The sequence below is a fragment of the Colius striatus genome, chromosome 7, assembly GCF_028858725.1.
Source record: "Colius striatus isolate bColStr4 chromosome 7, bColStr4.1.hap1, whole genome shotgun sequence".
Taxonomy (NCBI): domain Eukaryota; kingdom Metazoa; phylum Chordata; class Aves; order Coliiformes; family Coliidae; genus Colius; species Colius striatus.
Window position 1 is genome coordinate 8829976 of NC_084765.1, and position 135649 is coordinate 8965624.

The window sequence follows — 135649 nt, forward strand, 5'->3', positions numbered from 1 at the left end:
CGTAGCTGTAGTTGCATTTGATACTCCTTTGGGGACTCTCAGGACTTCAAAAATCCTTTGTGGCTTGATGATCTAAGTAACTGAATGATGAGAGGTGAATTATTAATCTCTCACAGCACAAAAGAGAATCACAGGAGGCTGAAAGAATGAGGAACAACTGAAAAAAAAAATAATCAATGCTTGTCTACCAGTCCTCAAAAACCAGACTAGATGGACATATGAAAGCCTGTCAGTCAATTGACTGAGAGTATGAAGATTTTTAAGTTAACCAGAGGGTGGAATTTCATTCTACCTTAATGTGAAATGTGTTCCAAGCTATACTACAGCCCAGGTTCAATAACAAGCCTCAGAAGTATCTTTAAATATAGTATATATTTGAGATTGCAGTGAGTTATGGCTACATCCAAAGTATATCCTCTGATGACTTAAGATACACATTAAGTTATTACATTATAAATTTACAGATGCCAGTATTTTCAGAAAAATACATTAAATATCCATCAAATCAGTGCCACAAGTCTCAAAAGACATTATTTTTCAACACAGAGAACAAAATTACCCTTAATCCTTGCCATAGCTTCAATAACGCGACTGTTAATCAGGGTGTTGGATATATATTTCTCTATACAAAAGGCTGAAATTAACAAAAAGAGGAAAAGAAAATCATCGTTAAACACATAGCTGGTTGTTGCTGATGGTTTTAAATAACCCTGCTTGAGGTCTAAACATGACTGCACAAGACAGGTCACTCCCCCCCTCAACTTCACAGCACATAATAGCAAAGAATCAAGTGCTTTAGTTTTGTCATTTGGCCATTCGCTGTAAAAGTCTATACACAATCGTAATCTTTTTAAAAGTCACCCACGCTAAACTAGAGGTACCAAGATAATATTTATTACAGGACCCAAAATGCTATTTGGCTATTTTCTACTTCAAAAAGAGAAAAGTACACCTTGGTTTTACATCATGCACTCTTATACATCAAAAAGAAGAGAGATTCAATGGTACAGTTCCATTAGAAACACTCTAAGTCTACCCCAAAAGCAATAGAAAAAGCATGAATTTTCATGACGTTCACACACACATGCACCTCTTCTTCATCATAATAAAACACCATTAAAACTGCTTTCTTCAATCCACTTATAAAGATAAACAATTAGTAATACTTCTTTTATCCTATAAACATCTTCCTTATTCTCTTTATTCTTCAAAGACTGACACAAACCTTTCAGGTTATATCACAATGGGATAAGGAAAACCATACATATTATGTTAATATAATAAAGTTTCAATGCTATATACTGAGTATTGACATTGTACTGCTAGTCAGAAAAATAGTAATTATTAAAAGAGAAAATAAGTTGATTTAATAATATATTCTAAATACTACTTCAAACTAACATTTTAGAATCAAGTGTTTCCGAAAAAACCCATGTAATTCAAAGTTAACATATGGAGGAGTATGGATATGGGATCAACATCTTATCAAGAGAAAATATAAGACTTATTTCAGGACGCAATGTGTTTTTAAATATTCTGTGAGTTAAGATAAATGTTTTTCTTTGAATACCCTTTCAAAAAGAATTGAAGTAGCCCATGCTATAAGAGAACTTTTAAGCCTTTAATAACTACTGACAATATTCCCGAGGCTTCAAGTCTAGTATGTTAATTACATTTGCTTACTAATATTGATTAAGATAATATGTTGATTTTCCTATGATTAACTGAAAAGCCATAAAGTGTTGTGTCAGAAAAGGAAGTAGAATGATGTGACAAAAACCATACAGAAAGTTCAGGCAGTATGGCTTGGATGAGTGGACAGTGAGGTGAATTGAGAACTGGCTGAATGACAGAGCCCAGAGGGAGATGATCAATTGTACGGAATCGAATTGGAGGCCTGTGGCCAGTGGAGTTCCACAGGGATAGGTTCTGGGGGCCAGTCTTTTTCAACATCTTCATCAACAACCTGGATGAGGGGACAGAGTGTACCCTCAGCAAGTTCCCTGATGGCACCAAACTGGGAGGACTGGCTGATTCCCCAGAGGCTGTGCTGCCATTCAGCGGGATCTCGAGCGACTTGAGAGTTGGGCAGAGAGGAACCTCATGAGGTTCAACAAGGACAAGTACAGAGTCCTGCACCTGGGAAGGAACAACTCCTTGCACCAGTACAGGCTGGGGCTTGACCTGCTGGAGAGCAGTTCTGCAGAGAGAGACCTGGGAGTCCTGATTGATAATAAGCTAACCATGAGGCAGCAATGTGCCTTGTGGCCAAGAAGGCCAATGGCATCCTGGGGTGCATCAATGAGAGTATGGCCAGCAGGTCGAGGAAGGTTCTCCTCCCCCTCTGCTATGCCCTGTTGAGGCCTTATCAGGAGTCCTGTGTCCAGTCCTAGACTCCTCAGCTCAAAAAGGATAGGGAAGTTCTAGAGAGAGTCCAGCACAGAGTCACCAAGATAATCAGGGGACTGGAGCATCTCCCTTATGAGGAAGGGCTGCAGAAACTGGGGCTGTTTAGTCTGGAGAAAAGGAGACTGAGGTAGGATCTCATTAAAATTGACAAATATCTAAATGGTGGATGCAAGGAGGTTGAGTCACCTTTTTCTCTTGTATCTAGTGACAGGATAAGGGGTAATGGAAAGAAGAAGATGGAACACAAAAAGTTCCACTTAAACATAAGGAAAAACTATTTTACTGTTCAGGTGAGGGAGCCCTGGCACAACCTGCCCAGGGAGGGTATGGAGTCTGCTTCTCTGGAGGTTTTCAAAACCTGCCTGGATCCATTCCTATGTGACCTGATCTAGGTGAACCTGCTTTTGCAGGGGGATTGGACCATAAGATCTCTAAAGGTCCCTTCCAACTCCTATCGTTCTAGGATACTATCTCCAAAAGTATTAATAGCTTCATTTTTTCTTTTAATTTACTTATAAAAATATTCTACACATTGTAGCTATTTTTCTACCAAAAAAAATCTTCCAGATAAGCAATTATAGTCTTTACATTTCACTTATAGCTTTATTAGGTACAAAGACAAAGTACCTTGTGACATCTTAAAAAATTCCTCCAAGTTTAGCTAAACATCACACCTAATGTCAACTTCTACTTTACTACCTGTATTATAGCTGAACCAGGAAAGTGGTTATTAATATTAAAAAAAAAACCCTTTCCTTCATGCTTAATGATTAATGCAAAAAAAAAATCCTACCACCACACTTTTTTTCCTGTTTACATTCAAACTGCATTAAGTGTCATGTTTTGTTCAAGAGGCTTTTAACCTTCAGTCAGGGATCACTGTCAGTTAGGTTTTTCAATTATCTCTAAATATTCTATTTACTGTGTATGTTATTACATCCTCCAAATGAATACCACATGGTCCTGACCAAGTGATCAGATACAGCATAACAGAAAGGACTGCAGAAGTTCCATGTAAATCATTCTAATCACTGCATTATCTCCTGAAAATTAATAAAGATTCATTTTCAGCTGGAGGAATAGTATCTGTTGCTACTCTAGACAACAAAGTTACAAATGGCCTTTCACAATTACAATACCAAAGACAGAAGTAATAAATACAAACTCAAATTAAAATCAGTGCATTAAAAGAAGTAGCTTCTAGTTATGAACTGCTTAGGATGTCAGTCATTCCATTATCAGCATTTTACTCCCTACCGGGCAACTGCAGACTCCTGCATTGAAAGTAAGCATCCTAGCTATTCATGCAACACACTTAATGGTAGACCTTCCTCTGGGAGAAGTATATCCAAATGTAACATTGTGATAACTATTATAAATAGTAACAGGGGGCATTTAAAGAGCAGTATTTTAAAAAAATGAAACACGAAACAAAATATGAAGCTACAGCAAATATGAAAACAAGAAAAATTAAGGGTAGGCACTATTAATCAACACATAAATGATCAACAGTTTATTAATTCATACTAGAATGTCTCCTTGAGTGAAGGGAGTTGGCAGAGAGGAGCCCTAAGACTCAATTCCTCAGCAAGGTGAGATTCCCCCCCACCCTCTCCCCCAAGTATCAGAAGAAGAAAGTAAAGTTTCCTATGTAATACTACTTGTAGCTCCTTGTCACTCAATCTTATTTAATCTTAAAGATTTTTTTTAGTATCTGTATGAACTGCAGCTGAATGCTAACTATAACTTATAGGACAAACCTGCAACAGAACAACCACTGGAGCCTTCAAAACCAGGAAGTCTCAAGCCATCTTAATTCAAGAGAAGTCGCAGTCTTTTTCTCCATGAAAAAAATTCTCAGGATGAAGCTCAGATGTTTTCTAGAATGTGTTTAGCTCCATAGTTTAGCCACAAGAGGGAAACTCAATCCACTTGTTAACTCTTTGAACTACTTAAAGTCCAAAGCTCACATTCCTCAATTTACAAAAAAATCTCAGATTCGTGACTTGAATTTCAAAATATTAGGCTAAACTGGTGCAAAACTCCACTGTATAAAGACATCAGAAGAGAGGGAACATAGAAGATAACACTTAAGTTGCATAACCATGAAAATGAGGATACCTGACCAGAAAGTCCTTTCATAACAGACTCCTACATCCAACCAAACTGCTCAGTAGATTGGACTTAATGCAAGCAATGAGATGAAGGAAGGATCTGATTCAGGCAGAGGAAGGGCCACAATTATTTAGCTAAGGATAGAGTAAGCACCCATTGCTTGAGCAAGAGGAACCATGGCAGGTGTGGGAACGAGACAGCAGCTCTCATGCCTGCACCAATGGCTACTTCAGTAACCAGTTGTAACACAAAGAAATACAAGCTATGGTGCAAATGGCTCCCACAGAATGAACTCTACTTGCTGAGGTGCAGGGATACTAAGCACAAGGTTGGTCATTTTCACCTCTAAGCTACTAGTAACAATTCTGCTAAGAGGCACATTCAGCAACTCCATATAACAAACCCAGCTTGTTTGTCTCCCATGGGATAAGGGCTCAGCGCTCTTATGGGAAATGACACTAGTGGTGGGTACTACCCACTGGAAAACATGCAGATAGCCCTCTGCACCAGAAATAAACCCCTGTAAACAGGGATGTGTGCCAAAAGAAAAAAGTGAGTTTGACTGTATCAGACAAGATGATACGTAGTTTTCTACATCTGGAAAGGATTGGGTATCCAGAGATTTTATACACTCTTCCTTTTCTCAAAATATGGAGATTAGCAAAATTGAAGTAAAAACTAGTCATTCTAAAAGAAATGTAACTTTCCTTCAAAGTTTGATTCCTGTATGTTTCAAGATGAAAAAAAAGATTACATGCTGAAAACCATGAAAATCTTATTTACAGTTAAATTCATGCAAATTCTTTTACAGTCAAAGAGTTTGTATTGGAGTCCACGACTGAACATTGTTTTTTGTAATGTAAGACATAAGTAGTTCACAATCAGAAACATGTGACCACCTAATATTAAACTTCATTCACAATTTGTTTTCCCCCCAGAATCACTGTACACACCTTTTTCTAATTTAAACAGGCATCTGATAGCCTTTACAAAAAGCTGCATATGCCAAACTGCCATGTGGTGAGGATACATGCAATCAGCATTTCACCAGCTCTGATTCCTTTCTTCCTTTCAGAACAATATCATATATGAAATATGTCTCTTCCCAAAGTTTATACCAGAGAGCTTTTCCATGACTCTCAGTGGAGCCTGGTAGAAGGGACAATGAATAACTTAACATTAAAATAAGAATGATTTTACCTGTATTCTTTCTTGTATAAGTATTTTAGTACTATAGGCAAGACCATGATGTGGCTTACAATATATATTTTCTATTTCTGTTGATTAATCTCCCACAGAGAGAAGTATAACTTAAAAAACTCATAAAAGTACAGTCTTTTTACTATCATAAATACAGAAAGGAGTGTTTGCTACCATTGGGAATGCCAAGAGATTTCAAACATGTGGTATTACTTTCACTTCATCTAACCAAAGTATATTATAGCATCATCTGTTTTTAGTGCCTCTCGAAAAATATTTAAGTTTTAGTACGCCTTCCAACTGTCAAACGAGAGCTTAGCAGATGATTACTTTTCTTCTCTCTGTTAGTTATTTCTCACTCTTACACCAAGGAATTCTACTTCAAGAGTCCTGGTAGCATTGTGTAAACATCACCAATTACTTTGCACCACTGCAGTATCTTTTAGTAGCCTCAAGACCAGAAACTGTGACCAGCCATTCCTGCTGAAGGATTCCCCAAGGGCTGGCCACTGCAGCCTCACTCATAGTCATTAGGATGAGGCACTAGACAAGCACCTAGCATCTGGCTGTCTCTAGCTCAGCTAGCTTCACAGTACATTTCTCACCAGTAAATCTCACTAAGGAGTGCCCCTGCATCACAGAGCATCTTAATAAAAAGAGGACTAACTTGCACGATGGAACTGCTGACAACGACCCTCTTGGACTCAATTGACAGAGAAATTAAAGCAGAAAAGCAGAGACTAATGCAAGAAGCTGGATGCCTGTTTCTACCCCTAAACAAAGGATTTTTTTTTTTAAGCCTTTTCCCAAACTTATCTCGCTGATGGGTGAATGATATTCTTGAGTAGCTTCATCTGGATGCTGACAGGTAGTACTGACAGGCATTAGAGATGGAACTGTAGAGTTTTGTGTAGAAGAGTACAGTTAAGCAAGCCAATGATCTGAGAAGATGATCTGTTGCAGAATTGGCTTGATTTTGAACTGGCTTTTGAATTCTCAAAGAAGTCTTTTACATTAGTGGGTAAAAGACCCTGGTAAGTATTTTTTGCCTGCCAATAGATGTTAGATTCTCCTCAAATAACACAAGTCCCTGAAATGGTACAGAAAGCCCACAGACACAGATTATTACAGACAGTATTTCTTCTAGTTAATGTATCCAACCAACAGCAAAAACAAATCACAGAACAACTTTAAGGTTGAAAGGGACCTCTGGAGTTGATTTGATCAAATCCCTTACTTTAAGCACAGCTTTCACATATTTTCTCCTTTTTCTTTACTCAGCATATAACAAGAAAATACTCAGTGTATTGAACAGTGTACATACAAGTACCTAGCAAAGGCTGAAGAACTTAGCAGATGACAAAAGTCAATTTTTACAAGTCACAAACTTACCAATAAGCTTATGCATTTGTTTACTTCACAGAAGTTCTAGCCCTTATAGCCACTGCAGAACGGCATACAGAAAACCACCAATATTTTATTCACACAGAGGATCTCATTTGAGAGTCATAAAAACTAGAATGCTACTAATTTGAAATGCCCCAAGAATACATTATGGCAGCAAGGATTCAGCTCCCCCAGACTGCCCTTTTCCTCAGCCACCTCAGAGGGGTGACGTTTCCCACAGGTCATTCTGCAGTGATGAGCACATGTCATGAGCTACAGGAAATGCCTGGCTGCACATCAGATGATGGGCTCTGACCCAGAAAGAAAGAAGTGGCTGTATCTGATAAACTGTATCTCTCCCAAGTTAAGTACCTAGACAGCTACAGTGAACTTGTAGCATATCCAGCAGAGAGATTATCTGGGATTTTTTTGATGATTTATTTTTGTAAAGGATTTCACAGTAAACAAACACTCTTGATGGACACTGTGTCAACAGTAATGCTGAAAAATGGTGGGTCAGGCATCCTTGTCACATTTTCAAGTTCCTTTATAATGTTTGTTTGGTTTTTTTTTAAAGAAGCAGCTGACATGATTTGTTTGCCATCTGACTACTACCTCATTAATTTTTGCTTCTTATTTGGTTTAAAGTATTTATTGACACCTACTCTAAGCAAAAACATTGCTCTTTGAATAATTAGTCATGACAGTGTATAAAATCTTTCTTCTAATAGCTATCTTTCCCACCTCTAAGCTTATAAGCAGACTTCACTTGGATTGGAATATTCATGGCATATAAATAATAAAAGGCATGAAAACCACCAGAGTGTAAGTAGAAAATTTACTCTCCTTGCTAGTTCTTAACTTTCAGTTAACTTTCTTACAATTGTACAATAACTTGAAGCAAAATATGTCCTTTGAGAGAAGCTGCTAAGCAACATTTCCAGTTAACAACGTACTCCATCTTTTAAATATACCTACTGTCACCGGGTATTAATGTAACAGTCACCATCTCTGATAACATAACACCACTGGCTAATAAGATTAGCTGCTGGGGTAGCTAAAGAAATTCATGCAAAGTAAGGCACAGGAAAATTTTTGTGCTTAAACAGGTGCTATGTGAGGGAATCTCAAATATATTTCCAGTCTCTCCCTGGTCAGTTCTCTCTCCATCAAACATAGCCCATTTTTCTAAACATTTTTTTCATTTACCTCTCATGTATCAAGTATTTTACCACAGCCTTTATCTTTTCCTTTGAGCTTCTACAGCTATTATGTATTTATTAGACAACAAAAAAGACAATCACAACACTAAGAAATTAGTATTTGTGTTCTAAAAGCTATGGGTCATCCTTAAACAGTATTTCCCCCAAAACTTGCCTTTTTTAGAAACTAATCAGAAAACATACATTGCCTTATCATAGAATCATAGAATGGTAGGGGTTGGAAGGGACCTTTAGAGATCATCTAGTCCAACCCCCTGCAGAAGCAGGTTCACCTAGATCAGGTCATGTAGGAACATGTCCAGGCAGGTCTTGAAGACCTCCAAGGAAGGAGACTCCTATAATTCATTACTATTGAATTTGCATAATTAATACTACATGGCAGTCAAAAAAGCACAACAAGGTCATTGTAGTAATATTCTGTGTGTTGTTTAAGAACTAATCCTTTCAGTATACTGTAGTGTGGGTATGTTATTTATAGAAATATGAAATAACACAGCTCTGTTCTTAGCTTAATGGCTACATCTCCTAACTGTAACAGAATTTTCAAAGCAAGCTCTTAAATGAAGGTTTGGAAGAATTTGGAAATTTCAAAGCTCTCCTTTATATCCTCATTTTGCTTCATGTAACTTCCATATGGTATTTCAGTTTTATTCTGATTTCTTTTTGTTGCCTTTTTAAGACATCTATTAAAATACAATGGACTGTCTTCTAAGTCCCAAAGCCTGTCTTCCAGCAGCAGCTGTTAGCAATCTAGTGAGGTTAGTTTTATCATGGATAATCTTTCTGGGAGACTTTAGATGTTGATTATACACCCAGTTTACAAAACCTCTTTTGCAAGCCTACTGGAGAACATTTTTGCCATGTTTGACTCTTCCCTGTCAAGTGCTAGCACAATACATGCTATTAAATTAAGATTGCCATCTTGAACATCTTTTAGAGCACAGAACATTAGCTAAACCAAGCTTGCCCTGAAAAAGTCAAAGTTTCACCAAGACAGTTTTACAAGATGCAATCAACATTTTAGTTTATTTGTCCTTTCTTCAGCTAATATGTTTTGATGTTATAGCGCTACAATACAATCAGTCATTCACATCTATTTTTAAGCTACCCAGGCTTAGAATCAAATGATCCTTCAGTTACTATAAATCAGACTTCTTCAAACAAAGCAACAAGCAACTGTATTATTAATTTATTATAATGAGATGAAATTGCTTTCAAAGCAGTGACCTCAGTTAATTAGGTAAATAGGAAAAGTAAAATATCCCCACAGGAGACATTTGGGTTTGTGATTTCTTCTAAAATACCTGGACCAGTCACGAAGCCTCGTCTGACCCAATTCAGCTCAGTCTGTTCACCAGGCTACAGTGCTCACTTAACATGATCCTGACAATTTTCCTATGACTTGAAGCGTTCCTCAAAGTCCTTCTGCACGTAGTTGCTCTTATTCCCTTCCTCACTCAGCCCAGTTCTGAAGATTGCCCCAACACAAACACAAGGCCTTTCCCTTGTTGAACATCATGTTCACTTCTCAAGCTTATCAAGATCCCTCTGCATGGCATCCCTCAGGCATGTCAACTACACCACTCAGCTCAGAGTCCTCTTAACACTTGCTTAGAGCGCACTCAATCCCACTGTCTATGTCATTAATGAAGATATTAAGCAATAATGATCCTAACACATATCTCTGAGGGACACCACTCATCACTGATCTTCATTTGGACACTAAGCCACTGATCACTGTTCTCTGGATGCAAGATCCAGCCAATTCCTTATCTACTGAGCAGTCTAGCCATTAAATCCATAACTCTTAAACTTAGAGAGAAAGTGGTAGTGAGAGACTGTGTGAAAGACCTTATAGAAACCTGAGATGACATCCCTAGCTCCTCATTTGTCCACAAACATAGTCACTCCATCACAGAAGGCCTCGAGGTTGGTTAGACAAGACTTGCCCCGGGTAAAGCCATGTTGACTGTCTCAAATCTTCTCCCTGTCCTCCATGTGCCTTAACATAGCTTCTAGGAGGATCTTTTTCCAGGCACACAGGTGAGGCTGGCAGTTATCTTTCACTAGATCAGGTTGCTCAGAGCCTGATCCAGAGTAATATGGATTACTAAATTATTCCTAGCCAGAGCACATATAATTGCTCACCTGGAAGCATGTTTTGACAGCTTTTGATGGTCCAGCAGGTAGTCATCTCTTAACTTGCCTGTCTGACAGACATTTCCCATGCAAGTCAGCCTCAAAGGCAGAGATTCCCTAAATCTTTCTCGCAGTATAGGAAGAGAAAGTAGCTTCAGAAGTGTAGGATAAGAGGGGAAAAAAGCTGACAATGCAGAATAGGAGAAATACAGCAGGTTGGGTTTTTTTCCCCAACAAGACTCCATTACATTATTTCTAACTATACTCATTTTAAATAATATAGGTGTTATATCCAGGGTGATAATAAAATTAAAAAGGCAGTACACACTGCAAGAAGTGTTTTCATAGCTATTTTGGTGTTCTTTCATAAGATGCATTATTAATATTAGTATCACTACCTTTTGAAGGCAGGGGATGCAAAAATCATGAATTAGCCACCAATACAGAAACACTGTGCATATTTGCAAGGAACAGCCTTAAAATAGCAGCAATCAAGCAACACTATCTGATGTTTGCAGTTGAGTTATGCATTATCCTATGAAGTAGAAACAAAACATGAATTTACCTTCTAACTCAGATTGCTCACATTTTCAATAAGAAGTACTGTCACGAGTTATTTAGAAGCAGCTCATAGCAAATCCCCCTCACCAAAATTATTCAGCAAATATTATGTAAACAATTTTAAAAAGCATCTGGTTCAGAGCTACCAAGTTTTGTACATGGATGTCATTTATGCAAATTGTCTCAAACACATCAGTACACTTCAAAGACATCAATGGACAGTGTTCTAACTTTACCAGTTGTGGCAGATGGCAGGACACAGAATGTCTGGAGCTTGCCAGATAGATATCTTCATCTAGAGAGGACTGCCTTGGAAGGTGTGGCACAAAGGATGCCAATTACCATTATTTCCTCCCTCCTACTGTCTTTTTCTCTTTATACCTTCCACATTTACATCCAGTAGATTCAAGTCTCAAATTTGCTGCTGGAAAGAGGACATTCAAATCAGCAGCAGAAATATCTCAGCACAGAGGTATAGCCATTTTCATCAGCTACACTCTGACAAAGACCAACACTGTTTTGGTTGGGTGAAGGGAGGATGGGATGGAGAGCACAAGAAATAAAGTAGGTCTTCTTGCATATCCTATTTGCTTCCAGAAATCTGCTGTTTGGAAGTCTCCTGAATCCCAAGTGACCAGATAGTCTAGCTCTTTATTTTTTTTCCTCTGTAAGCATATCAAATTACTTTAAGAACTCCAACTTTTACACTCCATCACATCCTGCAACAGTAAATATCACAATTTAATTATTTTAAAAGAAAGCCAAACCAAAACAATTTCAAAAGCTCCAAACCTTTCTTGTAACAGTACTGCCCAGGAACTTTCTATCAAAGCCTCACGAAAAGCACCATAGATTACAGATGAAAGTTAATGTAGAATACCTAAAGTTGGAAGGGATCCATAAGGATTGTCAGGTTCAACTCCCTGCTTCTCGCAGGACTACCTGAAACTAAACTATATGACTAAAAGCATTGTCCAGATGCTCCTTGAACTCTGACAGGCTTGGCTGTGTTTCACATTAAAACTGTAGCAATTTGTTCTCATGCAGAGAACAAATAGTACTTGAGATGTTAAGTCTAGTCAAAAAAGCTATGAGAAGAAGAGGTCTGTTTCCAAACCAGTTTGCTCCCAACAAGCTTCCCCCAGTCTGCAGGGGCAAAAGTGGCACAGTCATGGCCACTTCTCCCATCCAGGTGCAAAGAGAGAGCAAACTTTTTCAACTCTGCCTGTCACAGTTGATACTCATTGAGCAGCACTCTTCTATTCCCACAGATTAACAGAACTCTAAAAGTCACCCTTTTTATCTCACAGTAAAAGCACTCAACACAAACACTCTAGAGGACAAAGAGGAAAGAAGAATTTGTGTTCTGAACCAAGAGGCTCCTCTCAAACCTCTTGCAGGGGAAAGGATTTCAAATGGCAATGAAGTCAAGAGATTCCATTTGGCCCTCGATAAATTACTTTACATAGGGATAGAAAGTTTGTAGCTAGGGCTCAAAAGTTCTGCTCTTTTTAAATTTTAATGTCAATACAATTTCTTGTTCATATGCACTCAAATTACACATGCTTTTAAAATACCTAACAGTAATGTCCAGCATAGCACTGCTTTATTAAAAAAACTGAAACATTTCAAAAATAGGTGTTAAGGATCTTCACCTTGCTTCTCATTCTGTTATTCATTATGTTGCAGTACTGATTGCAAAGGATAAAACAAACAGCAATATAAGAAAACAGAAAACTCAGTTACCAAAAACTACCATCTGAATACTTACCTCCCAGATGATTTTTACAACCTCTGTCCCACACAGCTGCTGCCCATAGCTCCAAAGGGAATTAGGTAAATCAATTTTTTTCCAAACATTTCCTCTACTTTGAAGCTAACATAGCTATCATATGCTATTTTTTAAATCCTGCTTTCTGAATGTCTGAGAGCAGCCATCTCTGTTTGGCTCAGAAATTGCCTTAAGAAAAAAAAAAAAAGGACTCATTTCCTTGTAATGGAGAGCAGCACTTTAATCTGATGACTCTCAACTCTTACTACCAATTTACTGCATATTACATCCAACTGCCTGCTTAGGGAGGTTTCATTTTGATATACAGAATACCATAAAGTAACAAAGGTCCTTTTTATTCATTAAAAGAAAATAACTACAGGAAATTATCCAAGTCTTTAAGATCTTTTCTGTGACGCTTCAGCACTTGAAAACTTTTCATATTTATTTATATGCATATAAACCAACATCTGATAACAGCACTACTACATGTTTTCCATCATATTGCAGAAATGCACTACTTTGATTCAGTTTAAGTAAAATCTAAATAATGTTTCTTATCTAACAATTTCTGACTAGTAACAGTAAACTACAGGAAGTCACAAGCCCACTTACTTCAGTCTCTTGGAGTTACATGTCAAAAATACTACCAATTGCTACTGTGTTTATTTCCATGTGGCAAGGCAAATGAAGAGAAATGATACGTTAACACACTGGCTGTTTCTCAACATCCTCTTGAACGCATCTGATATATCCTTTCCCTACAAAATTCCTTACACAAGTAGGTACAGCACTTCCACTGCTTCTTACATTGCAACTTAATGTAGTACTTGGTGCTCAAAAGCAGATATCAGCAAACAGTCTTGATATCCTAATACAACAAATATACCATCCTTACTTTTCTTCTTAAGCCAACAAGCAAAGTCAGTCTAAGAAATTTCAGCATTCTTTAGCCTTGGTGCACTACACTGATCACGCTTGACAAGTTGTCTCTGCTTCACTTTCTGTAAAACCAAGACATGTCAATAGGATATGCAATAGTTGATAATTTATCTTCTCCTGTCAGTATAGCAGCGACAACAAAATAAACCAATATTTATGAAAGTAGTTGCTTTCTTTGAAAAAGCACCCCAACAATGTTCTGCTTTCCCAGTGACCTAACAACATACTATTTATAGAAACACATTGTTTTAAAATAAGTTACATAACTGAATAGTTTAGAACTTATCAGACATCAAGTGATGCAAACTAAACAACAGGTGATGGCCAAAATTGTGGAAATGCATCTCTTTCAGACACTATTAGAACTCCATACATATTCCTTGGGAACAGATTAAAAATACCCATAATCTATTACAAGTTTATCAAGATCACAGAAGTTTATAAAGGGTAAAAACCTTTCCACTGAACAAGGGCTTCCCAATCTGTCTTTCCTGCAGATTTATATCTATTATGCAGGAAACACAGAAAGTTCTGTGTCACATTTTACATTTTTGTCAACTTCAACTGTATTCACCTCAAGCATTTTGGAAAGCAATCTCACTTGCAGTCTCCTGGAAAAGCTTTGAGATGAAACTTACAAAGTGTTCTCAAAACATAAGCGTTAGGCTCATCTAATGAAACATCCAAAGCAGCTTGATTTATAAACATGTTTTATATTGAAAAGGCTGCCTTGCTGCTAGGTACCTTCATATAACCTTGACTTGTAAATAATGCACATTATTATGCAATAAATAGTACAAAGGTTTTTATAAAATCTTAAGAAAACTAACAATTATTATTAGAACATCACATTTTCCTCTGCTTTTATTTTCCAGTGTATTTTCTCAGCTCTCTCTGGGTCGAATAAAAGTATTTTAAGCCAAGCTGCAGTTAGTTACTAACATAACCTAGCTGTAGAGATTCTCCACCCAGCAAAGATCTATTGAATAAAGCACTAACTTTAAACTAACTTTAAAGCACTAACTGGGAAAGGATGAGACAATTCACAATTGATTTCTGGGGAAGTCAAATTAAATTAGAGTTACACATCTGATTCAGAATGGGCAACAGTCAATGCTGCACGCCACCTCCCCCAACAGTCTTCTCCAATTTCCACAGAGAACAATCTAATTGCAGGCATATAAGTGTAGTTTGTAGAGAAAATCCTATTTTTCATAAAATACTTACAAACAAAACCCATCTTGACCTTCCTTGCCATATAGGCCTGAACCCTGTAAAATCTGCATGAGACTTCATCTATAGCAAATCCAGTTGTATTTGGGCCATAAACGATTTACATGCAGACTTTTGGTTATTATTGCATTGTCCTCATAAGCTTCCATGGTCTTTTTCCTCAAATGTGCAATGGGCTGCCTTTGGGTTGCTTGTGCAAATATCTCCATGGCACTTCCTCAGATATAAGTGCCAAAATATGACCAATGACCAAAATACCAATGGTTTCCTAAGAGCTACAAGATATAATCTCCACAGTTCCTGCTACAAATGAGTTCTGCTAAGCTTCAATATCATTGTCACTGTCACCGTGTATCCAAATTAAGGGTTTCCCTTTTCTGGAAATAAAAGTAGTATCAAGAGATTCTTAAATTGTCATGCCTGCCAGCCTGGTAAGTCACTTGATCAAATTCAAAGGCTAATTTACTAGCAAAATCCCACAGACACCAATCCCCTGCACCACTTACCAAGCTATACAGGCCCTTGACACTGCATTGGCTAAAACAGACTCAAAAGTAAGTATCTCTAGACATCTATGGCACTTGCTCCTAACATCCTCCATTTACTGATGATTCATTTCATTAATGAAATCAAACTTCTCATATTTTGTTAGTTTTCATACAAATACATGGCAGTATCTTTTTCTGGTAGGAATTCAGTTGTCTTTTGGAAAGCAACTTTGAAATATATGTCTTGGTTTTATGTTTCTAGATAGCTTCGTTTGCTTTTTAGTGTCGTGCTGTATGTCAAAGTTTCAATGGAGTTCTAAAAAATTAGAGTAGCTAAATACAGACCAGCTTATAGAATAAAAAAAAGACAGCCCACAGATGGTACTAATAAGGTATGGAACAAGCTATGGTTCAACGGCAGTCTACCTAATAATTTTCATCCGAGTTCACTCATATATAACTGGGCTTTACATTACCACATTAAACAAGTTAACCAACACAAGATGTTTAGAGGTTTATCAAAGCTTTATCAGAAGTGTACACCACAATTTATTATCCAGAAATAATTCAATATTAAGTTTGTAATTTATATTGCAAAGATTAAGCTGGGTTAGCCCTTGAACGGAGACTAACTGCCTTTCCAAGAGCCCAATAAAAACTAGGGCACACAACAAGGATTCAGAAGGAAATATACATTTTAAGCAAGGCAATTCTTCCCAATTTAACAGCTCTGAAATTTAACAAAATACAGCACCCTTGGAGACAGCATTTTCTGCAAGAGAATGTGGATTGCCATGCTATACTAATTACAAAATTATTAATAGTACTAGAGAAATGATCTGCCAGTTGGACAGCCTTAGCACACAATAAAATGCAATGTGTGAAACACAGTCAGCTCTAGAGGCACAAGGGACAGTATAAACACAGCCACAGCTCTAGAACGGAGCAACACACTCCTGGCAACAAGACTAGCTATTTCTACAGAAAATGTTTTTTCTTCTAACAAATTGCTAAACAAAATACATCTTCCTCCCCAGAAGTGCACACATTCAGTGCTAGCTTGTACAATCAGAGGACTTTCAGACTGTCTTAGCACACGATCCCTCTGATCAACTTAAATTGATATCAGATTTTCGTTCACCTGGAATTTTCACGTGACAAACCCATATCAATACACCGCTCTGTTCAGTCTCAGGAATGGACTTGCTCTAGCTCTCTAGCACTGAAGCAAACTTTCTTGTTTCCCCCTATAAGCACAGGATGGTATAAAAGACCTGAGCAGTTAAGAAGCTCGAGTCTTTGCTGTTACCTATGTAACACATAGGTGGCATCTGGAAAGGATTAAATAATCAATTTTTCTGCACTGTAGGAACAATTTTATCATCTTAGAGGACATGTATTACACTGTATGTATATGTACATATTACCCTCTTACGCTATCATCTTTCCCATGCCTAAAAGCAAGTCATAAGGTCAATAATTGTGATATAGATCAAACTCAAACAAGGCTCATTGCAGGTGGTCCTTTTTCCCCAGTGTTAAAACATTGCAATCTACAAGAAATGGTTTAGTAAATAAAAATGCTTAGAGACAAAAAATTCCCCAAGGCATCTGTCTAGTTGTCACTTGCTACCACAATGCTATTAGTAAAAACCACCTGTCACACCATATCTATCTTTTGAAGAGAAGCCAGCTCTTCTTTTACATCTGTTAAAGCATTTCTGACCTACAGGTATCAGACTCTTTAACACCTTCCCATGTTCATTCGCCTTGCCGCAGAGCATTAGTATCTCCATGGGAGTAACAACTACCTCAGTGACATATATTATAAATGAACACTTTACCATTAGCAGTCTAAGTTTTATGGTGAGAACATATTCTAGAAGGCTTTTATTTAAAATATTGGCATAGAAACAACTTTGCACTGAAGACAAGGCTGGATGAAAGGCAGAGAAACTCCACAAACTGGCAGGAGAATGAGGTAAAGGGAACACCTTGTAATGCTTTGATTTCTAATTAGAATGCAAGATGCTGGAGGCAAACAGTGTATCTGAGCTGGACAATTAAGACTGCTGTTATTTTTCTTCCACTCTAAGACCACCTTGCTTCAGCAAAAGACAGAAAATCATTAGAAAACTGTTAATGTCTCAGCATCTAGGTAACTATCTTTTGGGGGGAAAAAAATCGTATCAAAATATAGGCAACACATACAACTAGCACAATTTTTATCTTGTGGTTTCCAAGGAGACAAGTGACCTCTATATGCTTTTCCTAACAAGCATATCAAAGTCATATTATAGCAAGTAAAGCCATAAAACCCCTAAGAAAACAGCTCAATGCTACAGAGACAATTAGCTCCTCAAAACTGAAGTCAGTCTGAAGCACAGCAACTTGGATAGTTTTTTTTATCAATACAGCTTTACTCCTGGTGTCTGTTCACAAGATTCCTTTTAACAGAACATTCAGTGCAATAGGTATTACCAATCTTTACTTTTAACAAGGGAAAGAACAAGCAAAGAGAGGCTCCAATATGGAAGCACAGATAGGATACTATAACTAACGAATGATCAAGGCAGCAATCTAGTTTTAGCACACATGGGGCAAAACTTCCCACAATCTGAAATCCATCCTTTCACAGTCAACTCTTTGAAGCAAGTGTTTATGTTGTGTCAGCAATCCTCTATTTTAGCATTCCAGAATCTCAGGAGGATTCTGCTTTCTTTCTCAGCCAAGCTCAGGAAACCTACTGGAACCCACAGTATATATAATCATATTTTCAATGCACTCCTAATCTACAAAAAGCAGATTTGCTTTGGCAAAGCATACGGTTAGACTCTCTGTCTTCCCCCACTTCTTTATGAAGAATCACTCACACATTTACACCACACTAGATAATATTTGGATTAGATTTTTCATAGAGAAACTGCTTCAAGTTCTCTAATTAAAGTCTACCATCCATTCCAAGACAGTTGCACAGATTTTCACTTTGTCACATCTCTTACCCTCCTTTTCCTGATATCTTTCTTCTACATACTCATTTCAGGCAGAAGGCTACAGCAATGCAGAGATGACAATGGTAAGCTGCAGGACTTGGGTGTGCTGCTGTGAGAAAACCATCTGCAAATGGCAAGCCTGGGGTAAGTTAGGACTAATTTCAGTCTCTCCTAATTTATCTCAGCTGACAGCAATAAATGGAAACCAAAAGATCATCAAAATATATGAAAGCTCTAGATACCAGTTCTACTTTGTAATTGCGTAGGAGATGAACAGGTTCTTCGTGGTGCTTCCAAGATAAGACTTAGAGCTCTGTGCTACTTCTGTATACTGGTCTTTGAGAGGTTCACAACTGTTGCTAGTAAGTCCTTGCATCCTAAACGTGCATCTGGGCAAGAGCTAGTGAGAAAAAGTTTTGTTTCAGGAGACAGAAAAAAAAAAAAATCTGGAAGAGACAGCTATTTTAGACCTGACTAATAAAGCATTTGAGAATATAAATGTGTGAAGGTGTTGAATGAGATTATGAGAGATAGAGCCTACGATTCTGAGGAAAATAAGTGAGAGAAGCTGAATAGCAACAAAAGACCTAGAGGTCAAATCCACAGATGCATTAAATGAAGTGTAATGCTAACAAACAGAGGAGAAAAACATCAGCATATAGTGCCAAAAAGGGGGGTTGCAGTGCAAAATGGTTTAGTGAAATGAAATGCAAACAACAATAAAACATAAAAAAACAAGACCTAAAAGAAATGCAAGTCCAGGTGTCCCCCAATAAGGCAAATAAATGCAAAAAAAAACCCCCCAAACGTGTTCAATACTTCTTTTGCTTAATCTTTAAAGTAGAGATTAGATATTAAGGACAACTGGTAGTAAGAGAAAACAGAAGAAAGGTTAAAAAAACACCACAACACCACATCAAATCCCAGAATAAACAATCATAAAGATATTTTCCTGAAAAAGATAGCCATTCCATTGCCCTCAATGGCATAGTTAACAAAACATATACCAGAGAAAGTAACAGAAAAAAAATCCATATTGAAGTGGCCTCGTGAATACTACCAACGTCTCTAGCGGCAAGCAAGGCTTTGATCCACCACAAACTCAACTGCAAAATTATCACTCAGCTTCAATTACCACCTCTTAGATTATATGCTTCCTATGATTTATGAGGAGTTTTACAGCCATCAGACTCCTTTCCACTACAAAATTCTATGTTTTTCCATCCTTTCATTGATGTATACACACTGCTGTATGCTATTCTAACTCTTGATCAGTCAAGCATGCCTCATGGTCTTACTTGGTTTGTAATTCTCTCCTTTACAATTGTTTGTGTAAAGGACAACCTTTCACTTGGTATAGGACAGACACATAGACTCACAGAAATCTAGTTTCAGAGGAAAAGTGCTGAAGCTAACATTTTTGTGTTTCCCTGCTCACATAGCACATTCATACTATTGTGAACTCTCTCATTCCACAAAATGGAAGGAAAATGAAACAAATGAGAAATCAAATGCTGAAGACTTACAGGCCTATCCTCACTCTTAATTCTCCTTGGAAGCACAGACTCATCTAATTACAGGATCCTTAGTACTCACAGCTGTATGGTACAACCTGACACAGGTGTGTGGCATCATCCCAGAAACAAGATGAGAAATCTAGGATGCTTGTACTGATATCTCTTTGACAAGGCATTTTCCAGAATTCCTCTGCTTACAAGGATTTGATGATACAGAAGGTTATATGAATAGGCGGATAGACCATAGATGAGATGTGACACATCCTGACAAACACATTTTGGGGTATAAGTCTTACAGCACAGTCAGCAGAAAGCCCAAGGCAAAATAGTATTTTATTAAGGTAAATCACATAGCATGGAGCAAGGCTCAACAAGGTTATCAAACCTTTTCATCTCATAAAAAATAAAAACAAAATGACTGCTGCATACAGTTTAAGGAAAGGTCAGGCTAGCACAAACTTTAGCCATGGAATTCTCACAAAAACTGCTGTTCTTATAAAAGGATGTTTTCTTTCCTGCTGGCAAGCAACAAAGCATTTGTCTGTGTTCAAAAGTCCTCAAACTAAAAGCACAGTAACCGAATCAAAACCACAAGTATGCCATAAAGCTGTAAACAAAAAAAGCTGCAGTATAATTTGTCTAAGTGTGAGGTTTTTTTTCTTGACTATAATCAAGGTTCTTTAGATCCATACCCTTTATGATTTGGACTAGATGATCTTTTTCCAACCCTTAAGTTTCTGTGATTCTGTGAGATATATTTGCAGCTGCATGTCAATCTCAAGCCAAGGGAAGTAAATGACCTTTTTTACCTGCAGTAAACTGTATTATGGAATTTGCTGTTTTCTAGCTTTATCTCAGGACAGTTCAGGATCCTTGTAGCAGAAAGTCTTCCAGGGATTCACAGCTGTTGGGTGCAACCCCTTAGCTTAACATCACTGAACATCATTGTCTTTAGCCACCAGCCCACTGAACTTTTAAAGCAGCAGGATGCTGGCAAGGCCTGAGCACTCAGAACATTTGTAGCATTCCATGAAACACAGGTATTGCCAGTCATCTTTTACTCTTCTCATCATTCTCTTTAGGAAAGTTATAAGTTGACAATAACTACATAGATGCTGTTAGCTTTGAGAGCCTGCTTGACGTAGGGCATTTACTGAAATCTCTTCACAAAACAAATCTAATCTAATAGTAGGTCATTAAAGTGTGCTAAGATATCATTTAGTCTGAATATTCAAGATCTGAAAACTGATCTCCCATTACAGAAGCTGTATTAACAAACTGTGTTATAGATTAATTCTAATACAGGTATTCTGTTACCAATCAACTCTGAGAACATTGACCTCTCAGCTTAATTCTACTATTTACAGCTAGGATATCCCACTTAATTCACAGCAAGTCCTTTGCAAGATCGGTAACCCTAATTTTTGCAAGATGGAATATATTTTATAAATGAGCATCATTATCAAAAAGGTTGAATATTTTTAAATTTTTACATAGTAGAGCAGCTGCCTAGAAACATTCCTTCTTGAGAAGTGTTTTTAAATGCATCAGTGAAAATGTGCTCTGACTGAATTCAATCTATATGAAAAACAACAGTATTTATACAGCTTTTTAAATAAGCTCATCATGTGTCCACTGAGAAAGGCTGGACTACATACATACATGCTGGTCCACTTGGATGAAAGACAGATTTTCAAAGAGATCAGATGCTATGCAGAGATCATAATAGGTTGACATACTTTGCAAGATACCACAGCACACTAAGTACTCCTATGCTCCTCCCGAAGAGAGGAGCTGCTTGGAAAAATCTAGCCCTAAAGAAAAGGAGGGGATGGAGGGTTTGAGTCTTGTTCCTTATGCTCTGAAAGTATAATGTAATTGCATAGGGTTAAGCTACACAAAAAACCAAAAATCCATTTTATTAGTCCTAGTAGTATATATGATAACTTTCTGTAAAAGAGACAGTCATCTCTGTTAAAATGTGTGTACATATATTGAGTTTATGTAAATATATTGTTTATGCATGCTCTTCAATTAAAAATTAAGTTATGATTTATATTGCTTAGTTGTAAACTCAATTTCTTTATCTACCAAAGTAAACACAGTGTAGAAAGTAACAGTTATATATTGTTAGGCTAGATAGTCAAGGAGAAGGTTTTAGCTCCAGAAAACATAATGAACTAAATTCAGGATTTCATATACAATTGCCTCAAGGTTAGGAAAAGGACGGAAGCAGTTGGACTAATTAGTACTAAGGTAATGGATCAACATAAAAGAAGCTGGAAACCTAGAATTATTATTGCATTAGTCATCTATTTTGGATCAAAATTACTTGACTGGCTACCTAGATAATCAGGTTGGTATCACAGGGCTAGGTTTATTATTTGGAATAAGGCTCAGACCAAACTATGAATGGGGATTATGAAAGCAAGGGCTAAAGACCTAAGATGATGATTCATGCTAGAAATGAAAGACGAGAAAAAAGCTGTCCTTGTATAGGAATCTGGACTACCTAGACTCATTGCTGTAGTTGGACATCTTCCAGAGAACAATCTTCCAAAACATAATTCTAATTTCAGTTCCAACTTGAGCAAGAGATATAGCTTTTCTTCCCTCTGATACAGCTTTCTTCCATTTGATACTTTTATGGTGAAAGCACACGTTAATGATTTATAATTTAAATGAGAAACACAAGTCATATGGGATATATTCGGGTATGAGGGGAAAAAAAATATTTAGCACTAGATCTTTAAAAGAGTTTCTAGAATGAGAAGACAAATAATGGCCGAACAGTTGTGGCTTAGACCATAGCTAGGGATTGCTCAAGAAAGAAGAGCCTATGAAGCTGAAGTGGGCAGTAGATCACTAAAGACAAGGAAGACCACAGGTGAAAAGATGATAAAAACACATTAATAAGTTAGAAGCTATACCAGACATATGACTTACACCTGCCCTATTTTAGCCCTATGGTCTTAAAAAATTCAGCACACGTTTCACCCCCTCCCAGACCTTTCAAACTGGACTGTATCTTCCTTTCCTGTCCATAACACTGATTCAGCCCTATAGGCCCTTCAAGATTCAGTGCTACCTTCAATCCTGCAGATGCTCCCAGACAAGAGTTAGAAGAAGCAGGGCTAAATGAGCTCTCATTTCAATTAAGGCAAGTACTAACTAGCTCTATGACTACACTCAGAGTTAGCTTTCAGGAAAGCAGAGATGAACGTTGCAGTCTGAGAGCCTTAAGGGTGACGTGCAGACTGAGAGACAGAGGTGTAAACATGCTGCTACTGGCTGTAAGGCACGTCAAGTCCCACTGCATTGGTGAAAGATGTGATTTAGGTTAAGGATAGAGCTTGAAAAAGGAAAGCATATGCATCTGATTGATAGATCTTGACTTGCTCACGCAGCTAAAATAAAAGCTTGAAGGAACAGGAAGAAATTTAATGTCACTCTTTCTAAAGCAGGTATGAGACTCATGAGTGCAGCTTGGTCTGTGACTGGCTAGGAAAAGCAAAACTCTAGAGGTGAAACTAGTCATGAATTGTGAAGGATTTATAATGAATACACATGGAAGAAACCATAAAGGAGTTACTAGCCTCTGGCAACAATCCAGAGGAGAGTTTAGTCTGGTATGAAGTCAGGAATGGATATCTGGAAAGCTGAAATTAACAGTGACTCTTTAAAACCTCATAGGGAGAAAATGAGGGCTGGAGGAAGCAGAGAGAATTAAGCTACCATTCTTTTTAAGATAGATACTTGTTTATGGTAGAGATAAGACTGGATTTAGAGTATAATTAAGTCTTGGGAAATAAGAGTCCACAGAGGGCTAATATTGCTCCTCCAGGGCAACAAGGTATAGGGCCAGTTCAGTTAGCATTTGTCCAAGAACATAATGTCTGCCTTCTCAAAGATAAGTGAGAAAGGTCTAAAGGTCTGGCAGAAACATCTGCCATAAAATACTGAAACTTCAGTCTCAAGTAATGCTGTGAACAAAAGACAAAAAAAACCCTTACACCCCTAACAACAGTGCTATGAAAAGCAAGTAATCATCAATAGCCTTCGATACAGTGTTCTTGCTTTTGCTATTTAACAGATGTCTCAAAACATCTTAAGTGGTGTAGATGGCAAAAAAAACCAGATTTCAAGTACTACCTCTCTATACTTTGTAAGCATCTCTTGAAAGGTAGACTTTGTGAAGGCAAGAGAAAACTCCATCTTCTCCAACAACTTTGAACCATTTTTCCTTTTAGGCTGAAGACAGTGTCAAAAGATGGCTGGCATTAAGATCTGCAGATGGTTATAAGACTTACAAGACTTGCCTGTAATGTTAAGATTCTGTGAACTCATGAAAATGAGTGATGAATGCTTATATTCATGTAGAGACCGAAGAGCCAATTAGCTTTAATTTGTCTAAAATCAAGGTAGTGACTGTGGTTGCATCCCTCATGATTTAGTAGAGTTAACAGTAAGGAAACATACTGAAAAGATCCTGCTCTTCTCTGAAAATTCACTATAGACCACTTTTTTGTGCTTCCTATGAGAAAAAAAGGAAATCACAGTATTTGTAGCACCTTATGTCTATCTCAGCAAGGAAATTTCTATTATTAGTGGGGAAAAAAGGAATTAAGAATCACCTTAAAAAAGTGCACATTAGAAGTCTGTCAAAAGCCATTAGATTTCCACAAACAGAAGCAGATACACAGAGGACAGTTTCTCATTCCAAAGCTTCACTCTTTTATCTGACCCCACATGAGGATATTACAGTATTATGATGTTTTAGTCTTTTCTCTTGGCATTTAAAGTTCTTCTGATGATCTATTCACCTTCTCCTCCCTCAAGCCTCTAAATGCTAGTACTCACATTGGTTTACAACCCAGGCTACTGTAGTGTAGTTATATACATTTCACAGCTTCTAATTTCAGAACAGTTTCTTTCATACTTCCAGTGCTTTTAGACTTCAGAGTATTTCCTCTGCACTGCTTTGTGTTGTCCTGAGCACTCTCTGTTCTTACTGATTTTATTCAGAGTTCATGCTCAGTATCTTTCAGAAAATAATCTCATTTTATGGACATAGGCTCTAATACTTCCTTAGAGCTTATCTGATTATTGCTGTGTTCCTTGGTTGAGATGAACATACAGTGCTCAAAAAGTTAACGATGTGGCACCACCGAGTCCCTCCTGTAGTAGCTGTAATCACTAGGTATGATGGATGTAGCCGTGACAATAACTGAAGGTGAAGCAGCTTGTCACTCCCTTCATCCCATGATACAGAACACTTGCTGAACCTGCTGAACTGGACATTAATGGGAATTAGCCCTTCATCACCTCCTGAAGGAGACAACAAGTCTCACAGTTTAACTATGCTTTCAATTATCTTAGCTGTGCCTAGAGTAGAACTATTTTACCCTAGATAGCCCGGTCTCTTGAGTTAAGGTCATCAAGAGTTTAGAAACCTCTCCCACTTTTGCAAGTACAACCTTTTTCAAAAGAGCTATAGTACCATTTTTCCTAATCTCTATTCATTAATCTGGTTTGGACCACTCTGGAGGATATTAGAGATGGCTTTCAAAGAATAAAATCCAATGTTAAGGGAAGGACTGTGCAGATTTGAGATGGAAAAGCACATTTCTGGGAACACAAACAATATTGTGTAATTTTGCTGCCAAGTATTTTTTCAGGTAAGTCTGCAACATCATCTGTCTGGGAAAAAAAGAAACCTATACACTATTCAGAGAAAGTGAGACATATTGGCATTGTTATGCTCACAACATAACTATAAGTAAACTATTTTATGAGTGTCCATAGGCAAGAATAAAATGCATGAGTAAGCCTGGAAATCTTACAAAATACGATCAATGAAAGACAAAATACTGTATCTAAATTCAACTCCATAAAAGCCACTCATTTCCTGAGGCCTTGTAAAGGTATTATGAACCACACAAGAAACACCAGAAACTATAAAACAGGGAGGAAAAAGACATTTAAAACTGCTTTGTGTGCAACCATATACCCTTATGACATTTTTTTCTGTGACATAAGCAAATATCACAGTTTAAGACTTAAGTTTAAAGCAAACAAACAAACAAAAAGCTGTAAACTGCAACGTATTTATTATGTAGATCTAGAAAGTATAACAAAACGTCACAAATTCCACAAGGAAATAAAAGTTAACAAGAGGAGCTGAAAGGAACAGTAAGCATGACGTACACTGAACTGAATCCTCTCTAGTATTTGCTAAAGTAACATAAGGTGTATTGGGAGAGGCCTAGCTGTTATGTTTTACTTCTTTCCCTGACAAAAAATAATGAAGGTATTATTCTGCACACTAATGGAATTATAAAGAATTGCTCAGGTTGGTATTTTAGAATATTTAATCCCTTTACATCAGCAGAGGGATTCACCATCAAAGAATGCAGGTAGCAGAGTGAATGCTCTCATCTTTTTCTTTAAAAATGCAGTTGGCATAGAAATTGTCCATTTTATTCAGGCAGATGCAATTACATTCCAGCTTTCATGTAAAGCTGGCTTTGTGAAATTGAAAAGCCTATGCATGAACAGAAACATAACAGCAGGGAAAAAACAAAGACTATAGCTGGTTATGGATCATTTCTCCTTCTCCACATGGTTTGAGGGAAAAATAGCTGGATGCACTGGGTGAAGCCAATCTGCAGTAAGCAAGCTCATATCAGCCCTGCTGACCTAGTGGCAATAAGGATTCTAGGACTGAAGAGTTCTGACTCCTGGGGAAAGCAGATAATCAACCTCTCATGTCTTTAAGTAAAGACTTTATGAGCTGCACAGGACAAAAACAAACCCCACCAACCAAAACCACAAAAAAATGGGAAGTCATGTCTCAAGGGAGGAAAAATTGCTAGTGACCCCAAGTCCAGCAGCTGGGACTAGAAGAGAGAAGCCTCACTTAACCCTTACTCTGCCAAAGCCTTTGAGAGAATACAATACAAATTGTCAGGAATGCTTTAACTGAACAAGTTTCTTTAAAGAAATGACAATCTCTTTGTTTGTTTTAGGAATGTTAATAAGAAAAATAAACTTTCTAAGGGAATGGAGAAGAAAAAAAAAATCACAGCGTTGGTCTTTCTTCTTTCCTCCAAAGTGGAAACAGCGAAAATTACCTGTGAGGAAACTCATGCTGAAGGAGGTATCAGGGATTTGATTCCGGGTGCTCTCTTTCCAATATGTGTTCCAACCACTAAAGTCTTTGGCTACATGAAGGCAATCCCATTTTTAGTAGCAAAGCCAAAAAAAAACCCCAAAACAGTCTGAAAAAGAAGCATGTTTTCTGTCCACACTGGAACAGAAGTTAACATAAAATTCCTCAACATTTTAAAAAATTGGAAATATATTTCTCATCCAAGTCTGGTTTTACCATAATGAACAGAAGAAAAGTCTGGATTCAGATGTAAACTATAAATACAACTTTAAGGTCAGAAACCTTCGGCTTAAGAAGTTGTACTTCAATTATGTAATGCTACAATAAGTTGACTAAGATTTATTAAGATTTATTAAGAATCGAGTTGGAGGCCTGTGGCCAGTGGAGTTCCACAGGGATCGGTTCTGGGGCCAGTCTTGTTCAACATCTTCATCAACAACCTGGATGAGAGGACTGAAGGTACCCTCAGCAAGTTCCCTGATGGCACCAAACTGGGAGGACTGGCTGATTCCCCAGAGGCTGTGCTGCCATTCAGTGGGATCTCGATCGGCTTGAGAGTTGGGCAGAGAGGAACCTCATGAGGTTCAACAAGGACAAGTGCAGAGTCCTGCATCTGGGAAGGAACAACTCCCTGCACAAGTGTAGGCTGGGGCTTGACCTGCTGGAGAGCAGCTCTGCAGAGAGAGACCTGGGAGTCCTGATTGATAATAAACTAACCATGAGCCAGCAATGTGTCCTCATGGCCAAGAAGGCCAATGGCATCCTGGGATGCATCAAGAAGAGTGTGGCCAGCAGGTCAAGGGAGGTTCTTCTCCCTCTCTACTCTGCCCTGGTGAGCCCTCATCTGGAGTCCTGTGTCCAGTTCTGGGTTCCCCAGCTCAATAGGGACAGAGAACTTCTGGAGAGAGTCCAGCATAGGGCTACCAAGATGATCAGGGGTATGGAACATCTTTCATACGAGGAAAGGATGCGGGAACTGGAGCTGTTTAGTTTGGAGAAGAGGAGATTGAGGGGGGATCTCATTAATATTCACAAATATCTAAAAGGTGAGTGTCATGAGGTTGGGACTTCCATTTTTTCTGTTATAGCTAGCAACAGGACAAGGGGTAATGGGATGAAGTTGGAACACAGAAAGTTCCATTTAAATATAAGAAAAAACTATTTCACTGTTCAGGTGAGGGAGCCCTGGCACAGGCTGCCCAGAGGGGTTGTGGAGTCTCCTTCCTTGGAGGTCTTCAAGACCTGCCTGGACATGATCCTGTGCGACCTGATCTAGGTGAACCTGCTTCTGCACGGGGGTTGGACTAGATGATCTCTAAAGGTCCCTTCTAACCCCTATCATTCTATGATTCTATGAATGTTACCTCTCAACATGAGAAGCAGCAAATCAAGTCAGAAGACTATGTTTCTACATTCTACATTCTACATTCTACAGCTTATGTTGTCAGACACGACTGAATGCAAATCTTGACCTGTTAATTATTGAGGTGTTTACCATGTGCTTTTAGATACCTTGATCAAATGTTAACTCCCAGGACAGGTAGACGTGCACTTGGAAAAAACATGGTGCTCACATTTTATCAGAACTTTTCCTTGATTTACAAGTATCAAGCTGGTGGACAGAAGAAGTTCAAAGATCCTTTTGATGAATATCTTAAAAATGTGTAGTTGCTATCAATAATAAGATTAAATTTCCATACCCTTGATATTTGGCACATCTACCAAGAAAAGCAAAGATATTATCAATAATCTCTTTTTTAAGTAAAATAATTTAAGGCACTTTTGACAGTTCAGTGAGAACTGCCAATTAAAAAATCATATCACACATTCCTTAGTTTACTCACATTTGTACTGTGACAAAGTTCATGCTGAAAAGTAGGCATATCTGTCTGGTTTAATAATTCTGTATTTTTGAAGTCAAAACAAAAGAGAAAGTGTGATAAGTAAAGAATGTCCACTGTGTGTTTCAGAAAGAGGAATTGTAAAGGTTTTATCTCCTAACCCCTTGGTTCAATGCAATGGTGCAGTACTGAAGTGAATACCCTAATTATCCATGCTTACTCTACATCAGGACAGTTCAAAGTTGATGTGAATGAAATAGATTTCTTTCTGAGGGAAGTGAAATATGCTCCAGTTACCCACTAACTGCTCCCAAACCCAGTGGGATTTTGAAATCATGAGTGGTTCCTTGGTCAGCCTTCAACTGCATTTACAAATGGAAAAGCTATGGTCTGGAGAACTGGATGAGATCTGTCTTGAACTAAAATCTGCAGACCACACATAGACAAACAAATCTCAGAACCAACTGCTGCAATCTACCGAAATCCAAAGAACATCAAATACAGACGCTCCTCCAGATTACTTCACTTTTACCCAATTTTATGAATACAGGCTGTAACACAGTGCAAAGATAGTCACCATAGTCTTCACAATGAATTCAGTGGGAATTGCACTGGATGTTAAGTGGTCTGGTTTGGGCTGCTTTTGAAACAATGAAGATAAACTTCTATGTTTTATCTAAACATACATTCAACAACTGTAAGGTATGCTTATTTATTCAAGAAAAAATATTTTAAATCAAATTAATTTTTTGCTAAACCAAACCACTTCTAAGATACCAAAACAAAATGCTTTTCCATAATTTGCATTAAAGACAAAAATGCATTGCTTACTTGAATTTCTTCCTTATCCATTTAGCTTTTATTCCATAGAAAACTGCATTTTCTTTTCTATTTGTTGAGTTGATTATATTTTGTCCCACTTTTCTATGTAATCATACTCATCTTCTATTTGAAGAAGTCAGGAAACTTAACAAACTTTTCCAGAGTCAGAAGATCATTCTCATTCTTTACAAAAGCTTATAAAAGCCCTATTTCTTTTAGCATTTACTTACATGTCATGCTTATAAAACATTGTTCTCTAAGAGGGGTTTTTTTTGTTTCTCTTCTCCAGAGATTCTTCAGTTTGTCTATATCTGAAACTACAGTATCCAAACCTTACACTAGATGATTTTTCAGCGACTTCAAATAAGGAAAATTATGTCCCTTGTCTTCCAGGTAATACTCCTGATCACAAACTGCATAATCACATTTGCCTTTTTTTTTTGCAATAGTCTCACATTTTACACTCACTCTGGTTCTTCCTCTGACCCTAAGTTTGTTTTCCAAGTCCTACTCTAGTTGGCTACTCCAAACAGCAAAAATACAGGGTGGATAATGCATTCTTGACCTTCCACTTTCTACTACGGAGGAAAGGGACCATTTATTTCCATACATAAGCCATGGGGACAGGCACATGCCTCAGCAAAATTCAAAACAGTTCAGTTACTGATCAAGGAGCTTGCTGGAGTCAACTCATTCCAAATACCCCTGCAGAGACAGCCCAGGTGAAGGCTGAGACCAGCATAATATTTTACGTTTACTCCTTGTTTCCTCTAGACTGAAAATGAGACCCCATCATGCAGCTGAAATACCATTTAGAATCCTCTCCCAAAGACAGATGCCCTTCCAGGACATTAAAATCAAAAGACATGGTAGATAAAACTACAGTATCTCACTTAGCTCCCATTCCAAGGAGGCAAGACCAGGATTCAGTTCTTCACAGAAAAGATTTTTGCCTACAGGTTCTGTCTCACAGGACAACTTAACAGCCCACTTACAGATGCCCTGTGCCTCTGCCTTGCTAAAGCAATCTTAACCCTTCTGGCTGAAAAGATATTAATCTGTTGAAAAGAACTGAAAATTCACAGTGCCTAAAGAAGAATGAGCACGGCTCTTAAAACTAACATCAGCTGACATAGGATAGAGAATATTTCTGTGATAGCTTCAATATTTAACAAGAAAAGTATGGAATAATGAATCTCAATTTCCTATGCAGTGGTCTATCCTGGAATTAATAGCAAGAGAAAACCCTTCTCACACAGCAAACTAGGTGTTTATCGCCCTTTGCTTTTTAGTAAACAACCCATATGTTTCCCAGACACTGACCAATTGTAAGTTTATTTTTAACACAAACTCTGGTATATATGAAAGTTTGACTGCGACAAATTGCCAGTCTTCCTTAGATTTAGGCAACAATATATTTTTGGAGTATGACTCAAGAAAGCATTCATATGAGCAAGTAAAGCAGGTGGCCAGGACTTACCACATAGCATCAGCTTTATCAGAACAACCTCAGAGATGGAAAAATAGCTCTTAACTGTTTGGGGAGATGATCAATTTGGAATAAAAACTGTTTTAAGGTATACACTGCAATTATTACAGCCAATAAAGTAAACTGCAGAGTCTGCTGTCTCAGCATCACAGATACATTAAAAATGAAACCACTACTCTTCTAGTCAAATTGTTCATCACTCAAAGAAACTCATTTACACATGGGGCCTCAATCATAAGTTTAAGTTATACTTGTACCAAAGAAACAGCTTAACAGTTTTTTCTTCAAAAGTATTTCATACAGCAGCACTGCTCATTTACTCACCTGATGTTTCAACGGCAACAGAAGAATGAAATTGTTTAGTCTGTTGTCCCATAAAACTCTCACTGCCTTACACAGAACAGAAGGCCAGCAGCCAGTGCATTGAGGTATTGCAAGTTATTTCTGCAGCCAAAACGTCACGTTGAGCTGGGAATCCTTAATCTCCTTCTTTGAGTGAATGAAGCAAAATAAAACAAATTGAACGCTATCATTTCTGTCATTGGTTTGCTTAGCAGCAAGGTTTTGATCAAATTTGCCGTTACAAAAGCTGGGTAGCTCTTTAGCCAGAGATACGAGAAAATGATCCTACCATCTTTACTCTAACAAGCAGTCCAGGAGCACTACCATAGGCAGTCCTGATTCAGTCTTGGGAAGCATCTAACATTAGGGACATGTATTATCCCATTTAATTAAAACAGGAAGTATTCTGATGCTTGAAGCAATTTACTTGCATGTACTTCAACTCTGATTTGAATTCACACTTGTGGGAAAAGGGATTTCACATCCAAACTCTGCCTTGAGCCCAGAACAGCAATGGATGTGATGCATGCTTTAGAGGTATGACAAAAAGACTCAAGCCAAGGCAACCTCTAAAAAGAAGAAAACTGAACATATAAGACAAAATCTTTCCTAAAAAACAGTATAATATTATATTGAAGTGAAAACATGGGCCTGACCCCAAAGGTCCAGCATGCCTTTTGGGATACCATACTTGTCACAATATTGCTCTCAAAACCATATTTAGCACGCAAAAATATCACATACTAGTGTTACAAAGGTATTTACTGCCAGAACCCAAATGCCTAACTTCCTCTTCCCTTCTTTTTCCAGATTTTCCCTTTTTAGGTATGCCCAATATAATAAAGAAATAAATCAAGAACTCATTAATGAGACTGACCATAAATCCTCACAAAGTTTTCCTGTTTAAAATAAAGCAAGAGGAACAACTAAAGCAAGAAAATGCTGCTCTTCAATAGACTTGAAGAGGAATGGATCAACACTCGCCTTCTCTATCCCTATACTTTCTTTATCAGAGATTACATCAGTACACATGTGATCATTAGCTAGAGACCACAGATCTGACATAGAATGTGCCAAATGAGGCCACTTGGACTTTTCAGACTCTGGTAATGCAAAAGTTGAACTTTCTGTCCAAATGAATCCTCAAAATCACAGTAATTTTATTTATCCTGTGACTTCATTACTGCTTCTACATTTCTTGTACTTCAAGAATACCTAGCAGAACCATTTCGAACCAATACAGCCTTCTGGATGGATTCTATCTTATTGGACTATATGTTAACCAAAACTAAAGATAAAATCTAAAAGGAATAAAACTTTCAATCAATGCACAAAGGGACATATGGATTTATTTTATTTGCAAGCAGATCCCATCTGATCTACCACTTAATTAAAAATGCTTTCTAGATCTAACTGCCTTTCAAAGGCCATGACTACAGAAGTGCTAGTGATATCTACAATTTACAAAGCAATAAAGTACCAAAAAACAAACAAAAAAAAGGGTTTCTTCTGAGTGTTTGGGGTTTTTTCTTCTTATTTAGTCAAAGGTTCTGTAACCTTTTGTTGTGGTTTAACCTCAACCAGCAACTAAGTATCACACAGTCACTCCCTCACTCCCCTCCCCCAGTGGGATAGGGAGGAGAATGAGGAAAAAAAAGCAAAACTCAGGGGTTAAGAACAGCTTACTAACTTAAATAAAATATTATAATAACAATGATAGTTTATATAATGGGTATGACACACTATGGCATGGAATATCCCTATGGCTAGCTTGGCTCGGCTGTCCTGGCCTTGCTCCCTCCCAGCCAACCTGCTGGCAGGGCAGGATGAGAAGCAGAAAAGGCCTTGCTGCTGTGCAAGCACTGCCCAGCAATAATAAAAATATTCCTGTGTTATCAACATTGTTCTCAGCATAAATCCAAAACACAGCACTGTACCTGTTATTTGGAAGAAAATTAACTGTCCCAAACAAAACCAGGACACCTTTTTAGGTTCAAAGATAAGGGACTACATCCTCCGCACTGAAAGCTAATTTCTTAGCATTCTCTTACAAATATACTGAGCTGTAAGCCCATAAAACCAGAATACATTTTTATTCCTTCTTTTGGTTAGAAAATAGAAACGTGTAGCTGTAAGCAGCTAAGTGGAAAAACATTAGCAAAGCTTTCCTGAAGTCCACATTATGACTGAGCTCTTATATATTTACTCATACAAACTGTACCACCGAGACCATCAATAAGAGTTAATTATATAAAGGTTCTACTAGACAGTATGATAGCAATTTTCAGACTCATTTTTGTTGTAGATGATACTGCTTCTTGAACTAGTAAAAAAAAAAATGTTTTGGAGATAACATTTATTTTATTCAGTGGCTTTAAGGTTTGCTAAGCCTAGTTCAGGTTTATATACAGTCCTGAATATTAGCTAAACTCTTATCTTTTTCTAGTCAAGCTACTTTCTGTGACATTTATCACATCATCATTGCAGAAAATGGGCTCTAAGTTTTATGCATTTAAAAATACTCCAATGATATAAAGATGCATAAAGTACAGGACCAACTTGTATCTTGTTATCATCTGTCTCTCATTAGCATGTTAATGTAAATAGCAAACTTCATGGGTATATTTGAATGAGTAAGACACCCCATTTTTAGGAGGTTCTTTTCTGATGTCAAGCTCTCATCTTCCATTAGAATTTGCATACTTCAGCACAAGAAGGGAGGATACTAGGAACAGCATTCCAGAAGAGAACAGTGTGATGGTTGCTCAGGTTAAGAACACTCTTTTCAGCATATTCCCTGTTTCTAAATGATAGTTCACCAAGCAATCTAAAGGTCAACACTTTTGCTCTTTATCTGAGAATAACTCTAGTTAAGAGAGCAAGATGGTGTTGTGCCTTCAACCTGGCTACAGTGACAGTGCAGTTTATGGAACACACTTCAGCAGTAAAAGAAAGACACCACAAGTGATGATTTGGCTATTGAACCACCATTTACTTACAAGGTAAAACTAAAGTATTCCTTTGATTCTATCTGGGATATCAATTTCCTTCCTTCACACTATGCCTTCATGTGTATTTGTAAGATTAAAACTTCAGTAATAAAAGCAGCATCAACTAACAGGCAAACATTAAGGGAAAGTGTCATAAATAGTACTATAAAAACAGGAAAAAACCCCACTGGACCACAGAAGTCAGAAAAGATAGCTTCATAGTTAGCATGCTGACTCCATCTACTTTTATTGGATTCTTTTCAACATTTAGGTCCAGGGTCAAATGCTGATTTGTAGTTGCATAGATACATGCAGAACTTCAGGTAGAAAGGAGGTCGGTGTAGCTGCTTGGTAGCAGGAAGGCAGTTCTTCATGTGTTTATTTGCAAGATCAGAGAGCTGGCATTAAGGGATGGAAAGCCAGACAAAATTGCAGCATCTGAAGGGGAGATAAAAACCACTGACTGCAGAGATGGGACTTTAAATCCATGTGAGCAGTCAATAACAAAAAACACAGACCACAGACTTGGGAATTCAACTATTCTCCTCAAGCGCGGTTCACTCTCAGGACTGAATTATTCAGTAACATTGTTTTTTCCCAATAGTGTTTGCAAAAGCTCTCAAGGAAGAGATTGTCAAATTAGAATTAAAGTCAAATCAGAAGAGAAGACATATTTTCCTCCCTCTTTCTCTAGTTTTGAGGAAGCTTTCTTAAGACAGATGAAAATAGCATTTGACATCCACAGCACCTGGAGTTCTCTCTATTAACAATGTGAGGGGTATGAAGACCAAATAACAGCTGAAATAGCTTATATTCATGTTGTACTGTTTACAGTCTTCTGGGCAGTATCTTCTACTTTGATCTTGCATTTCTTTCTCTTCCCTAGGCAGTAAACCTTTTTCCAATGGCAACATGGGGGAAAAAATCATGGGGACAACACCTTCTCCCTCACCCAAAATCCCAGAAATGAGCCACAAAAGGTTTAAAGTAGCTGTCTTCATTTTTCTCATAACCTTTATTTAAACATTCATTATCTACATGCCTGTGACTCACTTCATAAAATGTAGCTGAGCCCCAGTTGTATCAGGACATTGGCTGTCAGACATATATTTCTAATCCTCTGAAACAGCATGGCTTCTAGTGATGCTTGATGGTATCTAAGAAATTGACATACTTTTTTTTTCTGCTCAATGCAGGATAGACACTTTGCTCTTCCTCCGAGACCTGTTGTGAGAAAGCAACCTACCTACCATCATTAAGAAAACTCCATAATGACATTTTACTAATTCTGACACAGAAACAGCTTACAGGCCTCCTGCAGAGGAAGAAACAATAGCATTTAACATTATTTTTGTGCATTGTTTTACAAATCTGAGCAGATGTCAATAAATGACATGTGATTCCACATAAAAAGCCATTTGATTTTATAAATAACATAATGAAATACACCACCATCCCTTCTTATGTTCCTTCATGACAGTATTTAATACTGATCTCAAAATCCTTAAATGTCTCCATGTTATTAGTTGTACTCAAGAACAGTTATTAAAGTTTTATAAGACAATCTCAAAATGACAATATCACTCTCCTTTTAGTTAATACTAATCTGTTACCATATAACCTGTAGCGGTCAATGTGAACAAAGAAAAGCCCAAATGGAGGCATATCTATTTTCTAACTACCCTCCTCTTAGAAGCATTTTTAAAACCTTCATGAAGAATAATGCATCTCAAGAAAGAAAGCCGCCCAGAAAAAAAAACTCAGCAGTGGTCAACCACGTTGCTATTTCTTGTATGTTCATCTAAGCACTTTGTATTTTTCAGTGGCATAAAAAGATCTATCCATTAAGAACAGAAGGTGAAGATTACATGCAAGTATGAGGAAGAGTGGGGTAGAAAGTCTGGTACAGACAATAACAGAAAGATTTGATGTGTGTGTTAATGTTTGATCCTACAATGCCATTTCTCTTCTTCAGATAACTGCCTTTAGCACAATGGCATCTTTTAACCACAGTAACATCCTCTGCTTTTTCATTCTGCTCTTTAATGATAGAGTTCACTTTGATTTGTGAAAAAAGAACCCAAACAAACTAAACACAAAACTCCTTTTTTGTCATATTTCATTTAGTAAGTTTACTGTTCTATCTGTTTTCCTGATTTCCTGGAAAAAAACATGGCCTCCTTCTTCCCTTTTGAATCACAGAATCGTTTAGGTTGGAAAAGTCTTTGAGTCCATCCGTTAACCCAGCACTGCCACAGCCAACCATGTCATGATGAGCTATATCCACCTATTTGTGGCCAAATGTCATTCACTTTTAAATACTTGATGCAAATAAAATAGAATGATAGAATCGTTTTGGATGAAAGAGACCTTTTAAGATCATCAAGTCCAGCCTTTGTCCCAGCCCTATCAACTACTAGACCCTAAGTGCAACATCCAACTCTCTCTTAAACAACTCTAGGGACGGTGACTCAAGCACCTCCCTGGGCAACCCATTCCAATGCCTGACAACCCTTTCAGTAAAGAAATTCCTCCTCATATCCACTCTGAACCTCCCCTGGTGCAACTTGAGGCCATTTCCTCTTGTTCTATTGCTTATTACTAGGGAGAACAGACCAACCTCTGCCTGGCTACAACATCCTTTCAGGTAGCTGTAGGTCTCCCCTAAGCTGTCTTTTCTCCAGGCTAAACAGCTTCAGATCCCTCAGCCATTCCTCACATGAGATATGCTCCAAATCCTTTACCAGCTTGGTAGCCTGTCTCTGGATCCTCTCCCGTACCTCAGTGTCCTTCTTGTAGAGAGGGGCCCAAAACTGGGCACGGTATTGGAGGTGTGGCGTCACCAAAGCTGAGTACAGGGGCATGATCACCTCCCTGCTCCTGCTGAAAACACTGTTCCTGATACAGGCCAGGATGCCATTGGCCTTGGCCACTTGGGCATACTGCTGGCTCATGTTCAGCTGCTGTCAATCAACACTCCCAGGTACCTCTATGCCTGGCAGCTTTCGAGGAACTCCTCCCCAAGCTGCTGGGGGTTGTTGTGGCCCAAGTGCAGGACACACCACTTGGCCTTATTGAAACTCATGGCATTGGCCTTGTCCCAGCCATCCAGCCTATCTAGATCTCTCTGTAAATCTTCCCTACCCTCAAGCAGATTGACACTTCTACCCAGCTTAGTGTCATCTGCAAACTTACTAAGGGTGCACTCTATCCCCTCATCCAGATCATCCAAATGTTAACAGGAGTTGCGCCAGTACTGAGCCAGCTGGATTTAACTCCATTGGCCATGACTCTTTGGACTCAACTATCTAACCAGTTTTTCACCCAGGAAAATGTATGTCCATCCAAGCCAAAACCAGACAATTTCTCTAAGAGAACACTGTGGGAAACAGTCAAATGCCTTACTAAAGTCAAGGTAGACAACATCCATACCCTTTCCTTCAACTGAAATACTTCCATCCAACTGAAATACTTCCATCCAATGAAATACTGAATAATTTCTGGTTACATCATAGCTATAATAAAAATTATTCATGCAAGTTGCCTTCCTTTCTTCCAGAAAGGCATTCATTTCATGAATACCTTACCTTTGAAGATTATTTCGTTGCCCAGCTACCCTTGTGTTACTGCCAGAACACTGGGGAAAAGCTTTATTTCAAGAAAAGAAAGAAGAATGTGTCAATTGATGATGACAGAATTGTTGTAGGTCAGACAGTTAAACTTATTCTGGCTCTCTGTATAGCAGGCTTGGGGATTTTTTTTCCTGAGTTTTGTGTGAGGGCAGCTCTGAGCTAAACAGAAAAAAACAGATTTATGGCCAGTACAAGTTGTAACCCTCAAGATAAGGTTAACAGGAGTGTCTCACTGCATCATGCAGTGTCCTTTTAGGAGCAAAGTTAATTAGTGCAGCATTCACTAGGGATCTCAAACATAACACAATCCCCTGAATGGGCAAGATCTGCAGGTGACAGAAGAGTAAACTCATCACGACTAGAGGTGCCTGCAACAATAGAAACATGCAATAGATGACAAAAAATGGCAGATAAAATCCACTTTTCACAAAAAGCCACAGGAAGGAAGAGCTGCACTTGCTTTGAGACACAAAGCACATCACATTTACTGTTGTTCTCTCCAGAAAGAGACATGGGCATTTGCTTACACAGTGCACTTAGTACCTGCTCAGAGCTTTTAAGAATAGATGCCTTAGCCTATCAACGGTGATGTCCAAACAATTTCATGGAGGAAACTCCACCAGACTGGAAAATTTCCAGTCCTCATCATCTGTATTACAAACACCTCAGCATCTTCAAATTGCTGTGATATGAAAAATGAAACTAGACATTTTAGCTATAGGAAAAAGATAAAGAAATTACCATTTCACCACCAGGCTGTCCAGAGTTCAGTTTGTGGCAAGCTGGAATGCCAGGCTGGCAATGGGCTTGTGCTCCCACAGGATAAAAATCTCATTCAAGTAAACACATTAATATCACTTTACAGTTGATATATTTGTCTACCCTGGACAGAGTACAAGCTATAGAACAGCACAGCAATCTAGGTCAGGACCAAACTACCAAAACACAGCCAAATAATCTGCCTGAATGAGTTACAATGCACAAATTGAATAATAATTCAAAATCTGGTCACACATTGTCACTAGACTATTTGGACTGTACTTCACTGATGTCTCTGTCAGGGGTCCTCAACAGCTCCTCTGTCTTTCCTCCTCTTTATTACATATTGCCAGAACTGGCCAGGACTTGAAAAAGTTTCTACCCCTAGAGAGCTTACGTATGTATATATGAATAATTCACTAGCCCTCTTGAAGCTGTTTTTCCCAAAGAGGGATTTTGATATCTCTGGTTTTACAGTTTTACCCCTTCTTCACTGAAGTAGGATGAGCAGCAGTACTGCTAAAGCCTGGTCTTTAGTTTCAGAGAAAGAGCTGTGATTGACAGTACCTCTTCAGAATTGTCTCACTTCCCTCCCCCTCCCTGCCTGCTCAGAGAGACAAGCCAATAACACTGATAGTTCCAGCACCAACATCAATATTTGTGCAGCATTTACTAAGATTAGTAGGAAGTTTCGCCTGCTTGGAGATGAAAATGTATACTTATGTCATAAAAATCTCTGAGGTTCAAAAATATAATCTCAACAACCTGTCACAGCTACATACTATTTCATTACCTATTATTAATTCCTAATAACAACAAGCCAGCAGGAAATAGTTGCCTATTAACTGATGGAATTATAGCTGCCTTATAGAATCAAGTTTTACAGACATAAGTTTTCTACTAAAGGTGAAGGGAAAAAAAGAAAAGAAAAAGCAATGCCTTTGAGACTTAGACAATGCTGCCAACACTGGGAGATGAGAAGATATGCCGGTAAACAATTTCCATTGTTAACATACACTCCATTTGCGGAATACATCTCTACTTATTTCAATGATGTACTTTTTCCCTTAAAAAAAGAAAAAGGCTTCTAGTAGAAGCTGTTGCTGTCCATGGTATTTCTAGAACCGTTATCACCAGTCTTTGAACAGTAGGATGAACAGACACACCAGTCTGAACTTTCCAAGCTCACCGTGGCCTCTGATATTTGCTTAAACTATTACAAAAGGGAGAGAGAAAAAAAATTAAGTTAAATGGAGCAGCCAGTTCTCAGCTCTTCGCCTCTTGACACCCACCAGCCTCCCTGCCTACAAATCCAGAGAGCTAAGCAGCACCTTACAAATCTCCTACTTGTCAGGATAAACATGCTTAATGGCAGACAGCTTCTCAGCTTCCACCTCCTCCAGCAAGGCTCTCCTGCCTTCCCATCGAGCTATGTCCAGTTCTCAGGTGCCCAAGACTCCTCATCGGTGCTTTAACTCTTTCCAACCCACCGCTCAGGCCAAAGTAGGAACCTGCTGCAGAACACCGTTCTGTCCAGAGTAGATCTCTGACATTTTTCCCTCCTCAGGGTTCCCGACAGTGAGGGCACGCAGTGTTTACAGAGAGTAATTTCAAGGCAATTAGCGGAGTGAATAGAATAATTTCTGAATAGGAGTAGGCAGTGAGACACAAACAGCATCCAATATTTAACAAACTGATAACATTGAAGGCGGACCAGCATATAGGGCAACTGGGCCTGCCTGGCCATCTCCAGAGAGCAGGGCGAGGAGCTGCCCATCAGGACCTGCCCTCGGGACCGTCCTTCACCAGACCCTGCGCCGCTTCTGAAGTTTTCCACCCGCGCTTGTTTCCAGACGCGACTGCGGATCTCGACTCCAGGGGTGCCGCGGCCGGGCCCCACCGCTGATCGGGACTCCGTGCCGGAGTGCGGGGCTGGCCCTGCCCTGGGGCGACGGGCGGTGCGGCTGGCGGCCCGCCGGGGCGGAGGCGCGCCCGGCCCCGCTGCCGCCGCGAGCAGAGCTGCGCCAGCGCGCCTGGGCGGTCGCGGCGCCTGCCTTCCCCGCCCTCGCGTTCAACTGGTGGGACCCCCTCCCGCCTCCGCCGGCCCCGGCCCCGGCGGGGCGCGCAGGAGGCGGCGGGACGAAGCAGGCAGTGGGGGCGGCCCGGCCCGGCCCGGCCTGGCCCGGCGGGGCGGGCGCGGCTGGCTGAGGATGCGGGCGGCGGCCCGGCGGCGCGGGCGGCTGCAGGCGGGCGGCGGGCAGCGGCGCGGCGCCTGACCGCAGGGCTCCGCTCCGCTCCCGAGGATGCTGGGCGGCGATGCCCGGCGACAGGGAGGACGAGATTTGCCAGAAAGCGCTGCAGCTGCTGGCCGACCTGTGCTCCGTCGGGGCGGTGGAGAACGAGAACTGCCGGGATTTCATCTACTACCTGCGGGACAGAGCCCGACCCCGCCTCAGCGACTCAGGTACGGCACCCGCGATAGGGGTGCGGGCAAGGTGCAGGCACCGGCGGCCTCTTCCGTCCCCCGGCTGCAGGAGGAAGGTGAACGTCCCCGAGCATCCCGCGGAGGCCGGGTGCCGCGGGGCGAGGCCTGCCGGCGTGGCGGGGGCTGCCCGGGTGCCAACGGCTGAGGAGGGAAGAAGCGGGGCGGAGAGGGGGCTCCCTGGAGCCAGAGGCTGGAGGGAATTCGCCCCGCTCTGCGCGGGGAAGGACGCTCGTCCCGGCCGGGCTGTCCGCCACTGCGCCCGGTGCCACCGGTTCTCCGGTGCAGGCGTCCGGCGCTCGGCTGTTGGAGGAGCCCCTCGGTGTCCGCTCGAGCGGCCCCCAGCTGGGCGTGCCCTGCCCGAGTGCCGGCAGCGAGGGATTGCGGGCAGGGTGGCCGGCAACTTTCCCCTGGGGCTGGCCAGCCTGCCCCCGCCGCCCGCCTCGGCTCAGCCGGGCCCTGGAGCGGGTCCGAGCCTCCCTGCCCTGCGCTGCCTCCTCCGTGGCTTGCTGCAGTGTCACAAGCCCAGGGCCCCCCTCTTAGAAGTGCTTCTGTGCCCCCCCCATCGCTCAGGATTTAATCGTAAAGACTGGAGGGGTCCGTAGCTCAGTTTAAATGCCGCACTATTTAACTTTCCAGTTCTATATTTCACCAGATAAAAAGACCATTTCTTGCATTTCTGTAGCAGATATGGGACTTGTAGGTCTGACAAAGGTGTACACCAAGTGGTTTTGTGTGGAGCTGTCTGGACTAGGGTTCCCTTTTCACATCTTGGATGACACTCTGACTGAAAAACTTAAAGAACCTTTTTAATAAGCAAACTGAGCTCAAGCTGCACAAAAATGTTGAAAGATTGATAGTGTTCTGTACATCTCTGGCTGTAAGGGAAAGGCCAATTGTGATTTACAGTAGTTTATTAGAGTGTTAAAAGAGAAGTTGATAAATGTTTGCAGTACTGGAAAGCCTTGCAGTTAGATCAGCTGATCGACCCAGCACAGTGTTAATTTATTTAATATTCTCTGAAATGGATTAGTTCATTTAACACAGGGCAGTCTAAGGGCAGTCTAATGACTTTCTATTCTTAAATGTTCTTCTGTAATCTGAACTAACTGAGGATGTAAACTTACCAACAAATGCCTGGATGTGCTAAAAGGCCTGGAGGGAACAAGTAAAACTAAGAAAAACAAAATAGGAGAAGGAGATCTGCTGCCACAATAAATGAATAAGGAATTTTCTAACATTCAGTTTACTTGTATCCAAGGCTATTTGCAGCCATTCATTCCCTTAAAAATGTTCCAATTAAAATGATTCATGCAATGTTTGATAAAGATTCTTTAAAATTAGGCAAATTTAATTGTTTTGTTCATATAGGCAGATTTAATTGTTTTGTTCATATAAGCAGTAATTTCTGTGACAGACACCTGTAATTTTCTGTAATTTTCATTTACCAAGGGATCAATCACATATTTTTATATCAGGTGATGATTCCAAAAATGTCTACTTAAATCAGTGCTCACTTTGAATACTAAATTACTTGAAATGCATACAGAGACTTTAACCTCAGCTACTTGGATAACAGCTTTCAGATTTCTTTCAGAAGCTACCTGCTTTTTTTTTCCCATCAGCCTCAGGCTAAAAGAGTACCTGACATCTGTTTGAAAGCATTTTAAAAGCATGGTGTGCTCAGTAAAAATTCATCACCTCTATCCGAAGATTAAAAAAAAAATAGATGTGTATTTATTTCTACCTGTTTTGCTTAAACCATCATTATACAACAGCCTTCTGGTACTGTTGCAAACCTGCTCAATTACACAGAGCAGCGGTCCCTAACCTTCGCCAGCCAACGTGCAGCAACAGTGAGCAATTATGCTGCAGGCAGCATCTTCTTATTGGCCTCCATTTTAACATTTTTATTTTTTGCAGCTGCAGCCAGTCTCAGAGGGTCTAGCAGGCAACATGTTATCTATAAGCCGTGACTTGGAAACCACTTCTGTAAGGAAGCAATGTCAGGAATCTATAAATTCACCTTGTCTTATATTTCTTTGATTAAAATAGATATATTGCCCCAGTAAACTGGCCACCCATGTAGTTTGTTTAGTTGGTCTTGGATGTGATGGGCTGTAAGAAGACAGAATACATAACTTCCAGAAAGAAGTAATAACAATTCACAACCAAAGAGTGGTACATTAACCAAATCCAATTTGATTTACCTAGCGAGTTTCATTGGCAACTGGCCAGATGGCATTACAAAGTCCTCCTAGCTGATCCATTCACCTTCCAGCCACTAGTAGGCTGAATAAAACGGAGTAAAGTAAAACGGTGCTGAAAGACAGCATCTTCTTGGCATAATTAGGCAAAAGATGAAGCTATCCTTATTATAACTTTTGCCCTCCCACTCTGTGTGAAGATGATGTGCATTAGACAAACTAAGCAAATTCCTCTTACACCAGCTGAAAAAGCACTCTAAAAATGTGTACAATTTTGTTAGAATTGAGAAAAGTGCAGCTAGAAGACATACATTCTTAGCTTTTGTACATGAATTAAAGCATTTCCCCATGCTTATAGAAGTTCTTCTGCAATAAAGTGGCTACTTACCTAAACCCAGATACATAGTGGATACCTATGATTTTACACTACATTTGGTTTGAGCCATTCAGGTATACTGGCTTTGTTACATGAGTGGTAGAAGGACTGTACAGATGCAGTAGTTAGTTGAAAAGTCAAGCCCTACTTGAGGGAAGAAGTGAGTTGAGGGATTTCTCATACTGAGGTTTGTCTACAAGCTCGACCTCCTGGTGTGCCTCAGTCCCAGCACTGAGCAGCCAGATCCTTGGACATCTACTCATTTCTTGCCTGACATCTGATGCAGTTGGCTGTGTGGCATCCCGCCGTCCAAGTCTTTGATGTGTGACTCAGGGAGGGCAGAAAGGGACTGGACGCTTGTGGCATGTACAGCGTCTTTATTTTTCAGTAAGTACTCCACGGTGCTTAGAGCATAATGTTAAGGGCTAATGAGTTCTAGGTTTAGCACACTGGTCTGCTGGATTTAAAGGGTGACATGGCTGAGTCAATTTTTAAAGGTTTTCAGAACACTGAAAATGCAAATTAGGCATTTAGTGAGAAATCTTCAATTAGTTCAATAAGAGTTATATGTCAGAGCACCCTTGAAAGTCTCAGTGGGCATCCTTAAGCATTTAAATACTTGGACAAGCTGGATCTTTTCCTATTCCATTCCTCCATTTCCTGTTTGTAAATGTTGATAATACATCTATGTCATAGAAGGGTTTTATGAGGGTAAATTACTAAGTCTGAGAACACCAAGTGTACAGTATATTCATATGGGCCTCTTAAAGATACTCAAGTGGAAACCATGTTAATCATATGGGCATTTGAAAACAATCACGCAGTATCACGTAATATCACCCCATGACACTGGATAAAAGAGATACTGTAGGAATGGAAGTTGCTTGACTAGAAGAATTATATTAATTTGTGAAATAAAATATAGACCAACCAAAAAAAACCAAGAAAAAAACCCATGAAGGCAGAAAATCTTAGTGGAGAGATTGAGCATTAAAAGAGGAATTGAGACAAAATAAATGGTTGCATTTCCTTGTGTACCATTTCTCTAATAGATTTACCTTTCAACTTCTTAACTGAAAACTTGGTGTGGGGTGAATCAAACCTTTGAAAAAGGTGTGTCTGTTTTTGTTCATGTGACTTTGGACTTTTAAAAGATGGAAACTTTGGAGGGGGGAACAAATCAAAAGAATTACATGATTTAGGATGGTTTAGAGTTTGGCATAGAAAAGAGGAAGAAAGGCTTTTAGTGGCTGGGGCCAGTGCTCTGTTCTCAGTCTCCTTGGTACATAACACTTCTGTTGTAGTTAGTTTTACTGCTTTAAAGTTGCATTTCAGACATTAGCTTTAAAGCTTTTGCCACTGGTGGTGGTTGTAGTTCTTAGGTGTAGGCGATTCTGGATCTGCAGGGATTTTTTTCTTTCTATTGTTCTGTAGTGAATCTTTGTTTATAAAAACCCAGCTCCTCAGACATTGCAGTGGTAGGATCCCATTGCTCTTCGTAGACTTCATGGACTTCTGTGCTGCCATTTGTTGCGTGTTTTGCCAACTTTACAGCAACTTGTGCTGACTCCTAGATAGAACAACAAATTGCTTAATACATAGTTTTATGTTTGCTGGAATTTGCAGAGTATCAGTAAAATTAGGTTATATAAAGGAGTTGAACACTGAGGCTGCCTTTCGCAAAACTTCATGTCCTTAGCACATTCTGTAGATTGAATTTTTCTTCCTTCAGTTAAAAAGTATGCAACCCTTGAAAACTTGGAATAAACATTTTTTAAAAGTCAGAGGAAGCTGTTAGGAGCATGAGGAATGGATAAAAAAGATGCTTATGAAACATCTAGTAATGAATTGTCATTAATTTTGTAACAGAAAAATGAATAGAAATAAAAAGTAAAGTTTGCTCTCCTTTTCTGTTTTGTTGAATTGCACATCTTGAGGGTAGGCCAGTAAGGTCTTAAAATATTCTTAATTATGTGCTTTAAAATTGACCAATAGATGCTAAAACAGATTTCATGGTGAATATTGTGGGTATAGTGATGGCCATTAGGCATAAAGTATGCCACAGGTCATAAGTATGATGTCATTATTGTACAGTGACAGAAAGGCAGATTTTAGTGCTTCACGGAAGTAACAATAATAAAAAACCTAAAAAATATGGACATGGAAATGGAAGACACAATGTCTTGCAGTAGAATTTAAGAACCTTGTCAATCAGTACTTTATTTTTTTTAATGTATACTTTCAAGGTCAGGAAAGAGGAAAGCACAAAGAAACAAGAAGGCTTAGCTGGCGTAAATGTGGCCTCCCAGACCACTGGTGGAATGTGAGAGCAAAGGTTTTCTGTGGAGAGTATCATTCCAATAGACTGGTCATTCTCTTGGAAGCTAATACTTGCAATTCAGTACTATCCCAACAAGCTTCCCTTGAGTTTAACAATAAAACTTGTCTTCAGAAAGTAGTTAAATTTCTTAAGAGGGTATTTCTAAATTTTTATAACTCAAATGACTTACTAGTTTATCCCCCACAACACTTCCAGGAACATATCAAGCTGCAGAGTTTCAGCAAGATGCTAAGTACATCTAGATTGATCTAGATAAATGCAAAATGCATTTATGAGTTGTAAGGACATGAAAAAGATTTGAGTGGGTGAAATAACTTTCAGTATGTTTCTTATTTTCCTCATGATGAGCCATTGCTTTCCATATTTTTATTTTCCTCCTGCAAAATGAATGTAAAATGCTGCCACTCCAAATTGTTAGTATTCTATATGTAGTGGTGGTGCAAAACTCTTCACAAGGTAGAGGACGTGTATGAATTGTATTCACTGACATGATGTCAAATGAATGACAAAGTGTAAGGCCCAAGTTCCTGTAGATTTCAAGAACCAACGTGTTGTTTCAAGAATTTAAAAAAATACAGTGCTGTTATATATTTTAGGCCAAAAATATGTATTCTTTTTCTCTTCTGAATAGCTAGGAACAAGTTTAGAGAAGGTAAAAATAATGATTTCCTGTTACTTTTTTTGTAAGAAGCTCTACAAGTTTAATTATCGTTAAACAATGCCAAGTCTAATTGTAGGCCTGTGGTCAGTGGAGTTCCACAGGAATCGGTTCTGGGGCCAGTCTTGTTCAATATCTTCATCAGTGACCTGGATGAGGGGACAGAGTGTACCCTCAGCAAGTTCCCTGATGACACCAAACTGGGAGGACTGGCTGATTCCCCAGAGGCTGTGCTGCCATTCAGCGGGATCTCGACCGGCTTGAGAGTTGGGCAGAGAGGAACCTCATGAGGTTCAACAAGGACAAGTGCAGAGTCCTGCATCTTGGAAGGAACAACTCCATGCACCAGTACAGGCTGGGGATTGACCTGCTGGAGAGCAGCTCTGTGGTAAAGGACCTGGGAATTCTGGTTGATAATAAACTAACCATGAGCCAGCAATGTGCCCTCATGGCCAAGAAGGCCAATGGCATCCTGAGGTGCATTAAGAGGAGTGTGGGCAGCAAGTCAAGGGAGGTTCTTCTCCCTCTCTACTCTGCCCTGATGAGACCTCATCTGGAGTCTTATGTGCAGTTCTGGGCTCTCCAGTTCATGAGTGATAGAGAGCTTTTGGATAGAGTCCGGTGCAGGGCTACCAAGATGATCAGGGGACTGGAACATCTCTCTTTGGAAGAAAATCCGAGACATTTAGGGCTGTTTAGCCTGGAGGAGACTGAAGGGGGATCTTATCAACATTTATAAATACCTAATTATAAAGAGGTTGAGGCCAGTCTTTTTTCTTTGGTGCTCAGTGACAGGACACGAGATGAAACATACAATCTGGAACACAGAAAATTCTGCTTGAATGTGAGGAAAAGCTTATTTCCTGTTCAGGTGAGGGAGCCCTGGCACAGGCTGCCCAGGGAGGGTGTGGAGTCTCCTTCTCTGGAGGTTTTCAAACCTACCTGGACATGCTCCTCTGTGACCTGATTGAGGTGAACATGCTTCAGCAGGGGGTTTGGACTAGGTGATCTCTAGACATCCCTTCGAACCCCTACTATTCTGTAATTCTGTAAACAAATAGGCTCTCAAAGGTTTTCCTGTCATTCTGAGTGAGTTTATTATTTTTTTTTTCCCTGGGAAATTTGTTTTAATCAGATAACTAAACTTTGAAACAAAGTGTAGATAAAAAGCAAATTACGTTCAAAGAGAAGAAATTACTCATGTGCTTAATTACAGTTTGAAGCTGCAATTAAAGAAAACTCATTTAAATAAAAACGTAAATCAAAGATTTTACTTAAATATAACTGCATATAACTTTTTCCCTAAATAGTGTTTTGTTCTTTTTACAGGTAACCTAAAGATGTATAGACATTTAAATAATAATTTACACTTCAGAACTGGTGAAAAGGGAGACTACAAAGATCACTCTTAGAATAATATTGATCTTGAGCTTTGATCAGGTTGCAGCATGTTCATATTAACTACTATTCAAACAAGAAAGGGCAGATTCTTGCACTACTGAAATCACTTTACATTTTTCAGTGGTGCAAAGCAACTTCGGTGTAAGTTGAAAAGACAAACTTGAGTGGGTTATTTGTAGTTTCTTTGACCAAGACTCATACTGCTGCTGTCCTGCTCTTGGATGTTGTAGAGAGATGGGCAAGTTTAACTGTAGACAGGAGTAAGGTGACTTCTAGTCCTTGGCCTCTGCTTCCATACTCAGTATAGGTGTGGGAAGCAAGAGCTTTCTGATGCTTCCATTTCCATTTTGGTTTTACTTTCTCACTCATGTGGGAATTACACCAAATATCTGTTGTTTACAGTAGTCATTTATGCACTGAAATGATAGCGTAATGTTGTGTTATGCTTGTGTTAAATAGGCTGATGCTTACCACACCACTTTGTATTAAATGAAAAAATTGTGTTTACTCATACATTATATTCATTGCATGTATATAAATAATACTTACTGAAGTCATTAGAAGCAGATTTGGGAAGTAATCCTTAAAGTTAGAATTACATCAGAAATCCCACTCTACAGTCATCCCACAGTTTATAAAATTCTCTTCCAAATATGCGGTGAACATTAAAGAAAATGGTTATTTTGAACCATGAGTAACAAAAATATATATAATTAAAAATATCTTGAAGATTGGTGTCAAAAGCATCAACCTTTTTTAAAAATAGGGGTGGCTACTTAGCATACAGTCTGTCTTACACCTGAATTCTCATCTTAAATGCCAGTTTTGCTGATAAAGAACAGTGGGCTAAATTTAGCTGTTGTATATACAATTGTACTTGCCACTAAAACTTTATCACTGTACTTGTCATAAATCTTACTTTAATGGGATTTGCACATTCCTCCTAGATAGGGGGAGAGAGGAAAGGGTTTGCTAATTTTTGTTTCCTAAGAAATATCCATAAGCTTTCTGCAGGCAACGGTTTACATTTGGAGACACAAAGCTCAGACCACTTAAGTAGAGGTGTTACTGTAATGGATTTATGGGTCATTAATTCCTCAGAAAGCATGAACCTGTGTCACAATAATGCCATTTTTTAGTACTGATAGAATTCTGAATTGCTACATTTCTGTGTGACCCATACATTTAGTGACCCAAGTACAAATGGTCAGCCACATGTCCCCAGATGGATTTCTGGAAATTTCCTTTCCAATCTAATTTGTGAGAGTTTAATTACACTGACAAATCAGAAAACTAGAAATCCGAGTCCAAAATTATTGCTGTCATAACAGCAGATCTGGTTAAATTCAGTCTTGAGTCTGTGCACTACTGTAGCATCTTTGGTGTATAATACGTAGAGGCTGAACATTTGTTTGTATTTAAACCACATTTCTAGGTTGTATTTCTTCCCCCCACTGAAAATTATGATCATTGTTGATTTAGTGCAAAGCTGTGCTTAAGAACACTGTGCTGTGCATCTTTTGCTACATTTTGTCATTAATTTAAGCTCTTTTGTGGCTTTATTTAGACCAAGGAGATAAAGAGAGATTATTTTGGTCTAAAGCTTTGTGTCCCTTTCATATTGCTAACAAAATTTCAGTTCAAGGAATAAGAATTTAGAATAATTAATTACAGATGGAAGGATTTTCCATAAAAATGCTGTCAGCTGCACCTTTAAAAATCTGCAATTCCTGAGGTTCATCATCATCTTATACATATTTTTTTTGCACGTTCTTTAGTACTGTTAAGTAGTGAGTACTTCCTCCATTTATTGGGAGAGTAGAGATAAAATTCTGTATGATAGCTGCTGGTTTGCACGTTTGTTACGTTAGCTATTGTAATCACACTGAATCTTACATGTTTTAAGTTGCTTGAGATGTTCAGCTGCATTTTTCTTTTTAATATTAGACATTCATCAGCCAAGTAAAATTGGTTTGACTTCCTTTGGCAAACATGTACACTACAGAATTTTGTCTCGTATGCTTCCTATGGTTAGTTGGAATTTGGAAATAGAGTAGATGCAGTCAAAACTGGCATATGTGTCAGTATATCTTGAGCCAATTTACAGTTGATGTGTGTCTACCAAATATAAATGTTGGAAGAGTCCAAGAATACATAATCTATCAGAAAAAGCTTTTAGATTGTTGATGTAAATCCACAATACTAACAACAACAACAACAACAAAGTCAGATACTAATGATTTTGGAGTTAAAACTTTCAAAGGGCATTTTGCGTGTGTATACCCGTGTTTCAGATGTTTGTTTATCTGGGTGTTCCCACTTCATTTCTCAAGCAGCATCTCATTTTATTTACTGCCCATATTTCTAATATTTTTAATGAGTCTGGCTATAGGGAAATAAAGCAGATATTGAGATGGTTCTCACTAAGTGCTATTCTATTCCCCATAGTAGGGCTGATGTAGGATATGTAGCAGTGGCATGGTAATTCTTACCTGCTGAAAAGAGCTTTTAGGACCATTAGCAACCAAATACAAGAGAAAACAGATCTGGTATTGCCTAAAAAAATACAGAAAACTCTGAACAGATATTCTCTTATCAGTACTGGGGTTTTTTAAGCTTTATCAATTTGCTTGGGGTAATATAAGACACAAATGTAAACTAATAGCTCCAATTTGGTCCTCTCTTCTGCAGTAGATCATGCCATCAGGAAAGGCTCCTATTTCTGCAGATGCTACTAAAGCATCCATGGTAACTAAAGTCTAACTTGAACTTTTCTTCTTTTTTATTTTTAATTGACAAGTATTAATGGTGATTAATGAGTCCAAAAAAAGGAACAGAGATGAGACATTTGGCTTAGCTGGTAAACAGAAAAGTGAGGAGTTGATCTGTCTTTTTTCATTTGATATTTGTTGTAAACGTATTACCGTTCCACAAAGAAAGAGGGGTGAAAACCTCATGCTGCAGCAAACATCAGCATGAAACCTGTCTCTTGGGCTGCTCAGGAGGTGTATGTGAGGAGAACAGGCAGATAAGCCTCTGAAGAAGGAGACATCACTCATGTTCCTACGGGACAAAAGAGCACCGAGCAGATTTGCTGTCACTCTGAAATTAGTGTTCAGAGCTGAAGCCTGGGATTTTGAGGATCGGGAAAAGTTGTGGATATACCTTGTGATAGCTCTGTTGTAAGAAGTTATATTTCTGTTTTATATTACCCTTAACATTTGCCTTTATTTCTGAATTTAAAAACCTTTTGAGCTACTTTTGGGAGTTCGCTCTAGAAAAAGATAAAAGCAGATCTGTCCAAATGTCTATCTTGGGCCAGTCAGATGCTCATTGCCTTCTTTTTGTTTGATTGTGGGATTTTTTAAGAGTTCATAGTTTTGTAAGCCTGTCTGAGAAAGCATGATTTGACACTGTCCATGGGGCTGGGTCTGAACCAAAAGAAGAAAGCTTGGCCTTTGTGGTTTCAGCTAATAAGGAAAACCTGTTATCTCAGTTCGTTCCCATGCAACAGCATCTCTGTTCCTGCCAGCTTCTGTTAACTGCAGAAAGTGTAACATTTTTATATCTGTGCATTCTCAAGTTAATATCTTGTTCCTGCCTACCTTATTCATTCTCTACCTGTCTCTTGTTCTGTTGTCCTTGTGTTATAAAGAGTGATTTGACTAGTCAAGATGATTTCTTTCTTACTGCTGCTATAAGCCAGTGATGATAAAATAGCTAAAAGCAGTGCCCAAAATAGCAGTGCATAGGTATAGGTTTGGCAGAGCGATTTGATAGTAACTACCGTATCTGTCCTTCTGTGGCATTGTGTTACAAGTGAGACCCAGCTTTGGGAACAAAAATTACTCTTTCTTCCTTTCATGTATTTTTCTTCTTTCTTTTCTGTTTTTCTCGGGAGCTGGAAACTGGAACAGACCATAATAGCAACAGAACCAGAAACATCTTCAGCCACCTCAACTTTTTTTCTTTCCCAAATTGAGGGGAAGCAGTTTTTCACCGTCAGAAAAATCTACAATTCAATTTTGGGATCCACTTCTTATGCCAAAGGCTCTGTGCACCAAGAGAAGATGAATTTTTTTTTTTTTAAATGGAAGTCTTGGGATTTGACATTTTCCATGGTTTGGGTGTTCTGCCTTCTTTTTTCCGTACTCCTCTTTACGAGAAAGCTTTCCAGTGGTCGTTCTGTGGTAGTAAGCAGGATGAGGTGTCTACTCCAATCATAAAACTATGTTTATGGTTGTATTGTGAAAAATTATCTCTTCTGACAAGTCAGGTTTGTTTACGCAGAATTAATATAAAACCACTTCTCTTATTCCAAAGTGGAGAGAGGCTCTTCAGGTCATTCCCTGTGTGTCAAGGCAAATGTGAGCTTCAGCAGTGCCAGAAAAGCCTTAGAATTAGCTCTGTCCTTCCACTCCCTCGTTAGCTGTTCAAATGAACAACCGCTTCACGCCCTGCCGAGCAGCTGATTGGCCTTGGAGGGAAGAAGCATCTGAAGCAGTATTAATGTTTCATTCAAAATCATGAGAGCCAGGGAGGAGGGGAGGGGAATTAGGGAATTCAAAACCCCAAATCAGTACTGCCTTTTATTTCACCAGGCCTTTTTCTCCGAAGCAGCATCCTTAATTGTCTCCCACACTGGGTTTCCTCTCAGGACGTTGTTGTTGACTTTGTGAAATGTTTTTGCCAAGGGTAAATTTAACAGTATAGAGAGGGGTTCAGCCCTCTCTCTTCCCTTTGTTTTTCTCTCTCCATTCTTCATCCCTTTTCCCCAACCCTATTAATAGCATCTAGTATGATTTATGCTGTAGAGGAGATGGAGGAGCAAAGGAGCTGTGTAGTCCCTCCATCCTCTGCTATTTTCCTTTCTGGAATCATCACTGATGCATCAAGACCTAGTATGTTTACCATGTAAAAGTCCCTTTTCATTTTCTCAGTGAGCAAAACAGATCAGAAAGCTGTAAAATTAGTGCCTTAAAATGCTATCTCAAAGATATATGAGCAAACTAAATGTGATAAAGCAATCAGTAAAGGTGTGTATGCATGACAGCAAGGACAGCCAGCTGCAATCTCAGGACTACACATGTCCTTGGACTCCAACAATATAAAAATGTCCAAAATTGCAGAAGAGGAGTAATTCTTACTTTTCCGTAGCAGTCCCAGCACTTTGAAACATCACTGGCAGCCATTCCAGTGTATTTAATGCAATAATATCATTGATGTTAAAAGAAATAGCACCTCAAAGAGGGTATTCACATGAGATCTTGGATTCATTGTAAATAGCATAGCACGTGCCAGGGTTACTAAATCTGGAAATGTTGCTGATAAATAAAAATACTTTTAGGATAGGAGTGGGAAAAATGTTAGATGCAGAAGTGTTGCATAACTACCCCGAGTAACAAGGAAGGACTCCTTTTACAGTGAGTGTTTCAAGCAGTACTGTCCCCGGTATGTCACAGGAGATAGATTCTAAGTCCTTAGGTACTTCTGAGATGAATATTAGTATTGTTGAGTTCCAAACCTCAAATGTTACTTATTCTTTTACCTATTAGTCTTTGTAAAAAACAGAAGGAAATAAAAGCAATCTTTTACAGAGTATTTGCTGACTTGGCAATTGAATGAAAGGAATGATGCTGACACACCTAGTTCAAGGTAATGGGAGGACTTAGCCCCAGCTGAGGAGAACTACGAACAGATAAAACAGCATAGGAGATGTCTGGCTGTAAATCCTGCAAATCAAATAGTTTTCTACCAAGTGTTAATACAAACTTGTTTGATTCAAGGGACGTTGTTGAGAGATAGAAGTATGGTTTAGTTCACTGGACTAGATTACTAGTTGGGTACTGTGAAAACGAAGGCTCCTCAACTGTGCCAGTCACTTTGAGAAATCTTAGTGCTGCTTTTCCTCTGCCCTTTCAGTTGCTTTTTCAGCAATGATATGCAGTTAAAATTCCACCTAATCCCCTGTCGGTAATCAGCAGAGAAAGCAGGGCATGTCTCAAGTGTGATGCCAGTAAAGCACTGAGCAGAAAACTGCCTAAAAAGCAGGCAAGAGAAAACAGTGGGTCCAAGGACTTACGTGGAAAGTAATCTTCCTGAATATGGCTCTCTCCATTTTCATAGTGAGCAGGCAACAAGAGCCTGTGCTTTGTTGGGGCCTCTCAGCATTTTATTCTTATAAATAATAAACAGAATATATTTTTCTCCTGTGTAGGTTAGCAAATAGAAATGTTATCAGCAAGGAAGCCATAATTGAGAGGCAGAGATTTGATGGAATACATATTCAAATGGGAATAAATAAAAGCATAAGGAGGATTTCTGTGCTGTGCTTAATCTGAATGTTTAGCTTTGGAATTTATTCATGTTATCTGTTTGCAAGCTTGGATTTATATTTTCAGACCTAAATCTCACCCCACAGTCTAGCCTGCATCTCACTGTGTAACAGTACTAACAGGGTAGCTTTTAGTTACCTTTTGCATATCCCAGCATTTTGCTGTTTACTGCCCCTTTTTTGGCATAAACATTTCAAACATTACTTTCATGGCCTGCACATCTCAGCGTGATGCCATTTGAGACTGAAACAGAAAGGACTACTATAGTGGTAATCGTGTTCCCATTATTGGAGCAGAAATGCTCAGTTTCTCTCTATTGGAGTGAGACACTGTTTTAATGTGCACCCCTTCTACAGTTTGCCCCCCCTCTACTGCTTGGGATTGAACAGTGTATTTTTACTGACTCGATGTATTTGTTATTAAGGATATATATATGTTTATTAATTTCAGAATACCCCAACCTGCATGTTTTCATCACGTTTAGGAAGCTTATAAAATGACTCAGTCACCCCTTACATGAAAGTCCTCCAGAGAAAAGTGAGGTAGCTCTACTCAGCAACCTGCTAACAGCCTGACTTTCACAAGTCTGGAAGTTAGGAACATGCCGCTCTTTGAAGTGCATGGTCCTTTCCCCTTCTTCTTCCTTTCACTCTTCCTTTTTCCTGTAGTTTTTTATCAGTTTAGTTTAGTTTTGTTTTGTTTTAATTAAGTGAATGCAATTTTAACCTTACAAGTGAAAAGTTTTCTCTTTTCCTAACATTCACATTTTAGTTATTAAAAAAAATCATTCCTTTTTCCTACCTGCATCTGAGTTTGTACAATTTTGGGGCAAAACTTCATCTTGCTGTCAGTCAGAATTCAAAAGCTGCTAAACCAGAGCCACTAAATCTAACCTCGTGACTTCTGTAACAATACTTTCACTCAAAATAATCTCTCAGAGTAACATTTTCAAAGAAATATACGAGTGAAACTGCTTGTAACCCTGAGTAGGAATTTGATATAAGCCCTTCACGTATTTAAAATCCAAGCCTTAAAGTTTGTGGCTGCATAAAATAAGAAATGACTGCTTCTATTCAAAATACTTATCCCAGTGTTACAGTGATTCACTTTGAATAATCTCATCTCATGTATTCCATTTTGTTGTACTTGAATGTTTCCTGTAACAACCATCATTACCAGAATTAACAAGTTCTTCCTTAAAAATACAAGAACATGTTTAATATTCCCCTCAATGCTATGCACTGCCAGCAAAAGTTAGAAATTTTCAGTGTGAAAGGTAATCTTTGCTACTTAGTGGGGCCAGTATACACTGTTAAATGTCAACCCAAGGGCACTAATAGTGTTAATTTAAAGGAAATAGGATCACAAACACTTCCTGAGAGAAGGATATATACAAGCACCCGATTCTAAAGAGAAGATTTAAAATGATGTTTATGTAATACAGTTTTAGGTACATTTTTTCATAATAAACTATTGGAAGTAAGATTTATTTTTGTTGTTGTTGTTTTTAATCTCATTATTTATTTTGAGGAGCCACGTGGGACCAGGGTAAGCAGTAGAAACAATTGGTGAGTGTCTTATCTATCTGAGGCTTTTGGCTAGGAGAGAAAAAAGTACTAAGTGTTCAAAAGTAATATCTTAAAATCATAAAGGTGAAATAACTGAAAAATTAGCAAATCCCATCAGTGCATCCCAGTTAGCAAGGAAAGCAGGTTTGCAGCTGTCTCTGAGGAGCTGAAAAGAAATCCTCATTGCTGTTTTTAGTTGCATTTTTTTTCTGGGCAAGAATAAAAAATTTAAGGATCAGAAGATGGAAAACCAGTGGCTAGAAAACTACCATCAGTTTATTCTGTTAGATATGTTTGTTTTTCTCGTAGAAGTAGCAGAATTTTTAGAATTCTTCAAAACTGAAGGAGTTCTCCAGATCTGAGAGAAATCCTACTGAGCAATTCTTGGGGGAGAAGACATGAAAGCTGTGGCTCAGTGTTTCCATGCTGTTTTCTTAACTATCCCACTGCTGCAATATTACGGTTTCTGGGATCAAGAGGCTGCCACCAACATTTTCTCCTTTAGCTCTCTTTGTAATTCTGAGAGAGAGGTAAGGAGAGCAGTTGTTCTTCCCTTGAAACAGGCCTGAGGAAGAGCAACTGTGAGTCTAGAAGAATGCTGCAAAATTGATAGTCCCTTCTCTATATCCCATTGTTTATGTACACCCATCTGGAGAGACCAGTGTCTAGCATGGAGGGTTTATCGCTAATTATAATTGAACAAGTCTTATGGTAAGGTTGTTTATCCTCTTTTTCTTATTTATTGCTTGAGTGAATCTCATACATGTGAAATTATGTTTTAGGAGAAGTAAGATACCGTGCAACTGGTGGTATTTCACTGCAGAATAACCCCTGAAGGGATTTGTAATCCCTTGGTAGTAACATCATCTAATAGTGATCCAAATTGAATAATAAGCTCAGTGCTATGAACACAGCTTCGTTCATTCTGTTAATTCAAAACTCATTCTGTTTTAGTTAGCATTGCCTAGTAATTAATTATGATTCTGTATTTATGCTGTCAATGACATCCAGAGGCTGGCCTAAACACACTTGAGCCGCTGGCGGCAGCAGCAGCAGCAGCCGCAGTAGTAGTATATATACATAGGACTATTTTGTTCTCCCTCTATAAATGTATACTGTAGGCTGTCTCTTAAAAGATTTGTTAAGGAAGTCTTCCCTGTAGCTAAACAAGAAGACAGTACATGCTGGACATCAGTCAAAGATGCACAGTGACACATAGCTTACTAATTACTATTAATGTTTACAGGATTTGGAACATCCTAATTGATTTTGGCACTGAAAGTGCAGTGTAGTAAATTGCTTGTCACCTTTGTTTCATCCTAGGTCTCATTGAGAATCTTATGCAATTAACTGTAATTGCTATACTGTATTTATTCTAAAGTGCACAATACATTACTGTTTTGTTGTTTGGATCTTGAAACTGGGGATTTAATTGCTTACAAAATACGGTTCAAAGTAAGAGGATCTTTGTGGTGAGGGATTTTTTTTTCAGAGTAAAAAAATATGCAGATTTTAACATAGTTCATGTTCCAAACTCTTAGTCTTCCTGTTCTTGAAATCTTCCTAGCTTCAGGGAGCATAGCTTGCACATAAAGATACAACAGGGAAATCTACATTACCGGCTTATCTGGCACAGGAAGAGGAGCTTGATTTGCTGCACACCATTCTGGTTACCGGACTGAATGTCCCCTTTGTGCTGCTGCCAGTGGTGAAAATTGAGCCAGTTGCCAGTTCCAGACATCAGGCAAGCCTAGAGCACTGATGGCAGGAGGATCCTGTGTCCACATTGACAAACCCGGAGTCTAGCTTCAACCTTGGTTCCACTACAAGGAAAACCGCTTAAAAACACACCACCAGTCACGTGTATCACTGTAGTATCACCAGGCTCCAAGTACAGACACAAAGCAAAGCCACAGAAAAGAGAATCCTTCCCCCTCCCTCCAATGCTAAATCACTAATTTGGACGCATCTTACAGTACTTATGAAGACACTAGCTAAAGATGCTGAAATAAATTATGTTGTCTGTAAGATAGGGCAATTGTTTTCTTGCCTGTGGAAGTGTACTGTAATTCTTGAAAGGAATATATTTCCTCCACATATTCCTGGTTACAAGGTGGAAGAAGCACTGAATTGCTCACATGAATTCATCTGCCAGTTTAGCCTGGCAATGTTTTCTATTTAACCAGCCAAAGCTCCAGAATTAACCTGGAGTATTTAGAAACCTGAATGAAAGAAAGAGCTTTGCCAAGAAGCAGTCTATGACAGCAAGAGAAGTGAAGCCCTTCGTACACGTAAAGGACAGGAATTTAAAAACTTTCCTTCACAGGAATGGAGAGCTACATCAATGTTTCTCAAGTTTAGACTGACAGCTGTTTCTTTTTACAGTGGATTGTTCAAGGAACAGCTAGCCATAAGTTTCCTTGCTGTCCTTATTAAAGCAGAGGATACTCCTTAGTTCCTCATATTAAGAAACTAGCTATTCTAGTTCTTTTGGAGAAAATAATTTCAGGAGATAAGATACAGATCTAGTTAAATTAACTTAATTAAAGAAAATGCAAATCCACTAGAATGAGAGTGTGGATTCTACTTGCTCCAAGCAGAAAATTTCTCCAAGAGTGGATATGACAAATATGACAATAAATGTACATTTAAAATATTAGAAATATCTTCTATCAGAATGCAAGATGAAAACAGAGAGTATTCCTTTTGAATTTGTTTTACCTACTGCAAGTGGAAAGACAAGACTAAATACCATGAATTGATTTCCAGCACATTCAAACTCTAATAGAGCTTACTTTTAATCCAGTTAATTATTTTGCTAGTCTCCATTCAATTAATTATCAAAGTTCTTATATAATATGTAAAATGGTGCTTTGATAATAAAAGATCATAAAAGAAATACTGCAGAGTTGGCTTTAGCAGAAAGAAAAGCAGGATTGAAATCTGCAGGATTCCAATTTAAAAGAGGCTATTAACTTTGGCAGCAATTACATGTATATGTATGTACCACAAGAAGTTGGCATATGGAAGACTACTATAAGTTTTTACTGTAGGAATCATTTACAATTGTACAAAAGTACCATTACTTGGATTTTCTGCTCAGATCTTACAGCACTGTTACATTTATCAAAACCCACGTTTCACTTTTTTTTATTACAGGTGTTGATTGCAATGACTTTTTGTGGTATTTCAGGCATCATGGGAACTAATCTGAAAAAAAAAAACCAAAAAAACAAAACTATTTTGCTTTACAACCTAAGAATTGCTGCTCAGCAGTCCCTTTATGCTGCAGGCTACGGTGACATGCTTTTCATCTGTCTGTACCAGTCTCTGCACAGGTCTGTTCATCATGTCAGTTGGTAGTTTACATGCTGGCAATATGCTTACCGACTCACAGAAAGCAGGTGTATTTGGGGAGATGACAGCTTTCTCTACCAATTAATTAACTCATTTATAACTAGATAGTTTGAAAAAGTCATACCATCTGATTAGTGGTCAAAATCTTGCTTGTGTGCTAAGCAATGCTTACTAATTTCTCTGCATCCCTTCTCTTTCGTTTCATGCTGTTTCACTAGAAGCAAATGGAAAGTTGCTAACCTCAAAATGGGAAGGGAAAAAGTTCAGGTTCCTTTTATAACTTTTCAACTGAATTACCAAATTTCACCTTGAGCAACTATGTTGCGTCTTCCTGTTGCCTATGTATAAAAAGATATTTGACATTTATTGAAGGATAGAACTTTGACATTTATATGAGGACAGAAAAAACTACTTAGTGATAAACAGTTTAATCATTGTGATAATTTAACAACTTTGTTCTACAGGATACTTGGTAAAATGGATAGAAAACTACTACAATTCTTCAAATATCCATTATTCTTTCTAAACACATTTATTGCACTGTTTACATTCCATTAACATTTGTCAGATCCTGATTTACTCCCAGTGGTTTTAACTATATGTCCAGACACTCAGAGAGAACACATGCAAAATTTTAATGCTTTCTAGCAGCTTTCATGAATCAGCCTTGATTTAGGAAAAAAGTTTACTCATCCTATCGACAACAGTAACATTACTAATTAATTAAATGAGGACAGAAGGCTGTTATGTCTCAGATGGAGAGCAGAGATCACAAAGTTGTTAAAGACAAAATCTTAAAAAAGATAGCTTGCAAATTTCTCTTCAAAATCATCTAAATTACATCTTTCTCATTAAAATGCAGATTTGCATTTATTTTCCTACTCATAATATTTGAAAATAATTGTTTTGAATGGACCTTATCATCCAAGAGAGTGGGAGGCATACAATTGATGGACAGAAATGAAGAATACATCGTGCATCAGAGAGGTAGTCTGAAGGCTTTGACAAGAAATGTGTCAGATGACCCCTTACTTTAATCACTCTTGAATAGTTACACTCCTGAGCATGCATCAAGCCTATGTGCATTGAAGTAACACGCTTATTCACAGTGTCTCATACTGGTAAATAGGGCTCAACAGGAAATCATTGCTATAAATGACTTCTTGTATGAAATGTAAGAGCTTCTAATCCTTGTGCCGACCTTAGAATCTCTGGTGCGCACAAGTGGATGATTCCTATTTGTTATTTGTGCAGAAAGGCTCATGGTATTTCTCAAGTGTTGAAAATAAAAACACTTTCTGCTTTCCCTTTGCAGCTTTGGAAACCTCCAGACAGATGCAAAGCTAATGTATTTAGTTAAGTTACTATCAGCCTGAAAACCCTGAAATGCTGAAGAATTATTATCTTGACCTTTATGTCAAGATGAATGAAAAACAAATTAACTTCTGACTGAGCAGGCCTTTTTGAAGGACTGTGTTTGTTAAATAATGTCTTGTTTTTTCATATAGGTCTAAGGGCAAAAGCAAGCTATTTTCCTTAAGACCTAAGACTCCTTAAGCTCAACGTTTGCCAGAATTTCTAGCCTTTTAATGACCTAGTTATTGATCTTCTTCTTGGCATTGGTATTTTATTATGATCTGATTGGTTCTATAGTACACAGCTATCAGCATTGTTGACCCAAAGTTCAAGAAGGATTGGCAAATATATAAGTTAACAGCATACCGTATCAAGCTTTCGTCTTTGTCCCTGTCCCTCACCTGTCCAGTAGGTTCTCAGAAACTCCTGACCTTTCACAGTAACTGATTTGTTGAGCATGCCCCTTTGACTATGTGGTAGGGCCATGTTTCTCCAAGTATAACTCTGCCTAGCTTTACTCAAGCAATGTAAGGGCACATCATTAATATATGAGTCTTCACCAGTCACTGACAAGTTTCAATCACATATGTGAACTCTACCATCTCGATTTTTGAGAGTAGCAATCCCATTGTTACTTCACTGATGCTAAAATGCACTATTCTGACTTGTTTTCTTCCTGATTTTTCCTTTTTTAATCTATCTTTTATAGCTCAATAACAGTGCTTAGATCAGCAGCTGTAGAGAGTAAAGCCCTGAGTTTAGCAGCCTGACAGTTTGCTATTCAGTGAGAAAGCTGCATATTTGGATACCTCCTTCATGATACAGAGAAAGAATACTGACAAGCCTCAGAAATTAATTGTTGGGCATGAAGATTATTACCATCCTTCGTAATACCAAAACTTCAATCAATGCATTGATTTCTTTAACCAAGTGCACATGTTGGATACAGTAACTGGAAGAATAGGATTAGATTCTACTGTTTTCTTCTTGGTGAGAAATATTGATCAGAGTGGGTTTCCATTAATTTGAGATTGGTGGGCATCTGTCACTCCTATGTGGTGTTTAACATTTGCTTAATTGGTCACAATTACAGAATATCAGTTTTCCTCTCCATAAAATTAGTTAAATACAAGAAGAAAAGCCTCTTCAAGTTGTCCAGCTTAAATTTTACATTCAAAACTAAGTACAACATGAAATTGTGTAGTTCATAAGAACACTTCAAAGAGTTGTTGCTACTAGTTCTTTTTACAGATTCCTTTTAATATAAGGAATGTCTTGCACAACTGTACAATTATACCCAGGAAAGCAGAAATCCAGATATGTTCAATTCTTACTCAGAGCACACACTATTTAATATAGGCTTTGCAAAAATAAGCAAGTTGTATTTCCACTTGCCAAAATTAGGAAAGCTTCCAAGAGCATCTCAGCTTTAAAGTAATTGCTTTCTAGGAATGAAAATGCAGAAGAGCAGTCTGAATGGTATTTTTTTTATCAGATCTGTTTCTCAGTTCTATGCTTGAGCTGTTACATTTTTAATGTTTCACATTATATTTCTCTTGATTTTCTGCTCTTAGTATCTTGTTTTCATATCTGTTCTTCAGTTTGCTCTTAGACAGTGTCTTAGACAGACAGGATTTCCAGAATTACCCACTCCTAAGTCTTTAGAAGCCTTGAACTCATTTCTTTTGCTCTCTGGAGATGAAGCAGAGCATGAAGAGGAAGGAAGTATATTGTGTATATTTTTTTCTAACAGTAAATTCACAGTAAACTTGATCTGATTGTAAATTACTAATTCATTATCTTTCCTAGTAGTAAATATCCCTCAGTCACAACCTAATTCATATGGATCACACCAAAAAGTTTCATTTTATAAAATGGGAACCATAAGTTCACAAAGAACAACAAATGCATAATACATCCACTGTGGCTGTTTTTCTGAAGTACTACTTTTTAAACAGTCAGTGTGAGCCTTACAGTGCATCTGTCTCCTCATCTGAGAAGGATAAATGCTTTCAAAGCTGTCTTTATTTCCCTTTATGCCAACAGCTCACTCCTAAAAGAAAAATCTGGCTATTTAATCAGCTTAAGATGCTAGTGGCTTGCGATAATTTACTTTTCAGGAAGGATGATGTGTAACAAGGCCAGGATAATCAATTAGTATGAGGAAGTCCTAACCAGAGCAGTTTGAAAATGTTGTAAACTGTCTTTCTGTAGTCTAGGTGTTATGTAGCGATGAGAATGCACTCATTCAGAAAAACAGATCTAAACATCTCATTTGGTTCATGAAGGTCAAGATAAGCAATAAATTTTCTTTATCCATACCAGTCTGTGCAGACGACTTTCCTGAAGTCTCTTGTGAGGTTTCAACACTTGTGGCAACATTTTCATGATCTGCCAGTATACAGAAAGCAAATTAATTTTGGCTTTTCCTTAAATATAAAGCAAGGATTGTAAATACTGAATCACTGTGATGGGCCAAACTCTCACAATATAGTCTTAGAGTAGTTGATTCTGAAAAGGAACCTAATGAAATAATTGACCTTATTTCCATTCCAAGCAATCTGACTTTAAAGAGAAGCTTGTACTTTTCTTCTACATAAATTGCCCAAAAGAGTAATCTGTCTTCTTATTTTTCATGTGTTTAATTCCTAAAAAAAACCCCAAAACAATCCCAAATTAAGAAAATAACTTTCAAAACCAGACATAACTTTGTAGATTATTCAAAATTAGAAAGGCTAATGGTTGTCACTGGGCTTAAGAAAATGTGAGGGAGAAGTAGCCAACCGGTAGATGAAACTCAATGCTTCCAATAGGAAAGAAAATGGAAATTTGAGAGAAAAGTATGTTAAATAGATTTGATTTAGAACTAGATGAATGATATGACTCCTAATAATCATAATGGCTACTTCTGTGAAAATAGTTTTTCATTGTATTACATTATATTAATCACATAGAGGTGTTTGTGTGTATATATGTTTACATATACGTCTTTAGATATGAATGTGAAACTTAAGTTTTGCTAAAGCTTAAATAGCCCTTGAAACGCTTTAGTGGTCAGCCCACATCTCCCACAGTCCTGTAAATTCATTTAATTCTACAAATATTCCCACCAAAAGCAAAACAATCAATAAAACCTTTGAATAAGTACTTTTTGTTGTTGTTGTTTTTTCCCCCAGGAAAGATTATGCGCTAAACAGAATCAAAATTAAAAGGAATTAATTAAAAACTTGCAGAAAATATTGCTGCTTCCTTCTTATTTTTATAGACATACATCTGTAACTATTGTTTTGAGCACTTTGCTACAATATTACTGTACAGTTTGATACAAGTGGGAAATGAAATGCTTCTGTCATTTCTTTTACTTCTCTCAAATGCTTCTTTACTATTTATTGCAATTTACAGACTCACACAGAATCACAGAATCTTAAGGGCTGGAAGGGACCTCGAAAGATCATCTAGTCCAACCCCCCTGCCAGAGCAGGACCACCTAGAGTAGGTCACACAGGAACTCATCCAGGTGGGTTTTGAATGTCCTCAGAGAAGGAGACTCAACAACCCATCTGGGCAGCCTGTTGCAGTGCTCTATCACCCTCGCAATGATGAAGTTTTTCGTTGTGTTTCTTTGGAATCTCATATGTTTTAGCTTGTACCCATTGCCCCATGTCCTATCATTGGACATAATTGAGCTTTCAAGAACTCCAATGGAATTTAAAGCTGTTGGCTTGGTTCAAATAAGCCATTTACTCTTCCATAACCTGTCAACTTCCTGCTACTGGTTATATATTGCAGAAATAAATGGCAATTTCTCTTCATTATTATTTGTAGGGTCATAATATTCAAGATTAATGTATGCTCTGATGGTTTATTGATGAAAATGTTCACAAATCTTGAAAGGTCTGTACTTTTAAACACATATAATTTGTCCAATATTTTCTACTAGAAAGCACATTTTTTCTTTATTCATTTTTGCATCATTCATTTCTTCATTAAAGCCTTTCATTCTGCCAATGAGAGAACATACACATTATTTGCCAAAAGTGACTAGTCACTTTCTATAACTAGATGAGAAGATAAATCCTTCAATAATCCCATGAACAACTATTTTCTGTGCCCTAAAAAAAGTATAAACATTTCCAAATTATTAATTAGCAACTCAATTCAATTTGGCATGATCCTACAAGGAAAAGTCCAAGTGTATCATATTATTTATTCCAAGCAAATTATTAATCCGATTCTATGTAACATGTCCCAAGAGGGAGCGGAGAAAGTGGGTAAGTGGAAACACATATTACAGCTCTTGACTACAATCCTGGGAACGTTTAACTCTTACAGAGCACAGCTCTTCAATTCTTGCCCTGTGAAAGACTTAATAGGCCTGATGGGTCTATGAATTTGCAGTATAAATGTGTACCCCAACAGTTTCTTTCCCACTAAGCATATCACCAGCTTCCCATTTTAGCTACCAAGCTACAAAGCATGTCTCAGAAGGCAAATGGCTTTTCAAGACTTTCATGTTCATTTGCTTCAGCTACATTTCCTGTCCTGCAAAAGCTGCACCCTAACTGATTCTGCCTTACAGGGTGAAATGGAGCCATTTAACATTGACATCTCCATGTCATTGTTACACACAGAGTACTTGACAATATGGTATGGTATATTTAGTACTGGTGTCCTCTCTTCTGTTATACTATTATTTATGCCTTTGTTCCAGATGACAGTATATAATGTTTTTTTGCTGGATAGTACAAGATCAAATGTATATGGCAATTTTGCATCTTTTATCAGTTGTGAAAAGTATGTATTCAAGGAGAATATGGTAATAACCAAAAAGAACCAAGTCCAAAGCTTGGTAACCTGGATAAGTCTTACTACAGTTGTATCTACGCAGTCATGACAAATTCTGTTTTCTTCTGTTGCTTTGTTTGTATCCATGTTGCTTGTGAAACAGAAGCGTTCGTTCTAACAAGAGGAACAACATAACTCTTTGCCAGTAGATACTACTGCAAGATGTCAGAAAGACAAAGGCAAGCCCTTGAACATATGACTCCTCTCAACTGTGTCTTTAAGAATCACTGCTCAATTCAGGCAGCTGTCTGATTAGTAAAAACATTTTTTGTCATTTACAAACTCTTAACAGGATATTATGTCAGCTACGTTGTCAGGGAAGCTTGCATTAATGCAGACTAAATACGTTAATAGGAAATAGATGTGTAAACAAGAAGAAAGTCTTCTTAGAACAAGTTTAACTTATTGGATTACAGATGTTAAGCTTTATCATAAAGACTGATCAGTTCTCTTCACCAAGTATACTTCTGAGTGTTGTGCTTTCATGCAATTTGGGTTACAATTAATAAACTATCTTAACATTAAGTCACCTTATCTGAATTACAAACAAAATATTCTACTTATATAACATTTCTTCTAAACAGGCAAACCTGTTAAAATATTTCTATCAAAAAAGATAATATTTTGCTGTATTTTGAGTCTTTTTTCGTGTTATGAATGTCTATGAGCGATTCGCTTTGCTTAAAGCTCTACATTTGTGATCTTATCAATAAACTATTTTATCAGTCTTGTGTCAGTTTTGAATTATATCACAGCAATTACTGCTGGAAAATATTGTGAGCAAAAAAATAATTTGCTATTTTGATTTTAACCTTGTGATTACTATCAAAAAATGAACAAATGCACTGATCGTGATGATAAGCGTAAGTGATTAATAAGAAATTGGAAGTCAGTAGAGTAAAAGGGATTTAAACATGAAAACCTGGTCAAAAATTGATACATCAGAATATCTGTTTAACATGCCACAAGCAAGGTATTCAGAGAGTGTATGTGTCTGTGGCCTTACTGCAAACCACAGCTGAGATGTTATAACTGCATGGAAATAATGGCAATGTCTTCCAAGTCCTCTAACAATGAAGTTATAATCCCAACATATAAAAAACCAGAAGGTTCCATAGTCTTGACAACATTTAGTTTGGGGCCACTCTGAAGATCTGTCGTATTATTTTCTGTCTATCAAAAGTCCTCCTTTACTGGTGTGTGAAAGCATGTTGCAGAGGATGTACCTATAAAAATTAACTGTGTATATGCCATTGCACTAATGGATTCCTTTAACTCATTTAAAAACTATATGCTTTTAACAAAAAATGGGGTTTACTTTCTGTGGAACACATTATCTACTATCAACACCTTGTGACAATGTCCAGGTATTTTGACATGCTGGAATTTGGGAGCTCAGGTCATGCTGCAGCCATGACCAAGAAGCTATAGTTATGAAATTTTGACTTGGATTCATATCGACACCTCAAAACACTTGACTGGTATCATGATTGCACCAGGAAAGGGATCAGTGCAATTACCTGTGGCACAGGGCCCTTCCTTCCGTTCATGAGACCCTTCCCTGCCAAGCATCAAGAGCTCCTATCAATGCAGAGTAGGTACAGAGAGCAGATACATTATTCAGCCACTAATGGATCTGCCCAAATGCTAAAAGTGAGCACAGGTGTTCATCAAAAACACAGCAGAACATCCACACTGAATTTATATGTTGCAGTGCTACTGAAAAAACCTGTTTCTTCTGAAAGCTTTCCTCACTGCTCCCAAAGCCCATACCTTGCAGTAAACTGCTCAGCCTTGCCTGCCGTGTGTGTCTGCACTTTGAGTCACAGTTGCAGTTTAGACTTAGATCAGATGCTGCTCTGGAAAACACATTGCTCTAATTCTTGTGAAAGCAGAGTGAATTGAGAAGCAGATGGATCTTTGAGGAACACTTTCTGTGCTGCAGATCTCTGAATTTTTAAGGACAAACAAGTAATGACCTACCATGCTCTCATTCCAAAGCAGTAAAGATCACTGGCATCGGATGAGTACTGCTAACACATGGGAACACAGATAAACAGGTGTCGTGGTTTCAGCTGGGACAGAGTTAATTTTCTTCCTAGCCACTGATACAGGGCTGTGTTTTGGTTTAGTGTGAGAATAATGTTGAAAACACACTGATGCTAAGTAGCACTTATCCTAGGTAAAGAACTTTGCAATTTTCCGTGCTCCAATAGCAAGGAGGTGCACAAAAAGCTGTGAGGGAGCTTGGCCAGGACAACTGACTCGAGCTAGCCAAATGACTACCTATAGGACATCATGCTCAGTATAGAAACCAAGAGGACGGAGGGGCCAATCACTGCTTTGGGACTGACTGGATATTGATCAGTAGGTGGTGTGCAGTTGCATTGTGCATCTCTTGTCTTTTTTGGGGTTGATTTCTCTTTTTATTTCTCTTTTCATTACAACTATTATTATCATTATAATTTTTTATTTTATGAAACTGTTGTTGACCCACGTTTCACTTTTTTTTCCCCTCGATTCTCCTCCCCACCCCACCAGGGAGGGGTGTATGGAGTGTATGGTGCTTACTTGCTGGCTGAGGTTAAATAACAACAGGCTTAGAAAAACTGAGACTGCTGGAAAGATGGAGTAAAAGTTACACAGCAAATACAACATATAACAATGCAAAAGGCTAATGTAAAAGCAGTTCCAAGATGCAGGCAAAAGTGTCTTCTCTTGAGACTGCACTCACCCCAGCTATTCACACTGGAGTTTCCCAGTTGCTGACAATGCTGACAAAGATGTGCAGCATATGAAAATTAGTGTCGGTGAAAGATAACAGTTTAAGGCACTGCCCTGTAGCCTCACTGTCTTTCACAGAGGACAGGTACACGGTCCCTTTTCCACTGAGAGAAGCAAAAATTTCACCAAAAAATGGTTCCTAAGGAGTCAAAAAGAAATAAAACCAAGATGATAGAAAGTAATCCCTTTTTACTCTGTGATTTGGCACGTTACCCAAACTGTTTATTACCCATCTTCTCTGAATAAGCTGTGAGATAAGGATTCTCAGTGTTATGTTATTAATGCAGAGGAATATCATGAAAGTCCTTCAAACTCTCCAAATGAAAAGTAGTTCATATTGCTACCATGTATATTTTTTTCTTATTCCATCTGATCTATAGGTGACTGTGTCTTCTGCTAAAGTCATCCTCCAGGTAGGGAACTGTGGGTCTGCCTTTCAAATCGTTCCTCACTTTCACACATCCTTGCAATTGGCAATCTCCAGTTCTCACCCTGTAATATTCCAGCTGGTTCTGACAACTCCCAGTTTCTCATTTCTTTCAATGCTGGATCATTTACTTGAATCAGTTCTTTGAAAAAGTGACCTTTTTGCAGACCTCTGATGTATTTCTTCCTTGTCCAGGGAAGCCAAGACAAATTGCTTTGTTCTGAAGGTCTTCTTTCACTAACGTATCCCAGTTCCTCTGCTTTGTAACCAAACGGAGAGCCTATGCTCTGCCTCCACTGCCAGATTTGTTTACCAGTAAATATACAAACAATATCAAGAACCACTATTCTGTTTTCTCCCAAATTGCCTTTATGCACAGGAGGAATTTCTTTAATTAATTTCAGCACTGAAACTCTTTTCTCTAAATCCAAACACCTGCTGTACTGTCCTCACTGTTAATGAGCTTTGTCTTCTTAGGACTGGGAGAAGGACAGAAAGGGCTATAGTGGCTAGAATTGTTTAAAGTTGGTTTTCATCATGGAAAATATACTGGACAGCACCTGCATGAAACAGATTGCAGTGTCCTTCCCCTCTCTGCAGAAATTGAATCTGTCTGGCTAGTGAGAATGAGACTCACAGCAGGGGCAGAAGGTATTGACTTTTCCACTTTTTGATTTTTAGGGTTTTTTTTAAAATTGACTGAGGTTGTTTCATCTGAATTGCCATTCTTAAATAATTGTCCTAGTAGGAGCAGTACATTTCAACCTCATGCCATCCTTTGAAAATTTAGGCAAGCTGTTAGCTAGAGACATTCTGAACCTACAAGGAGTGTGCAAAATTTCTTTGATCAGGTTGTGTTTATAATTTGAAGCAGTAAAATAGAATTCTTAGTAATTGTGTTTAAGGCATGATGTATTATGTAATCCACAGAGAAACTCATTTCAAAAACACTGTAACCATAAAAACAGCTGTTCCACTGAGTCATTTTTCCAACGTGCAACTTAAAACAAAGCAAAACAGAGAAAAAGCCTCTCCCAGTTTTAACTTCTATGCCTTGATATCATTCTGGATTAGGATACTGCTAGGAATGTGGAGAAAAAAATGGAGAACTCGCCTCCACATTCCTTTTTATACTCAAAGTTTGGAAACAGGAAAAAAAAAGTGCCTTTGGAGTTAAAAAACAGAAAACTCAAAAAGATACCAGTACCCAAACTAATTTATGAATACTAGGCCATGTATTGATACTCCAAAAGAATTTGCAAAGATAAGAATGAGTCTGAGATTAGAAGGACAGGAATTAAAATAATGGAACAAGATACTTCAGTTGAATAGCTAAAGAAAAAGGTCACGTAATGTATGTGCATGTGTGCACATTTTCAGGGTTAAGTATAATACAGTCTCTGGGAGAGAAGATAGTAAGATCTGGTAAAGGAGGTGCAGGAAACTGTATTGTGTAATAAGAATATAAAGAAATAACAAAATGTAATGCAGGCACTGCTCTTTCATCAGTAGAAAGCTGAGTGAACAAGTCAACAGCACTTTTCAGATTTAGGATGAGCCTTCACCTCAGCCAATTTTTGGAGGGAAAATAGAAACTAAGTTCTATCAACATAGGCCTTATTCTGAATTCCAAAGAAGGTTGGTTTGGGTTTTTTTTCTTTGGGGGGAAAAAATAGAACAATTAATATGTTTCTATTATATAACTGTTTCAGGGACCAGATTTTAGATTTTGTAAATCTTCAGTCCAAATATGTTTACGTCTCATATTATTTACCTTGGAGATGGAGAGCTCCAAAGAGCATGAAGATGTGACGTGTGTTTTTCTTGTTTGCAGATATCTCGATAAGCTTGCTCTCCTTAGTTGTCACAGCCTGTGGTCTTGCTCTGTTTGGTGTCTCTCTGTTCGTATCCTGGAAACTTTGCTGGATCCCTTGGCGAGAGCGTGGTCTGCCATTTGGGAACAAAGACGCCAAACAAGAATCACTGAACTACACAGATACAGAGACCAATGACCATGACTACAGCGAGGATTATCTGGGTCAGCCTACAGCCTATCCAGAGTCCTCCATGAAGATCAGCCACACGTCCCCTGACATTCCATTAGATGCTCAGGTGGGAACGAAGGAGAACTGTGTACACAATGCGCGAATGCATCGTCAGATCACTGAACCAACCTCTTCTGCTCGGTCAGTAACTCCAATTTCTCTCTGATATTAATGAATACAGATACAGCCAAAAGAGCACAGCTTGATGCATAATTTACTTGCCACATTGTTTTTTTAAAAAAGAAAAATTACACAAAAGTTATTCTTTGAGATGCACAAACCTTTTAGGTTAAAAGGACAGGATCACAATGCTATCCTGCTCTCCTATCAACTGCTGTCTCATTTGTGTCTCTCCCTCAGAAGCTGGACAAGTGAGTCCCTTTAAGCACCAGAGCAGCCTAGATTTAGCTTGTGAAGCATATTCATTTCCACTTAGCACCAATGCCTAACACTTAGCAAAATCTCCTCAATGATTTTTAAAACAGCCAAAGAAGAAAAGTAGGGCAAGCTAATGAAACACTTGCAAGAGTTAGAAATAGGATTAGAAATCATAGATTTTAGCCCCAGTCATGACCGTGGGGGGAATGTGTCTGAACAAGAGTCAGTGAAGTCTCCAGAGGAACTGGAGAACAGTACAGGAGGGAAGAGGAGAGTGTGTAGAGGCAGATGATAAAAAAGGTAACATTTCACACAGTAAGAAGAAGGATCAGCATGTGAAGAGACAGTAAATTTATGGGTCAAAGTAGGTGCACTTCAGCTGAAGGTATGGCAGTAGCCCAATTGCTCTTTGATAGCCTCTTTTCTGGCCATTTGGGAGAGAAAGTTTAGCCAAGACTCTGCAGGCACACCTGAATATGGGTGAGGTGACAGCAGTTAGCAGTCAGTTCAGTAATGGCCAGTTGTCCAAAACATGTCTTAGCAATGTCCTGAGAACATTAATGTTGTGCAGCAAAAGCTGCAGGTGTCTCCTCCTTAGATTAGCTTTGCCTTATACCATTGCAGGAATCAATGGGGAGATCAAAGCCATAGTTATAGATACCTAGGCTTGTACCCTACTGTAAGCAAGGCTGAATTCCAACTAAGGGCTAATAGCCCAGAAGTTTAGTATAGGGCTGGTGCTGCTATTTTTAAATATCTGGGAAATAAGCATGTTGTGAGATATATTAACAACAGAAGGTTCATAGCAGAGCTCTAACACCAAGAGTCCTCATATGTGTCTTGGATTTTGTGAAAGAATTGAGTCAGATACAGACTTTCTCTGCTGCAACAGGGCAGCAACTCTGATACTTAATCAAATTACAAGTGCCCAGTATCACCACAGCATCATCTCCCAAGAAGCAACAGCAATCCCAGTCTGTAAAAGAACAGCATCCTGAGTGCATGGACAGTGTCTTTACTCCTGTGAATTTCTGCAGGTCTTCCTTTTGGCAATTGCTGCCAGTCTGGCTCTCTCCAGCTGGAGTTAGAGTGGCTCTCTGTTCACAAGGGCATGACTCATCCAGGTCTCACTCTTCCCTATACCATCTGCTGATACAAGCTTTGCTCTTTACGCATCTCTTTCCTTGCCCCATAATTTCTCTAAAAGACTCTTCAATTGAGCAGGAGGGACCCATCGTCTTTGTACCGCATCCCTTGTTGGTTCACCTTTGCTGCTTTCTGACATAACTATGTAGCCAACTGTGGCTTTCCTGTGTGACCACAGAGACTAGGAGCCTGCCCTTGCTAGAATCCTTGCTAAGATGTTTCTCCAGTGTTCTCCTTTTTGTTCCTCCCCAGGATATTCTTCACTTCCTACTGCAATGAGGATCTTAAGGGTTAAACAATACGGGGTTTTTCTGACATAATATTGTATCATGGAAATGACTAATGTATAGCTATAAAAACATGCATTTATTATGCAACAAGAGAAAAAACGGTAGTATGTAAGAGTCTGTTCCCATTTTAAGCATGCATAAACACATCTTTACAAGGAATGAATGAGCAATGATAGCAGAGGATCTACTGCTGATTATATTCAACATAAATAGCTTTGGACTAATCCGGTGCTAGCATTTTCCATGTACTCTTTCTATGTTCAACCAAGCTCATGGTACTCCAATACACTGAATTATTGCTACATATGAATAGGATAAAAAAGTGGAATCCAACTCATGTAAGATTAGGATTTTACCTAATCCAACTTTCACATGCCACTACCCCAACAGGGTTTGCAAATTTGATTTCAGTTACAGTCTCATGAAATGTAAATTCCAATCACAATAACCGAGTGACTCCAGGTAATAAATTTCACTGGACCGAAGCTAAAAGCCACTTTTTCTCCTCAGAGTAATGACACTTTTCAGACAAGGTACCACAGAGCTTATTACATGAGGTATGAGAGAAAAAACAATTGTTGAGGTGGTCAACAAACCATTTCAGACCAAAACAGCTCACTTGTCTTAGAGATCAAGTCAGCTTTACCTTTGAACCAGAAATCAGCAAGCTGAGTTGGCGTAATAGGCCAGATCCTGCTGCCATTTACGTAGTGTAACTCATTTCATAGGCATTAATCCAAAGGATTCAGTTGAAAATGGTAACAGATAAGAAACAGCTACAGTTCTTATCATATCACATTATTCTTCCAATAAGGCAAATCTTTTGGATTTGCAGTGGCTGTGAACTTGTGTTTGTCACAGTCTTCAGCCAGGTTTGGAGAGTGCATACTGCCAGCTTGAGACATAAAGAACAGAAAATTAGGTGGTATTAGCTTTCTAATGCTGAAGATGAGCTCTCACAACTGTTGGGTATCATGTTTTATCACTTAAGGTGATTAAATATCTGATTCCATCATACATTGCAATAATCTGTCAAATGAGGATCTTTCGTGTGTGTGCAGAGATTCACATAATCTTCAACACAATGTTTCAATTCTTTCATTTTCACTTAAGGCATAATTCAATCCGAAGACAGCTCAACCTCTCCAACCCCGACTTCAACATTCAGCAGGTCCAGAAACAGCAGCAGCTGACGGGGATTGGCCGCATTAAGCCAGAGCTATATAAACAAAGATCAGTGGACACAGACGATGGCCGGAGGAGTAATAGCAAGGCATGTGGAAAACTGAACTTTATTCTGAAATATGATTGTGATTTAGAGCAGCTGATAGTGAAGATACACAAGGCCATCAACCTGCCAGCAAAGGACTTCTCTGGAACTTCAGATCCATATGTGAAGATATATCTGCTTCCTGATAGGAAGACAAAACACCAGACTAAAGTGCACAGAAAGACCTTAAATCCAGTATTTGATGAAGTTTTTTTGTTTAGTGTCCCATACAATGACCTGAACGCAAGGAAACTCCACTTCTCTGTGTATGACTTTGACAGATTCTCCAGGCATGACTTGATTGGCCAAGTGATAGTGGATAATTTTTTAGATTTGGCAGATTTTCCCAGGGAATGTAATATTTGGAAGGATATTGAATATGTCACCAATGTAAGTATTATAATTTTTCTTTTTGAATTCTTTTTTCTTCTAGTTTTATTTCCTTAATCTGATTATAACTGAAATTTTCTGATAAAGTTATGAAGGCAAATATTCTATTCTCTCTCCTCCTCAAGCTTTGACCTTAATCCAAGGAAACTGACAGTACATTTTCAGTCCTCATTTCTCATTCTTTGGATATATTAAACAATGTCTTAATAGGAGATAGTGGGTTTAGTCATTGCCCTGCTGACAGGGTGGAAAAACTAGAGGATGTTTTTGTCGTAATCTTAATCTAAAACTTCCTTAAGGAAATACTGCTTTTAGTATTTTAACTGCCTTTCTGTATTCTGCGTGATCTGACATATAAATTCCAGCATACTAATCATTCAGAACTGCAGATTCAAGTGATCTTCAATCCTTCAAAATACTATATTGTCATAAAGTGAGGTAATAATTTATCTGTAATCTGGTTAGTGATGGGCTTGACAGTGGGAGGTTAGTGGTCGATGATCATAAAAGTCTTTTCCAACCAAAATGATTTTATGATTCTATGAACTCTTTGTTTGGCCTTACTTTGTTAATAGGGAAATGGGAAGCTTATAAAATAAGTCCATGTTTCTGTTATCCCAAAGCCTCAAATTCTATGCAAGGTACAGAACCTCAAAAATTACTTCTGGAAAAGAAAGAGCTTTCTTCTCATAGCATGAGCCAATCTCCTTGTAATGCCATTAGAAATTAATCATGTGCATCTTATGTAGAACAGAACTTCAATGAGAATGTTACATTACAGAAATACACAAAAGTACTAATGCCAAGAGTTAGTAAATATTTCATTTGCTATGTCAAACCATAATGGAGTGCAAAATTCGGAGTCAGATAAACCAAACATCATTAACAGTAAGATCAAAGTGTTTGTTAGACCTCAGTTCAGGAAAGCATGTAAGCATATTCCTAGCTGAGTGTAAGAAGCCACTGAAAAGTGAAGGAAGTTCTGAGACAAATAATTCCCTGAATTCAGACCCTCATTTTATACCTCTGTGGTCTGGTAGCATGCCCATATCACAGACTAAGCTGATTAAAACCCTGCTTTTGTTTGGATTTTTTTAATGATATTGTCCTTGTTTTAAGGTCCTTTCTCAGTGTTGCATATTTGTGTGTGAAACGTGCTGTGCAATTTTCGCTTAAAGCATAATTCAATCTGAAGACAGCTCAACCTGCACAATTCCCTTCCACACTGGGGCACAACTGCAGAAGCAGCACCAGCAGTTCTCCCACTCAAGGCACAGGCAGCATCAGAGAAGGGTGAACCTGGCTTTTCTGTGAAAAGTTACTGCTTTTGAACTGCAAGGGAAACGTATGAATCTGATGGAGCCGATGACAGTCATTCCAAGTGAAAGTCTGCCTTTGTACAGCACTAAGTGTCCCAAGCTCAACTTTTCAGTTTTACAGTCAGCTGAAAGTTGAATGCACATGCACTCTGGACTTACTTTGATATGTTCCATGCTTTAACCTAGGCAAAGGATTGGCACTGGTATTTTCTTTTTAATTACTTCCCCTTCTAAATTTCAAAAGCAGTGGAGCATATAGTTTGTATTCAGGTTTTCTGTAATCTCTGGAATTAAATTCAAGACTGATACATGAGTCACTTATTAATTCCTACTAATATAAATTCTTATGTGACATCTAACCTTGTTTATCCAAACAGAACACATGACCTCCCATCTAGACTTGTCACTGGGTTTTCAGCAAACAGAGACCTTTTCAAAGTGAATGACTCATAGTACATAAGACACACAATCCACTTTTGGTTAGTGCGAGTTCTGAGATGAGAGTATCAGATAAATGAAAGTGTGGAGTACTCAGCTTACTAATTAACATTTCCAAAATTTCAAAGGTTAGAACTTACTCCATAAAGTTATGTGAAACCCTCCAAGCATTATTTAAGGACCCAAGTTACAGCACATTTTCTTGACTGTGTAGCTTAGATATGTCACAGACTGACAGCAGAAGCTGAAGCCTAGGGGCTACTTGGTGAAGCTGCTGAAGTGAATACTCCCGTGGCTGCACTCCAAGCTAGGCCAGCAGGCAGTATTACTGCATCTCTGAAAGACGTTTTTGCAAAGTTTTGAGCACTGTTGGGCAGTTGATGGTTACAAACAGGAACTGTATCAACTGTAGCAGGTTTTCAATCCCTTTATCTCTGAATGTCTCCTTATTTCAAATAGTAATAATTACAAACCAGAGAAATGCTCGGCATACTTACTGAAGGAAATTCACTCAATACAGACTAACAAAGAGTGCAGCACAGGAGGGATAAATCAAGGAAACATACTAGAAAAAGGGAAGATCCACACAACTACACATGACAAGTTTGTCATACCTCTGAAGAGTACATTCATTTTCATTCCTTGTGCATCTTGTTACATTGCATAACCAACGATCCCGAAGGCTTTTATTTTACATTCTCCATTTTATTATGTTGTAATCCAATTTGACACAGTAATACAAAAGAATGTATCAAATCCTTCTCTGCCAAGCAAAATGTCCTGCTTCAACTGAGCACTGCAGATTATGCCTGAACTGTCAGCTTTATTGCAAACAATGCCATTAAGTTGACCTGTTATGCCACGTGCTTCTCCTGTTTTCTAATTACACTGGAAGATTTTTTTTAATGCAAAACCAACAGTATTGATTCTTTTGACTATAACATCTGCTACCATCCCAGAGTTCAAAATTATTTCATAGCACAGACATGTATCAACATAAAAATTTTCTACATACTCAAAAGTGATCTGCCTCCAAATACAAATCTCCAATACTAAAATGCTTGTTCTCCTAATCCCAGGTCCTCTGAGCCTAAAATCTCTCTCCTGTAATACTGACACTTGTTCCAATCAGAAAAAAAGCAGCACTGGGCTGTTTAACGGAGGAAATAATTAAGTGGATCAACTTTAGATGGACATGAAATGAACTAGATAAGCTTTTTGTGTATCTACCAGATTACACTGGCTTCGGGCTCATCAAGAAAAAAAAAAAAAGATACCCTTTATTTTTAGTATGAGTTTCAGTTGGTATGTTTTGTTTAATAGTCTCTGAAACATAATCAGGGCTTGGGGTGGGTTTGTTTATTTTTGTAATGTTCATAGACTAATGGCATGTTTAAAAAAAAAAAAGAGTTCTGTCCTCAAACTGAAAAAATCTTCCCCAAAGGTTGCATCTCAGGACCACTCCTACTAAGAGGCTGTGAGCAATTTGATGTGTGTCCAATGCACTTGCATAGGTGCATGTCATAATCCTTAGGGTTTATACCCTCGAGACAAATAGAAGAAACTTCTGCTTGTGAAAAATGTACGTAAATACTGCCTGTAATTCATGGATGGTGGAACAGACTCAGATAAAATGACATGACTTGGCCAAGAAATGACACTACTTAATAGCAGAATGGAGACCAGGTCCAGAATCTGCAGATTCCTGGCACCAGCCTTAATCCACTCTGTGTGGCACTGCTTATCTTCTTCGACAGTGTAGAGCTACTGTAGCTGGCAGTAAGTCAGTTACTATGTCCTCCTACTCTGCTTTTAAAAAAAGTTTATCTTGTCAAAATGTTTTAGCCAGAATATGAAATTCTGGTTTTGGCAAGTTGCTGAGTTTAGAACAGTGATGGCATTGAGCAAGATCTCAAAAATGTTTGAGTCAACAGTTTGAGAAGGAATAGAAATAAACCACATCTTGGGCTCTACGTATGAATTAAAACCCAAACCATCAATGTTAAGTGCCATTACTACTTTATAGGACTGTAGCAGTACTAGGAAACACTATTTGATTTATTTTGTAATACAGAAGACATATCTGATATTAGCCTTAGTTCCATTTATTTAGAATGGGTAGGCATCAGGAGGCAATCAGGCATTGATGTGGCCATGTACCCATTTAATTGACTTGCAAATATAAGTCTCTCTAGAAGAGAAATTTGCATACCCATATATTGTGCCGCATTAAAGCACATCAAAAGCTTAAGGAGCAACAACAATTATTTCATGGATAGACAAATTAAGGCAGTAAATGTACCTCAATTAAAATTTATATTTATGCAACCCAACAAAACACAACCAAACGCAGAGGTATGAAAAAGAATACAGAAAACAGCACTCCCTTCAAGAGGCAGATCAGTGGATATTCATCTTCTCCTAAGTTACAAAGTTCACTGTTCTATCAAATGTACAGAAAAAAAGTCCCATGTGTAATGAATCATTTCATAGTCAAAAAAATGTTGAGAAGTGATAGGTCTTTAATCCTTCAGATTTATAAGGATCACCATAGTAAGGATGAATACAGGTATAGTAGTCATTGTTCAGTGGAGAACAGCTGCAGCCAACATTTTCCTTATTTTTTTTTTAACCACCACATATTTAAACAGTCTCGTTTAGAACACTGAGCTTTTCCTTTTATCTTTCTGTGTTTCTTTCTTAACCTAACATTTTTGCTAATTACTTTGCAGGTGAAGATTTGTCTGAAATGACATAAGTTTAAATGATCAGGAGACAGCACTCAGCATGGTTAAACAAAGGACAGTCACATAGGATTGATTAGGGTAGAGATAAAACATTTATATGTGTTGTCAGAAAACCTAAAGACGGCAGATGCCTAATTCTGTTTGGAGCAACTCAGTGACTGTTATTTCAGTGAAACTTGGAAAGGGTCTGAAATTTCAAAAAGTCAACTGCCTTGAAGAATAGTGGTTTGAGATACAGCTCAGCTGGTTCTGAGTGAGTGGTACCAGCACTCCAAGCTTGGCTTTAAAAATTTTGGTGACTTTTCAGTGCAAGTGATTACCTCTTTATAGCTTTACAGGCATGGTCAGAAACAGGATGAATCTTGTAATATCACTGAAGCCTCAGCTAACATTTATTGGGACTAGTTTAAGAAAATGATAATTTAGAGAGTTGTGTATATGTGTATGTACCACTTGAAGTTGTTTACAGAATCCATGAATAAGGCCATCAGAGTTTCCAGGTGAGCTTTTGTAGTCTGGGTATTTCTCTATAGTCAAAACATACATACAAACAAGTGAAAGTCAAAAATAAAGTAGACAAAAAAAAAACCCCACAAACAAACAAACACTAACAATCAAATAAGCATACAGTAGAAATGGGACCATTTCAGTTAAGGACTTTACAAGAACAACATTCTTTTAAGTCAGTATTTTGAGAAGACTGAAGTTTCAGAATAAGATGTTTTCATTTATCATTTGGAATGCTCTTTTATTGCAATAGTTTCAAATATTTTGAAAGTTGAAATAGGAATAAAACTTCCTGGTTTTTACCAAACCAAAATGTTTCAAGTCAAATGAGAGATGTTCTGCTTCAAAATCCCTTACGAAATTAAAATCCGGGTTTCCCGTGCTGCATATTCTTGATCTCTCTCTTGTGTCTGTGTATCATACCTGTTGCCCTGGTGCAACAACCCTAGAGCAGCAATAGTGTGTCAACATTTTCCTCTGCACATTTAGGTTACACTCAATTCTAAACTCTTGTTTTCCTAGATTAATTGAAGAGTCTGTAACCATCCCTGTTCTGCACATCCCCCTTCTCCTTTCTTCTCACATTCCTCTGCCAATTCTTTTTTTTTTACAGAAATCTCATTTTAAAGAAGGCTGTTCGAGATAGCCTTCTGTGAAAAAGCTTCCACTAACGTACACACTGCACAAAAAGCAAGGTAAAAATGTGATCTCCAAAACTGTTAGTGGCAGCTGCAAACACACAAAAAATTCTCTAGTATTTTACAATTCATAGGCAGCAATTCTTTGAGATGAGCAAAGAGCACTCACACAGTGTTAAGGCTAAAATAGCTGTATTAAGATGATCTTGGCTGTACCCATTCTGCACATAATTCACTAGATTAGACTATGCCATAGAATTTTTTTATACAAGGTTATGTAACTTTCAATTTAAACATGTATTTAGCCAGGCAGAGGAAAAAAAATCACTTCAAACACGCATTTAATTATTGAACAGTTTTGGGTATGCTTACTTTGTCTTTTTTCCTAGCAGAGGTCACAGAAAGCATTTCAAGAGCTTATGGATTCTTCAAAATTTCTGAAAAATCCTACTCTTTAAATTTAGTTTCAATATTTGGAGCCAAACTTGACAGTGTTCTTCCTTCTGAATATACCGTGCTTATGTGAAAAGCCTCAAGCCATTTTTAGTCTTTAATCCCCACAAGATATCACAGCCATCAGGCATCTTTCTCCTCCAAACAGGGTAATTCAGAGTTTTACAGTTTTTCTCTGTGTACAGCCCACTTACGCAGTTCTCATGTTATTTTCCCATGGTCTTCTATTTAAGCAGTAAGTGAACTTTTTTGTTATTGTATATTATTTATTTAGGGATTAACTGAAACTGTGCTCCATAGTCTTCCCAAGGTATACTGGATATTTGTGCACAAGATAGTCTAGCTATTTGGGAAACACCTCCTGCACACTAGAACAGACAGAGTGGCATCCTAATGTGTCAACCTAAAATGGCTGTTTGCTTGAGAACAGTCTTGACTTCATCTTTTATAGTACACCTGTGATTCAGGTAAATAGGTGCCACTATACACAGGCTTTTCTTGTCAAATATTTGCCTGTTTCTTTTCAAACTTTTGTTAGAGGTTGTAACCTGTCTCACACTTTAACTACAGGATCCCAGGACCTTTCCAGGGTCTCGTTACATCTGTACAGAAAGAAAGAAAGAATTGCTGGACCATAACTGTAATGCTTCAGAGGCATGTTTTTTATTCTTACAAGCTAAATTAGAGAGCTTCTCAAAGTTAAGGAAAGGCGATACAGTTTGGTAAATAATCACAAGGGCTCTCTGCCTTTGTGGGAGGAAAACAGAACTTGCAACTGAGGTTTGAGCTGACTGGTGGAGAAGAAAATACTGCCAGAACAATATGTCCTACATATGCATCTATAAGCTTTTCTGGCTCTTCTCCCAAAAGTCTACAAGACTTTTAGCAGCTGACCACGTAGTTTGAAAGCAGAAACTTTTAAATCAGACACATGCTACATTTTGCTACCATTTGGTTACACGGTCAACAAATACAATACCAGATATTATACAGGCCTTCACTTTCACTGGGAAGGCTCAGAGATGTACGTGACAGCTTTTCTCCCTTCAGTCCCAGCCCCTTCAGAGTATGAAGACCGCTTCTGAAGCTCTGTAGAGGACCTTACTCTGATTGTTGCAGAAAGATACATAGCTATGCTCTTCCATTCTTTCACTTTGTAAAAAATAGATTACTTGGCAACCAAACTATTTGAGGGAAGAAGGACAGAAAGGCATCATTCTTTGATGGCAATTGAGCTGTTTTTCTAAGAGTGGAGCTAAAGAAACAATGGCAAAACTGAGGGACTGGTAACCTAAAAGCTTTTTTATCAAGAGTTATTAGTCTCTATTAGTTATTAAATAGTTTACTACCTTTTTACAGCAGGGATCTTCATTTTAAGTCATTATTATATTTCATTTCTCCTCATTCCTATCTATTTCTCTAAACATTCAGGAAGATATATGTGTATCAGGAACAATGTATAAAGTTCCCTGAAAAACTCCAATAGGCCACTGCAGTGTCACTCAGTGCTTGCCTGGGTAGGATTAAATGACAAACACTTGCAAGCCTCCAGATTCTGCACTGGTTCTCACATACACAGAAAGGCAATATTTGCAATATAACCTCTATAGCTAATGCCACTGAAGTCACGGGAAGTATTCACAGGGGTAGTTGAAACACGTAATTTTGCAGTGCCTGACCTTTCCTGTGGTTCCCTCATGGAGAATTAGGATGAGTATTTCACACTGTGTACTTTGGTGAAGTGACAGGCTCAGGTGACAAGACTACATTAGCCATGTCTCTGATATGGCACTGAAGATTTGGAAAATGGCTGCATGTTTCTGGCACCATATTGCTTGATTAAACACCTTGCTCTATTTACTCAAGAAAACAGTAGTCACAAGCTACAGCTTACCTTAGCATGTGCTTAATCATTCACTACTCCTTTCATCAGACAAAGTCAAAATTAAAGCTACGCGTACCATCTGGAAGAAGATTTCTGACTAGTGATGGCATCTTGCTTGTGATGGGCAGGGAAGCAGAAAACAACTGACAGCTGGAGGTTTTCACAGCTGATTATGTGAACTATTGGGATAAAATTCCCCACTCAGAATCTTGGGTCAAATCTGGCATCTTAAAAATAGCAGTTTATCACAGCATTAAAACAAAAAAAGCCAGGCAAACAATTACTAACGGCCATGGTATGAGTGGCTGAAATCCACTGCTTCCCCTACCTAATGCTTCCTCTGTTATTTCCTGCAGTGCAATTATTTTAAAGGGAGCAGTGAATAGGATATTAGCAACATCATGCCATATCTAGTATTTTCTATTCACATAAAAACTGCTATTCAGACACTATGAAAGTTAACACAGAAAAGAACAATTCCCCTTTCTGTATTTTGTGTATTTGTTGTCAGAAGTCATAGAATCCTTTGCATGTTTGGTTTTTTTAAAAGCTTGCTGGGGTTTTAGAAATATTTTCAAAAGCCAGCTGTGGTTTAATCAACCATCTGATCTACGTTATGATAACTCTTCTGAGCAACCCCAGCAATAAAATACATATGTATGCAGTAAAGGGAAACAAAAGTGTGTACAAAAAAGATACGCAGAAAATAGCCGACTTTGGTTTCAAGTCCCCTAGAGAGTTATTTATGATCATCAAGAAGAAAGGAATCACTTGGAAAATAATGAAAACCTTTCAATGTCTGAACTCCACTGAGAATGGACTTTTACAGTAAATGCTAATCTAACAATAAACTTTACTCTTTTGGGACCACAACATTTTTTGCAGGTAAAAAAGAGTAGTACTCAGGATGAGATCTTTACCATAAAGTCAGGGAAAGAATTTCCACTGAAGCTCAGATATCATGCATATCCTCCTCCTCTAGTTTGCAAATAGTGTCTTGTAACCAGTACAAAAAGCTAAATGAAGTAATGTAAATAAATAACTTGAGGAGTACATCAGAAAATTCACTGGAACAGCAGAACAAGTAAATTACCATCTTTTTATTCCTCTCTGCAAAATAAATACATAGAAATGGCCTGCTCAAAAAAGATTTGAATCTGGTCCCCACCCTGACTCTCCCCAAATGTGATGACTAAAATAATATATTTGATCCTGGAGAAAACAGGTAGAAATCCCTCCATCCAAATTACCTGAGTTCTACATCCACGTCTTTAACTTTTGACTGTCTGGAACAGTCCTAATAGAATGAAACCAGAATAGATTATTTTCCCCTCAAGATTTCTGCAGTGGGAACCCCTGACACAGTCCTTTCAGTAGCTCAGCAGTGTTTCTCATTTGCCAGCTACTTTTCCAAAGTCTTCACTTTACTCAGTATACTGAATGTCAGCATTCTTGAGAGAGCTGTAAGAAACACAAAGCTTTTATTCTAAAATGACATATAAAAAGCTTTTCATCCTACATATAACCGTAATACTTTTTTCATCAAAATATAGATTTTTTTTTAAACCAAGCCAGTAGATACAGCAGTAAATGTTCACTCTCTTCACCAGCATCCAGCCACTCTCATGTTCTTCTAAAAAATAATTTATTTCAGGAAATCTTTCAGTGCTAAAGCAGCAGCAAAAAAAAAACCAAACAAACCCAAATGAAGACAACTACCCTTCTTTTCACGAGTGTTGTTCTAAAATTTATGATTCAGGATGCTCAGACATAGCTATACTAAATTTTTCAAAATCATACTTATTTCCAAAAAATTGAATTCAGGCCCTTTTAAGATGTCAAATTGAGTAGTCGAAATCATTGGTCATTCTCAAAGGAACAAAGAGTTCTAAAGTGAACTTATCATTTAGGACAAGTCAACTCAGAACATTGATTTCATTTCAGAACTATCGAATTATTTAAATTATAAACTAAACAAAATTGAGAATGCAACTAAGTGCATGACATTGTTTAGTAAATCACTCACAGGCTTTCTAAAAATGCTGGGTTTTTTCCTACCTATAGGCTCGTACGTGCTTAATAACACTAGTTAGTCTGTAAATAAACATAACCAGGTACTAGTCACGGCAGCTCACTGGACTTGCCTCACACAAATGCACGTGATGCCATGAGGAAAAGAGTAAAATGAGCCACAGGAAAAAAAATCATTTTCCTCTCTAGGTAGCACATATAAGGTAAAACAAGTTAGAAGAAAAGTCTTCTGACAGGGAGAAGTTGCATTGACTCTCTTTTATGGATTTTAAGCATTAAAGCACTTCTATATTTAATGTTCTCATCTCACATCTTGCGCTACCTTCTATATGTTCTTTAACAGAGAAAACATTCTCACTGAGGTGGTCCTAAAATTGCTTGCAGTACACACCTAAATATAATAGAGAGGCACAAGCATATCTGATAGAGAACAGGTATTACAGAAAAAGAACTGTTATCACACTTTATACAGTCACATTTTCCCTTGCTCACACTGTAGAAACCTGAATAATACACTTGATTTCAGAGTCTGCATTTTCTAAACTGGATCTTCTTCTTTCCCCTTCCTTCAGCTTCCTCACAGTCTTTAGTTTTATTTTAAAGCTGTGGTTTTTCTGTACAGCTCCTACATAGATGTAGTACTGGATTGGTAAACTGCTATCAGCTTCAAGATTAAAATACTGCATTTATTTGCAAGGTAGGTGAATGATACACAGCAGCAGCATAAATTCTCCCTCACCAGATTCATGTAGCCTAAGTATCCTAATGGCAATTGTCCAGACCTGTCTCCAAAGAGGGTAGTGGGATTTGCAAGAGGTTTTTGGCAGCATCAGTAATTAAGATATTCTGAGAAACAGAGATATTCCTGGTATTGCATAAGTGGTAAAAGTACCCCCTTGTTGCTAGATCACCACAGATTCCACAGCATTGATTCAGGAGGTGAGTCAGGGAGGTTTGCTGTGAGAGGGTGATGTACCAACAACCTATCAGCATGTTAGGAAGTCAGCAAATTTTATATATCAGTCTGTTACAAAATTGTCAGTAGTGTTCTGGAAGGAAACAGAAGAGTCTGTTTTCTTCCACATGGTTCTCCCGCTACCCCCAAAAAAAAAGAACCACCAAAACCCCATCTTCTCTCCTGATGCAAATATGAAGTTTTCTTTGTAGCAGTTTCAGAAATAAAGGATGAAAGCCATCCTCTTTTTAACACCTATAGAATGATGCTTTCTTGTTATCGTTAGTTTTGTCATTCTCATTCTTCCTTCCTCCTTCTATTCTTTTAATTACTTTTGTATTTGAAAACCAGTAAGATTTTAAGGTATAAAATGAGACAATTTTGTAGTATTGGAGCTTCAGGGGACTTGTCTCTCTTACTGTGCTTAATACATGTGTTTTGCAGGATTGACCTTAGTGTCCATGATTCTACTCTTCTATTTAACTTGCAATTAAAATGGAATTGCTGTTCAAGGACAATCAAAGCAATACAAATGCACACCTTTTCACCTGATCCATTAACAGAATATTGCTAGCAGTGAAGTAGTCTCACTACCTTGGCTGCTTCACTTTGAAATTTGAAGTGATTTTCTTTTCTATATGACCCATTGAAATAAATTACTAAGAAGTAAATGAAACTTCTATGGAAAGTGCTTTTCTATTGTTAAAAGTGGGTAATTTTATAGAGAAGTGTTACCAGTAAAATGCATGTTGTGAAACGTACTTGTGCTTTCAGTCTAATGGAAGGTTATGTGGAATGCTCTTACTCATGTTTTTAAGCCATAATGATCCCTTTTCACCATTTCTCTTATATTGATGCTTTCTGTGGATGGTGCATTTTATTCTGGCAGGGCACCAGTGGGATTGTTTATACGGGTGACAGTTGACAAGCTAACTTTTTGTATTTAGTTGAACCACTTAATAGTAATCAAGCCTATTTCCAAGGTAACACTATTTCAGTATCAGGAACTGAAATAGCTGCTTTTTACGAGAAGAAAAAACTATGAAGTATTCTCAGTGGTTCCTGACCTGAGGGAGTACATGACACAACACGACAGAATTATCTCTGGAGAAACAAACACACAGAGAAACTTCAACAGAAAGATTCTTGTCCTTGGCTTTAAAATCACAAGGAAACCCAGGAAAGGTACCTCTTTGAAAGAAAAAATAACTTTACTCTAAATCATAATGAAGAAAATCTCTGTATAACTCGTAGAAAAAAAAGTAGGAGAAACAAATTCATAAACCAATACCCCACCTGATAAATGGGCACCAAATGTAAAGGGATTGAAAAGTCTGCCTCAGCTATACTTATTAACAGAGGTAATAGTTCTTTTATTACTTTTCAGAGGGATGAGAAGCCAAAAAGTATCAGAGAGAGAAAAAAGAAGCACACCAGGGATTTCATTGAATTTGTATTTGATTTTGAGATATGACAAGAATTGTCAATTTATTAGGCAGAGTTTGGATTGATGGCAATACACTGTTTACTAATAGTTCTGGTAGTGGTCTGGGAAAGAAGCTTATTACATTCAAGTGGTCAAAATCTAGAGGCAGTGGGCTTCTTTGCTGTTTGTTTACAATGCATAATGCACACATGTTTCTTTTGCATTTGTTATACCAGAGCCATGAGCAAAATTATCTCCTCTGGCTTTCCCAAGGCATATACACAGATGTACCACAGGCCACCATAGCTTCTCTAATGAAAGTAGACCTGGGATGAAGTTATGCAGCATATGGCAAAATTCAATATACCTGTTTTGTTTTGGTTTTTTTTAAACGATTGAACAAATCAGAGAGAAAAGCTCCAGAATCACAAAAAAAGACACAGAGTTTGGCAGTTTTCCATTTTTTAACACATACTATATTGTTTGGACATTCTCTCTTTCATACAGACTTCTTCAAAAACAAAACTGTAGAGCAAACTTTTATATAGACTAAATGTAGATTCAGATTTATTAAAATGGCCTTTCTTTACTACCCAATTTGTCTACAATCTGTATGAAGCCTGAGTAGCAATGAAGTCTGTATGGAACACCTAAGTATAATGAATATATCCATAAAACACCATAGGTGCTTATGCAGAAATTGTGGGCTTTTGATGCTGTGACTCTCTTTTTTCAGCCCTATGCAAATAGTTTCTCTCTTCTTCAGAATGATGTGCTCAGAATACATGATACAAAAGACAGCTGCTTTACACAACACAAAATGTCTGTGCTGAGAATGACATTCGGTGCTAAGGAAAGATGGGGAACTGTAGGACCCAAAGCTTTAGCGTCATCTAATTTCAGCACCAGCCTTTTTTATACAGAATGGCCACTCTGCAAGACTGTATCCTTAATGCAGACTGTGTCAGCAGCGTAGAAGTGCTGGCTGCTCGCTGAGGGCTGGGATGCCAGGAGCAGTGGGGGACCCTGGTGCTGCTGGGCAGGACCTCGCCAGGCAGGTCCCATCCCACTGCCCCATTAGCCATCTCCATGGAGTTGGGCCAAGATGTGGGCCCATGGCTGGGCAGGACAGCTATGTGGGGAGCTGGGGACCAGCATCCTGCGGTCAGAAATGTGGACCTGGGCCATTGGCAGGGTGGGGGAAAGCCTTGTGAAGTAGTCAGGGCCAGTAAGGCCTGCTAATGCCCCCTGGGTTGCTGACATATTACTTGCTTTCAATCCCTATACATGAACAGGTAAGTGAGTGGGGTTAGAAAATAGAGTACCATTTGATATTTTAGTGGAGCTCTAAGTTCACAGGCAGCCATTGTGGAGTGAAAAGCCAATCTGTTAATTTGCATGAAGATTTAGTTTAAATTGACACTTTTATTTTAACACACTAAGAAAAAATATTAACAGGCAATTTAATTTTGGATTAAAATATTTCTCTTAACTGATTTTTAAAACCAGCTTCCTCCCTTGCATTTTTTTTAAAAGTATTTGAGTTTTTCATTATTAGTGGGATATTGAGATAATTAAACATTATTTTCAACTTATGTCAGAATAGAAACCAGAATAGAAGCTGGGAAATAATTCATGGTAAAGATAACTGCATGCACTAGAATGGATTCGCTTTCTTCAAGCCCACGTTTGTCCAGAGACAGTGAACACTTAACATGTAATTTAACCTCTCCTTCTTAAAACAAGCTAGCATTTAGCCTTGAAACAATGGGAGTATATGTTCTCATCTCTTTCCATCTGCATGTGTACATCAAGAATTTTCTTTTTTAAGTCAGCAAGGTTGGCCCACCCAGATTAGTTTATATGGTAAGATACTGCACACTACAGTGCCATTAACCACTGTTTTATATTTTCAGTCTTAGTATTTCACAAAAAAAATGAGGTCTAATAAATATCAGTTACAGCTCATTGAAAAGTTATTGGGTTTGAGAAGACAGATAATAATACACATTCATTAATTCTTTAGTCTTCACTTTGGGAAATTACTGCCCATTGCAATGTTAGATAGTTTTGTGAATCTTCCCTCTGTGAGGCATCCCTTGCCTCCCTGACCTACTTATCCTTCCATTTTTACCATTTTCACCTAACATCAAAACTCACGTTCCATAGATGAAGCATTCCCTTACATTTCTTTCAAGAAAACAGGTGCCCTCCAAACATCTATTCCTATATAGAATATACACTTCATTGCTGTTCTCAAGCTTGTCAACATTTCTAAAGCACCACTGTTTTCTCTGTAGAGGGAAAGGTACAAGTCAGCTCTGTTCTAAAGTACTCTCCTTTAAAGCTTTCGTATTGTGAAATCAAGCCCACCCTCAAGAGACTTACCTTTCAAAAGATTTTTGAAGCACAAGACCAAAGGTGGCAACCTGTAAACATTGACAAGATAGAATACTCTGAAGTGAGATATCCTGTAAGAAAAGGAGGAGCAAACCTGTACATAGTACCTTGCTTGTAAAGTCGTGTCTTACAGGCTGTGACATTTTCATTTTGAAATATTAGCACAGGAAGATGAAGTTATCCTCTCTAGTTCTCAAGTGTTCCCACACACATACACATCCCTTCCTCCTAGTAAAAATCTAAATGATAAAAAACAGCCTGCAATGCCTGGAAGAGTCAGGGCAGACTTTTTTGTATTATTAAATCTATTCTGAACTTTGTATTTTGTAGAAAGCAATGAGCCACAGAGGAATTGCAAAAAGCAGTAAGAATTCAAGAAAACAAAATAGTTTTCAGAGTTTCAGTTTAACTTGCGAGAAGAAACTTAAACTCTTACTAACTTTCTTCTCTGATCAACAGTGCCATTAGCAAGCCTTCAGAAACAACTCTGTCCAGACTCTTTCTTCCTCTTAATAACTGATCAGGAAGTTAAAAAATACTTTTATTAATTTTCAACAGAAGTTTTCTTTTCAGAATGCCTCATTTCTGTTTGCCCCATGAAATCCATTTCTGACATGGCCTGACACACACTCCAGGACACAAGCAGTCCAGCTTTTCCAATCATGTGTCTACTAAATATTCATTAGATCAATTCAGACTATCTCCCCAGTTCATCAATTTTGTTTGGAAGAAATTAACACATTATTTCAGTCTCAATAACTACAGAATAATTTATTAGATTCACTCTTAGGCCCAAATTCAGCAAAGCACTTCAGTTAGGAACTGAAAATCTATGTAAAGGACTCAAAGCCAGTAAAATCTATAGGATTTAAGCATATATTTAAAAATAAGTATATGTGTTAAATTCATCTTTACTGAATGGAGACTTTTTTAAATCAAGGATCTTATTAAAGAATAGTTGATCAATAAATTCTTCAATGACTCAGTAAGAAGAAATGTATTCTGCAAATGAATTCAGATAACTGAGGACAGCTAACCAATTGGAAAGGTAGCTTCAGTTAATCACTGCCATCCTATTTATAGCATATAAATTATGACAATGAAGATGTTTGGCCTCTAAAGAGATAAGTACATTGATTGCCTAGAAGAAAAGGCCTCTGTCCTTGACATACTAAGGAGATGGTGGTAAGAGCAAGTCATGTGTATGTTCTTCTCAAAGACATTAACCAGATTTGTTCTGAAACATATGAAGGCAAAAGGCTTATCCTATGACTACCCACATCCTAAGATATTGTGACTGACTACCACAACACAAAGCCAAGTTCGGAGGATCCTCCTTATGCTAACTGTGGCAATCTGCCTCAAAGAAAAGTTATCATGACACAAGGATGATGGAAAGAAGAGAGAAAAAAAAACCCAAACCACCAAAATCCATATCAAAAGACCTTCCGGCTCTGAAGTGGAGACGGAGGATATGCTATCTGCTGGATGCTTTACTTTTCATACTTTGTATGAAAGCTGCCAAGGTGCCAGGCAAAACTATGAGTAAGTTAAAATAAGATCATAAACTCCCTGAGCTGATAATCATAATGGCTCTGTGCGACCCACTCTGCAGGAAGGATTCCTACTTCTTTCAGTCTCTGTGAAGTACAGCACAAAGTTATGGTACTCTGAATCATTGTGTTGGGCAAGGCATCTGTCTGACTATAACGTGCTCCAGAATACCTCAGCAAAAAAGGTAATAGAAACTCTGTTGCGGTATCATCTTGTGTTATATCATTACTAGTATAAATTATAAAAGAGAAAATCAAGCTACATACTTAGTTAAGCAGCAAAGCTGAATTTAGTTCTCCAGGGATGTTTATTTCTTTATTAGAACACACAACAGTTTCTATTGGCTGACCTAAGTGCTTTCTTTTCCCATAGTAAAGGGCTTTTTACTTAGGTTCCTTAGCTTATGGTATTTTTCACTGTATTAATCACGCAAGGATATCTTAGGTCCAGCATTTCTATCAGTGTGTGCTAAGTAGAAAATGCTGTGCAATGTTCTTTCCTAGCATGTGAAGACTTGTTTTTGCATACATAGCTCTAAAAGCTCCTTTACTTATTTGCTTTTCTATTTAAGAAAACTGTAAATAAAAGAATTAAGGACAATGAAATGCAAAAAATGGAATCACACTGATTTTACACACTTTGCAAATACAGCCTGACAGTGATATTTTGAAAAAATAATTATAAAAGATAGGCCATTCCCATTTTCCACAAACTTTACTTAATCATATCTCTGTAGATGTTGAGGCATTAATAATTACCTACTTTACTAGAGTTCATTTCTTTGATTTAAGATGTCATGGAAGTAGTATTTTCCTCTCTATTCATCTTAAAATGTGCAATGAGAAAGCAGTTGTCACTCCTCTAGTCACATGCAAATTCAGATCAAATCAAACATTTCTAAAGAGTTTTTCTTGATATATGTCTCTCATAACTCACAGTAATTCTACGATGAAATAATAAAAAATGTAGATCTAACTGAATGAATTCATTATGTTAGGTAATTTTGATTTACTATCATTCTCAAACAAATTAGAGTTTCAAATTTGTTTAGTATGGCATTTGCATAATATTTGTGTCCTGGACATGTACCTGATCTGCATTTCTTCAAATCTGAATCCAGACTTCTCAGCACAGATGAACAGTGTAATAAATGTATATCCTGAAAAGCTGATATTTTTAATGAATTTAAACTTAACACATACAGACTTCATTCTTAAATTGTCCTCAGCAGAATCGACCTCCTCTAAGACAAATCCCTGCAAAATTCAAAAGCCACATTATGAAATATTAGAATGATGTACAGTAAAATTTGTCTTGCATTATAAAAACATAATTCCATTAATTCTAGGAAAGATTCTGAAATAACAACAAAGATTTTTTGTTCTTTTTTTTTTAAAATACAACTAATGCTCATCAACTAGGAGGGGGGAAAATGAGAGAATTTAATTAAATACTGTTAGTCAATCCTTTCTGTATTTCAGAAGCTCAAACAATATGATCTCATTTCATGAAACCTTTGCTATTTTTTCTGGTTTGTGGTGAGTTTTGCTGGGACATGTTTAACTATTACAGGTAGTATACAAAATTACCATTACCTCAGATGTACAGCTCTCATATAGCAATTAGAATTTATATAATCTCTAAAATCACTAATGCCTTGAAAAATCTCTGGCAACAGTTAGCAAATTTAAAAGGAATAAGCAAGGGCATCAATGCCTGTAAGTGCTCCCATTACTGGTAAGCTGATGAGATGCATAAAAATGCATCCAAGCACCTCACAACCCATAATGAACGTTATTTTTGCAACACAGCAGAAAACTAAAAAAGTGGTGTCTGTCTTTTTATAGATGGTGAACTGAGGAACCTGGTATAATTGAAACATATGCTCTAATTAGAGGGGCACAGGCACTGTGTGATAACAGGCCTATCACAGGTTGTCTGCTCTAGAAACACAAAACACAAGACTCAGAAGAAATGGGCACAAAACTTATGATTGCTTTTGTCTTGCTTGCTTCCTTGCTGCCTGTTTTGCATGATTTTACATATCCATTCTCTGCACCCAAATGTATTTATGAGTAGAAAGTGGAGAAATCTGATCCCAAATGTCATCCCCATTTGTCAGGACTCCCTAACTGCCAGGTAATTTACAGGTTTCACTGAGAAGGTTTGATCGAGCCTGAGCTTCTTAACACAGCCTCCCAGGGAATCAAAGGTGAAACCATTTAAGGGTCCATTGTTGCAGTCCTCTTTAAGATTACACATCTCTTTGTTTAATATGCTAAGTCATACTCACTTTAAGCACCAGCATGGAGCTGTTGACACAGTACTAGGGAGTGATTTATCCTGGAGGCTAATCTCATAACAAAATTAATAATTCTTAAATCTATAAACATGGTATGACTATAGATTAACAAGCTATTAACATTACTATTGGAATTAGTGTTTTAAAAAATACATTAATTTAGTGTTAAGTTTACGGGGGGAAAACCAGGAATGTTTTCTGGGAAAAGAAGGAACAATAAGTCAACAATAAGTCTATACTACTGGAGGCTGTCCTCAGGAGCCCCAGACACCAGAGGAAGTCAGGTTAACGGAGGAATTTTGTTTGGTTGATGAGGACTGGGTTAAGGATCAGTTGAGCAATTTGGATGTGCATAAATCCATGGGCCCCAATGGGATGTACCCACGGGTGCTAAACGAGCTGGCAGAAGTCATTGCTAGACCACTCCATCATCTTCAGTAAGTTGTGGAGAACAGGAGAGATGCCTGAGGACTGGAGGAAAGCAAATGTCACTCCAGTCTTCAAAAAGCATAAGAAGGAGGAGCCAGGTGACTACAAACTGGTCAGCCTCACCTCCATCCCTGGAAAGGTGATGGAACGACTTATGCTGGGTGCTGTCTCCAGGCATTTAAAGGACAAGGGGGTCATAGGAGCAGTCAACGTGGCTTTACCAAGGGGAAGTCATGTTTGACCAACCTGATAGCCTTTTATGAAGATGTAACCAGGTGGGTAGATGGTGGTAGTGCAGTGGATGTGGTTTATCTTGATTTCAGTAAAGCATTTGACATCATCTCCCACTGCATCCTCACAGCAAAACTGAGTAAGTGTGGCCTGGATGATCAGGTAGTGAGGTGGACTGTGAACTGGTTGAAGGGAAGAAGTCAGAGAGTGGTTATTAAAGGGGCAGAGTGTAGTCGGAGGCCTGTGTCTAGTGGAGTCCCTCAGGGGTTGGTGCTGGGACTGGTACTGTTCAATATATTCATTAATGACCTTGATGAGGGAACAGAAGCACTGTCATCAAGTTTGCTGATGATACTAAACTGGGGGGAGTGGCTGACACACCAGAAGGCTGTGCTGCCATTCAGTGAGACCTGAGCAGGCTGGAGAGTTGGGCAGGGAGAAATCTAATGAAATTCAACAAGGACAAGTGTAGAGTCTTGCATCTGGGAAAGATTAACCCTGTGTACCAGTACAGGTTGGGGAATGAACTCTTAGAGACTAGGGTAGGGGAAAGGGACCTGGGATTACCAGAAATTACCAGGTTGTGTGGGTCACTGTAGGGTGAGGTGATGAAAGCCATCACCTCAAGCCTAAAGCTGAAATCTGAGACACTGGAAAAACAGACACCAATCTTGTTTTACCCTTTTTAGAAGAGAAGAATGAGCAGTTTATAGATTAAAAATTGAGGCACTGCTTTCTTCCTCTGAATGTAGACAGTTTTTGAGGACAACAGCAGATTGGACCTTAGGTTTATTACATTATACTTATTTAGTTCTTATGCTTCCTGCTGAAAAGGACCAAAAGAAAAATTATATAGGCCATAGTCATATAAATAAATTACTGTAATTTACACAGAATCATGGAGTCATTATGGTTGGAAAAGACCTTTAAGAGTATCAAGTCCAACCACTAACCTAAAACTGCCAAGCCCATCACTAAACTAAACTATATCCCTCAGCACCTCATCTGTGCATCTTGTGAATATCTCTAGGGATGGTGACTCCCATTATCTGAATGATTTCTTGTTATTAATGTTAATATATTATTAATATATTAAGCAGTCTGGGTTGTCCTGGTTGCACTGTAACATGCACAGTATGGTATTGCAACCACACTAAATGAAGTTGGATGCAAATTTAGAATGTACAAAATGCATTACTTAATAACCTACAACATTATTAACTCTTTCTCTTAGCAGGAATTTTAAAATGCCTCTGGTAGTGTAGCATTTATATAGCCAAATTTTTTCAAGCATACATAGTAACATGTAAGTGCAATTCAATGAAACTTCAAGTCAAACAGAAGCATAATTATTGCAGAAGATCCTACGCTCTATGCATATTAATTCTGTTCCTTACACCTATTTCTTGATAGTACAGAACAACGTTAGTGACAATCCATGGCTCAGTGATTTTAAACTAGGGTAGATATGCAATGGTCTTTCTGTGCTCTGTTACATAGACTTTGGTTCTGATACGAAACTGAGTTTTTAGTAATGACCTCTGTGTGCTGGAAGTAACAGTCATGCCTGCGAGACCACTGATCTCCAGTGAGGGCTTGTTGCCTATTCCACTGCAGAAACCCAGGCAAATGAACACACAAGTGCAAATTCTGTGGTGCAGTCACAGCTTTTGGTACTCTTTGAAGAACACTCCTTCATTAAGTTGATTCTTGTAGCCCCAACAGCAGAATTTACAATGTTTGTAACAGTTAAAAATGCTGCTCTTAGATTACAGAAAATAAGAGTAAAAAGGGTGGCATAGCCAGGGCACTGGGAAAGGCTCACTCTGTTAAAAAAATCTCTCTAAAGTTGAAAAAAGATTTGCAAGTAACCAGTGTTATAGAGTAGTAGTTAATTCCCTACAAATCAAAATTAAAGTGTGAGGAGACAGAGTTTCTTTTTCAGACTCTGAGAAGGATTTGCATGCCAAAAAGTATGTATCTTCCCTGCTGCTGTCTGCAAGCTCTCCTTCAATTACATTCTCAGACTGCCATGGTTAGATTACTACTACCATTGGCTTATGAACAAATCGAGTCTCGCAGCACTTAGAACTTCTAGAACTGCAAAAGACTGAAGAAATTGCAGGCTCCATTTCCAGTTTAACAATGCTTTTCCTGTATAATGCCCAGTGCAATTTTTGAACAAGCATTAAAAAAGCTTTATTGTCATTGCAGCATTTGCTGAAAAATTACACCACAGTGTAGATGGTGATTATTTTTCAAATAAAGGCAAAGCTTGTGGATAAGTATATGATGACATAATTTCTGACCCTGCATTCAACTCATGAGATCTGTTCTTTCCTATTCAGTTCATTTATGCAGAGGTTAAAGCCTTTTATTGGAATTTGTGTCTTAAAATAATTGTATAATAATTTATTTACCTATGAACTTCTTGATAGGAATTGATAAAAAGTTTTAATATGTTCATTCAGGGTGGTCAAATCTGGAATAGAATCTCTTGTATTTGGTAGTAACAGTAAAGTATTTACAGTACTTGCATAATGAATTACACAGTCACCATGCAGAGCACTGCACTTGAATACAGAAGGACTTTGCCAAGGTTGACAATATCTAATCTCAATCCGAATTTGCCAGAGTGATAAATTCCACAGATTGCCAAAAGCTGGCTTCACTCAATAATTTCTTCAGGTGTCCCATGAAATTCTGGTGTCCTCTTAACTGCAGCACGAGAGAGAACTCCACAGCTACTAATCTCAGCACCTCATTGCTGGGGAAGTAGCACTTCAATGTTGAAGTTGTTTTTCCACACGATGGGAAGGATAAGTAAAACTTTTTCTTTGTGTTGCCCAGCTTATAGGTATCAAACTCCTGCTGACCACTGGGAAAATTTCAGAGATCAATTATTGCTCCTGTAATGTTAAGTGCAGGTGTTAGCCAAGAGAGATGTCTCCTGGATGTGGGCTTTAGCCTGTAGGACTTCTTACAGCATCACCTTCTTAAATAGCACTTTCACTCTCCCACAGTCAACATGAGTCAGTGACACAGAGTTTGTTGCAGCAGGTCTGCTTCCAAGTAAGAACCATCAGGAGATACTAAACAGGGTGAGTCATATGAGCTATCCTGATATTGTCACAACCTTTCTTAGCTTTACAGCTACCATGAAACACTGATCTTTAGAATGGAAAGGATGATAGTTGATGAAGTCAAGTCAGGGTTAAAACTTAATTATAACTGACAAAGGGCCCATAATATGAGCTTTTTCCTTCTTTGACAGCATCTCTCTTATAACAGCACACAGAAAGGATCTGTTTCTTAATGAATGTACATGATTTTTTTTCCTTGCATGAGCTGAAAACTAAAGTGAAGATGCCTCTCTTGAGCAAGGGGTTGGGTGAAGTCAAGTCTAGAAATTCCTTCCACTACAACATTTTTCTACTACACTATGACAGCAATTCATTCTGTCCAGCAAGTCTCCCATGCTAACTCATGGAAGTACCTAAAGTGACAGCATACCCTCTGGGCATTGGTCTACACAACATGTAGCTGAAAGACAAACACTAACACTGTTAGGTGCTGTTTCAAGGTATTTTCATTCACTGTGTCATCCACCACCCTTCATTTTTTGGTGACTGACTCAGAAGGAGCCAGCCTAGGAAAGAAGAGAAGCTATTGCACAAAGCTAAGAGGGCAAGATGCACGTAATCCACAGCAGCTTTGCAAACCTAGTTTGCCCACTTTCTACTACCTTTCTGAAACCCTGATGCCATTGACACAGGAAAGGGTTGCAAATCATTCCATCAATGAAATGCATGGATAAGCTTACTTGTGGGGGCTTGTCTGCACAAAGCACAAGAAGTAATGTCCTTACTCTGCATCTCATGGAGAATGTCTCATTACTATAGTGACTGTGCACCTATTACCTATATTATAATATACATCATCTATAATAATAATACAAGTAATACATAATAATGTATGACTTGTGTAAGCTTGAGGGTTGCATAAAACCTTTCTCTGCACGACCACTGTTTTTTTCCTGTGAATCTCTCTACAGAGATCCTTCCACAGACCAGAAGGAAAGGCACAGACATCTGTTGTAGCTCATATATAATACACACAAATCAGTGCAAAACATAAAATAGAACAAAGGTATTCCAGTGCCCCACACTGTAACCCATCACTTAGATGTGTTTCACCTCCAAGGACTGAGTGCTAGAAACTATAACCACATTTATATTTGAGAACTTTGGTGGTCTAGCAACAAATATAGCAACTTGAATGTTGTATGCAGATGGATGTCTGAGTTTGGTAGATGTGTTTCAGAATGAGAATGCAGCTTTTGCTTTCATAATTGTAGATGCCCAAAGGTATATTTTTATCTTTAGCTTCTCTTATTGGCAGGGAAGGTTGTTATTATTGCTTCATGTTATTTCTTTTTCCTTGGAACAGGATAACGTGGATCTTGGTGACCTGATGTTTTCACTCTGCTACCTTCCAACGGCTGGTAGACTAACTATTACAATAATAAAGGCAAGAAATTTAAAGGCAATGGATATCACAGGAGCATCAGGTAGGAATGAATTTAATGCTTAATTTGGATTTCCACCCTGTTTCTCTCCTGAGACACAAAATTCAGCACTGTCAAATCCCAGAATTATTTTTGAGAGGCGAGTTCTTACACTGTGAGCTCTTGAGCTACCTGAATACAGGAGTTTCTAAGAAATAAGTATTATCATTTTGTTTGCTTTCAACCCACAATTTAAATAATCTGCTTTTAAAAAGATCGCAAGATTCAGAATAGGATGAGTTGGCCAGACTGCATTCATAACATGGAGAATTTGCTTGTATAGCAGACTGTTTGTTATAGCTATAGCACAGAGGCAGACTGACCATCTCTGACATTCTCCAACAGCCACTGAGCCAGTTCTGCTGTTGTCAGCATACTGACAAAGCAGTGATCATCCCAGACTGCTTTCAGCAACCCTTTCAAAATTTGATGAAGAAAACAAGAAACTAAATAAGAGTTCCTAGACGACTTCTAAATACTAGCAGAGAGTTATAGAGCCACCAGAAAGGAGCTGCAAAGAAACAGGGTTTTTACTACATTCAGGAGTTTAAAAATAATTATAATTCTCTTGAGAAATATAAGCCACCATTTGTTGCATTTTGAATTATATGTAACCATACATCAGTAAATCCCACTGTGTAAAATATTGTCTTCTTCTGTCTGTCCTACAAATCTATACAAGTAATTAGGCTGTTATAAATAGGTTGATATGCAGGCTGCATAACATGGTTCAGTGGATATTTTAATATCCTTTGAGAAGTCAGTACACTTCTCGAACCTGAATTGTTCATTATAAGCAGTCAACCAGGTAAAGCTTTCAAAGCTCCACTGCCTGCCAGGCATGGTAATAAAGCATCTCAAATTTCAGTCAGGTGCAGGTGACTAATTCTGCAAGCAGGTATGGGCATACAAGAAGGCTGTTCCCTTCACTTTCCATTGATGTTTGCTTAAAAACAACAAAAGAAAACCAACATTGTTCTTATGATTCACACAGATCCCTACGTGAAGGTTTCTTTAATGTGTGAAGGAAGGCGACTAAAGAAAAGAAAAACTTCCACCAAGAGGAATACCCTTAATCCCGTTTACAATGAAGCCATAGTCTTTGACGTCCCTCCAGAAAACATTGACCAAATTAACTTGTCGATAGCTGTTATGGATTATGACCGGTGAGATACCTGTAGCTGTAAAATAACATCATCTATTGGCTTATAAAAATCTTGCACAGTAGATTTGCATCCAGAAATAAAGTTATCATTTTATTCCCAATAAATGAGAAATTAATGTCATGCTGAGTTTGATGGAAGGCTAAAATTTCTTGTATTGTCAGGCAGGATTTCCTTGCTAAAGTTAACAATGTATATTTCCATCCATAACTGACATAACTAAGCTGCATACATCTTTACCAGAACTAAAATAACTGAACCTAGAGAGTGCACACACTGATGTTCTGTTTGTGCACAATTAGGCTAACCCCTGAGACACGTGCCTCCATTTCTAAAATTGTGGTTTAGAGTTTACATGTATTTGCAACTAACTACAGAACACAGGCAAAAAGCTTTATACATTCTTAATGTAAAAATAAGAAATAAATGCACACAGACACCCAGTGTATGCTATAATGGGGAGAATATTAAATTACTCTGATGAGTGGGAAATGCAAAGAGCAAACTTATGTATTTTATAGTTCATTATATTTTTCAGGCAAGAATTAATTCTAATAATCTGTCAAAGATGTAAATGGTATGGTTCTAAAGGTAAAATTTTAAGCATAAAAATATTATGGAACATTTTCACAGTGTAGGTCACAATGAGGTCATTGGAGTATGTCAAGTAGGCAACGATGCAGAAAGCCTAGGTCGGGACCACTGGAATGAGATGCTGTCATACCCTCGGAAACCCATTGCTCACTGGCATCCCCTTGCAGAGGTAAGATTTTTATTTCATGCTTGCCTATTACCGCAATTGTGAATATTCTTCTATAATATGGCATTAGAAGCTGGATAAAATTTTATGGACAAACCAAGATCCACATGCATGCACTAAATCCCAGACAGGAGCTTGGCAACACTGATACTAAAAGTCAAACATAACACACAAGTAAAGTCTGCATCTTTCAATTTTAGGGAGGCAGAAAGTAATTCATTTCTTCAATATAGACCTAAAACCACAAAACATTATACACCAGATTAAGGGCTTGGTTTGGTTTTTTTTAAATAAGATCCGGGGTAACTTTCACTGATTATTGATATAAAGACCTTCCTTACAGAACAACCAAGACCTTTTTTATCTATATATAAAACAACTTAATTGTACTTCTTCTTTTGTAACAATATATCATCCATGCCACTAGCATATCTCAAGGGATGCCTAACTGCACTGAAAAAAAATGTTTAAGTGTCTCTGAAGATCTGAGGCTCTGATAAGAAGCAACAAGATCAGAAAAGCTTTTCAAGGTTCCTATGGTTTTTTTTGTTTTGTTTTGTTTTGTTTTTTGTCTTTAGGGCCCTATTCAGCAGAAATGTTATGCAGGTCTTCTGCGCTTGGATGGCTGCCGAAGAGGCTTCCTCACCCTTTTAACCTATTCAGCAGAAATTTGGCATTCCTGTTGAACTCTTTCTTAGCCATATCCTCAGGGGCTATTCCAGAGAGTCCAGTGGGGTAAAGATGTCCTTTTAATCCCTCTGTCTAATCCTCTCCCCAATACAGGGAATGCTAATCCTGATTCATGAGACACAAAATTTCATCAAAGATCTAACTAAATTGCTTCATAATAGTTACTATGACTTACTTTTGTTGTTGCTATCACTGGCTGAAGTCAAGCAGTAATCCCAATCAAAAGAAACTACCAAGTTAATGAACAGCAACAATGCTGAAAGACAGGAAAGTCCACAATATTCATAGCAAGCCACAGCTAGTACTATAAGCACCTCACATAGAGAGGCAGGCAGCTCCCAGCTTCTCCGAGTGTATGTTGTGCATCAGAGTGCAGCCATGTTACTGGGATCCAACCAAGGACTTTACCAACTTGGTTGTAAGCACGAACCCCAGGCAGTTCCATAGGTGAATGTTGGACAATAAGAAGATGTTTCAAAATGGCTAAAATACCACAGTCTTGCCCTGTGTCCATAAGTCATGACATTACTGGTGCCTGGGGACCACAGCAGTGCAGTTGCAGCATTAGGACCTTTGGGCACTCACTAGCTTTGGCAGTGGGAACACACTATGCCTTTCCAGAGTGTGGGTGCTGCCAGCATGCAAGGGTGCTGTGAAAAAGATGGAGCAAAATGGTGAAGCTCTGCGTACATGTTTGTGCCCTCAGCTAGCTACTGGCTGAAGTGCCACACTTGAAACGCCCACTTGGGCATCTGGGAGCTGGGTTTAGAAAACACATCACCAAACTCTCAGCTGTACCCAAGCATTAATCGAAATGGCTTGACAAAGCACGTGAGGAGTAGTGGAATGGTTACTGTTTCCCAGAATATAAGAAGTGTCCCTAAGCAGTTGTCTACATCCTTATATCCAACCTGTCTTCCCTCTGTGATAAATTTTATTGCAGCCAGAGCCCACAATTAGGTTTTGACAGCTCTTCCCTTTTTACAGGCATCCTGTTCTTTTCATATATGCCTGGCTAACTTCTTTAGATTTCATTACTGTGGATTGCTTTTCATGTCACTGAGCTAAACAGAGACATATTTTTTTCCTTCCCAGGAATCAAGTGGGGGAGGGTGTCCAGCGCATCCAGGCTGTGCAGAGAAATATATACACAGCATATCATTTTGGTTCCTGAATCAGGATTAGACTCAGCGAGAGCTTCTGGAACCTCTGTGGCCACAGCCATAGGACCCTGAATATTTGCTGAATAGGACCCTCAGTCTTCTACTGTGTGAAGAGCTATTGGTTTCAAGTAGCATAATGTTATCCACTTGTGGCATTAATTCTCCAGCTGACACTATTGCTACTGATAGATTGACTGTATGGTTGTAAGCATTACCCAAATTCAAGTCAGAATTTCTGTTCTTTAGAATGACCCAGGTTTTACAAGCAACATGATAGCAATGAAAACAAACAAATATGGTTCTTGTATTTGCAAAAAAAAAGGTGTAGTATTGTGAACAAATAGCTTTCCAAATCTTTCTTTTTTCCCCAAGAATGACTGTCATCAGACATTTATTTTTTGATGGCAAGTTGTGTCCTCAGTCTGAGTTGGTGCCTCCTTTCACCTTACATGAAAACAAATTAGTATGGTCGTGAGCAGAAATCTTCAGGTCTGAAAAACTGAAAAGAAGTTCTGTTGGGTGAGAACAAGATACATATGGTATTTGTAATGACAGAAATTTATTTAGACAGAATTTAGAAAGAAGATAACCATCTGCATAAGATGGAGGCTGTTAGTCTTCAACTCTTGTACAGGGTTTTTTCAGTCAATGTTGTGTCCATGATGCTGCAAGAAGCTGGGAGTGTATCACAGGCAGCTGTGCTCGAACAAACACATACTTGTGTATGCATGTGCACACACACACAATGCCATTTCAAAATGCTGTTTCAAATATATAGTGCCTGTGAAGACTTTCTTTATTATTTGTAGTAGAATTAACAGGGCTATTTTACATGATGGTATATTGTAAATGCTGACATTCTGATCATTAGGGAAAAAAACAAATCAAAGCACTGAACTCTTCCACATGTTGAAATCTATGCCCCGGAAAAAGAGCCACTTATTTACCATGCATGGAGTTCTCTCTTCCAACTCTTCTAGAGAGAATTTGATTCAAGTTTTTCCATAGGAAATATGATTTTTTTAAATGCAAATACAGAGTATGGGTATTTTATACAATGTAGTTGCCAGCTATGTACTTACAGACAGGGAGCCCTGGTCTTATATGCTTTGTTGAACTAAGTTTATGTGCACACATATTGCTTCATATCTTGTATGTGTTGAATGCTCACCAAGTGTTTTGGATTTGCAAGTTTGCCAATGCAAACATGCATGCACCTATTGGAGAAAATATTTGAAATTCCGATCCAAAATCCGAAAAGAAATAGTTTTATAACCTATCAGCGTGATTCTTTCAAGAAATCAGAATTGCTAGTAGGTAAAGCACAGCTTGGCCCTTGAAGGAAGTCTTGGATCTGTTGTAAATGTGTGCTGCAGCTATAAAGTTTAAGTCCTGTAAGCACAATGGTTTTTAAAAATCTCATGGCCATGCCGTGGAGAATACAGCTACCGCATAGAAAGGTAACACTGGCAAACTAAACACCTTTTTCAACACCTGCCAAGCAAAAACTCAGATGGGTAACTGTGCATTTCCAGAATAACAAAAAATACAATGTTGCACTGGCAAAACTATTTCACTACACTTTCAACTGAAGCTTTATATCAGCAGGCCAGTGATAGAATACAATGTTTGTATCTGTTCATGCATGAACCTCACCTCAGGCAAAATCCTGCACTCTTTACCCAAGCTCATCTTCCAGGAGTCAGCATGGGGAGCTGGGCATGAGCAAAGGAGGAGTTTTTCCTTTGAAACAGAGTTCTTTGATTTCCTGGACAAATCACTGTATGGGTGTCCCTGCTAGGAATGCAGAGCATGCAGCCATGCTTCCCCACTGTAATGTCAGCAACAGTCACTTCTGTAAAAAGGAAAACTCCTATGCAGCAGGCTCATTTTGTGTCCATTGAAGAGTGTAAAAGCCTTCTAAGGTTTGTCTCTAGCAACACAAAGTGGCATCAACTGAGAATTAGTATTAATATTACCACATTATTGTTATACCAGTTATTACCATTCTCAGTCTGGCATCAAGAGAATGATTTTGAACAAAGTTCTATTTAAAAAAAGAAAAAAAAAATCTCTTTGTCCAGTGTGCATTTAAAGTAAAATCCAGCACATCTCAAAGGCTTAGGGATGGGGAAGAAAACGTAATTTTTTATTACATTCTCCTAATTCTTGCTGACTCGTGACTTGCAAACTGTTACTCAGGCTGTGACATTGTGCTTTGTATAAATATCTGCCTTATCATAGCAATGCATATATGGCATTATAGCTATTTTTTATATTTGGATACTTCACTCTTCACCTTTATACTCAATTTAACCAGTGCTATTTCCTAGACCTGAAATATTTTCATGTTCTGCTTCTGGTGGGCCAGTAGACCACTACTGTCTTTGGACTGTAGTACAATATTACAACAGCATATTGGAAGGAACAGAGGATATACTGCTATAAAATCACCTAGAAATACAGAGAAAACTATGATTCCAATACTATTCATTCTTTCTTTTATGAACTGTGATTCTCAGAGGCAAATTAGTAGAAAGCTCACAAGACTAATTTCAAAGATGCAACCTTCATTTGCTTTCCTATTTCCTGTGAATGCATAATTATGCTGTATGACAAGTATCATAATTCTCAAATAGAAAAGGAAATCCCTTAGAAATGCATCTCAGCAAGATTTTAATCCCACAGCACTCATTAACGATGTGCTATTAAACTGCTACTTTTAGTTTTCTATGACAAGCCACCATTTCAGAGGTAGTTTTATGAAAAAGCAGTGTGTCAGTGGGAAATCTTTCCAACCTACTGACACTGAGGCAGAGTATAATGGGAAGTTGTATGATATTCCCATGCCAAAACACTCACAGCACAACCCTTCTGCAGTTGAGTGCTCAAATATTTATCTCTTTCCACTGAAATCACATTAAAAGAATTTCTGCTCTCTTTTGTTTTCATTTTCCCTATAAATAATCCTGGCAGTGGACAAACAAACATGCATCTCGCTCTGAGAAAGCATGAACTATCAGAACAAAACAGAAAGCAAACACACAGTATAAAAGACTCAGTGCTTAAACTGTTCCTACCAGTCAATGTCCACTTCAGCTTTCTATGCCAGTGGGTATGGAAAACATCAAAGCAGTATTTATGAGAAACTTGTTATAGAGAAGTCCAGGTTAACTACCAGTAGAGAAACTGCTGGTTCAATCCAAAGTGAGACAACAGCAAAAGGCAATGCAAAAGAATGAAAAACAAGAGGTTATTTTAACCCACTCTTCTTGGCTTCAGGGGATAGTTGTGGGGTTAGAGGGGAGTGGGAGTGGGAGGGATTGGTTGATTTTGTTCTTTGCTTTTTTGGCTTGGTTTGTTTTCTTTGTGTGTTTTTAAACACTGAACATAATATGTATATGTATATTAACATGAGCACCCAAAGTCAGAGGTACAAGAGACATATGTACATGTTTGTCACATTAGAGCACTGAGGTGACCTATTTGCCAATGAAAAATAATAGCTGCAAACTCTCTTTTCATCTAAAAGTAACAACAATAAACAGGAAGGGAGAAAGAGGACTGGAAATTCAGCTGAAAAATCAGTTTGACCCAGTTATAAAATCTATCTGAAATTACTGTTAATGCATCTTGTTTGAACAGAAGGAAGTGAAAAAACATAGACTAGGTGATTTCATCTAAAGTGTCATCAATTAAATGCTTTCTTCCTATTAGAACAATGTGTTGTCAAATGATTACCTCTCAGTATCAAGTGAGAAAACAATAGCTTTCTTATCTACAAGGAAAAAAGCAAGTAGAGAAAGTAATCCACAACACTGTAGAATATAATAGAAGCCCTGAGTGCTGGGAAAAAATGGCAGAGGGACAGACTTTGTAACAGCACCATCTTGAATCTTCCCGAAGTTAGAGTAAGGCCTTGCTTGCAACCATAGTTGTGTTCTGAGGTGACAGCCTTACAGTATGTCAACTACGCTGTGCAAGGTGTGAATTATCTTGAAACAGCACTGCACATTCAAGGCAGACTAGTTTCAAAAGCTGTATTTAAACCTAATTCCTAACACAGTGGGTTGGGCAAAGAACTACAACTGGAAGTTGTCCAGGGTCCTGCAGTTCTCTGAAAGGACCTCCATCTCCTTGAAGGTCCGTAAAGCGCACTAATCCAGATGGCAGTGATGGATGCTATTCAGGAAAGGTATCATCAGGACACACCTCAGCTGCTGACTGAACACAGCAGACAAGATACAGAGGTGAAGATGACATGAGGACTTGTAAGCATCTGGGCTGATTGTTTGTTTATTTGTTTGTCTGGGTTTTTTAGTTCCTCCTTCTTTAGCTCAAATGTAGACATTGTAAAACTGGAATGTCTTACTCAGTTGCATGCTGGCCAGCTGTCATTTTTAATATCCATTGCAAAGATGCGTGAAGAGAGGTGTGTTGTTTTGGTATACTTTTGTTTCTAATAACACATTAACATTGTACTATATTATTTCTTGTTCAATAAATAGTCCTGGTATCTCTATGTTTCATGTCTAATTTTGGAGAGTAGAGCCATCTCTGTATTAAGGCTCTCTCAGTTAGGTGGGCATTTTGTTTGTTTAGTAGAACTAATGCATGATTCCTTTCGCAGTGATGGTTTGAGGGACAGAAAATTTCTTAATTTTATAATATGTATTACAATCTTCTAAACACAAGTAAAAATGTACTGTGATTTATTTATATAAACCTAGTCTGAACAAATAAGTTTTGATCTTAATAAAAACTCTGTAAGAAATTGTGCAATTGTACTTTGGTAGTATTTTGTATTTAATATATTAAAGTTCAGATGATTATTCAGAAAGTCAGCAAATACTTTGGAAATGTTTTCACTCAATTTTTCTCCACAAGTCTTGTTTTTTGATAAAATAAATGAGACCAGACAGACAAAGCTATTAATACCACAGCTACTTTACAGCACTCAAACATAATTTGAGGGTTTGGATGCTGAAACCTCCTCTTGTTCCATCCTATGACCACAGTTGGCATTACACAATGATTTTTGGAGATAGCAAACATGAATCTCATACATACTTAACATAAAGAAGAAAACCAAGAAGCTACAGAAGTGCTTCTACTAAATGACAGTGTGTTAAATTACCCAAATTAGTATTTAGCATGACAGGCTAGAAAAATTAGCAGTCCTCCTGTCAACACCTGACATGTAGCTCAGGGAAAATCCCAGAGGTCCCCTGGCAGAGCCCAGAAACAAATGGAAAAAAGGCAGAGATGTATCTGGTATGACCAGACTGCACCTAAAAAGGCAATACTCATCCTTTTTCTTCTCTTTTTCACACCAACTAAAATTCTGTATCTGTCAGCAAGAGTTCTGTATGTGCATGATGTCTACTTAAGTGTATCTTTTTAGGGATAAGCTCAGTCTCATTTGGAAGATCTAGCCTACTTGCACATAACACATTAATAAAGGGCCTCTGACACAGAAAACTTGGCACAAAATAATTCATGTAACTAAGAATGAACCTAATATAGTTCTGTTCTCTTCTTGCGATTGTTTGATTTCACAGACACATGAAAAGAGGCCTGTAGCTGTGAAGTTGATATTATCCTTGTTAATGGTAACACCTTTAGACTCTATGAAGACTCCTCTATTTCTGCATTACATACAGGCACCTGTAAAGGGTGCTCCAGGCAGCTGGTGTGCAAGGATAACAAGAGAGATGGAAGATTAATGAAGGACACGTACATAGGTACTGTGTTCCTGGCAATGAGTGTAATGCTAATTATCCCTCTCTGCCACACAAGCCACTATAAACTATACTACAGCAGAGGAGGTGTATGACCTTCAGAAATGTTTTTACCATCTTTGAAAAATACGGGTTTGCATGTTTTTATTTCTTGGTTAAAAAGCAAGCAAAAGCCTTTTCCCCTGTCAAAACAGGCCCACGCATCTCTCCTTTCAAGACACATTTCCAGCAGAATCATCCTTTAAATCTTTATACATAGCCTACATATATGCAACAAAACTCTGTTAAGACAGGGACAGCTCAAAGACTTGATTGCAAAAGCCCGTTAACAAACTGAAAATGAGAAGCTAAAGGCTGAGAATCCTCCTGACAAAGCCTGATCAATAGAAAGCAAGACACCCCATGTAACCTGAGAAGGCTAGTGATGCTGCACAGCTAATACCCAGTCAGATGAAAATTGAGATACTTCGTCAATAACAAGCTTTACTAGCAGCTATAACTTTCCACAGGAGGAATGCCTAGTGAAGACATGCAACAAAGTCTAAAAAGTGCCTGAAGTGACAGGAGTGAGAGTGCAGAGTGATGTCCCCAAAGAACTGAAGACACAGAAGGTTACAGTAAGAAATCAGAAAGGAGCTGAGATGCAGATCAAGGCTGAAACTCTGCAGCTAAAGACATGATCAGATGGCCAAACTTTGCAACTCCAAAAGTACCAGGGAAGGAAATGATGCAATGTTTTTGTACTGCAAACTAATTCCATTCACGTCTGACAATATTGTCACTGAAGTATGTCACAATGGGCTCTAGCCGAAGTTTCCAATATAAGCAACATGTCCCTTCCAACCCTTAAGATTCTGTGATTCTGTGATTTTTATAAGGCTTATGGTGTAAATTCTAAGCAAAATTAAAAATATGCTTCTCTGCCTTGAAACAGAAATCAATAGGTTGATCAGGGCTGAATTCTTCCACTGCATGTGTTGTGCAAATACGAATGTCCAACACTCAGAACTGAGTGTTGAATATGTCCCTTAATAGTGAAAAGAGCAAAACCTATTTCAAGCTACAGTTTTTATCACCTTGACTGGCATTCTAATACTGCCATTTAAACAGCAGCAAATAATTCACTGGCTACATTCTTGCAGTTATCATTTCCAAATTAATTATCCACACACTTCAGTCTGGTCTGCCACACCACCCAAAAGGTCGTGGCTTTAAACCACTTAATAACCTGCAAGTAACATTCAGTGAATTTATGTTACAACATAAGTACAAGTATGAAAAACTTATGATGTGCCTGAACTTTCTGGTTCAAAGAGCCTAATTAAAGCAGCTTTAATATTACAGAATCATTTAGAAATGTGGGAAATATCTTACAAATAAATCTTAAATCTAGTGGAAAAGGAATTAGGGAGCTTCAGGAACTGTGAAGGTCAAAGTCTTATGGCTGAACCAAAGAGAAACATGGTCAGTAAATATGTTTAAGCCATCATAAATGGCAAAAGTCTCCCTCAAGTGGTACTATGCATCAAAGGTAACCAAAACCTGCTATACACCTAGGAGAATTATACTCTGTTCAGTACTGCACAGTTTTAGCAATGGTAATTGGGAACAAACTTTATTGTAAATGGTTCTCTTGCTATTGTCATATTTTCCCAAATTAATTAATTTCTTGTATCTTTATCCAGTTGTTTGTAAATGTCCAGAGACGTCTTTCCTTTCTACATTAACACTACCAAATAATAGGTTCAGCTCCTTCTTTTCTTCAAGAGCATCTTTAGGTTTGGGTATGGGGCTCTACTGAATCTCTTTCTCATTCCCTCCAATCTGCCTGACAACTGGAATGCCATTCTCTTTTTTCCCTTTTCTCTCTTTTCATTCCCTTTTCTGCCATCAACCTGCTAAGGCAGAAGAGCACAGTTCAGCTAAATGTTCAAAAGTTCTAAATTTTTTCAGATCATGCTTTGCCTTGGGAATTCCATTCCAAATAGAAATAATGTGGAAGTTACATCTAGATATATGCTTAATATATTTTCATTTTGTCTACTGTTTTTACTTTGTTTTTCATTTCTGATATCTGCCTTCTCTTCCCGTTCCTTCCTCAAAAACTTCATCATCTTTCCCTCAGTGATTTTTACTAGAGAGATGGCTTCAATTTCTCATTCTTCATATATAACAAAACTTTCACAAACACAGAGATTTCTCCTCCAGTTTTCCCAGTGAGAGCAGGTTCAACAGATATGGCTGATAATGAGCTGTTTCAGCCTTTACTTGTGTTTCATCTGCAATTACCTCATAGCAATAACATTTTCATCAGAAAGGCGTGTATTTTGTCTTCAGTTAATGGACGAAAGGTGTAGAGACATAAGGACTGCTCCAAAATGTCCAAACATGGTAGAATAAATTGCCAGATTGCAGTTAAATGAGTAATAGTAACAGCTAGGCCTAAAACACTTCCCATGGATGCTGCAAAATCCAAGGTAACAGCAAGTACAAAATCAATAGCTGCTCATGTCTGTTCCTAAAGACATCAAACATTTGTCAATACATGTGAAGTGTGAAAAAGTAAATTAATAAAATGTTTCAGGCCGTAATGTAGCCTGAATATGTCAGAACATTCTGAGACTTGTCCAAGTAATGACATGGACAGCAAATGGACAGGTGAGAGAGCTGCACTTAGAAAAGATGTTACCACAGGATTCAAGTGAACTGACATGATACTTCAGCTATTCAACTGCCCAAACAACAATTAATTGAGAAGTACCTTCTGAAAGTTTCATTTAAATCAAAAGAATGGCAAACCTATAGTGTTACTACCCTTAAGAGAAAGGATCTCTAAAGAAAGGAGATTTGGACTTACTGCTCTATATTAATTTCCCTTCCCCTTTGCCATGTCCTGCATCTTCTAAGAACTGTTCCAAAATGAGTAATAACATAAGGCAGACCAAAACCATTGAAATCTACATCATTATATGTTTGAGATGCTTGAATAAAAAGCACATTTTGGGGAGTACAAGTCAGCAGCTCTTCAGTGTGTGAGGAACACAAAATAGCATGCATTTGGTACTAATGATTGATAGCTACTCACAAAAGTAAATGAATTACCTGTTTTTCTGTTTTGCTGTCAAGATCCCATTACACACCCTTTTAGGTATATCCTTTTGAATAGCTTCTTGGAAACTGCAGTTATACAATATGCATGCTCATATATCATACAAAGTTAACACCCCATATGTACATCAGAGAACTATTCGGGTACATAGTAAATCATAGAAAACAAAACTAGGGAAATCCCAAGTAAAGAAGGATGAGTCTGTTTTGCTCTGGACAAAAACTATAGCTCCTGTATAATATGAAAAACATCAAACCATCACTGCAGCGATCACTGCTCTTCTCTCCTAAATAAGTTTCCTGTTGTAATACAAATATATATTCAGACCTTTGGTCATATCTCCTGTCATTTAGTTCTTTTCTTTACAGGTAGAAACATATTACTATAAAGAAAAATGCATCTTGTTAGCTTCTTTCTACATCATTCAGAGCAACAATTAAGCAAGGTATAGAAGTGGATGAAAATCTTCCTGTCTCCTTAGCAGCTGGCATGTTGGATTAATTTCCTCTCCACTCTTCCCATGTAAAGGTAAACCAATAGAAAGAAAGAAATTTAAAGCCTATCAAACAAGAGATGACTCTATGTTCAGCCTCAACAGTACAGAAACAACCTGCCTTTGAAGTTTGTGACAATTTTCTCTAGTGCACTCTGAGAACATTCTCCTACGTGGCTTTCCAGAATACAGATAACACTTGTCCTGAACTCTAAGCAATAGATATAATATGAACTGCTGCAAAGGAAGGATGAAAGCACCTTGGTATATCATCTCCATTTTACATATTGAGTGCAGGAGCACAGAGAAAATAAGATTAACACAATCATTCAGGTGTCAATTCAAAAAATAAAGGTGTGAGTTTGCTATAGTAAGCATCTTGGAGCAGGTTATTTTCTCAAACTAGAATTCTGAACAAGCCCAGGATTTCAGTATCATCTTCTAAGGAAAGCATTCTGGACACAGACATAATGATGATGAATCGTGAAAACTTCAACAGAAATTACTTCCTTAGCATTGTACAGGAACTCTTTGGAAAAAGCAGGCGCAGAGAACCCAAGTTACTGCCTTCAGTCAAGAGATTCTCCTTTCTCTTTGGAGAATTCCCAGCCTGATATACCATAGCCTTCCTGCTGCCTCAACAAATGAGGCAGCAGTCTAACAGAGAACTGATGACCACACATCTTTTTTTATTCCAAAGAATGCAGCCTACTTTGAATATGGCAGGATTGTGGGGAGCAGAGGTAGAATATGACATTATTTTGTTCCTGAGCTACATTATGTCTCTTATCCAGACTCTCTTAACATACTACTACAGTTAGGGCTTCCACAGTATGTTCACAGGCTTCAATTTTTATCAGGAAATCATTCACCCTGATTCTTCCAGCCCTCCAAATGCTGACACACAGAGGTTTTTATGCAACACAGTCTGTAAACGAAACCTAAATGTTTTGACCCAGAAGACTCAACACGGAACTTAAAATAACTCCAGCAAAACCACTGTTACACTCCATGATGGTGATTCCGGATAGAAATTGTTATAAGAACAAATACTCATAGCAATTTATGTATCTATGCATGATGCCACATTAGCTTAAGTAACTTGAATTTATCTTCCTGCCTTAAGTGCTCCAATGGTGGATCTGTGTTTGTTTTGAATTCCAAAATAAGTATCATGGGTGTGCTGTAGACTGTGCCTAAAATACCATCTGGTTTGTGATTCCTGTCTGAGATCTAAATTACAAAAACCTGCCACTCCATGAAAAGACACAATTACTGAAAAGGTCTTGTATGCATAGTTTGTCTGCATGCTTAAATATCAATTAAATCATTACCATCTAATCCTGCTCATCAATGGAATTTCACAGGTTCCCAACTCCCTGAATCTACAAAATTTGTTTCCAAGTGAAAAATTGCCATATTTATTGGGTCATTTTAGAAAAGCTTGCTTTCTTCTCTGTAGATCAGAGCACCAAGCACAGCTTTTTCCAATGAAAGGGCATAAAATTGCCATGGTGCTAACTGAGGAAAAAAATCAAGTATTGTTTATACACTGCAGATAAGTGGGATAAAGGACATTTCAACTGAAACCTATACGCAATGCAGAGTTTCATAGGATACCATACAATTCCCAACTGCATCTGCCATCATAGCTTCAGTCTGGCAGCATAGCTTTTGTACTCAAGAATTTTGCTCAGACTTTCCAGTTTCCTCCATCACTGAAGTAATTTTACTTTTTCCCCTGCAACTGGCCACACACACCTGACACTCCTAAAACCTTTAAGCACAATTCTTCATTTTTATATGCTTACCAAAGAAACGGGACAGCAGAATGATAGCAGAAACAGACACTATCTTTGTGCTGCCCAGGGCTGTGTGTCAGACAGACTCAGGGGACTGGTGTATATTTAAAGAGCCTCAGAAAATATGCTTGGTCTCTTCTTGATCTCCTTCCACCAACTGACACAATTTCTATGCCAAATGTGACAGCTTAAAACCAGCATGCCAGGGATGCTCTGCAGGGAGTCAGCAGGGAACTCAGTGTTCCCTTTTGGGGAACTTGCGGAAAGAACTACCAGACTAGAGTAGGTGGAGGAAGAATTTACTCTTCTCTGATGGGCCTTTAAAGCTTTCACACCACTCCCAGTGCCTTGAAGATGCTGGGAAGGCTGTGTGAGACTTTTTTTTAAACTTTTTGCCTTATGCTGCAATTTCTTAAATACAAATAATCTGACATAAAGACTTTGTTTTCTGCATTGTAAAGAATCTTTCATCCATTTACTGATGGCCAAAGGAAGGTGTCTAGAAAAGGAACAACACTATCCAACTTTCCTTAATATCATTCTACTGATTCCAATTTTGCTGCAATTAGATTGTGGCTAGAAAACTGTCAGTAATTTTCAACTATGGAGCCATTTTTTAAATCCACTTATGATAAACCTTTCAAAAACATGAAAAAGAGAACCTGGGAAGTCAGCTGGCCAGTTAGTCTGAGGTTTTCAGCTACCTATCTCATTTTATACAGCTAAGAGAGAAGAACAATGAGGATGGATACCATCACTGAAGTCACTAAGTTTCTGTTTGTCAACTGGCAAAACTGTTTTATTGTCAAAAAATTACTTCATTAGAAAGCAGAGACTACATACCTATTTTTTAAGAAATGGTTTTCTGATCCATTTTACTACTTACCTCAAATGCTTTCCAGTAATCTGCACAGAAACTTGAAAAGCACACCTCTCACCAACAGAAATGTGAACAGAAACCAGTCACAGATTTACTTCTGAAAGCAGCAATTAGCTAACAGTCACTTACTATGTATAGCCTGGCCTGTGCTAAAGAGAGCTGACAATTTAATTTACAGCTGCGTTCTCAGTCAGTAAGACATTAAAAAGCTTCAGGACTATGTCAGACTTCACATGATCATTATTATTAGTCAATTCTTGTGTTCTGGTAGTTCTGAGAGGCCTATCATGTTATGCATTAAAAAAATGCCTAACTTGTTTTCACAGCACTAGCTGAAGAAGCAATGCACCAAACATCTGAAAAGTGAGAGGGTGAGGTTTGCATAAACATAAACAGGAAGGACACTGGCTATTGATATACACATGGGGAAAGGACTTAGACTGCAATTTTAACTTTTATGGTATAGCCAAGAACTACCTAACTCTGGGTCATTTTTTCAGGGGACAAGAATGTATCCTATCAGGCTGCACCACCAGTGGCCATTAATACTTATGAATCATGGATCCAAAATGCCTAGACCTTTTAATCTGAGTCACTCTGAGATGTGCACCTGATAAAGTGGCTGGGGTTATGGACAGAGTGAGCTTTTTTTAAGATACATCCATCACTTACACTTTGTACGGGTGTTTTGGAGTTTTTATTTATTTATTTTTCCTCTAGATCTACAAATAAAAAGTTTCAGCTTGCTACAGTTCCATTTTCTTCAGGATTTCCTGTACACTCAGACAAAGATCATTAAATAGGAACCCACTGTGAAGAGTCCAAAGCTGGACACTCAAACCATCAGCAGATTTCCTCTCCATTCATTTTCTCCAAACTGAGATTCAGTTATTAATGATAAAAGTAGTAATAACAGTAACACTTTTGATCTTTCAAATCTGAAGCATCTGAGTGCTCCCACAACACATACAAATATATATATATATATTTGTGTGTGTGTATATATATATGTGGTATCACTGAAGGGGACTGGCATTCTGGCAGAATGCACTAGGTACAACAACAGCAGGAACACAAAGTAATGCCTCATCTCCAGTAAGTACCAGCAATACAGAGACATCAGGTCTTTGCAGTATTTCCTTTGGTTCATCTTTAAACATCTTTAACCACAATCTTTCTTTTCTAGGTAATCCTATGAATAAATTATCTTTTATGTTCTCTTTTTGATTACATCAGTCATAAATCCATTTCAACTCATTGGTGTCTGGAGTGATTGCTGTCATTACTGATTATGTAGACACAGAAGAACGCAGGCCAAAGAAGATGACTGTCTTCCATCACATGTCCTCATGTCATGCTGAAAAAAAGGCCTTCTACTACACCTCTGAAAGACAGAGATTTGTGTTTTGTTGAACAGGGTTGAATGAATTCCAGTATCAATTTTTACAAATAAACACAATCTGATATTATGCCTCTGGTCCCTGACATTTTCTTCTAATCTACCACCTCTGCGCATTCCTCTTCTGTACCATGATTTCTATTCTGGAAATAAAAGCTAATTTCTTTTCCCTTAAGCCAATAGGATGAAAAGCATACGACATATCCTGGGAAATACTAAGAAAAGTACTGTGCATCTCATGTCCATAATAATCTTACTTCATTCATCCTTTTGCAAGTAATTGCCTCTTTCGTCTACCTCCCTGTAACTCTTTGTCCACACATACTTGAAAGGTTTTCCCTGGGTATGTGTATTTTGCATTAGAAGAGTATTTCTCCTACAGACACAGAATTTATTCAAAATCAATCCCACTAGAAAAATATATTTCAAAGGATCAGCCATTTTCCTTAATCTTCTCAGCAAGAAGTAACGTTGCCTCTGTTCCTGCCAACTGCATCAGAAAAGGTCCCTCAGAATAACACCTTTATAGAATGAATCTTGCATGGCTCACTCACACAAATGTGAATATTCACACCAATTCATATGAATGCGTTTGAAGCTCTAAGCCTTCAACATAACTATAGAAATGAAGATCAATTGAGAGATCATTTCCAAGAGACACAGCTGTGAGTCTGTTTCTAGTACTTCCTGTCACTGAAACTGGACATTAGATGCAAGTCTTGAAGTCTAGCTTCAGATCCAAGCCTATTTATAAAACTTCTTCGGTATTTATATTGAGATTAGACTCGGTGCTGCCTCACGTGTGTAAGCTGCTGTCCACAGCTTCAACTGGACATGGTTTTGTTTCTATCGGGATAATGAAGTTGACAGGGTGCCAGTAATGAAACAGTAACACAGGCTTTGATTCCTTCATTTATGATGTTGGTTTCCAGATGTCTAACTCATCAATCCTTGCCTCAATTTCCCTCTCTGTAAATCACGGATAAATATTTTCACCTGTGAAATACATCAAGCTGTGTAGGCTTGTTGTGTGACAGTTTATTCCATACTGAATAGAAAAAAGTCTTTTTTTTTCTTTATTAATCTAAATTACTCATGAAACTAATTCAGAGAAAATGGATATTTTTAATAACCACCACTATATATTCCAAATTGTAAATAAAGTACCATTCAATTTAAAAAAACCAAAACCAATCATTTGAAAAGGGAATATTTACAGAACATAATAAACGTTATTTAAGAAATTATAAACTTCAAAGTGTTTTACAAGTGCCATCATGCAAATTACTGCCAATGTCAAAGGTCACAGGATGGTAATAATAGAAATCATAAAAATACTTGTAGTCTTCTAAAACAAAACAAAATGTTTTATTAGAGAAATTTGTCATTGAATATGATTCTATGAATATTATTTCCATGATTCTATGATTCTATGAATATTATTTCCAAAATCATCTCTTTTTCATAGAATCATAGAATGGTAGGGGTTGGAAGGGACCTTTAGAGATCATCTAGTCCAAGCCCCCTGCAGAAGCAGGGTCACCTAGATCAGGTCGCATAGGAAAGTGTCCAGGCGGGTCTTGAAGACCTCTAAGGAAGGAGACTCCACAACCCCTCTGGGCAGCCTGTGCCAGGGCTCCCTCACCTGAACAGTGAAATAGTTTTTTCCTATGTTTAAGTGGAACTTTCTGTGTTCCAGCTTCATCCCATTACCCCTTGTCCTGTTGATAGCTACTATAGAAAAAAGGGATGTCCCAACATCCTGACACTCATCCTTTAGATATTGGTAAATGTTAATAAGATCTCCCCTCAGTCTCCTCTTTTGACCAAGGTCTGCCAGGGTACAGTCAATTAAATATGCTATCAGTAATTAATGTGAAAATATTCAAGTTAAGTTACATTTAAAATGAAACAGTAAGATGTACCATAGCTTGAAATTTTTCTGAAGTAACAACAATTGCCTCTGTTTCAGATCTTTTAACGTATCATTGCATAGTTATTTGTCTCTTTTCAGCTTTATGTAGCTATTTGGCATCAGATGACAAACACAACCTTTGACAACTATGAAGGGTGTTATAATGAATGATCACTTTTGATGTTTCATGAAAACAACCTCTTTGGAGTTAGGATGACGAACACTTCACAATGGGATTCTAATTGGAGATGAGTCAAAGCAGCCAGGCACAAAGTAGATCCTGTAATAATAGTAGGTTTTAACAAGCTATAGTCAGATGCTATGAAGAAAAACTTCTAGGAGATCTGAATCAATGGCAATAGAATAGAATAGAATAGAATAGAATAGAATAGAATAGAATAGAATAGAATAGAATAGAATAGAATAGAATAGAATAGAATCTACAAGTCTTTTGTTATCTGGGGTTTTAAAACCTAGAAGCTGCCATCTCCCAAAAGAATACAAAGCCACTAATGTGGAAATCACTTAGATTATAATGTAATAACAAGTTATGTGAGAGGGAGGTGATGCCATCCATTTTTTTCTGAAGTTTGCAGGGAAGACGTAGGGTGGTTTAAAAAGTGAAAGAATAAAGAAGAAGAAAAAACAATCACAGTCAAGGTTCTGTCTACTAACCTGAAGAGTCAAGTTCATGTTGTGGTCTATGATCTGGTCCAAGGCTGTTTTTGCATTTTGTTCATTATCTTCTGCATCTAAGATGCAACTGGATATCCAGGTCTTCTTCAGTCACTGATTCTCCACATACAATTTTGTCAAGTCACTTAAACCTTGGTATCTCACAGATCTCATGCTTTTGCAAACCTCATGTGAATATATTAAGAGATCAAAAATATTCAGAACTGCAGCTTTGGATTTAGGCACCTAAATTCCATCCAAGTGGATTCCACTCAATCCATTCTGATCACCAGTGACAAAAAAACACATTTTTTTCATTAATGTTACATGTTCAGCATTTTTTTCTTAAAAAGAAGATAGAACCAAGACACAGAAGGAGTTTTGCAGCTGTCACAGTTTCTGAGAAGGTATCTAAAGAAATCTGAAAGTTCAGAAATCAGAGAGTAAATTAATAATCCATATTAGTTATTTCTAGACTTCAAGTGATTTTCATGTGATCTTCACATGAACTATGATTTTTTAAGATGTGATTGTCTAATAAACTGGCTTTTCTGTTCACAGTTTTAAGTATTTGGTGGGTATGGAGCTCTCATAGCAGATTCAGTCATGCGCTCAGGCTGTGCTGTAACTTTGTTGCAGTCATAACCTTCAAATGGCAGGTCAAGTCCTTTGAAATGGCTAAATTAGATCTCTTATTTTTATACTTTGTTTTTTAAGACCTTCTGGCCATCTTATGAGACATTGAAAAACCACTAAGTGCTGCTGCCTGCCTCTAGTTTCTGAAGAAAGTTTTCCATTATCTTTGCTAGAAGGCCTTTAGTCTAGAGTAACAGTGTCTCCATCTTTCAAACAACTGTTGTCTGCTCCCTAATTGCAGTGAACAGTCCCTGTCAGAGACTTAACATTCCGTTTCAGAGCGCTGAGCTTGAATGATACAGTCCTTCATTTTGCATATAATCTAACAGATGAAACATTAGTAGAGTCCCTCGGTGACTCATTAAAAGATTTTAGTCAAGTTTTAGTGCAGTCTTCAGGCAAACAATGAATTTATGTTGCTTTGTCATTAAAAAAAAACAAAACAAAACCACCAAAAATCCAACCAAAACCCACAAATATTTTCAATAGGCTTCTACTTCACAAAAGAGTATTCTATTTTATGTTCATTTAATTCAAGCAAAACCAGCTTTCTGGCCTGTTCTTGTACTCACTCATACTCCTGGGAATTTTGCCATTGACTACAGTGAGGAAAAAGAATACCTAGTTTAATATACGCTTCAGCTTATAAAATACTGAGTCAACAAGTTGCTTAACATCATGCTTATCTGTTCATTTGTTTTTGTACATGAAAGACAAGGATCTGAACACATTGGGCTGACAGAGTTAGAACATTAACAAAAGACCACAGTGCTTCTTTTTGTTCAGTATTATAAAAATATAAATCCTTTGAGGGTATATTTTGACTTTTGAGGATATTATTAACTTGGCAGTGTGCAAGCCATAATTTTGGAGGAATATTTTGCACTCACAGATGTCAGAAGTAGAATGACTGAATGGTACCAAAGGAAAGGATTAATAGTCTCTGTCAGATCCATCATGACCCACAGGCAATTTCTGCCACCTCACATTTTTAACCATTCAACATCTACATTCCATTTCCTCAGCCCATTAGAGACTGAAATGACAGTGTTCAAAAACAAATTAATAACTTTCCCAAGGGCTTATAATTCATGAGTTAGCAAATGTCACTTACCATGCGATCTAATGACAACAGCTCTGTTATTATTAATCAGTCATTCTACAATTAACTCACTTATGTTTTGAGGCCAGTTACACTGCAATCACATGAAGACTACACTTGCAGAACATTCTTGTCCATTTATCCCATGGATAACACTATTAAATGGAAACACTATGCCCATATCCCACCAAGCCAGGCCATGGACACCACTGAAGGAGCAATAAATAATACTGCTAATGATTTTTCTTACTAGTCTTGTTATAAAACTCCTTGTCTTGACTGTTCTATATCACAAGCCCCCAGGTGAGAAGGCTGAGAGTTTTCCCTATCAGAATTCCTTTTAAAGCAAAATTAATAGTTTTTACTGATTCAATGTGCTTTTATTTTTGGTATCCAGATAGGAATATCCATAGGGGAAGAAATAAATATAATTTGCAGAAAGGGCTAAGCCCAAGTCCTACTGGGACACGAGAATGTCAACATTCAAGGTTACTCATTACTTCTGAAAATTTCATGCCATCTAAAGTGCAACAAATTGTGGAGTATGACATTAAACAGCTTCTGTTGCTCAAGACATTTTACATTTATCTATCTTATAAATACACAGTATTTATTTGATATATTTCCCAGTTATTCAAGAGATGATGAGTAAAAATATCTAGAGTGTTGAGCTTCTGCAACACATGCCATAATAAATACACCCCCAGTTTTAAGCCTTGTTTATTTCTAAAGGGCTTTGCTATTAAGTGATTTTTTTTTGTTCCAGTGTGCTTTCTCTTCACATCAAATTCAGAATGGTTTTCATGGTTTTCTTTTCTTTTCTACCTTACTGACAGTCTTTTTAACTTTGAACAAGATTATCAGGGTAGTAATCGATGTTCTACTGAAACTTCAAGGATTCAAAAGATACTCTTGAATCGAATTACACAGGAGCTCCTGCCTACAATTTGGAATAAACACAATTATTTGAAGAAAGCAAGTATCATGTAAATCATGACTGTGATTCTTCATCATATGGTGAAAAATGTTACTACAAATAATGAATCAGGAATCAAAACAGCAAGGAAGAAAGAAAGAATTTTTAAAAAATACAACAGCAAGAAAGATGGAGAGGAGAACATGATGGAAAAAATAAGACAGGACTACAATTAAAGGCAATGAAGTAGAAAAAATCCTGACAGCTTTAAGGGGCTGTCAAAGAAGACCTCCAAAGGCTCTAAAACAAATGAAACAAAAAAGCATAGCCATATAAATACAGAGGGAAATTAAAATGGAGCAAAGTATTTCGTCTTGTTTTTTCAGGATGCCAAAATTAAACTATCCTAGCTAATTAACTAAAAATGGTGTTTATGAAATGCTGCTTGAGTTTATCATATCTGCAGCCTGCACTGGTTCTAAAGATGAACTTGCTTTAAAATTTCTCCAATTTGTTTCTCTCAGAAATTTTTCTTAGCTTTCATGGCCTCTGATGCTAAGAAATCACAACAATGTTATCTTCTTGGATACAACTGACTTGATGAATTATCACATTTAATTGCACTACATATAATAAATGTACTTATATATGAGTGTATGTGCATGTGTGACTTCTTCCCTTGCTGGTAAGCAGGAGGAATATGTTTTCTTAATATTATCAGTTGTAATCAATATACCTACAATACCAAAGAACATTCCAGATGAATTGAAAAGTGTAAATCACACCTTGAGGGCTCTGCAATGGTCCTTGTACCCTGACCTACATCAGTGTGATGTGGCACGATCAAAGGAATATGGAATCAACAGGATCTGCTGATGCTTCATTATACGCTCAAGGCATATCAGAAGCAATATGCTTATTTCTTTACCCAAGAGGAGAATGTTTATCTCTCTGACAATCACATATTTTTATGTACCTCTATGGTACAGAAAAATCAACCCCAGGTAGATTTGAATTAGCAGATGATATTTGTAACCAATAAAAAAACAATACATGTTATTTTCCATTACCTTTCTAGAAAAATGTAGCTGTAAAAGAGAAGATCAGACAAAGTTTAAATGAGGATTAACGTATGTACTAAATGACTGACGCCATGAATAAAATCTTTCATTACTTGCCTGTATCTAGGTATATTTGTACTCACACACACACTGTACCATACACAATATTGGAAAAAAATATATTAGTGAAGCTTTTTCCACAGTGATTGTCACCCATGAAAAGTGCTTAAAAATGCAGCTATAAAAAGCAATCTGTTTCTGTGAGTTCTGTGTTTCCTTTCCTCCCTCTTCCCTACCCTTTTTTTAATTAAGGTCTTTTTATGGAAACTAGATTTTTTTTTTTTATTCTTATGAGTTAATCTATTCCTACTGCTATTCCCTATCTTTGGTTGCAAGGTCCATTACATGGTACTTCTGCACCTGTGAAATATATGGGGCAATAGAACTGAAGGTCCATCAGGGAATCTGTTTCCAAGCTAACATCCAGATGTTGCCACTACATTTCTTCCATAAACTTCCTCTTATACATAATATAAACAAGACTTTTTATTTTAAGGTCATTAGTCAATTAATGGCAATCACATAGATTATGTCCTCAAGACCCTCCTGGACATGTTACTACGTGACCTAATCTAGGTTGACCTGCTTCTGCAGGGAGGTTGGACTAGATGATCTCTAAAGGTCCTTTCCAATCCTACCATTCTATGATTCTATGATCTCATAATTTTAGTATATGGACAATAGAAAACTAATAAAATGATGAAGAAATTGAATTGTACTGTACCCCTTTGTTTTTATTTTCTGCATTTTCCTGTTTCCATCTTTCACAAGCCTGTAACAATTACTGACCCAAAATTAAGTGCTGCAGTGATAAAAGGGGTTAAAACAGCACTAGTCAATAAAATGAGGTAAATGCTGCACATGAGATTGACTATTTTGATGTTTGTGCTAGCAAAACTTTCTCATTCTTGCTTGCATTCAAGCTCTATAAAAAATAACACCAACCTATATTAGACATTATTGACACCATGGTTTGTATTTTGGTTTCTTTTTTTAAAAAATGACTTTGAGACTTTTAACCATTAAGGGCACCTTGAGCCATAAGCAAGTTACACAAAGACTGTCAGACCATGAATATTACCATACAAGTGCTAATTAACTGTTTGTTTGTTTCTAAGTTCTTGTTTATGAAAAAAGGAGATTATATTTTTATTTAAGATCATTTCAATTTATTCAGTATCTCTAATCCCTGTCCCATCAATTTATATTTAGATTACTGGTCAATGATCATTGCTCCTTGTGCCCTGAATATTTACGTTTTAATTCGTATCCAAACTCTTCATTTGAAGCATCCTATTTGAGACAAATATTACTTAACGAGTTTTCCACCAACTATTCAACTTCTATTCATTTCAAATTAAGCCTAGAGGGCTCAGCACAATGTAAGTGCCATGCTCAAAATGTTTAATGAAGTCAACCTTTGTGTTCTGAAACTGGACTTTCACCAAAGGAGTTAAAATTGCTGTTAGGAAAGCATTAGGCATTCTTGAATGCCTCACATTTTCATTTCTGTTTTATACAGTTTAATTTTTTCTTTCTTTTTGAAAATATTGGCATAATACAAGGGACAAAATCCAACATTTCTATACATGCAGAATCCATTAGGATTGTTAAAATATCTAAAATGGATCTTGGTTTTTATCTTGTGCCACAGGAACACCAAGAACACACCAGAAAGCAGTCAGACTTTCTATCAGGTTTTCCGTCTGCAGAGATGAGGAGGTGTGTAGTTAGTACTATGATTTCTGCAATTGCCCATATGACAAACAGTGTGCAATTCCCCTGTTCTGTTTGGGCTTCTTTGGGAGGTCCAAAAGCTCATAAAGCTGACCACATCTTATTTTTTTTATAAGAACAAAAACTTTCTGATCTAAAGTAAGGCTTTAGAAATGGAGAGTCAAGTTTAAGAGCTATAATAAATATAAGAAATTTGTAATAAATAGTGCACGTGAAGAGATCATGATTAGATTGAACAGATCATCCAAGAACCTCAAGCAGAGACTGTTATTTATTTATCATGATATTAAATGTAAACATTAAACAAATACCACCAAGGTGATTGCTACTAGGTTTTAGAAAACATAATGCCATTATGAATGGTATGCATTCACTCTACAGCATGTTCTCATTTCTTACTGCTACTAGAAACACAAATCAAAAAAGCCTACAATAATAAGGTTTTAAGCTGATATTTTTCTCTCCTGCTGACTGTTTAACAACTAGTTTGTGTTCAGTTTCATGGAAATGTACACATTTTTAAATATGTTATATGTGCCAATATAAAAGCACAAGCAAGATGTTGAGCTGCTTTAATGCAAGTATTGTAATCAACTGGTATTCAGGCATACACAATGCATGTCTAATTCCACTTTCCTCTGTACTTCTCTAGTATTAGCATAGGAGACTGAAATTTCTTATTAGTACAAGTTAGACTGGCAGTTTGTCATTATCAAGCTGCTACTGATAAATTAATTATTACTATTACACAGTTGGAGAAGTGTGTTGTTTATATATTTTCCATGAAAATAAATTACAATTTCTTTATAGATGTGACCACTACTGGATGATTAGTCTGGGCCAACAATTTATACTCTCTAAGCTGCATGGGAGCTGCTTCCTCTCTATTAGATACCTGAAGTGTTTTATTTTTGGTCAAGGTCACACAGCAATTTTGCTGTTCCCTCATTTATTAAAGATTAATTCAAACAATAAAAAATGTTCTTAAAAATATTCCTCACTGATGCATCTGAACACTACCACAACAATAGCAGCAGGATTAGTCATCATCATGCTGGTCTCATATTTCTCAGGGAGAGGGTGAAGAAGGCAGAATGGAACACTGAGAGGACAGACTTCAATTCGATAAAGCATCTAAATAAGTGCTTACATTTAAGTCTGTTATTAAGTGGAGTTTTACTCACACAAACTTTAAACTTCAGTCTTTGAATTCAGTAAACTCTCAGTATATACTAAATAAAGATTTTTCCAGACAAAACAAAATGAAAAAAAACCCCTGTATCTGATTGAAAAGTACCACAGAATTGTAGATATAGGTGTGGAGGGGACCAAAACTGGTCAGAGAGATCTCTTGCCCATCTTCACTTATACAAGAGAATCAACCATGTCTAAAATATCCTTGACAGATCTTTTCCCAGAGCTACTCACAGATCTCACTACCACTGCTTCCTTGAATCGATTGTTGAAGTCCAAAATCATTACAAGACTAGGAGTCACTCTCAGTTAGCCCCTTCATTCAGTTTACAGTCCCTTCCAGAAGACCACATAGGAGATATAATCCTTACCAATCACTTTAAGCTCACAGGATTTGAGCTATGTTGGCACAAATTTTAGGTATGATGTAAAAGTGCAGGTGGTAACAGCTGGCCAACAGCTCTCCAACCACAGCCTTGTCAAAAGTGAAGAAATACAATTATGTACCCTAGCAAAAGTACTGTGTTGGCAAAAATGAGCAGGAAACCAGAACTCAAATTGCTGAGTAGCAATCTAGAATGACTGAAGCTAAAAAAACTGCACAGGCAACTGAAATGGTCAATGGTATCATTAACATAAATAAACACTAATAGGCAAGAACTGACAATGCCAAAATATTTTCAGATAGCATTGGTTAGTATTCATAAGATTGAAAACCTTTCAGCTATAATTCATCCTTTTTTTAAAAGTGCAGACATTGCAATGTTTTGCAAAAACAAATCGTTAATACCATTGGTAGATGCAGGAACTGAGTTACATAGGTGGAATGAATTGTCTGTAGTCATTTAGCAAGTTCATTTGGAAGGCAAATGTACTCTAGGTGTTCAACTCCTAAATACAGCAGCCTGAACATTGGAGAGAGATTTTGCAGGTTGTTATTCACTCTCAGTAACTTGGGTTCCCTTCTCAATTTCAGTATATTAGTTCTGATTCAGAACCAGTTTATAGTCAGTGAAATAGCCAGGTACCAATCATAATATATGTATTGAAAAACCAAAAAGAATCTGGTTCATCATGCTCAGATTTGGTATTGATGACAATGACTGTCACAGCTTTGATACTGCTGCTAACTAACTATGAAAATTGCACACAAAGGAAAGACAGTTAGAATCTGCTGAATCACCATTATAATAACGTAAGAAAATATTACATAATTTTTCTTTGTTACAAAATAAGTATTTTGCACTGCAAAAATAACATGTAATGATCACTTGACTGTACAGATCTAGTTAAGATCAGAAATCACAACTTCAATATCTGCACTATGGGAAATACTGCAAAGGAAAAGATGCTGATTATTTAACTTATCAGGCTTTCCGTATCACCCTAATATGTGAAGTATGAAGCATAAACATTTTTCTAAATAAAAAAGTAAAGAACAGTTGCCATGGAGACATCATGAGTTGCCTTGGCGCTTGAGGAAACACAATTAGCCTACAGGATGGCTTTCAAACACTTTAATTTGAACCTTTTGGAATTTCAGCAACGTAGTGATCTGCTGAAATAATTATTTGTGCTCTCTGTATTTTTTCAGCCAATATATATTACTATGTGTTGAAAAGTAATTATTATGGAGGAATAGCTTTCATTCTCATATTTTAAATTGGATTATAGAAAGGAAACCTTCAGCTATAAGAGTTTATCAGTAGATTAAAAAATGTAACTACTTAGCAAAGAAATAGTCTGCATTTTTCTCTTCAAACATTTCTGATTTTGCAACCATATAAATTAATTTTTCTTTTGCACAGACTGCTGCTAGCAAAAAAAAGAAAAAGTGTCCACATTGACTCAAATATTACCTGAAAAATTGCTGCTTGCTAATTTGCAGTCTGCAAATCACAATCCTTGCTCAACAGGTTTTAACAAAGGGCAGTAGAAAAACATGTGCTCAAGACTTTATCCTTTGGAAACATCTGCAACTCTTACATTTCTAAAAGATAGTAACTTAGGTTTTTAAAATTAGATATTGGACTAGATGATCTCAAGAGGTTCTCTCCAGCCTCTGTGACTGTGATTCTAAGGTATGTAATGTAATTAATCTAGTTGGAGTTTCTGACACCATGTCACCTGCACCCAAATTCAGTAAGTACACAAGCACAGCACATACAAGAGGAAGAAAACAACACAAAGTAAATTTAAAGCAGTACTCACAAGCCACATTGCCAGACTAGAAAGTGAGATAGGTACTTTTCTCAGATCTCCTCACACTTGCAAATCTATCTGTGAACATATTTACTCACCTACTAAAATTCTGTGCAACTTTTAACATCCAAACACAATTCTCCCATCCATTATCTTTATAAAATTCTTGTCCCTTAATCTGGCCACTCTAAGGCATGTAAAAGGACTAATTCTCCAAGATTAGAATCTGTCTGGAGAGGAAAGAGCTGAGGATATCTCTGAGGGTGCACAAGAGGACTGTCATCTCATAGGGCCCTCACACATGAAGGTGCTGAGGAATAATAGCAGGATGATTATCCAGTAGAGGTAATAGTAGTAGCTTTAGGACTGGTGAAGATAGTTTTCTTAAATTGTATCACAGACTGAGCCAATGTCCTAAGCTTACCAGGTCACCATACAGGGAGCCAACAGAACAAACTGTCAGACATCTCATTATTTGAAACTGAGTCAGGGAGAGACAATTTATAGTTTCTGAGGCTTTGGAGGATGTAACTGGGCTCATCAAGGTTGTATCGGTAGTGGGCTGGCAATGACAAACTGTCCCTGGTCACATTCTCTCACAGCTCTGCCAAAGCTCACATCATTCATAATTTACTGCTTTAGAAAAAAAGTGATTTTGTAAGCACAGGACCTTCAGTCTGCATAGCATTTGTAAGGCTTCATAGGAGTGGCTTTGTAAAACAAAAGCTGTTGCTGAGGGCCTGATACCTACACTCTCTAGCAGTCATTTGAGTTCTGTTCTTCATAATATCACCGTGAAAAAGTGAAAAAGTAGTATAATACATTCTAAAGTGCTATAAAATGTAGAATTTTGTTTAAATGTATTCCTACCTATCTTCCATTTTCACAGAGGGGATCACTAGTTGATTTAGACAGCAACCTAAAAAAAACCAAACAACAAAACAGCAATTCATTTTAATCAATGAAACTATCTACATTACATTAACAAAAGTCAAAGCAGATAAATGTAAACAGCAGTAATACTCCTGTGTAGAAAGACAAAATAGATAAACAATCTGCTCCTTTATTTTGTTAAGCACTATGTTCATTTAAAACACCTGATAAATAACCTTCTTTAGGATAGATTTTCTCATTTTTACAGAAAGCCATTAGAAAAGTACAAATTTAAAGTGATTGGACAATGATACTCACTCAAGTACAATAATTATCAGAAACTACCTCTGTATTTTCATTATAGGAAAGAAAGCAGACACAGAATAAGCCCTAAGAAGTTAGACAAATCTCACATGATTTAAAAAGATATTTTTTAATATAGCAACTCTGCCTCCATTGTTATCACACAGAGTCTCTCTGCATGCTGATTTCATCCTTCCACGGGCGATGCCTATCAACTTAGCACTTGCTAAATGTCCAGCATCAAATAGCAGATGTTTACATCCACAATGAGATCATGGCAAGATCATATTCTCCCACAAATGTACATGGTAGTGAAAAGCAAGACATCAGAAAGGACCACCATAAATGGATTTAAGATTGCTTTTATTTAAACTTTCAGTGAAGGAAATGCTATCTATTCTTCTCTTCTTTTTACAGCTCTCATTAGAAAAGAGTAATCAACGATTTGTGGAGAAGAGTATACTTCCAGCAGATAAACACTCTGATTCTGATTTGACAGTACTCTTCATGATTATACAGACTGCAGCTGAATTCTGTAGCCTACAGGATATCTATGCATCTTTCTTTCATTAAGCAGTGCACGGAAGTAATTCTAATAACTTTTTAACCTACATCTCTGTGTTGAGGTGCAGCTCTAATAACACATTATTATTAGCAAGGTCTTTTGAAAGAATATACGCTTCCAAACAGAATCCTCAAGAGATTAATCACTCAGGCTAAAAGCTGTTATGTGCTTTTAACACTCCAGATGAAATGAACTATTCCTGACTGTTAGATCTACCTAAAATCTTTGAATTTCTAATAATTTACACCTTCCTTTAATCATCTGAACCTGTTTCTCAAAGGATGCCAATTAGCTCCAATATATCTTCTCATATTATTTAATATAAGGAAACACATATTTCTTGGTAGGTTTTCAATATAATGGCCACTCCACCTCACTTTTTTCCTTTTCTTTAAAACAAGCTGGTAAGTCATATTGGAGACTAATGCTCTAATCTGAATATGCAAAGAACATGTCTCCAAAAACTATTCTGATTAGAACAAATATAGATAAACTTTCCATTTGTGCATTGGAACAATGTCATGCTACAAAACGTTTTGTGATCCTATGCAGGAAAACAGTACTAATTTTACAATTATTACCTTTGAAGTGCAAATATAATCTATCAAATTTATTCCTTGTGATTCTATACTGTACCTCTTGATTTTTCTATGATTCAATAATCCTCTTAACATACTGTTTTCATAGGATCATATCAACATTTGTAAATAGAATCTAAATTTCAAAGTTAATATTGAATCTATGGATGCAGGAAAATCTGTATTATGTGTGAGTGTATATATGTGAACAGAACAATTTTATCAAAGAGTAGACAGAGTTGAGAGACAGGAATTCAGATATTCCCACTTCTGCAGACTGTTTACTACTAATCTTGATCAACATGTGTTTACTACAAAACACATCATACAGCATAGAAAGTCCACATATAACTAATTCTGCTGTCCACCAGACCTCTTGCTACTCTGCAAAGCTACAGTGATTTATTCCCTTAATGAAAAATTTCATTGCAGAATCTGAGCCTAAAATAACAGCACTAATAATGGTGTAAACAAAATGCAAAACAAAGCAGGAGAACTTTCATGAGTCTATAAAAGATCTGAAACAAGAAGTGTAATATATATGCCCTAATTTCAGTTCCGTAATTGTTACTGAAGAAAACTAGAGTGTAAAAGAACTATCATGAATTTCCCCTAAGTGGACTGCTTAGGAACTACTAGATGTAATTCCTTTACCTTTTTTCTGGAAATGAACTACAAATTCTGATCACATACTATGGGATTCATTAAAAATTTGCTAAAGTGAATGAGGTTCTTGCAACATTGTGCTACTTCCAATATGTCCCGTGGATAATAGATAAGCATAGACAGAAAATGGAATTACGTAAATGCTATGCCTAACAAACAACAACAGCTGGATAAAGAGCTTCTTTTGCACAGAAAGACCTATAGGATATGACTGCATTGTAGGATTGCCCTAATCATGACAAAGCAGGTCTGCCATGTCTTTAACATGCCAGGACTACTTGGACAGGAACAGGTTGGCAGCATATGCTACCATAAGGATCTGTCTTATGGCAGCACTGTCATCAGTTGCAGTTTCTTTTGAAAATTGTGATTCAATATTCTTTCAAAAATTCTGTTCTACTAGCAGGAAATGCTAACTGAAAAAAACAAAAGCTAAAGCCTCAAAATATAGTTAAATCCAAGAAATTATCTATATACAAGCTACAAAAAATTGTAAGTAAAAATTTGATGGAAAAATAGCATAAATGAGAAACAACTGGTACCTTTACTGAAACAAGCACATAAAGTGAAACATTGTGACTTAGAAGTCCAATGGTATCTCCAGGTCTTTCATATTCACCAAGTTGTGCATCTGCTTATCAGAAACCTGAAAATGGCACACGAAAGCAGAAACAACATATAAGAACTTCTTCAGTTCCATTTATTTTTACATTTTCAAAAAAGTGAAACTTGAGAAAAGATTTTAGAGCCTAATGAGCCATGTTTTTAAGTCAGAGTCTTTCAAATTAGAAATAAAAACATGTTGTCTCACAGAGGATATCACTCATTTAACTGCCACTGGCAAAAGGGCACCAGTTATGTCACCATCCTAATTTGGCTCTCAATGACCATCAGATAAGTTCAAACAAAGAATGCCCCAAACTGAATCTTTAAAATAAAATTAATAATTAGATAACAATGTAAGTATTAGCTAAAAACATAAAAATTATTATGTAGCCTGCTCACTTACCAATGGGCCTGAGCTCAAATCATGCAAATCTGATTGCCAGACTTGGTGACATTCAATCGAAAAAGAAAGGCTTACTCAAGAAATTGCTCTGTAACATGTAGAAGAGGAGCTCTGTAAATTAATTCTTCATCAGTAGGCTCCTTAAAAAATTATTCCTCCATATTTGTACTGAAGTCAAGATTCCTGATGATGCATTGACAATGCCCCCTGGAAGAAAATGGGAATTTTCATGCTCTGTGGGAATTTATCACATCAGTGAGAAAATCCTGTTCTGAATGCTTTAATCTTTCTCCTTGAAAGACAGTCATACTTCTAAGCTATCACCTGGAAAATTGCTTAGTGGTATTCACACTTCTTTTCTTTAGTTTTTTCATTACTGATTACCAGCTGAGAAGAGTTTGCATATTCTTCTTCTGAATGTTTCTTCAAGCACTTACTGTTTCTTCATACAATTGTGTGTTTGCAACAGATTCAGTTGACTGCAGGTTCCAGCTCCATCCCAGAGTACTTTCTGAAGAAAACATACACCATCACGTAGCTAGGTACCTTCAAAAGAACCTATCACTGTTTGCCAGAGACTGTAGAAATTTGCCTGCACAAATGACCAGCTTCTGTGAAAGCTATAAAGCTGCTCCATAAATAAACGTATAGAAAGGTTTGGAAACAATTGTGATTTCACACTCAAAAAAAGGGTAGGTCTCCTGTGAAAAACCTGTGATCATCTCCAGATTGTCTTTTTTCTTTTTTACATTTAAAAAAAAAAATGGCTTATTTGCTTGAGGTTTTGTCAAGCATGGCAGCAGTGCAGCTTCTTCCAGGGAAATTACATTTCAGTAACACTAGGGGTAAATTTACCGTTCAAACCTCATTGATTTGACTGGGAAACTCAGACACTATTTTCATGGTAAAATCACCTTGAAGTATGCCAAACGTATAAGTGAAAATCAGAAAAAAACACAACAGGTTACAAAATTTGTGTAATTAGGGTTTTTTTTTCATGAAATGTGTAATCATTAGAACTCTTCTGAAAAGGGATCAAATATTCTAAACAGTGAGCAGAATCATTATACTTAAGAATGATGAGTTAGCTCAGACATTTTTGCTAATATTGCTTTACATACAAGAACTGCACCTCTAGTACATATTTTTAATATATTTTATTGAAATATTCTGCTTCGAATAAATTTCACGGGAGAAAGTTGAAGTCCATCTCATTTCTTTTATGTGATGTCAACGTACTTTATCTAAATAATACACTAGCATTTTCTTCTGACTAAGTAAAAAGGTCTGACTTCATTTTGTTCCTGTTTGCATTTTTATGTAAAACATTGTAATAATCTCTAATTAGGGTTAGTCTAATCTCTAAGAAGCTCTAATGACTTCAATAAAACTATATAGTTGTAATTACTTTGCTATATTCTAAAGAATATTATAATACATAGTATAAAACAGAAAATACTGTAAAAATATTCTACAAGAGAAGTAAATATGTACCAGGGAAGACAAAGAACAACAGAGAGTTTTGTGCATTTCCAGTGTGCACATTGACTTTACACTGATGGCAACTGTACTTATATATGAGGATTAGAAGAACTAACAAAAACTCAGTGGGTGGTAGCCATAAAACTACAGTTTTTCCAGTCCACAGACAGAAATGCAGTGTGATGAACCATTAGGGATTTGAGCCCTTTACTGTTAAAAAACATGAACCTTACTTTTGTAGCTAGTTCAGACAGAGGGCAAACAACCACAGTACATCACAAGTTTGCCATGTGAGGCTGATATGTCTGAGTTAAACACCTCCAGAAAGCTTTCAAACCTATCTGAAAAGAACAAGATTCTCAAAGTTTAAAAAAATCCTCAGAGAATGTAAAACTGGCAGGGTGAAATTCATGACAGGCATTTCTCATTCTTCTAGTACAGGGTAAAGTAATTGGAGCCAGGAACACAACAAACATTGATAGTCTTCCCTAAACTAAAAATAATATAGAGATTGTAGCAAAGGATACCTTTAATTCCAGCCCATGTTAACCAAGTGCTGCTAGTTAAGATGAGATAGTTAAGTCCTGGATTCTACTTAGAAAGTGTAACACACAAAATCTCACAGCCTACATCCTTTTCTTGCAGATGCAACTTAAGCTGTCCCAAGTTTTGCTACAGATTATGTATTTACATATGTGATTAGACCTTTAAATCTCTGTCCATGCATTTCTTTGTCCTTAATACTTTCCTTGCAAGTTATATTCCTATTCTCTCAGTGGGATTGTGCAACGTTCTTGAAATGTGTGCCTCAGGGAGTAACTTAGCCCCATCTACCTTTTTACACTGCTAAAATAAAAAGTTTCAGTCTCGCACCTGCAATTTAATCATATCCATACCATTTAAAAAGATGGGAATACTACACCTCTCCTATACCTGCTGATATTTTAGAAATTAAACTTTCCCAGGCTGATGGAATGTGAAAGAAGAAATGCAGTTATTGTCAATTATCTGTGTAGAAAATAATATTTCTCAGTATTCTTCTATATATTAATTTATCCTTCAATCAACAGATGAAGACACTATCTTGGAACTGCAATATTAACCAAACTTCACTTGTTTGATTCATTTTAATGTGCTGTGTTCCAGAAAATTTTTAGTTGGATACTGAGATGTAATGTGAAGTTAAATTATTATATTTTTTAGTAAAAGGATCAATTATGACTGCTTTTGGAGCAGAAGCCTTCTCTTTCCCTGCCAGAATCATCTCACAGGACAATCCTAGAACGAGAACATATTAAGCCGAATTTTTCAACTACAGCATCAGATCAACAGATCTCTCCTCACATTAAGCTGTTTTACGAGTGGACAGGGAAGCCAACAAGTTTCCCACAGTCATACAGAAAGTTTGTTATATGACAAAGATTTCAACCAGCCCTGCCATGTATTGGGCCGGACAGCTCTTTGTCTATTCCCTACCTCTGTAGGAAGGAGTACTCCAGCCATGTATGTCTACACAGGGAGGTTCTCCTCATCCCTTTCCAGAGTTCTCCTTCAACTTCATCTCAAAGAATAAGTCTAATGAGACTTTTGCCTCTTTTTCTTTTGAAAGTATGCAACAGGTAAAGGAATAGCAAACAACAGTACATGTGTCCCTAGTATTATAGGCAAGCTTGATATAACTGGAAAATAATCCCAAATACTGAAAGACAAAAAAACTTTGTGATAATGTAAAATCAATAAAAATCCCTGAGCAATGCATTCTGTTTTGAATGGTTCAGTTCAAACCCATGTTTACGAAACACTTGAGTCTCTGTCCTGAAATGGATTTCCTCAGTCAGTTAAAAATTGAGGTAAAATAATCCATTTTTTTCTTACATCAAAGATGATTTTTAGAATCTAAAATTTAAACCAACTTCATCAAACACCTTTTGTATCCCAAAGAATATGAACAAGGTGTTGAGAGTAATGAAATGTCCTAAAGGAACCTATAGCTCTCTCAGAGCAAGATTATTCCCCACAGTGATTTTTTCTTCCTCTCATCGGGAGTTCACAATTGCATTTGAAGTGCCTCCTTAAGTAGTCCTTGAGTAATCTTAAGATCCTTAAGTAATGGATCTTCCATCATTTTCCATGAGAAGTTGCTATACAGTCTAATAGCTGAAGATCCAGAAAACACATCCAAGAATGCTTTTTTCTTGGTGCATGTTCATGTAACCTAGTAATTATCCTTTTTCCAAAGTTTAATCCTCAAATGAACTTATCTGTCCTCAGTCCTGTTAGAAGTCTGAAAGAAACCTTAAAAAGTTGACAGGAGATGGCAGGCAACATATCTCTTTTCACAGAGAAATAGCATATGAATTATTAATCTGACCCAGAAAAGATCATAATCAAAGACTAGCAGGGCCCCCTTGAGCACTGTTAGTGCATAATTCTACCCTCTGAATCTTGAAAGTTTAGGGAACTGATACATGAAGGAGCAGAGCAATAAAGCAAAGTGTATGTTACTGATAGGAATTTTAAAGGACTATTATAACATTACAGTGTTACTTATGTGTAAGAATGTATTTTGAATTCTTCTATTAGTATTTCTTTTAAAACACAGAGATACTCATATTCATGGAAAAATATTACTGAAAAATTCTACAATTTAGAAGAGTTGGGGACTCAAAGAAAATGTTCCAGCAGAATTTAAAATACATTTCTTATTTAGAAAATCAGTTCTTCAGAATGAACAAAACTATTACAGTCATGTACAAGAAAGACACCAAGAGGATGCTAGCTCAGTGCTGAATACCATTAACACTGTGGACATCCTCAAACATGAAAATGCCACACCATGGCTTTGAGTGAGCAAAAAACTGAACAAAATAGGTAACAAGATTTTAGCTCAAACATATTCAGCAGCTGAAGTAAA

The 135649-nt window shown here is 37.7% G+C and overlaps 1 protein-coding gene across 1 annotated transcript; it reads left to right on the top strand.

Moving 5' to 3' along the window:
- Nucleotides 1-41339: 41339 nt before the first annotated feature.
- Nucleotides 41340-101170, top strand: LOC104554799 (synaptotagmin-9). Its single transcript, XM_061999984.1, has 7 exons — nucleotides 41340-41487; nucleotides 70995-71346; nucleotides 74133-74679; nucleotides 98444-98564; nucleotides 99556-99727; nucleotides 100358-100487; nucleotides 101063-101170. The coding sequence occupies exons 1-7, from the start codon at nucleotides 41340-41342 to the stop codon at nucleotides 101168-101170; spliced, it is 1578 nt and encodes a 525-aa protein (XP_061855968.1).
- Nucleotides 101171-135649: the final 34479 nt, after the last annotated feature.

Excerpts from the sequence above, each read along its gene's own strand:
- LOC104554799 (XM_061999984.1), top strand. The coding sequence starts at position 41,340 with ATGCCCGGCGACAGGGAGGACGAGATTTGCCAGAAAGCGCTGCAGCTG. Across the intron at positions 71,347-74,132 it reads GAACCAACCTCTTCTGCTCG|GCATAATTCAATCCGAAGAC; the intron begins GTCAGTAACTCC and ends TTTTCACTTAAG. Across the intron at positions 99,728-100,357 it reads GCTGTTATGGATTATGACCG|TGTAGGTCACAATGAGGTCA; the intron begins GTGAGATACCTG and ends ACATTTTCACAG.